The sequence below is a fragment of the Acomys russatus genome, chromosome 1, assembly GCF_903995435.1.
Source record: "Acomys russatus chromosome 1, mAcoRus1.1, whole genome shotgun sequence".
In the NCBI taxonomy this organism is placed as follows: domain Eukaryota; kingdom Metazoa; phylum Chordata; class Mammalia; order Rodentia; family Muridae; genus Acomys; species Acomys russatus.
Window position 1 is genome coordinate 39,305,098 of NC_067137.1, and position 144,179 is coordinate 39,449,276.

General features: G+C 42.9%; 1 pseudogene; it reads right to left on the bottom strand.

Annotated features, from left to right (window-relative positions):
• Nucleotides 1-15,787: 15,787 nt before the first annotated feature.
• On the bottom strand, nt 15,788-66,310 carry LOC127199512 (glyceraldehyde-3-phosphate dehydrogenase-like; annotated as a pseudogene).
• Nucleotides 66,311-144,179: the final 77,869 nt, after the last annotated feature.

Genomic DNA, 144,179 nt, shown 5'->3' on the forward strand with positions numbered 1-144,179 from the left:
CTCATATACTTGAATGCTTAATCACCAGTTAGTGGAACTGTTAGGGAAGGATTAGGAGGTGTGGCCTTGTTGGAGGAAGTGTGCTTGAAGTTTCAAAACCCACACCAGGCCCAGTTTCTCTATGCCTGCACCTGTAGATCAGGACACTCTCAGCTACTATTCCAGCACTGTCCCTGCTGGCTTCCTGCCATGGTGTCATGAACTAATTCTTTAAAACTGTAAGCAAGCCCCACCCCCAAGTTAAAGGCTTTCTTTTATAAGAGTTGCCTTGGTCATTGCATCTCTTCACAGCAAGAGAACAATGACTGAGACACCTTACCAAATGGGTCTGGCTCTCCAAATGGCAGCTCTTTTCTGGGATCATATAATTGATCTTATTAGACAATAGTTAGCTTATCAAATATGAGGCTTACTAGATGCGGACTGCAGTGAATCCTCTAAGATTCTTTTTTGGGGTACCTGTTGGAAATGATAATCTTGGTCAAATAATTTAAATGCTCTGAGTTTTATCCCTAGAAGACTACTAAAGGTTAAAAGAGATATTGGATGGAAATAAAGTTTGCAGACCACAGGCTTTTATGAATGTTTAAGAATGCACTTTTACTCCTGACTTAATTTTCTTTTATGGAAATCCCCTTAGAAGAACAACTAGGACCAGTGTTATGATGGTTTCATTTTTCAAAATATTTTCTTATTTGGGAATGTAGTTTATTTTTAATATTTTGTATATGGTATAATATAATAGTAAACTATGCTAAAATATTTTCATTAACATATAATAGATAACATGATCTACCAATAACTAACGATAGTTATTTTTATACTAGCATATAATAATCACATATATTGATTTGTTATATTGATATTTATGATACAATATGCTCAATATTATATACATACTACATTAAACAATATTAAGAACTATACTGCATGTGGCATATTAGATATATAACATACCTTATATAGATAACTGCAACTTTTTCAAAATATGCTCTCTTGAAAATGTTTTGTGTTATAATGGTTAATTTTCCTAAGTCTTACTTTAAATGTCAGTATGACAGTTAATCTTTTCCTATATTTCTACTTTTTATTCATTTTGTTGTCAATTAATTTCTCTTGTTGTTTATTTAAGAGTAATTTAGATTATAATTCAGCAACTGATGTAGGCAGCAATATTTTCCATACCCAGATCACCATCTACGACTATCATTGGCCGTTTTGGTGAACAAGAATCCTGGAAGCTTCTGGAGTTGCTGGGCCAAGGTTATGAACAGAACAAATTGTTTTAAGGAGTTTATGAGTTAATAACACTTCGTATCTTTCCAGATAGAACTAGATATTTCTTTATCTGGAATGATCTCTAATATGGAGAATATGTTTCTATAGATACTTCAACTTCACAATGCAAGTACATTCCTACAGTGCTACATTCCTTTAATGAACATGGGTATCTTACAGATCTACTGTCCACAGGGGGCCACTGTCACCACACCACTCAAATTTAAATGAACTAAAGTCAAATAGAATGAGAAGTCCAGCCCCCCTGCATTACTAGGGTAGTATGTAAGCCATGGGTAATGGAGCCATTGGTAATGGGCGTGGTCCTGTATAACACAGGGCAGGGTGTTACTATGACTACAAACCTAAGCTACTGTAGGGTCTGGACTTCAGTGCTGTGGATTCATTAGTTGGTTATGACCAAGCACTTTTAGGTACAAAGAAAGATACAAAAAGGCAAATAAATAGTTCCTTATCTCTTTAGTGGGCAGTCATGAAGAACGTGGTTGCTAGTGCCTGCTTATTACATAATTTCAAACGATATTTCAATCCATCTCTTTTCACTCTCTCCATACTTTTCTTGCTCTTTCTTTCTCTCCTCTTTCCCCATTTCCCTTATTGAATTTTTTGCATCTTTTAAAAACCTGGTTAGTCTCAGTTTTTTTCAGTTGTTATTCATACTGGATTATAATTTAATTCTTGTGTGTGTGTACATACACATGCATGGGCTTATGTGTATAGGTGTTCCTGTGTCTATGCATGTGGAGGTCAGAGGTCATCCTTAGGAACCATCCATCTTGCTTTCTGAGATGGGCTTTCTGGTAGGAACCTGGGGCTCACTGGTAGGTCAGGCTATCCTGACAGTGAGCTATGAGCTAGGGGTCCTTTTCTCCCCACTTCCCAAGTCCTGGGATTGCAAACATACCAAGGTGCTGGGTTCTTTACATGGTGTGGCGAGCAGATCTCCCTAGCTGCAAGATGCACCTTTTTAATCTCTGACTTTGCATTTATGAGAAACATCTTACTTCCTTGTAATAAATATATTTCAGAGAAAACAATGACATCACCACTTACAGAAGAGGCATAGCACAATTCATTATTTTTGTAATATTCTGGGTTTTTCAAAGACTCTTCTGTATGGCTTTTACTTTATTTTTGTGGTTATTCTTTAAGTGTTTATACATGCGTACACTATATTATGGTCATAACCAGTCTTCTCTTCCCCTCACTTTCCAATACTCCCCAACACCTCCCTCCCGACTTCATGCTTTCTTCTTCTTTTTAAAAGTAACTAACTGGTCAAGTTAGGGCCAACCATGTGTGTAATGGTGTAGGGTCAATCACCATGGCATAGCTGCCTACCAGTAGCCATCCCTCCCCAAGGAAGAGTCTGTTTCCCTTGGCAGCCATCCTTGCCTATTGGTTTCCAAGATAGGGGTAAGCATCAGGAGCCCCTCTCCCATGCGTGTATTTCAAAGAAGTGTTTTGATGATCATGATAAGTTCTTTAAGAAAGAACAGATCCAATTCTAGCCAGCAGCATGCAGTATGTCCCTATTGCATGATGGGAAATAGTTTCCTTCCCGGTTTTCAGGACCAACTTTAGCCATGAGGCTCTTTGGAGGCATCCCCTTCAGTTTCCTAAGCACAGATGCTTTTTTTAGTTGTCCTTTTTTTGAGAATAATTAGGTAGGAAAATGTTAATCTGACCTGCTGGCCTTTGTATCCTGCTGGGCCCCAGGTATAATGATCCGAGAAATTATCTATCCCTCTATCTCTCTCTTCTCTTATGGATAAAGGTTTCTCAGGCTCCTGAGTGGGTAACTAACAGGTTTGTCAGCCCTGGACAAATCCTGGCTTTTTCCTGTTTGGTTTTTATACTGGTCCTATGAGGTTGGTTGCAACAATGATAGTCTGGACAGCTTTCTGCTAGAATTTTCTCTACATATGTAGCCACATGTGGTGGTTTGAATAGGAATGGTCCCCACAGGCTCATATATTTGAATGCTTAGTCATCAGGGAGTAGTACTACTTAGAAACATTATGAGGTGTGTCCTTGTTGAGATTCCAAAAGCCCAAGCCAGGCCAAATGTGTCTGTCTGTCTGTCCGTCCGTCCGTCCGTCCGTCCGTCCGTCCGTCCGTCCGTCCGTCTCTCTCTCTCTCTCTCTCTCTCTCTCTCTCTCTCTCTCTCTCTCTCTCTCTCTCTCTCTCTCAGTTCCTCCTTCTCCAGGACCATGTTGGACTACACAGTTTCTTGGTTCTTGGCATGGAGACAATGAACTAAACCTTTGAAATGTAAGTCAGTACCAACTAAATGTTCCTTTTTTAAAAATAAGAGTTACCATGGTCATAATGTCCCTTCGCAACAACAGAACACTAAGACACCGCATCTTCTCTCCTGAAACAGAGGAGCTGAACCACTAGGGGACACATACTATTATGGACAGCCCTGTGTAGGACTATCCATCTGAGGGCTGGCCATTAGCAGCTGGGCATTCACGCTCTTCATTTAGGAGAGCTTGGCCACAGAGAACATCATTCACGCCAGAGTGCCTGTACAGTTACTACTTGCCAGGGATGCTCAGTGGGTTTCAGGCCCACACTACTTCCAACACCTATCACAGTCTCCCAGGCTATAGAAGGACCTTATAGACTTAGGTCACTTTAAAGTGACTTCATATTCATTTTACACTTTAAATAAACTAACATGTGAAATTAAGCCACTGTACTGTTTGTTCTAAAATAAAGTCTGAGTTAGGATAAGTAGACATATATCAAAAATGAGGCCTTGCTTGGGTGTTGAATTTGAGGGGGACTTTGGCAGACCCAAAATTAGTGTAGAATGTTTAGCCTCATGACATAGTTTATACTTCCTCGGTTATTAGTTTCATTGATCACCTCTCCACTGCATTCTTCATGGGCACTTCTGACATCTGCCAGCTTCTTGGGTACATGCAATCCTAAGTTCAGATAATGGTGCACAGTGTTCCCTAAATTTCTGTCTAGTGGAAGTTGTTCTGAGTTTGTTTTGCTGTCTTCCAAATGGGTCAGTGTCTTTGCTTATGATAGAGAGGCAGAGTAGTATGTGGACTCCTGAGCCTACTGTACTGCCCAGCCACCAGAACAAGATGTAGACTCTGTCCCATGATCCTCTCTCATTGTCTGGATTCTTGAATTAAAAACCACAAGACATCAGCTTCAAGGGTTATCACCCATCGACACCAGTCAGGGTCCCATTGTCTGTTGTTTCTAGCTGTCTGAGGGCTGTAGTCTGTAGGTGAGAAGGTTCTACCAGCAGCTCCTCTTGGTCAATAACCTGAGGACAGCTTCAGTTTGGTATAGGGGGTTATTTTCTTCTCAGGTTTCAGGGTATGAGCATCCAGTTGCCTGTGGGTGAGCCGCTGAGAAGACTGTTGAGTTGATCTTCTTTGTTCTTGTTTACTTAGTCTCCTTTGCTTAGTATTGTCTTGGCTCATTTTGCAGTCAGCACAAGTCTGCTATCCTCCTGAAAATTCAAGAGTTTTCCTAGCATTTTTGGAGCCATCTTATTTATTTTGACATGTGGGAGAGAAAGTGCAATATTTAGTCCAAAAACACACTTCTTAGTACCTACACACAACACAAATTATATGTGGGGGCAATATTATTCTTTATTGAGTCTCTGTTCCACATTATCTTTAATATACTCTATTGATTGATTACACTTTCATATGCATTTATGGTAACTTTAATGAGAAGTGACCTTCTGTACCAAGTAGAAATCTTTATTGAGAAACATGAACAGTTGGTAGGACCTTCTATTGATTTGTAGCTTTCATTTTGTTGGGGAATTTGTTTCAGTTTTACAGATACCTTTTAAAACTAAAAGGTGAGGGCAAGAACTAATGAATAGAAAAAGAAGTAACTTTGTTACATTTAAAGCCAGTATATGTCTAAGTCTGAGATCTGCAGGATGGATTTAATTTGATTGACACAGATGGCGAGACTGAAGCAACCTTCGCCTTGGGCTCTGCTCCAAGATGTCATTTGCTCAACAAATATTTATTGTGTGCCAGACCATGCAGTCATGATTAGGATAAATGGTGAAGAGGGATTCATCATTTGGAGACTATATCTTAGTGAGGAAAAAGGCCAAACCCAAAAATAATATGGCCGTAGCCAATTGAATTTTTAAAAAGATCAATAAATTGCATTAGATAGAATTAATAAAATAGTTTGAGGGTTTTATGTTTGTTTGCTTGCTTGCTTGCTTGCTTGTTTTTAAATAAAGTCTAGGGATGGGGAGATGATTTGTTCAGTGATTTTGAATGCTTGCTATTCTTCCAGAGAACCAAACTTTAGTACCCAGAATCAACACTGGGCAGCTTACAAGTACCTACAACTCTTACTACAAACACCTATAACTCCAGGACATATGACTCCCTCTTCTGACCTCCTGGAGCACTCATATGCACACACACACACACACACACACACACACACTAAATAATAAATAAATAAACATTTAAAAGTTGAACAGAAAAGAATTCTAATGTAGAATGAGAAAAGGTCTCTTCAGGAATATTTCATTAGAGAAGATAGACATTAAAATTGAAGAAGTAGTGACCCAATGGGTAGAGAGACCCATCATTAGTGTTGTTCATACCAGGGTTTATAGACACCAAGAGGAAGGGGAAAAACACGCAGTGTGTTAGGGGGTTAGAAAGTGAGTTAAAATTCTGGGGAAATTGTAATCCAATGAGAGCTTGTCAAACATGTCCCAGCAGGTTCCACGGATCCAGGTAATGCCTTATATTCTAGGTCATGGGCAGGGAAGCACAAAAGGATGGTGTAGAATTGATAATGGTTAAAAGAACAATGAAAGGTATAGCCAGGGTAGGTGGAAGGAAGTGTATGGTTATGAAGGAAAAGCAAGCACTGCGTGATTAAATAATTCACTAACATGATCCTACTTATAAAGATGAATTGAAAAGAAAATTAGGAGTTTTGGAGACTGATTCAACATGAATAATGGAATCAAACACTGATCTTAATTAAGACTGTAGAAATTGAGACAGAGAACAGAGGATACATTCAGAATTTGTTTTGAAGACATAATTGATCAATGTGTGTTTGGGTAAATTTTTAAAGCAAATGTAAGACTTGACATAACACAATGGGTCCTTAAAGATATAAAGAGAGAACAGAGGTGGTCTGGGATCTGGGACAATCCTTGCTCCAGACTTGCAATAGAAGGAAAGCATCTGGTATAGGAGATGCTGGAGAAGTGATCAAACAAGAAGTTACCTAAAAGACCATAATATTGAGAGGAGACTAGGGTGCCCAGTCTTGGGATATTGATGTGAGTGGAGAGAATCAAGACCATCCCTGAGTATTACCCTCAGAAACCATGGAAAGGAGGAGAAGTGTTGTTTGGTCAAGATACTTGCTAAAGGTGGAGGAGTCTGAGACAATATTTGTGGCTGCTCAGAATTGCCCATTTGATAGATGAATGCTGCACTGGATAGAAGGAAACCATCAAGTAGGTGGCATGCTTAAGAAGGGGACCACAATGGTCATTAAGTCCATAGTGAAAGGCCAGACACTTGCTAAGAGGATGAGCACACCACCTCCTTTGTACTGATGATCAGGAAAAAAATTTGATATATGCATGGGTACTTGATGGGATTAGTAGCAATGAGGTAAGGGATTTTTTTCTCTCCAATTCTTCCTATGTCTGGGCATATTGAGGTGCACATGAAATTATGATGTGTGTTTTATAATAAGAGCACATGGAAAGTTAATCCTGAGGAAACATATTACTCATACACATTACATCTGTACAAATATAATGTCGTGGACTCTCTGAACCTACTCATGTTGCCTGAATCCTGCTGGTATAGATTCAAACCCATGCCAAATAATTACAATTAGGACAGCCAACCTGACCAAGAGTGAGCCTTCAAAACATGTTGTCCAGAAGGCCAACTCTATGGTCATCCCCTATGGAATTCGGATCATAGTGCTACCTGTGTTGGTGTTGTTTTCTGCCCTGGTACAACTAGGCTTGGCCCTTTGGTATGCTTACTTCCAAACTTCAAAACTCATAATCAATATCTGTTATCCAAGTTCTCCAAGAGCCTACCCATCTCCAGATCCTAATAATACTCACTCCTCTTTCTTACAATTGCTACTAGTTCTAGCAACACCTGGCCTTTACCCACCTGTGGGACTCTGCCACCAATTTCTACATTATCCCAGGTCATACAGACTTTCTCTTTAGGATTAGGTCATGTGACTTCCTATTTGAAGTAAACAGCACATGCTGGTTCCTTTACTCAATGTATTTTTACTTTTATTTTATTCCTTTAGTCAATGTTCCTTTACTCAATGGATTGTATTTTTTTGTGATTAAATATCCCATCAATCAAACATCTTCATTAATGCTTCATACTAGTTTTTGGTTTTTTCCTGATCAGAAATATACCTTGAAGACTATCCTTTCTCATCCATTGGTATCTCAGGGAACACGCGCGTGATCTGCTTTTAAATAGAATGTGTGGAGCAGAGACTTTTGTCACATCCTCTCTTCATCTTCTAAGATTGTAGATGTGTGTGTATCAAAGATGGACTGATCCCTGGCCCTCTGAAACATCAAGGAACCATAGCTTATCTACAAAGGACTTACAATGTGTGCAAGAAACCTTTACAACTTGTTGTTTGGATGTGTGGGTTGTTCAGTCCAAAGATATAGCTCATCTTACTTGATAGAAATTGGTGCCAATGAAAGAAGTTTTCCAAATAGTTACTTTCAAGTATGTGGCTTTGACTTTAGAGAGGAGCTTGGAGCCCTAGAAATCTAGGAACAGAGGGTTTCTGCAAGCTTGTGGCTCTCTGTGAGTGTGTAGTGAAACAAAGTAAAACCACCATCCATGGCAACTCTAAAGACAAACACCATGGATTTGGATAAATAAATGGGAATAGAGACTTTAGTGGCACAAGCTTGTTGCTAGTGGTTACAGCTGATGAAAATCCACGAGAAAAGATGAGTTCAGAAGGGAATTGTCCAATTTAAAATCAAGGAAGAGGGTGGCAGGTCCACAACATGCTGACTTGCAAAGGGGTTAGAAAATGTAACTGATTCCAAAGCGCCAACCTTTTAGACACAGGTTGATTAAAATTCAGTCTTGTGACAAGGACCCAATCAAGGGGGTCATTACACTCTTTGTTAAGCTTCTACGGTCTCCATGAATTACATTCATTGGGAACAATGATTCAGATAGAAAAGGAATTGGCTGGGCTGTTCCATGAAATCTACAAAGCTCAAAGTACCAGCAATTAAGTCTAGTAAAAAACAAATCCACGTCTAAAATAATTTTTATGAGTATTAAAACCAAGTGCATTTGAGAGTTACATTTTCAAAGATCCAGCAGTCTGTATTTAAATTGAGGCTTGAAGCCTCCATTTTTACAGAGAGCATACTAAAAGGCTAAGCCCTCAGACAGATATCCTCTATTGACCTCTTCATAGGTGGCCAAGAAGCCTATGCAAAGGGAAAGTAGAGCCTCCAAAAGAACAATTTGTTCCCTGGATGAAGAAGGAAAACAAAGGTTTCCTGTCCGTGGGAATCCAGGGTGTTTATTGAAGCTATACAGCCCATCTTCACTACTTTGTTTGTAAGAGGAGAATGGCAACATCCCGAGGGCTGGCTTCCCTGGCTAAGTAAATAGGACAATGTGTGAGCTGAGCACCAGCATTTACCAATGTGACCAGTTACCTCAAGCTCCAGTCACCATAGCTATAGCCACTCATGCCATCATGCCGTCACGCCATCCGCACTATGACAGACCACATCCTTGAACCATACGACCAAATAAACCCTTTCTTTTCCTGCTGTTGGTCATCTATTTTGCCACTTCACTGAGAAAAGTAAATAATCCAATGCGTGAGCAGAAAATCAGACTGTAGATAGCTGGGCCATAGCTGCTGGCTATGGATTTTTAGTGAAGAATGCTCCCATCTTTGTTGAAACAGGCATGGCTGTGAAAGTGAGTGTTGCCATGGACCATGAAGAGAAAGCAGGAATGGCAAGTGGGCCTGTCAACCCTCTAGCAGGCCTAAGCCCCACAAGCCCCCTCTCCTGTTCTAGGCTGCCTTCCCTTCGGGTTGTTTCCTTTGCTGCACACAAGCTTCTTTGTCTTATGCTTTCTTCTTGTCTGGTTTTGCTCTTGTTGCCTGTACTTCTGGTGTCACAGCCAGGAATTCATTGCCAAGCCTGGTTTCATGGCGCTTTCCTCCCATGTTTTCTTCTTGGAGAATTGCAGCTTCAGGTCTTCAGTTTGTCTTTAAGTAAGGTGTTTTAAGTGTATTTTTGTGTTTAGTATAAAATATAGGTCCAATTTTAATCTGTTGCATATGAATACCCAGTTTTCTTAACATCGTTCTTGAAGAGGCTGCCCTTCACTCATTGTGTGTTCTTGGCACTTGGGGAAACATCTAAGATACATACAAAAAAAAAAAAAAAAAAAAAAAAACCCAAAATCAAATCACATAAAATCACTCTAAATATGGACAAAGGAAGTAAGTAGGCAAGAGCATTTCTCTATGACAGATTGAAGTGTCATTCGGGGTTTCCAGAGGGACCAGTACCATGTGAAATACATAGATATGGGTACTGATATAGTCATACGAGAAGATTTACTAGGAATTGGCTTATGGGACTGTGGAGGAGAAACCCCACCATAGGCTAGAGGACCAAGGGACTTGACAGTGTGTCTGAGTCTTGGACCAGGAGCCTCTGCTCCTGTGGAAAGGATGGACTGCCTTTGCTCTAAGGTGGAATGTCTGGGGTTTGAGAGACGATTCTGACTAGTCAGTTAAAAAAGCATACTGCACAATCATGAAAACTAAAGTTCATGTCTAGCATTCATATACCAAGTTGAGCATCTGGTGTGTACCTGTTATCCTAGCTCTGAGCAGGGCAGGGACAGGATTGCTGGCTTCCAACCTAGCCAAGGAAATGTCGACCCCAGGTCCAGAGAGAGAGATCCTCTGTCAAAAAGAATAGGCTAAGAACTATAGAGGATTAAGACCCCACACCTGCTTTTGGCCTTTATATGTCTGCATACATGTGTATGCAGTCTCTTGCTCATGCGTGTGTGCACACATGCACACACAGACTGAAAGTCTGAGAATCCAGAAGATTTCTGATTCAGTTCCCGGAGTCTGAAATCCAGACAACCTGGAATCCTAAGTCCTGAGGGAGGACATCTCTGCTCCAGAAGAGAGAACAAATTCACCTGGCCTCGGCCTCTTGTTTCTCTCGGGGACCCTGGGCTGACCCACATGGGTAAAGGGGAGTTTTCCTCCATCTATTTTACTGTTTTAGATGCTGATTTTGTCCCTGGCTGGGATTTGGGAACCAAATGAAAATTAAGATGACACAAGCCCAGTCTGAGGACATAGCTCAGAGAAACAATGGCATCTCAGGCTTTGCCAGGAAAGAGGACACAGACTCTGGTAGGTGCTGCCACCTGGATTAGGGGTCATCAGTGGTGGACTGTCAGGGAGAACCACGGCTGCCTGTGCAATCCAGAGATGAAGGCATGCCGTATTCAAAACTAATGGGAAATCAATCCTGGTCCCCTATCAGATCCCTAAATTTGGAAAGTATACCTCCAGAGAAATATGCTCCATTTTAGAGATAATGATGAGGCAAGAGGAGATTAGTGGGAACAAAAGTAGAAGTTAACATTGAACTTGAATTTCAGAAAACATGCTTGCCTTCACTCAACATATCAGCTCCCCATACTTCACGGTGACTGCATCCAGGACCATTTTGGACAGTAGAATCTGCAGAGACACAATGCTCTTATCTAAAATGACAGTCTGTGCATAGAGCCTACATCATCCTTCCACATTCCTTAAATAACCATGCATTATTTAATACCCAATACAGTGTAAGTGTTGATGGGTGCTATGGAGAGAGTTGTGACACTCTGTGGTTTAGAGAACACAAAGGGAAATGAGACACTTTTTCACAAAATGTGTTTTTCAGTTCATGGTTAAATCGTCATGTAAGGACACTGGATACAGTGGGCCAGCTGAGTTTGCTCAACTTCGGGTTCTTTTTTTTTCTTTAAAATTTAATTTTTAAGTATGTATGTAGGTGCATGCATGTGCATTGTACTTACCTTCAGAGGATAGAAGATGGCATCAGATCCCCTAGAGATGGAGTTGCAGGTGTCCTTCTGTGTGTGGCAGGAGCCTGGGATTTATCAGGTTTTCTCATGAGAAGCTTAGGCCCTGTCGGGCACCAAACTAGGGCATGCTCAGAGCAGAAGAGGGTGAAGTGCAGGGTCAAAGGATCTCAGGCCTCTGATACCCAAACCAAGCAGCAATGAGGGCCCTGCCTGACTTGGCATGTTGGTAGCTGCTTCATGAGTAGCCAGTTACAGACACCTGCTCAGAGCTCTAAAACCAAGAGAGGCAGAGGCAGGAGCCCAGTTTTGTTCAGGTGGATAATATGGATGTCTCTAGAACAGCTGACTGCTTGCTCCTACAGATAGGCACTGTGGTGGGCAGAGTAATACTAAAAAGATGGCCACAGTGATCTGATCCCTGCTGACATGCCCATGAATGGCATAAGTCAAGGCAGCCAGCAGCACGTGGCTACCTGACTGGCAATCAAGCCCAGGGTCCAGAGGTGAATTCTTCAGGGAGGAAGGGACCCCATGTCCTTCCCCGGAGTAAATGAGTCTCAGGCCATGGTGGTGGAGGAATGGAGTAAAAGAGCAAACGATCATTTATTTCATGAATCAGAGACATTATAAACCTTAGACAGTGGGTGGAGTCTTGAGGTGAATGTGTTTAATTTTCTGGGGCTAAGGGTAGCAGGAATACTTCATTTACATGCAATAGCATAGTACTATCATAAAAGGGAGAACACAGTACTTAATTATTTTATGGGTGGGGGAAGAACTCCAGGTATGGTTAAAGGTCATTTGCTGAAAGCTAAGGTCTCATTAGTATACTGTAGTGTATTTCCAGGAATCCCCAGGTACACATTGAATGGGTTTTGTAACAGCAATGAGTCAGGCCTGTAATTTTCCCTGAGATCTATATGACTCTCCTTAGAGGATCTGAGGTTTCCCCAGATCAGGGGGAGGGGAGGAAACCTAGCTGAGGAAAGGAGTCTGTCATTTTGGCACCAAACTTAGGGGGATATCTGATAATGCCAGACTTCAACCTTACCAGCAGAGTCGAACAACAGGTGACTGTGAGCTAGCTGATGTGGGTGCTGGGAACCAAACTCTGGTCCCCGAAAGACCAGCAAGTGCTCTTAACCTCTGAGCCATCTTTCTAACCTCTGCATTTCCTTTCTCTTAATTTATAACTCTTTCTTTGTCCTGCCTTGACTGAAGCTGGTGACAGGTTCTCTGTTGTCCTTAAAGATAGCATCAACATCATTAAGTTGATACTCAAGCTCTTCCTTGGCCTGGCATCTGCCTCTAGCCTTGCCTTCTGCCGCATCTCCTTTCATATTTTTTATCTCAAGTCACTACCTGCATGCTGTGGGGCAAACTGATTCCCTCTACATCCAAGTGATTCTCTTTGCAAAGAGGCAAATTTCTGCATATCATTAACACTTACTTAGGGAGCTTCCTTCTTTCTCTGTTCTGTCTGATTATGTGCAAATCTTGATCCTCACTTCAGTGTACCATCACTATACCTGGTTCCTACACCCACGATCATCCCTTTCTATTATATCACAGTTCATACATGTTCTTCTCTTGTTGCTTGTCCTTTATTTGAGGGAGCAGGTCCAGCTGCTGATGAATTTCCATGACCAATACAACTTAGAAGTCTGAAGGTAAAAATATGTTCAATCAGTAACAAAGTTGGTAATGGAGGGAGAACCAAGCAAAGTGAACATGAAACGGCCATCTATGGCTGACGTACCCTGATTGCCATCAGTTTCTCTTTCTAGGATACCAAACGCTTATCTGTATTGTAAAGGAGAATAATTTCAAAAGCAATTATTTATTTTGTCTCTACATCCAAAACAGAGACAAAAAAACTAGTTAGAAAAACCCTGTCAAGTGAGACGATTGGACAGGCATGACCTTGGCCAAGCCATGGCCTATGCCTGTGAGAGTCATTTGGAGTTGGAAGCAGTATAGTTGTAGACCATAGTGGCTCTGAGTCTCAAGATCATAGAGAGTGATAAGTTTGGGGTCACATATAAGACAATTTGAATGCCAGTGGCATTAACAGTCTAGCAAGACACTGTATCTTTCTATGAGGTGCAAAGTTGAAGTCGGCCTACAAAGGCACAAAAACAAACAAACAAACAAACAAACAAAACACACACACACACACACACACACACACACACACACACACACCAGAGTCATTGTGCAGCTTCCCTGAGTTTGAGACTGGGTTTGTTCTGGGTTCTCACACTTCGTTCTTAAGCAAAATCCGGGTTACTACTCAATTCTCCTTTGAGTGCAGTTTGCTTGACTACACAAAACTAATGTTTTTCAATGACCCCATTAATTCTCATCTACTCTCTACTGTCACCAGTGGATCTGTTGTTCTGTGTCTGGGGTGTCCTGGGTCCCACAAACTGCAGGTCAGTCCAGGCACTGCTTGCCTCTGGACAAGAAAGGATGGTCCTCGAGGTCAAAGGTCCCAAGGTCCCTTTTCTTGCTCAGGGACAGATTAGAGCATACAGTCAGGCTGAGGCTCATGGCTCTTGCAGTAAATGAAGTTCCCAGTCTCTCCAGGGGAAGTGGAATCTGGGTTTTCCACAGGGTTTTAGAGTTTAAGCTCTTTTAGAATGAGACTGCAAGTCTCAGACATCAATGGAGACTCGGGAGCCCCAGAAGCCTGAGATATTACCAAAGCAGCTCCTTGTTTGAACTGCTGTGCTCAAGCTCAGCTCAGCTAAGAGGAAGAAGGAGGATGTTTGAAACCCACTGTCAGGCAGGATAGGTGAGACACAGGCCCAGCAGTGCTTCACCTGGGGTCAGCACTGAGCTATAGGTGGTGGTAGAGCAGACCCCAGCAGTTCAGCAATTGCTGCCTGACCATTGGGAATCCAGTGATGGTTCCCCCAGAATAAATGGTGTCTCAGACAGTCATGGTAGAGGAATGGTGATCAAGAAAGCAAGCCCCTGAGCACTCCAGCCAGCCTTTATTTATAAACTTTGGGCAGTGGGGAGGGGTTTTGAAGGTAAATGTGTCTGATTCAGTGGGGCTAAGGGTGCCAGGATACATAATCTACATACAGTGGTACAGTACCTTATTTACATGCAGTAACATGGAGTCCTATCACAAGGAGAGAACAGTAGTTCCTAAGGGTGAAGTTATCTAAGTACAACTAAAGGTCAGTTGCTAAAGGCTAGGATCTCCTCAGCATAGGGTTGGGTACTTCCAGGAATTCTCTGTGCTGGCTGAACAAGTTCCTTATCAGGAGAGGGTCTGGCCCGTAATCTTCCTTGAGGCCTATTTGACACTCCTTATAAAATCTGGGGTTACCAGATCAGGTGGAGTGGGAACCCTAGTTAGAAAAGGGAGTCCACCTTCATAGACTGAGTGTGAAAGAGCAATCTGGAGAAGTCAGACGTCAATCTTATCCAGAAGAGTCCCACATGGAGCCTTTACATCAGTCTAAACCATCTGATTTTGGCCCAAAGGAGTCTTTCTACAGCCCTACTTGGAGATGTAATGGCTGCTCGCTTTTCACTCAGTGTTGGTAAAGTTGCCTTTAGGCTGCTCAGGTACCCACTATGCCCCAATCCTAAGACATTCGTTCACCCTCCTCTTTAATCCTTACACACAGATCACAGGCAGCTGATTCACAGCACAGAGAAGCACTGCTCCCGCCGAAGCTGACATGCTCTAGCTTCTACATTTCAATTTTAAGCAAGAATAGCTTCTACTCATCTGTACAACCTCTCGGCTGGGGCTGGAAATATGTCTCCATGTGCACTACTTTTCCAGAGGACCTGAGTTTGATTCCTCTCACCACCAACAAACGTCTCACAGTGCCTGTAACTCCAGATCCAAGGGGATCTGATACTTTTGGCCTCTACAGACACCTGCACTCATGTGCACATAACCATATATACATAATTAAAAACAAAAACCTCTCAGTAAATTCACAGTTCCAAACACAGTCAAATACCACTTTCAAAAGGAAGCAATAGCTGTCAAGCTTATTGACTTACTTTATTCAAACCATACTGTGTTTCTATTATTTATTTATTTAGTCACCCATTTATTATTTTGTGTGTGAAATGGACTTTCTTGACGGTATTCAAAAGAGTAGGGATCCCTGAGCCCATCCTATTCTTCTGGAGACCTGGGATGAAAACTGTGAGAGGAGATGCTCAGTGTTGGGGGAATGAGTCAGGACAGAGACTTTTCAGTTGCTATAGTTATAGTCAGTGTCACTCCAGGAAAAGGGCTTTACAAAGTTGTAATGGAAAGGAATACCAGCCCCAGAATCACTGTTAAAGTTTTAGGAGACAACTTGGTCCTCAGGGTAGCCTAGACACCCCTTAGTGGGCTCTCTGCTGTCTGCTTTATTGATACTGTTGTACTTGGCAGCTTTCTCCAGGCAGCATGTAGGATCTACAAGAGATAGACTGAGAGTTGAAACATGGAAGTCCATGCCAGTGAGCATCCTGTTCAGCTTTAGGGGTGACCTTGCCTATAGCCTTGGCCATGCCAATAGATACGGATATGATGATGTTCTGGTGAAGCCCCACAGTCATCACTCACAGACATCACCCTACAGCTTCCCAGAAGAATCTCCCACAGTCTTCTGTGTATCAGTGATGGCATGGACTGTGGTCATGAGTTCTTCCACAATGCCAACCTTGTCATGAATGAGTGTAGCCATGGGGGCTGAGCACTTGATTCTTCCAGATATGTTGCTGACAATCTTGAGTAACTTGTCACACTTCTTGTGGTTCACACCCATCACAAACATGGCAGCAGCATCAGAGGGGGCAGAGATGATGGCCTTTTTGGATTTATCCTTCAAGTAGGCCCTGATTTTCTGCATATTGATGAAGACTCTGGTAGATTTTACAACATGCCCAGCACCTGCATTACCCCATTTGATATTGACATGATCTCGCTCCTGGAAGATGGTGATGACTTTCCAATATTTCAGTCAAGGCAGTCAGTCAGCCTTCTCACATTTGCTTTCTGAGTCAAACTGTTGTGTTTAGATGAGTACTTCCCTGTGAAATGCTTTAGATAACACTCATTAAAAATTAACAAGGTGATGTGTTGTTTCTATAGGGTCTCTAGTTCTTTTTTCTTTACCAAGCATTCTAGACCTCCCTCCCTCCCTCTGAGATCTCTTTATCTATGCTAAAAATTTAGGTGTGGCACATGCCTTTAATCCTAGCACTTGGGAGACAGAGGCAAGTGCTTACTCTGTGTTAGTTAGAGGTGAGCTTGGTCTACAAAGCAAGTCCACAGAGAAACCCTGTCTAGAAGAAGGAGGAGGAGGAGGAGGAGATGAACAAGAAAAGAAATAAAGAATGATTTTGAAAATTAGATTTGTTCCTAATGGTGATAAGAAATACCTCAGTAAATTATAATTCATTTTCAAAATACAGATTGGTTAGAAAGACAGAGAATAAATACATTTGAACACAAGTCTGGAGGAGACCCTTTAAGAGTGCTGTATAGTTTTTAAAGTAACTTTTCAGTCTGTTAAAGAGACTTTAACCCAAAGAGAAGCCTGGTATCTACCCTCAGCTCCTGGGAAGTCATCTCCTCACCTTTGGTGTAATTTCTGATAAAATAGTTTTTGTTTGTCTAGGCTTTGGTTCATGTGTGGAGAAGCAGATAGTGTGGTTTAGGATTGGGGTAGGCTTCTCTGATTTCAGCTAGGATGCAGGGATGGAATGGTGACAGATCTGAGATGCAAATCTCAAGTGGTAATTAGGGTGATCCTGTTGAGCTCCATAAACACTCAAGACACGGCATTTGATGTGCATTTGTAGTCAGCACTGCTTGGTGAATAGCAACCCACATTCTTGTGCTCACAGTCCTCCCAGAAAGGAGACCTGGCAGTTCCATGTTTGGAATTCTGCTGGGCTCTGCCCTGTGCACATCTCTCCTTGGCCTGCTGTACTGTGTACCCTTTCCCTGTTAATACAGCTGCCATCAATATATTCCTCGAGTCCCTTTTGTAAGCCATGAAAATGGAGTAGGACATGGAAATTTTGAGTATGTGACAATGTTAAAAGATAAGGTCATTTTAGTCATTGTCTTCTGAATGTGGAGGCAGGAATGAGGCCAAGCTTGTCTGTAAAGTTTCGCAGGTGTCCCTAGCAAGGAGCGGAAGTGGGGATGAGTAAGTGTGGACACATTGCTAAGATTTTTTTTCATCCATTCTTTGGTGACCACAGAGTCCTGGAACTTTGCTTGTTGTGTTGCTCTGGTGAGTTGTATCTAGATCCTGGACAGGATTTCCTTGCTTATGATATTTTTCTTCTTTTGATTCTCTTTACTCCAGCAAAACTGGAATATACAAAAGTCTCCATGACTAAGCCTCTGTGATCACCATTGTCTCTCCAGGGCAGCAAGCACACAATTATTAAGCTGAAAACAATAAGAAAGGGTAAAATTTGCTTCCACCTGTTATCTGAGAGGGCTTGATGTTCACGTTGCAGTTAAGAATAATAATACTGAGCACACTTAATGAATACTTGTTAGGGAGGTTAAGTATAGTAACCGTGTGCCAAAGCACAAGGTATGGTGTAAATTCCATGTAACTGTCATCTGCATTTATTTCTGTTTGATGCATTCTTGGTAAGTGGCACAAAAAAATGTACTTTTGTTAATCTGTTGAAATCCAATTTCAGGGGCTTTCCAGTTTAAGAAAAAACATACATTTATAGCCTTAATTCTATGTGCACATAACCAAAATCTTATGCAATAGTGATTGTTACAAATTCTGTAAGGATAAAGTGAACTATGGAGAGATCACACAGTTTACATAAAGTGGGCACAGCTATAGCGGACCGAAAAAGAGTAGAAGTAACTTCTTAAAATTGAACTCTTGTGCATCGTAGGAATGGTGCTGTGCCATGCACAGTTCTAACAGGAACGCTCCTTGGCAGCTTGCCTGCAGTGTATAAGGAAGGCCGCCATGAAGTCAGAGGTTGGCCCACAAGCCCTTTTCAGGGTTCATTGTATGTGCTGCTATTTTACTGAGACTGTTTTGGTTTGCCTTGGCTTTGGGTCACATGATCTGGCATGTGAGCTCTGGAGGGTCTTTGACTGAGACCAAGTTCCTCATACCAGTGAGGTTTATGTCACTGTCATTGCAACCAGTAAACAGTCTGGAGATCTGAATGAAGAGGAAAAGGGAAAGAAGAGGCGTTTGAAGCTGACTGCCTGGACTGGAATGTCTATCTCACAGCCCTTCTCCTTCTTTAACTTCAGTCGTCTCATCAACACAGTAGGGCAGCAGCAGCCACCCCCAAACCTTCCCCTGCCCCGCCCCGATTTGTGGTACACAGGTGCTGCCTTCAGCAACCTACAGGTTCTCTCCCTGTGAGACTGACTGCTGGAGAGCCGCCCTAGGAAGCCAGCTCTCTCCTGTGTGAGTTCCTTATATGTATTCACGCAGCTCAGTTAGCACTTCCCACAAGGACAACTCCTGGGAAAACCTAGATATCGTTCCTAAGGGCCAGGTAGAAGTGGAAAAGGAAAGTCAGGAAGCAGGGATGAGTGCTGGCTGGCACCTGGGTGGGGACAGCACAGGCCTTTCTGGATGTTGGCTTCCTTAAATGCTCCCAGAGGCCAAGGACATTGTTCAATCTAATTCAGATGCTGAAGCATCATTGAGCAAATAGCAAAGCCTCTCTTGAGTGGGCTCATTACTGTTACATCAGTTCCATTTAGTTAATGTTGCATTTTCTAAAATGGTATTTTCCATAGAGTAATTATGAGTCAAAGACAAAAGGAAGAGAATGTAAACTAATCAGTACCCACATAGTAAACGGCATACCTAAACAAAGGCTTATGGGCTCAGCGATGGCCAAGGCAGCAAGCTTTCCAAGCATGGCTTCTGAGTTTACTCCACTTATGCTCACAGCTCCTTTCTTGGATCCCTTCAGTCACTGGGCAGAGTTAAAGACTATAGCTGACTGCACCTGGACATGGGGGTCTGTATTTCTTAGGGTACCATGTTTCCGTTTCCTGTACAGCAGCAGCATGCTCTCCCTCTGGGGCTTCACCAGGGGGCTCAGCTGCAAAGGCTCAGTGGTCTGGACAGCTGGGTTCCTTCATACCCCTGGAGGATCACAGGCCACACTTACACATCAACTGTGGCTGTTGACTTGAGTGAGAGAAGTGAGTGCTTCTGTGGTGATTTAGTTCCACATTGGAGACCCTGTCAGTTTTGTTTTGACTTCTGACCCTGTAGGGTTTTATTTATTTATTTTTTTTTTTAATTTAGGCCAACAGGACTTGAGTATTTCTCAAAGCCATATAACAAACCAGGCTATCCACTTGGCTGAGTGGAATACCTTAAATGAATTTTCCTGAGTTCAAAAGAAATATGCAATGGTCACCTTTTCCTGGCCACTTCCAGTGCTAGGCGTCTGACTGTTAGTCTTCACACATCGTCTCCAGTAGCTCTTGGAGAAGGTGCCACCATTACTGTTGAAAACAGCACTACCTGTTATGGAGATAAAGAAGTAAGCGCCCCTGAAGCCTTGGAAGAAAATTTCCATGTATCCATTTCATCTGTGCACACCTTTGGAAAGCCATCCACTTTTAGAAGCCTTTGTTATCCAGTCTGTAGGATTTGCTTACTTCCTAGGTGGCTCTCACCATTGCCACCATAACAGATTGCCTGGCACCTTCACACCATCCTGTCTGCACTGGTATCATTCTTGTGCCAAATAGGCTGAGCTCAGGGAGGTGAGAAGCAGTAAGTCATGGGTCTTTCCATGCACCTCTGGGTCTTTTAGAAGCAATGATAATGGTGTGTATATGGTCGACCTTCAGAGTGAACCTTGCTAGGCACACTTGCCTGGTGATCACTCGAAGAGCTTCTGTAACCTGTCCTCATGGTCAACTTGGAGTTTCTTCTACCTGGTAGAGTTCATTGATATTCTGAGTCCAACCTTAGTCTGGTTTATGGTCATCCAGTCACTGGGGACAGCCAGCCAGAAGCAGCAAGGTCCCGAAGACACTGGACTTGACACCATGATTCACTTTTCCTTCAGAGAAGCTGAAAGATGGATGAGGACCCCAGAGGCAAACTCTCCAAGGTGTGAGGAATGCATTCCACATGAAGGCTTAAGAAAAATATGTATAATTATGTGCTCCATTCGGGGACTATCACTGTGTGGGATGACCTCAGGATCTTCTCAGCTTCCTGGTACGCTGTGGCTCCTGCATGGAAAATAGTGGTGTGGCCACATTGCTTTCATTATGTCCTCAAGTTGTCTCTCATCTTTATTGGGTAGAATACTTGCCTGGTGTGTATAGGCCACATCAGGGCAAGCAACAAGGTAGGTACCATGTGATGCCTGTGGGGTTTTCGGAAGGCCATGTGTTACAGATGACGTCAGGATGACATTCATGAAAAGAGTGTGAAACAGGAAGGCCAGAGCGAGAGAAATTACTTGCTATTTTTAAACTTGAATGTCATGGATGTACATTTTTCCAGAAGATACATGAACTTGAGACAACTTGCTGTAGACCAGGATATCCCTAAGGATTCTGTTCACCAATGCCTCAAGATCCAAACAGTTGTCCAGCCATAGAATGAAGGCCAACCAGGGTGGCATCATGTCTTTGTGGTCTATTATATACATGTGTTAGGATGATTCAGCGAGGCTGGAGATGTGACTCAGAGAGTCCTCGCCTAACACATGCAATGGCCTGGGTTAGGTTCCCAGCACTGCAAAAAATGGGCATAGTGGAGTAAGCTTGTAATCCTAGCATATTGGTTGTAGAGACAGGAAGGTGAGAAGTTCAAGGTTATTGTTGAGTTGACAGCCAGCCTGGGTTACATGAGATCTTTTCTCAGGAACAATGAAAAGAAAAAAGAAAGAAAGAAAGAAAAACAAAGGAATAAATGTTGTGGTTAAAATACCAGTAAGACCTAATACTGTTTATTATTAGGCCTATAATTATTATTACAGCAGTATTTTCTAACCTGCTAGCAATCAATCAAGACACAGACACCTGTTATATTTCAAAATAGCTTTAGTTAACCTGGGGCAGAGCAGATAACAATCCTTTAAACTACTTCCCATAGTGGGGCAGGTATGGAATACCTGCCCTAATCCCATGCCATTTGCCTCTAATAATTTCTATCAAGCTACCTCCCATCCATAATCCCAAATACTTGCTAATGTTCTTCATCTGGGCCAAATCTCCATCCACACCAGCCATGTGCTTCTCTTCCTTCTAACCCATGGCAGCCTTCTTTCTTCTCTCTTTTCCTCCAGTCTCTCTTCCTCCCAAGATTCTCTCTGTCTCCCCAAACCCAGGAACCTTAGCCATGCCTATCCCATTTGCCCTGCCCAGGTGTGGAGGCCTTTTATTAATTAGCATCAAAATACATCAGACCAACCCCCAACAAAGGAAGGAAAAAGGGAAGGAAGAAAGGAAGGAAGGAAAGAAGGAAGGAAGGAGGAAAGGAAGAGGTGACCCAACTACATTTTCTATCTAATGGCATGATAAAAATTATCACAGGAAACATATAAAGGCTTTTGGCCTTGTACGGGGTTGTGGGATTAGTGTGGTCAGGATGGAAGGGAAAAGATAAGAGGAGGCGATGGATGGTGGCAGGAGAGAAGGAAAAAGGTAAAAGGGGGTTGCTGCTGCTGAAAGGGCAGAAAGAAAAAGGTAAGAGGAAGAATTGAGAGTAAGAACAGAACTGGGTAAATATGGTGCCATCATGGGTAGTTTGTGGTCTCTGGTATCACTGAGCTTCACCAGTCCTTTTAGGAGGCACGATGTGGCAAATTACCCTTTACAGGTGCAGAGTTCAGCAGTGGGTATGCTACACGCCTGAACTTGAGCCTTTTAGTTTAGAATAGACCTCTGTGCCTGCAGCTGTCACAACCCAAGTGCAAACACAAAATAATATCAAGCAGTGGAGGCCCCTCCCTCCAGCTTCATCAGGTCCCCTGCCCCCTCCTACTTTCTACATGCACATTTAAAGTGCACTGGCCCTGGCAAATGCCTCACATTTGCTGTCTGTTCCTTGTGTCTTGCCTGAAAGTGTGCTATTCCTGACCTATGGAAATGTTGCCTACACATTTCTGCAATGAATCTTATCACTGAGACCACAGGTTCTACTCAGAATAGGACCTTCCACACCACCATGAACATTCACCTCTTCCAGCCATGCCATGATCCAAAAATGTCAGAAACAACCTCATACAGGATTGTGGGGTCCAGTCCAAAGGGCTTTACATATACCATGACTATATTAAACATACACACACTCATGTTTAACATAGAGTGTGTTTGTGTGTGTGTGTCCGTGTGTGTGTGTAATATACTCACATGTATACAGTGGTGGCCACTGTTTTCATCACCTTGTCTTAGTGTACAAGAATTACTCTAAGATGAAAATTGTTCCTCTTGTTTCAGAGACACAAAGAGATAAAGGAATCTTTAACCTTTTCATCTTTCTTTCCATCGTTCTTTCTTTTTTCTTTTCATTGTTCCTGAGAAAAGATCTCATGTAACCCAGGCTGGCTGTCAACTCAACAATAACCTTGAACTTCTCACCTTCCTGTCTCTACAACCTATGCTAGGTTTACAAGCTTACTCCACTATGCCCAGATTTTGCAGTGCTGGGAACCTAACCCAGGCCATTGCATGTGTTAGGCGAGGACTCTCTGAGTTACATCTCCAGCCTCGGTAAATCATCCTAACACATATATGTAATAGACCACAAAGACATGATGCCACCGTGGTTGACCTTCAACCAAGTGGCAAGGTCAGGTTTCACACACTCCTCCCACAACCAAGCCTTTTATACAGAGTCTTTCTATGATGGCCTGGCTGGCCTGGAACTAACTTACCGTGTAAACCACACTGGCCTCAGATTTGCAACAATCCTCCTGCCTCAGCCTTTTGAATGCTGGGACCACAAGTGTGTATCCTTGAACATGGCTCTCACATCTGTTTAATTTAGACTCTTGACCTTTAATTAACTGTGGCAAACCAAGCTACAGGAACACACACACACACACACACACACACACACACACACACACACACACACACATACAGTCTACTCTTCCCTTTGGGGAGATGTTTGCTCAAGAGTCTGAGCTTGGCTGGGCCCATGCTATATCTCAGGGCAGCCTTGCACAGGTGCAAGTGTGGGTGAAAACTGGTTTTTCTAACTCAGGGGGAAAAAAAAACAAACAGAAAAAAATTTACAAAAGCAGCTTTGATCTTGGCTCCAAAATAATAACTTGAGCAGAAGCGGGTGAAAGTGAGGTGCTTGGGTGGTTTAAGGGGCGGTGGGGGTGGAGTCAAGAAAATCTGAAGCAGGGGAAGGGCCTTGCAATGCCTACTTCTCACCACAACCCCTCTTGCCTCATGAACTAGCCCTCAGGAGCAGAAGTGAGGTGCAGAGCTGCCCTTGAAAGGTGTTAGGAAGCCGCTTCTGCAGACGACGATGTGGCTGAGGCGCTTTGCTCAAAGCAGGCCTGCAGGCTTCTCTGCAGCAGCTTGTTCGGTTCACATTTATACTCCCAAGGCTCCAGAAACTGCGAGAGCTGGAGCTCAGCAATCTTTTTTTTTTTTTTTTTTTTTTTTTTTTCCTCATTTTGGTGGCTCAGCTTCCCTGAGCTGTGTGGCTAAAATCCACTTCCATTTTGTTGTCAAACTGTAATCGGCTTCTAGGCTGGACTCATGAGAAGGCTGGAGAGACCAGTGATGAGTTGTCTTACTAGGAAAACAGTGATGGCCCAAGACCATTCCTGGGGCTTTCCTTGACCTCTGAAACTCTTTTCTGCCTGCAAACTTTGAGTCCCAGTTTCTAATCAATTAGCTAACTAGCTCCCCCTCTTGACAAATTCTTATAGATAAAAAGTGCACCACAGCTCTGTGAAGCAGGACAGAAGCGCAAAGCTAGGACCCGAGTTGCCAGCAGTTGATAGGAATTAAACTATGTGTGTACATTAAAACCTATCTAAAGTGTGTCGCAGTCATCATGTTAATGACACATGATACTTTGGAGTCATCTTTTTACTTAAATATATTTAGAAAGAGCCTATAAAGAAAAGCTGACAGAATCTAGTTAAAACTCCACAGAACTAGCAAAATCACTTCTGACTTAAAGAATTAAAGTCAGCAAGAATGCTGATCACAGATACAAATAAGACAGCACCCCACCAACCTGAGTCATTTATTTTGCATATTGCTGATGTCCATTTGCCTGAATTTTAAACATTTTTAAATATACTTTTTTTTTTTTTTTTTTTTTTTAACATTTGTCTTGAACCAGAAACTGAGAAATAAACCAGAATAGCAATAAGGAACTTTTACTCATCACCAGCAGCCACGCTTCTGTATGGTTTACTAGGCTAAGTTCTGAGCAAGCAGAGGCCAGTGTGTGCTGTTCACATTTTAGAAGACAAAAGGAGAATTGAGTGACCCATGCTGAGGTGCTGTGATGAGGTCTCACCCTTTCTGTAAGTCTGTTGCTGGTTGCATATTTGACCACAAAGAACACTTTTATAAATTCTTGGTGTTTGGCCTCAATCTTCAGGGCTTGGTTATTCCAGGTCTAGCCTCATATCAAATACAGCTGACACAAATACACAGCCACCACTGGGGAGCTAACACTGTCCTCAGGCTATCATTTGGCTCCCTCATTTGTTCTGATCCTGGTTTTGTCTCTTCTCTCTCTCTCTCTGTCTCTCTCTCTCTCTCTCTCTCTCTCCCTACCCCCCCCCCCCCGACACTGTACTGTTGGATCGTCCTTGACCTCCATAGTCTCATATTCACCTGTGTCGAGCACTGTGCTTGGTGGGGCTAGCAAGCCCTTGCAAGCGGGTGGTGGCATCAGCACCTCGACCCTTTGCTGGCACGAGAGTAAAGCTTTAGTTCTGTTAGGAAGGGCTACAATTTGTGCAGAAACAACAAACATCGATTTTTCTCATCATTCTAGAAGCCGAAAAGTCCAAGATCTAGTGTGGGCAGGCTGCTTTGGAGCTGTCTCCTTGGCTTCTAACAGCTGCCCACCCTGTGTCTTCACCTGCCTTTCTTCTGGAAGTCCATTTCCTGGTGTCCTCTGATGATTGCAGCCACAGTGGATTCAGGCGTACACTATGCAACTCACTTTCCTTTACCTCTGACTTTATGAGTGATGGTTTGTGTGTTCTGTTCAGGTGCATGTGCATATACAGAAAGCAGCAGACAACTCCAGGCGTTGTCCCTCATGTGTCACCCACCTTGTTTTGAGACAAGGTCTCTTACTGGCCTGTGGTTGACAGATTAGATTAAACATGCTGGCCTTGGAGACCCTATGGATTCTCCTGTTTCTGTTTCTGGATTGCAGGGATTATAAGTGTGTACCTCCATTATGTTTTTTTTTTTTTTTTTTTTTTTAAATGTGGGTATGGGAATCGAATTTGTGTCCTCATGCTTGCGAAGGAAGCTCTTTTCAATAGGATCATTCCCCATCCTGTAACTGTCTCCTTAAAGCCCTATCTTCAGGATGACTCACATCCTCAGGCATTAGGGGCTAGATCCTGACCATGTAAACTCTGGGAGCACAGCCAGTCAGACAAAGAGGTGTCTGACCTGGCAGAGTACGTGAGTGTCCGTGGCAACTCTCCCAAACCTGGGACTGGAAAATATATTGGAGAAATTGACTTGCCCAGATTACTCTGGACCATCTTCTTGGGCTCTCTTAGTCTCCTCCTGTGTAGCTACGCAGTCACAAGCCTGGGGTGTTCACTCGGATGCTCTTCGCAGCACTGCGCTGCTTTTCTTCAGGGTCTTGGGAAGTGGGAAGCTTTCCCTCAGACCTCTGCCAGCTTGAGTAAGGTTCTTTGCTTCCTCTCTAGGTGTCTTGAAGGTCACTCATTACTTTTGTCTTCAAATCCCCAGCTCCCATGAGGCCAAGGCTGCTGGGTGAAACACATGGGGCTTCTCATTGCTGAGAGTTTTTTTGTTTTTCTTTGTCTCATTCATCGCATCTTTGGATTTTCACTTTTACTCTTCTCTAAGTTTGATTCTCACGAGCTCACTGGTGTTTTTGCTTTGGGATTTCCCTCTTCCATTCCATGCACCATGGCCTGGGACATAGTCCCAGTTTTATTTCTATAGGGAGGGTTCTGGAAGATCTAGTCTCTCAATTTTCAAAGCTTCTCAGACTTATCATGAACTCCCTATTTCAGGCACCACCCTTGCCTAGGTTAGGTTTAGTTTGTTTTGCTTTTTTGTGTTTTCTAGAAATTTTTATATATGCTGATTGAATCCCCGAGTTAATTAGCAATTTAGAAACCATGTTTCAAGTTCTCTTCTTCATCCTTCTAGAAATCCGTCCAAGCTTGGAATTAAGGCTAAGATGACAACCATAGCAGCAATAATGACAACGCTTCATTTGGGCTCCCTGGGAACACGCACCGTACGTCAGCTTCTGACATTTAGTAGCCACAAACTCAAAGTCCCATGAATAGCACTGAAGCAGCAAGACCGATGCTACGCTTTCCTGTCATTGTTGGAAGGGACCCGAGACCGTTTCTAGTTAGAGGTGACTCAAAAGCAGAGAAGAGAAATGAATAATGAGAAGTGACACGTGTGCAAGGGCAGAGCCAGGCTGATACCAATGTGTCTCTTGGTACCTACGCCCTTCGCTGTGGTGCGGCTGCGCACCCAGCCCGTATTTCATCCTCCTTCATAGCACACCTTTTTTAAATGAGCAGTAATGTGGATGCTAAGATTTGTAAGCATCGTTGTTTGTAAAGCACAGCCCACAGATGAGACCGTGTGGTCTGCAGGCAACGGGGAGAAAGTCTCCCATTAGAAAAGAGCTGGATTGAGTTTCCTGATGGCCGGCCCCTCTCGACTCCTAACAACCATCTGGATGCCTGCATGGAGGCCAGATTGCCTGTTATGTCCACCAAGTGAGTTGCCGTGCCCTGGAACAGCAAAACAGAAAACAGCAACCCGAGATGCCTGTCATCTCCCTGTCATCCCCGTGGCAATCAGCATTCTTCCAACTTTGAGTTCATCTCTGTGAATTTGGGGAGTGACAGCTGTGGGGAGCATGAGGGCGCGTGGTGAGGGTCAGGCAGGCAGATGCATTTGGACAAGATTCCGAGGAGATGATGAGGGGGCAGAGTTCCAGCTGAGGAAGCCACAAGGCGCCATTTCAGGGTTCTCTGCACACTCACTTAAGGAAACAATACCTGCTTATTGGCTGAATAATAGTTTTCTTTTCCCGGCTTCACTTTATTGAATAGAAGGTGGGAGTTTGGGGCCCTTTGTCTGCTGCTCCAAGCTCTGTAACTCCTTCTCCTTTGTTTCTGAGAATAAGCAAATCACAGAAAGGGTGAAAGTCTCTTTCTTTAAGAAAAGCAAGAATGTTGGCGTGATTTGACATTTAATTGGGGCTTGTTGTCTGTTCTGGATTAGTGGGTCCTCTCTCTCTCTCTCTCTCTCTCTCTCTCTCTCTCTCTCTCTCTCTCTCTCTCTCTCTCTCTCTCAGGATGTGGGTGTTGTGACTTTCAAGTTTTTTCCTAGGTTGAGATCATTTGCTGTGACTTGTTCAGCAGCACTAGCCTTTCTAGAGCTGAGTGCTCAGCCTCCAGCACACACAAATATTGACCCATGTAAAATGGTAGCCACTTATCCAGTCAGTTGGAGTAATCTTGCACCAGGCCTGAGTTTTATGCCTACTTATAAAATACCCTTCTCAAAAGCACACAGTGGAAGATATTTTGCACACGGCCACACAGGGTAACATCTAGCAGATCATCTCATTTGCCTGAAAAACTCATTTGTTAATTGTTTTATTGTGATGATATATTGCCATCAATCACCATAGAAAGGGGGGTAGCGCATACTCGGATAATTAAATAATGCGACAGTCAAAACTGGCTAACTGCCTTTAGGGCTTGCTTACAGTTGGAATATGATGTAAGCATGGCCTTTTGTTGGCTAGGAAGACTTTGTGGGTTTCTCAGATTAAAATTCCCATCAGGTAGGATTATTGCTCTTTCTCACAGATGGGACAATGTACGCTGACAAGAACGACTTGAAGAAGAGAGGGTTTATTTTGCCTCACAGTTTGAAGTTACAGTCGCTGGTGGAAGGAAGGAAGGTAGAGAGGCAGGAAGGGCTGTGTGGTTGCTGGCCACAATGAATCCGCAGTCAGGAAGCCGAGAGAGAGGAATGGTGGTACTCTGCCTGCTTTTTTCTTTTTACTACATTTGGAACCCACTCATGGAAATGGTGCTGCCTACAATCTTTTCACTTCAGTTAACACAATCTAGAAGCAATCTAAGAGACTGGATCTTATCAGAACCTTCATCCAGTGGCCAGAATGAGGATGGGCTTGTCTCCACCAATAGGACCACTCTCTAAGCCAGAACTGCTCAGAAGTATTGAAGTAGAGAAGGGTCCTGTAGCTTCTAGCTGTGGCATCACTGATGTGTCTGTCTTGAGTAACACAGTTGTGTATCTGTGTGGCATTGGCCACTGAGAACTCTCAACAGGGATGGTAAGATATGCCTGGGACCAGGGTAGTGAGGACGCTGAGTAAGAGACATGGGTATCATGGAAAGAGAAAGCTGGGTGGATGCAATCAGGGAATCGGCAACCAAAACACACATTGGAGAGCTGAGGTTACAATTTGGGTGTGAGACAAGGTGTATGAGGCTCTTTGGAGGCAAATGGGAGACGTACTTAAGCATGAGGGTGAAGGAAAACATCCTTGACCATAGGGCTGAGGGTTGTTGCTGGCTGCAGTGTAGTCAGTTGTTAAAGTGTAAATACTGATGCTACAGCATGAGAGGACCACTCATTTACTACTTCCGTAAACCAAGAACAACATCCTGTAGCTTTCCCTTTACTCCTCTTTAAAAGGAATCTGGATTACTGCCTCCCCTCAAGGGCTGTAATATGCAAAACATAGGGAATAATGCCTGGGATCTGAGAGTGCACCATGGGTATTTGCCTGTTGTTGCCTTGTACTTACTGCCAAGTTCTTCAGTTCTTAAGATGCAGGTTTTGCGGTGCATGGTGATACAGATGCACAGTGCATTCCCCAATATACCCAGCAAGTGGCAATTGCACTAACTCCTCTGGCCATGAAGAACATACCTAGAAAAAAATAAGGCAATGACAAAAGCTCCTTTATTCCACTGTGTCTAGCCGAAGCATGTTATGTCAAACCTTAGAGCTGTGTAGGACAAGAGTATTTACCTTGCTGCTATAATATATATGTACAATTATAATTATAATTACAATACCTAGAAAATTAAGTTGACACGTTACTAGGAGCCATTTGAAATATTAATGTAAAACGTAATAGGTTAATTGGAGTGAATATTACTAATGTGATATTAGGGTGGATTAATTAAGAAGAACTGTCATTAATACATAATTAAAATGCAAAATAAATAGCTTGCTTTGTATGCGGGAAATCAAATATTGTAAACCACAGACTATGTAAAACACTAACATATCTATTAATACAAAAATGTTTTACTCAGATAAAACACAAATCATAAACTATTGCCCATCAACAGTTAAAGGTGAGTGGCTGCTGTTGTCTCTGCTGCTAGTGCCTCAAAGCACACAAGCAAAGAATAACCAGGTCATTGTGATAATCCAGTTCTGCTCAGGGTCAGCCCATGCCTTCGTTTCTATGGATCTCTGAAATAATGTCCTAAGTCCTCAGTGATGAATTCGGAACAGTTTTCCCATTACTTAAAGTGCCATGGCTCAGAAGATTTGCCTAAGTAGTCAAGTTGATGAAAGGAGATAGTTTTTTGAAAGAATTTTTACAGAATCTTTCCTATTCTGTCTTAATATTGAGAAAGTCTCCAAGGCACCTTTTTTTCTAAGATAACTATGCCGTGAAGCTACTTTTTCTTTTAAATATTAGTTAAAGTGCACTGACGTGTACTTAAATACTATTGAAAAGGTAGAATAACGTAGGAGGATATTTGTAAAGGGAGTAGAAAAAAAACACCATCTCACTATTGAACAAAATTCTGTTCGTTTTGGCATATTTTCTCCAGTTGTTTTTTTAAAATGAGGCACCAGTTTCAGGTTGTAGTATTTATAGCACGAATAACTTTCTTTGGTTTTTATGTTGAAATAATTGTGACACAATTTTTAATAATTGGAAATAGCTAAGCAAACAGTAGGAAGATCTTTGCCTTCTTAGTTCCCTCAAGGAAGTTGTCACAGGGCTTATGGGGCACAGTGTCACTCTGACCTCAAGGCACTCTAGACACCTCATTCTAAATAATTAAACAACACACATAGATGAGTGTGTATGTATCACACACATTCCACTGTGCCTCTATCCTGCATGATAGCTGCTGTCCCCCATAGGTTCCTGTGTTTGAACACTTTGTCCATAGCAGGTGACACTGCTTGGGAAGATTGTGGAACCTTTAGGAGGTGGAGCCTTGTAGGAGGAAGTGGGTTCCTAAGAGTAGGCTTTCTGGCTTTAATATCTTCACATCATTTCTCATTTACTCTCTGCTTCTTATTTGCTGATACAAAGTGACCAGCTGCCTCAGGACAGGACACTGCCCACCAAAGATACTAACACTGGCAAAAGAAAGCAAGGAACCCAGGACAGGGCCAGTAGCTTGCTGTTGGTTGTATTCGCTAATATGTAGAAAACCTGGAGTCCAGCCAAGCACTTCTTGGCTGTCTGTGATGCTCTCTGGCTTTGCCACACCCTCTCTTATTCTCCTGCCCCCGTTTTTTATCTTTTACTCTGTCCCTATATTTGCTTCTGATCTAGACAGAAGCAATGCTCAGCCCTCTTGGGGTATCCTGAGTTTGAGGAAGGCAAAAAACCTGCAGAGGTGCCCAAAGTGGAAATTGGGTACCAGATGGGAGGCTTAAACATTCATCCCTAAGTTTGACTTGGTCCTGGGAGACTTTAAGGAGACAGAGTATCAAGGGGCATTTATGACTCATTACTGACAACACCGTTAAGATGAAGGATATGTGTCCATGAGAGACCCACTGTGAATATATGCATTAGAAGAATTTATTTTATGTTTTAGAAAAGGCAGATTGTCCTTGGCTGGACATTTCAACCGTAATAGTCAGGAAGGAATAATTCTTGTAGCTATGAAAATAAATCCCTAAATTAGGAAATGAAAAACAGTTTGCTTTCAGGGATTTAAAAAAAAAAAATTTTCCCCAGGTGCCAAGTAACATGTGTCATTAGATACTACCTTGCTTTCAATGTGCCCTGTCTTGTTCTGATCTTGAGTCACTAATGTCAGGGATGATGAGCAGCAGGACACCAGGATAAAGCTGAGGTGGGAAAGGTGATAACTGTCCAGCTGTAGTCAGCCACTGTCTTAGTTAGGGTTTCTACTGCAGCGATGAAGCACCATGAACAAGCGCAAGGTGGGGAGAGAAGAGTTTATTGAGATTACACTTCCACATCCATAGTCCATCACTGAAGGAAGGCAGGTCAAGAACTCAAACAGGGCAGGAACCTCGAGACAGGAGCCGATGCAGGGGCCGTGGAGGAGTGCTGCTTACTGGCTTGCTCCACATAGCTTGCTCAATCTGCTTTCTTATAGAACCCAGGACCACTACCCACAGTGGGCTAGGCCTTCCCTATCAATTACTAATTAATACAATGCCCAATAGGCTTGCCTACAGCCTGAACTTACGAAGGCATTTTCCCAATTGCTTGAGTCAAGTTTACCTAAAACTATCCAGCTCAGCAACTCAATGCTAAAAGCATCAACACGTCTGAGGGCCTGGCTGGGCCGTAAATGAAGAGCCCAGGTGGGAGAATGTAAGAGTAAGGAGCACCTGCTGTCTATCAAGGAATGTGTGGGGCTTACGTCATGACGCCATGAGTTCTGGTTTGGGTTGTAACATACAAGGTGAGTGCCCTTGAGAAGGACTTTTTTTTCCTCCTTTATTGCTTAAAAGTGAGATAATAACAAGTTAGTTGCACATGATTACACTTGGCACTGAAATTAGCATATAGGGAAATACTTAGTGTAGTGCCTCACATGGAATGGATGCTAAATAAATGCTAAGTAGATTTGAATATTAATTCAACAAGCAAGAACAAACAAAGGTCGGCAGTTGAAGCTGAAGGTTGGTTGTGAGTTACTGGGATGTGGGTAGACAGCCAAGCCTTGGTTGCGCTGAATGAGAAAAGGGAGTGAGCTACTGGAGAACATTCCTGACCTGGTGCTTATGTTACAGCTATCACACAGCAGACCAAAGAGTTCTTGGAATCACATTTTGCACAGGAGGAGAACCATGACACTACACAGCGCCAGCTGTAATGAGGACAGTTAACGAACGTTATTGGTGGATCCAGAGCACTGCATTTCTATAATACGTATTCTGATGGACCCATTTCACCACAGCCACAGCAGTTAGAAATACAATGTCTCCAATTCAAACTTGGAAGGAGGGTAAACAAGCTGGTACCCTTCCTAACCCTGTTTCCTCTGGGAATGGAATCTGGAGTCTAAGCTGACATATCACAGCTGTAATGTCCATTCTTTTGTTTTTTTCTGTGTATTTTTTATTTACTCTTTTTTTATTAATTTATTCTTGTTACATCTCAATGGTTATCCTATCCCTTGTATCCTCCCATTCTTCCCTCCCTCCCATTTTTCCCTTATTCCCCTCCCCTATGACTGTGCCTGAGGGGGATTTCCTCCCCCTGTATATGCTCATAGGGTATCAAGTCTCTTCTTGGTAACCCGCTGTCCTTCTTCTGAGTGCCACCAGGTCTCCCCCTCCAGGGGACATGGTCAAATATGAGGCACCAGAGTAATGTCCATTCTTTAGGAATGACAAGAACTCACACTCAGAGCAACTTTCCTGTGCCAGGCAGTCACTGGTAAACACTTTATGCCCTACATTCTGACCAGTGGCCCAATGTGGTAAGCTCTCTCATGTGTCCTTCATCCACAGCCCTACTTGTCATCCTGTGGTGGGTTTTTGGAGCTATAGATTAAAGCCAAACCTACCCATTCCTGTTTCAACTGTCCAGGCCCAAGACCAGACCCCTGAGACTCTACTAGAACTCTCATTTGACTGTCTGTCTTGCTGCTCTGCTTCTTAGAAAGTCCCAAAGCATTTATTTCCACTACAACATTTAAGTTCACCATAATGTACTCTACAAACAGGTGACCAGCACCCATACCTTGAAATATCCTAAGGTCTTTAGTGTCACAGCCAAGAGGAAGAATGGCTTTCCTAGGATGGGAAATGCTTGCTTTACAATCACAAGGACCTGACTTCAATCATCAGAACCTACCAAAAATAAACAAACAAAACAAATTTAAAAAAACCTAGTCAAGCCTACTAGCATATGCTTACAATCCCAGTGCTGGGAAGATAGAGGTATGCTGATCCCTGGTGCTCATTGGCCAACCAGATTAGCCCTACTTGGTAAGATGCAGGCCAATCAATGAGAGCCGCTAGTTCAAAATAAAAAACGAAGAATGGCTTTCAAGAGAGATCATGTGTCCTTGAGCTGCCCTCTGGCCTCTATGTAATTGTATGAACACAAATCTATAATGTTCTCACCTAAACGTGTGTGCCTCCTACACACAATCACTCAAAAGTGCCTGTCCCTGCTCGCTGGGGTTTTCTTTTGCTCCTCAGGATTGTAATCACTCAGCAATATATTTCAGCTTTAAGGCTCTGCTCATGTTTACATCTGCCTGAATACTTCACAGATATCCTTTATTTTTTGTTGGTGGGTAAATACCTGCAGGTTTTCACACCTGTTTTCCTTTCAGGAGAACGTGAATGTAAAAAAAAAAAAAAATTAAATAAATAATTGGGTTCTTTACTGACAGGTGGGTGTTTAGCAAAGCTTCATGGTAATTAAAACCATACTCTAAATATTTAAATAAGCAACATAAAATATGAAACTAAGTTTATATTCAATAATTTGCCACACATTATTCAAATATATCAAATGTTTCTTCTAAGCCTTTTGTTTTATGAGGGAGTTTGGAGGCTTCAAAAAGGCTGACTTAGAAATTAAAGAATGTATAGAGTGCTCATTTTCTATTAAAGCTAGGAAAAAATACACCTTAAAAATACAAATATTAAGCTGGGAATGGTGGCATGTGCCTTTAATCCCAGGATTTGGGAGGTAGAGGAAATCGGATCTCTGAGTTGGAAGGCCAGCCTGATCTACAGAGTGAGTTTCAGGACAGCCAGCAAAGGCCACACAAAGAAAGTCTGTCTTGAAAAACCAAACCAAACAAAGTAACACACACACACACACACACACACACACACACAAACACACACACACTCACGTACACCCAAAACAAACAGCCTCCCAACCCTCAAATATTTGCATAATCTTAGCCACTGGCCTTAGATAAGTGAATATGACCTTTAAAATGTATACAAGTATAACAGTTCATTATTTCTGACTTTATCAAACCAGTGTAGTTCCCATGCCCAGCTGATTCCAGAGCAAACTGGGATGAGTATATGGGAATACACAGAACTAAATTCTAGCTGCTACAATAAAATGAAGGCATATGAAGGAGCAAGAATCTGCAGAAGTGACTCCCTAGCAGGCTGCCTCCTTATGCAAACCATACAGGATTTGACGCACAAGTTCTGAGAGGAGACACAGCCCGCCGAGGGTGGAGGAATACAGGCACTTAGCCACCTGCCACCTTCTCGTCTTCCTGCTTTTATCTAGACGTTTTGAATATTTACCCATGTATTTCTGAGACACAAGATATGATGACTAGGTGTCCTTTTCCTTAACTAATCAGAAGAGTAACAATTTCCTATTTTAATTGTTCAGCACCCTTAGTCATGTGTGCCACATACAAGCCAACAGTGACTGTAAAACTCAAAAAAGAAAAAGGAAAAACCAACTCTCTCTCTCTCTCTCTCTCTCTCTCTCTCTCTCTCTCTCTCTCTCTCTCTCTCTTCTCTCTCTCTCCCCCTCTGACATAAACAAACAGCTTTCGCCACACACATAGCTTTCTCCTAGCTGTGACTAACAATTATTTCCATTTGTGTATGAGAGAAAACTGAGCAATGACTTAGAAAGGACATCCTACAGATACTGTCCGAATGCCCAGAGTGAGGAGTCCGGGCCGCTAGGCACTCGTGATCCTTGCTGGCAGACTTGGCCATACCAATCTTGACATTGGGCAAATTAGCCAAGCTGGGAGCGAATAAAAAGAAGAAACAGGTGTGAGAGCACCTTCCTGCCTCCTGGGATGAATGCACTATGCGCTGGGGGGCCATGCACCTGCTCCATTGTTTCTGAGGAGAAAAATAGCTTTTAAGAGCAAATGCTCTCAAGCCTCAAGCCTCGATGGAGACAAGAGACTCCTGTGTAATTTGAGGATAAATGAGCCTTCCTTCCTTTTATGATGGGTTATATTCTGTTAACTCTTTCAGGAAATGGCTTTACGGCTTCAATTTAAACATTTAACTGCTGCTTGTTTCAAAAAAGAGTCAGGAATGGACTGGAAGGGGAGGGAAGCGATTTCTCGCATGGCAACTGTTGTTTGGGTGCACCTGCGTCAGGAGTCCCACACAGGGTGCAGGGGCACACTGACTGTGACAGGAGCTCTTCCCGGAAGTCTCGATGGGAAGGGAGTCAAAGTGACTCTGCTTTCTTCATCCTTGCCGTCGTGCGGTGTTTCTGTCCACATAAAATTGGGTTATTCCTCAGATAGCAATGTGCTGACAACCTGAGTGTGAGCACCCTCCAAACAGGGATGTTAACAGCATCAAAAGGAAATCCCACCCACCTCCCTTTTCTTATGATAACTGCTTCAGTGCCTTTAAAAAATTAATTGCTTGTACCAAAAGCATACCAGGTCAATGCTTAGTGGGTAACTGAGGGCTACCCCAAATCCAGCTTCCCCCATTCTTCTCCAGCATAAAGCACCCCAAGTCCATCTGGCTCCCCACAGTTGCCCTGCCTCTGCTTCTCCCCCAACCTTCCCTTTGTTAGCCCTGTCCTTAGCTGAGACCAGAGCAAAGAGATGGGGACCAAGCACCATGTATACCAAGTCAAAGTCAGTGTGCAAGACTCCAGTGGCCTGGAGTGGTTTGCAGGTTGTTTTTGTCTATTCTGTCTCTTTTGCTGGGTCTTAGTTTTTGCCTGGGGCAGCCTGCTTCTATAGCTTCCTAGTTCTGCTTAAGTTTTACTTCTAAAAGTATTCAAGCTGAGAGAAAATAGAGCTGTCTTTGCTGATTGCAACTTGTAAGTGTGCCCTTCACAGACGCTGCCCTTAAAAAGTAAGTTATTATTCCTCTCTCTGTCTCTGTCTCTGTCTCTGTCTCTGTCTCTGTCTCTGTCTCTCTCTCTCTCTCTCTCTCTCTCTCTCTCTCTCTCTCTCTCTCTCTGTGTGTGTGTGTGTGCGTGTGTGTGTGGTGTGGTGTGGTGTGTGTGTGTGTGTTGTGCATACAGCTCAAGTGTACATTTTCAGATTGTATAGTTGGCTCCCTGTCCCCACATGATGGGTTCTGGGATTAAATTCAGGAACTCAGCTCATGTCATCAGGCTTGGCTCAAGGCTCAAGTGTCTCTTCCTGCTGAGCTATCTAGCTGGCCTGGTACTGTGCTCTTTGACAGAATCTCTGAGGTCTCACTGTCACTTCTCTGCCTAGACTTCAGCACCTCCACTGGATTCTTTAAGCATGTGGCTAATATGTCCAGTGCATTTGGTCTTGGCTGGCAGAGGCACCCCAGCACCTAGCCACGGCAGACACACTGATTCTTACCTTCATCCTATGCATATTTACTAGATAAGGTGAGAAGCTCTCAGGACACACAAAGGAATGATGCCTCTATAGGCAAGATGTTTGCCATCCCCTGTCCAATCCCCATTTTGAGGTCGCTGGGGTTCCTGAGGGCAGAGCAGAATTTACATTCCCTGGACCCAGTTTTATGGTGAAGAGGAAGAATGCTTGCTGGGGTGGGGAGCATCAACTGTAAACTGTGTCTTCTACCTCTGAGAATATGGATTTTTTTTGCAGCTGTCCTTAAATTTGTATTTTCATTTTAGCTTACCCACTTGGGAAATGAGATCTCCAATGTCTTTTGTAAAATGTCTGCACTATCAGAAATATTTTTCTGTTATGGCCAAACCATCAGTGACTTTGACATAAGGGCTGTGAGTTCACAACTCAGGGTCGACTTTGGTCTGGATTCTATTACATTGGTATTCTACAGTTGGAAGATACTGACCTTTGAATTCTAATGGCAGTTTCTTGAGCAGAGGTCATTGTTACTAAGTTACATGAGACTCTCTGATATCATGTCTTTAAGTCAAAGTCCTGTAATGGTCTTCAGAGATGTTGGAAATTCAATAGCTGAGAGGTGCTCTGTGCAGGAGTTGAGCTGTTTAGTGCCTCGCTCTCCCATCTCTTGGCCCAGGCAAAGAGGCCTGGCATAGAATTACCTTTCTAAATGCTAAAGAACCTTGTATTGGAAGATTTGGGAGAAAACACTGTCATTGATAAATTCTAATAGAATTTCCCTAAGCAGAATTTATGTAAATGAAGACTTTAAGTCTTGTCTATTTATTTATTTTTTATTTCTGTTTTTCTTGCTACATAGGCCAAAATGCGCCCGAACTTACCATTCTCCCATCTCAGCCTCCAGTTGCTGGAAGTCATGTTGTGTACCACATAGCCAAGCTAGGTCTCAACTTAAAATTGCAGAGTGGGGCTGTCGTTTTAGCTTAGTTCATAGAGAGTTTGTCTAGCCTGAACAAAACCCCAAATTCAGTCTTAACCCCACACAAGCAAGGTACAGTGGCCGCATTTGTAATCTCAGCACTTGGGAGGTAGGGGCAAGAAGGTCAAGAGTTCAATGTTATCCTTGGCTACATAGTGCATTAGAGGCCAGCCTGGTTTACCGGAGACTGTATCAAATATTCAGACAAACAAGTAAAACAAACAAAGAAACAAAAATCCACAGAAGGAACACTACAAATCCTTTCTACTTTTCCATGTGTTTGTAATTGGGTGTTTGAGATCTGAAGGTGCTATCAGCGCCATTTTATCTTCAACTACTTTAGCCTTATGGTTGAACCAAAGGTGCAGGAAATGCAGGACCTCCCTCTTGAAATGTGGCAATGGCCCCAACCTTTAATCGTACAACTTCATGCATGTTGGCTATGCTTGCCTGTGTGTGGATCTGTATGGATAGAGCTAGTGGGTGGAAGGCTACACTTCGGACAGATCTTTCTGCTCTCCGGTTATCAACCCAGGTTGGACAGAGCCCAAGGCAGAACTCATTCCAGCATCCTCTCCTTTTAGAAGTCAAAATGGCTCCCTCAGCTGCAAGCAACCATGCCACATTCCTTTTATTTCCCCTTGCTGGGGGAAGGAGAGAAAATTGAATAAAGAAAGACAGGGCAGTTTCCATACTTCTGTAATTTCCCCTGAATGGCTCACAAAGTGACTATTATTCTCCTCCCATTAAACACAGGGCCATCTGGGGCATAGCGACGCTGGGAGAGTTGAAATGTGACTGCGTAGAACCCATTCTTTAACTGGATTCGCGCTTTTGTGTTGTGTGGACGGGAAGATATTCTGAACTTCTGTGGGAGCGTCCCAGCATCTTTATCGCTTTCACATCTGCCGCTGCAGGAATTGATGGTAATGCTGGCTATTATGGTGGTGTCTTCCTCCACTTAAAACAAGGCCATCTGGGGTGTGTGTGGTATCAGATGGAGTCGCATTTTTTTCAAGCACTTTTCTGCTTTAATAAATATATTTTACAGAAATTATTTCAGAGAAAGGATTCTGATAATAATGAGGGTAATCATCATAATAGGTTATTATGTGAGCTGCCCTTCAGAAAAAGACCCTAGCAAGCATATTCCAGGACAGGCAAGGCCTGGCATCCAACACCTGGGCTGGCCTCTGAGAACAGCTTGGAGCAGAGACAGCGGCTCTGCTGGCTGTCTCAGAAAACAGCTTGGGGCTTGGGGGCAGAATCCCGGACACACAAGGGCAGAAAGAGCGTTGTATGTGGGGTCAGCTAACTGGTCAAGCTTCTGGCCCCATCAGTGCCTGGCTAAGGGGTCTTCGGGAAAGTTAATAAATGTTAAAGTTCCTTGTTTGGAAAATGAACTAAAAAACTAATAGTGCCTGCCGTGAAAGGACTAAATAAGACAGTGTGTGTGAGAGCCTGAGTGTGATACTTGGTCTGCCAACTTCATAAAAGCTCTAGGGAAGAACTCAAGAGTGGTAGGGGTTGCTCTCCTATGTGCAAATCCAGTGGCCTTTTGGTTTCTTCGATTCTTGACAGATTTGCACAGTAGTAATGCATACTAAAGTGGGTGTTAAGCCTATCTACTGACTGCATGTAATTTTAGCTTATGTCATAGTTAAGTGCTAAGAATTTGAGCAAATCTATTTACTCCTAATACGTGACTATAAAATGATAAGACTGGAGTTGGGAGTTGTGTGAAGCTGGCTTTGAAATACCAACATCCAGCCACTCTATAATGTTATCTGCATCCGTACTTGTAGTGTTTTCATGAAAAGGATATGACATTTGCTTATAAAGAGTTTATAATTCATCCAGTGCAAACTCTGTTATGAATTGATAAATTTCTGGGGTGTATGTGTATGTATGTGTGTGTGTGTGTGTGTGTGTGTGTGTGTGTGTGTGTGTTAACAGTATTTATTAGAAGTTGTTTGAGGATACTGAGCTAAATAAAGATAGATTGCTTCCTAATAACATATGCTAACATATATTTTTACTTAATGAGATTTTTAAAAAGATTATAAACCCAAATCTCTCTCTTTATAAAGATATTTATTTTCCTCTATTGTGTAGGCACGTGCCAAGGACACTATTTTATAGTACCATTTAGAATAGCATATTTTAATCTGTTGAGCAAACTTAAGAAGAATTAAGAGCCTGGAATCCTGTATTCTTTGATTTTCTTGCAAAACGAAAGACCATTTTCTTTCAGGAATCATGCTGTGGATTGTGTGTCTGACCAAGATGTGATTAGAGATGGATGCAGTGTTAGCATGGGATGGAAAGTCCCAAGCACGCCTGGAAGATCTTGCTTACAAATCCCACCTTGCTCTTCCCTGACTCTGCTCTGCTCTGGGGCTGAGGGCTGACTTTCCCAGGTTTCCTGGTCAGCTGACCTTCAGGCCAGGTTCAGCAATGGGAAGTCCTAGAGAGAAATTAGAAGGTGGGAGGAAGAGAAGACCCTACCTTTCATAGGTCACTTGTCTTGTTGCTGTGGCCAAAGCCCTGAGAAGAAGCAATCTGAGTGAGGAGGGTCTTATTCTGACGCACAGTCTAGGAGGCGTACAGCCCATCATTGAGGCGAAAACATGGCCACAAGACCATGAGAGAGGTGGGTCCATCTAGTCTGCAGTTAGAAAACAGAGCACAGACAGAAAGTGGGCGCTATGAAAACCCGAGCTCCACCCCCAGCGACATACTTCCTCCCAGCATTCCTATAACTTCCCCCAAACAGCACACTGCATGGGGACCAAGTATTCAAACTCCTAAGCCAATCAAGAACATTTCCCATTCAGACTATAACGAAGCTCTTTTCTCTGTTCCCTTTGGGTCTCAGTCTCCATAGTTGTGTCATCTCCTCCTATTCTTCTTCAGTTGAATTTTCTTTGGGTGGCATTGACTCCTATGGTTCTGAGCATCTCTTCATGTATTGCCCCTGGCCTAGGTATGGTAGCAGCTTCCTGGCTTGATTGCTTGGTGACCCGATATCGGTGAGATTCCAGCATTCCTATGGCTTATATGGTTAGTTTACTGCATTGATTTCCTCTGTTTGAAAGATTGAAAGTGGTTGTTTTCTTATTTTAGCCTTGACTGAAACCACCATTATATCACCCAGTTGTCTGCCAGTCCTTCTAAATACTAGGCCTACTAGAATCCTTCAAGGTTTGCTGCTGACATGGGGACAGGGCTGGAGACAAGAAGACAGTCATGGTATGGTCATACCCACTTTGAAAATACAGCAAATATTAAATAGTGGCTCCTGAATTTGAAATACTCATTCTTAAGATCAAATAACACAAATATGTTTGAGTCTATGATTTTTTTTGGGGGGGTTGGATAAAGTGTGGCCTATAGTCTTATCATCTATAGAGTTTTTTATTGCCCAAATATGTGAATAAACAAATGAATGAAACAATCAATCAGTCTGACAATCAAAATCAGCAAAGAATACTGAACAGGAAGATGGATGAGCAAACAGATGAGGAAAGAAGCATGTCAGTAACCACAGACTCTTAGCAAGTCTCAGTTATTGATTTGTAAGCTTATTTGAAGAAGTTATCTTCACATCTTTGGTCTGCATTAGCATCTGTTGATGAAGAATTTTTACCTGGAAGACTGAGTTTACCAGGAACATGGATAGACCACTTGAGAACACATCTGCTTACTCTGATGGCAAGGAGGCCCAGCAGTGCTGCTGTTATGGGCAGGCCTAGGGAGCGCTAACCCTGAACGTCATCCTCAATGTGATGCCCTGGTTCTCCATTTGACTGGGTTGGTTTATGAACAGATTCATACCAGCCATACTCTGCTTAGAGCAGCAATGGGAATGAGAAAATCAAGCATCATTATAATCATCAAATTATAAAATAAAGGCTCCCTTTCCATTTTGACCCCAGACCCTCTCCATCATCCAACTAAAGTGGGAACTCTTGAGGATAAAGGTATTTATTCATAGTCACTGTTAGATTCTATGGCAGTTGCATGAGAGATGCCCTCCATAGGTTCATATATTTAAACAGTTGGTCCCCTGCTGTTGATGCTGTTTGGGGTGCCTATGGAACATCAGAATAAGGAGACCTGCTGAAGGAAGCATGTCACAGTGTGAGGTTTGAGAGTATATTGCCTCAGCCTATGTCTGGTTTTTTTCCCTCTGTTTTCCATGTGTTGTTAGAGATGTGACCACTCAGCTTCCTGCTCCAGTCACATGACATCATGTTTCCCTGTCATTATGGACTCTCTTTCTGGGACTGTAAGCCTAAATAAACCTTCTTCTATTTGTCTCCATCATGGTGTTTTATCACAGCCACAAAAAGTAGCTAATGTAACTCCTTACAGCCTGATACGGATGCCCCATGGACTAAATCATGAGACTGTCTGGTTAAATCTGGTAAATGGAACACATAGTCTTCAGGGACAGGTAAGCTTGAATCCAATGCTGAATCTAAAATCTCAGAGTGAACCTAAGAGTAGAGTTCAAGACAGGGGCCTGGGAAGAGGTCTATAGGTTGGGCTTTATGCATCTGGAAGGTAGAAGGTCAAAAGGGGGTGGTGGTCTCTACAGCACGAGTTGCAGAGATAAGAGTTTCATTGCCTTCTTTCTTCATCAGGGAGGCCTCTGTCAGTCAATGATTATTAATGAAAATAAGTTAAAAGCTTCATTTAGTTTAGTTTAGTTTAGTTTAGTTTAAATAACTCACACAACAAGAAAGGCTGAAGATTGATCTTTGACCGACTGAATGCAAGTTCTGTGAAATTATGAATGCAGCCTTGTGATATCAAAGAGTTCTTGCTTTTGGTATTAACTTCACAGGAACTATGATGCCTGTTCTTGGTCCAGCATAAGCCTATGTGAATGTTTCTAAAACGTTAAAAAATTAATTTCAAAGAAGCTTGGGTAGGCCTATAAAACACAAAGCAATTGATGGACAAATTTTGGTATTTTATTATTGGAAATGTGTTTGTTTCATTAGCTCAAACTTATACCATTCTTTTTATAATATCAAATAATCCTAAAGTGAGGTTATGTGCCCATCTTTCCAGCCAATGTTGTGGGTGGACCCATAGTCTTACTGTTACTAAGTTATTCTTATTCGGTTAGGACTGTGAAAGATTAAACCGTTTTATAAGTGAATATGCCTGCATGCATGTTCTTGTGTTTGCAATTGTGTGTGCAGGGTTGTATATATGGGGGTATGTGTATGTGTGTGTTTGCATACATGTAGAAGCTAGAGGCCAATGTGAATGTCTTCCTTCATCTCTTTCTCAGTTGCTCATGAATAAATATTTTGAGACAGCCTTTGGCTAGTTCTAAAAGTCACCAATTCATCTGGGCTGGATGGGACCCTCCTTGGTGCTGGGATCACATGTGCAGACTGTTTCCATGGGTGCTGAGGATCTGGACTCAGGCCCTCATACTTGTGCAGCAAGCACTGTAGTGCCTAAGCTACTCCCAGCCCAGGCTCTTATTTTTTTAAAACACGTTTTGCATTCTTAAGACTTAATTTAGGAATCATTTGCAAAAAGCTTAAAATGCAAATAAGTAATTTTTTTATTTAAAAATTATGCAACTTGTCAGAAATATCTTACTTTTCTTATAGCTAATCCAACATATCTAATTATTGTCATAACTAAATCATAAATTTAAAAGCTAGACAAATAGCAAAGCCAAGTGAAAAGCAAACTGAAGCAAAGCAAACACAAATACATCATTTGAAGCCACAAAATTACCTGCAATGGGACAGAGTCACACACATGTGCTTTATTTTCTCTTACCATTGCACCAATGGTAACAAGCCTAGCAGGGGATTTGAACAACTATGGGGAGGTTAGCCAGCCCAACACTGACAGAGGAATGCCCACAGTAGGCTGTAGCAATGACAGTACACACTTGGATCTCAGGTAGCATGCCTTCTAGAGCCCTGACTCTTCTGAAGGTGATCAGAGCTAGAACCTTCCTAGGCAGGATATATCCAATGTGAATTTGGTATGTTCATGGCAAGGCACTTGAACAATGTGTCATCTATTCTATAACAGGTGAGCCCCATAGTACAAACACATTCCTTGGTCAGTCTAGTGTCCTGGGATTTGGTACAGAAGTCAACACTTCAATCCTTCAATATGTATGTTCAAAACAAATTCTGAGCTACCATTTGCAAAAGGAGACCAATCCCTTATGGTGTCTGCCCTGCTTGAAAATAATTCTGAAAAAAAATTTCATCTATAACACTTGTCTTAAATTGACTCTTCAATTTATTTTTTATTTATTCCTTTGTTTGGTACACAGAATTGAACCAAGGACCTGCGCATGCGGTGCAAGTAGTCTACCCACTGAGTTATGTCTCCAACACGAAAGCTACGTTTTAAAGGAAAAACAAATTTTAGTGCACAGAGAAAACTAGTAGTCAATAGACTTTGTGCACAGCAATGGCTTAGGCGCCACTACTCCTTTAAGTTCTTTTATGCCCTGTTATGGTGTTGATCAGGCTTTCCCTTACCAAATGAGGTGGCTCCACGAATCTTCCCTGACCTGCATTTTAGTGAGAGTAATGATGGAAGAAATCCCCAAATCTGTAGCAAGAGCAAAGACAGCAGCCTTGTTAAACAAGGTCTGTGACTTTATGGCCTCATGGAAAAACACACTCTCCATTCTGGAAAGAAGGTCAATTATAAGACAGCATCCATAATATACCTCCAATTATTTTTAAGTCTCTTAGTGACTTGCCCAAGGAACATCAAGTAGTACTTCCAAAGCCAATTATTCCCTAAGGAAAAGGAGACTATCACTGTCCTCACAGTGGCTCAGAGGTGACCCATGTGAACAATTTGAGCATCTCCCCAGCCTGCTGGTGTTTTTTATTTGTACATTTACTCCAAACCATAGCCGTGTGGGTTTGTGTGTGTGTGTGTGTGTGTGTGTGTGTGTGTGTGTGTGTGTGATTTTTTAAATTTTACTATTTTATGGTCATGTTGTAACAAATATTTTCCCCCACGGAACTGTAGATTTTTATAACTCTGACTTCAGAGTAAACAACACTCTGTCTTGCAGACAACATATCTGACTTTTGTCTCTACCTTTGCCCTTCTCCAACTGTCTCGGGCTGTTTACACAATTCAAGTTTAAAAATAAGGAATGGTGGCTTGCTGGAAAAGAAAACCTTTGAGAGCAGCCAATAACTGTTTATACAATTGCCAAGTATATGGTGAGAATTTCTGGGGCATATTAAGCTGCCTCATCAATTATATCCGGTGCCTGTAGATCCATATAGGATGACCATAGCCAATTGTCGGGAACGGACGTGCCTGCCGATCCATATAGGATGACCATAGCCAATTGGAGGGAACGAATGTGGAAGAGTGGTTGCTGTTGGCTGAATTATGTATTTTCAAACTCAAGTTATGTGTCTTCAAACTCTGAGCTCCCAGGATAAGAATATGACTATATTTAAGGACTGAGGCTTAAATCCTCTTCTCTGAGACAAGGTCTTCTTAGAGCCCTGGCTGGGCTTGAACTCACCATGAAGTCCAAGCTAGCCACAAATATGTAATCGTATTGCCTCAATCTCCCGAGTGCTAGGATTACAGACATGTGCCACGACACCTACCTGGTCTTTAGAGGAGTAATTAAGGTGGAACTAGACGTCTGGTATGCAATAAGTAGGTAATTGTGAGGACATAGGTAGAAGGCGACAGCTACAAGCTTCAGAGTGAAGTTTTACCAGTACTTTGGCCTCACCCTTAAACCTCCAGCACTGTGAGTCTGGACTTATGTTTAAGCCACCCAGTTTATAGGGCTACCGCAGCTGAGTACATTCTCGCCAACTCGAGTACCTAGGACACAGATGATTGGGGGCCTGCAGATTCACCCAGCAAAAGTACTTATGCAAAGTGCACATCCTTCTGCTTTAACATCTGCAGAGGGGAGACTAACCACCCACGCCCACCACCATAAGGGGTTCTACAAAGACGTGGTCAGGGCATCTAGCGTGTGTGGAATCCTGTGTGAACTGTAGTTAATGCCATTAGCTATATTACTTACTGTGAGCAAATACCCCGGGCAAAGCATCTTAAGGAAGCCCATTTGGTGGGAAAGGCGTTGTAGCAGAAGAGTGAAGCAACTGGCTACATTGTGTCATCGTTAGGAGGCAGAGAGAGATTGACAATGGTGTTCCGCCCTCTAGTCCTTTATCCCATGGTATGAAGATGTATCTCCCTGCCCTGAATAAGGACACCTGCAGCCTCTTACAGACACAGCCACAGATTTGTGTTTGATCTAGTCAATTCTATATCTTGTCAAGGTGACAATCGGCACGTCGTACCATCAAGGTATGCGTTAGTGTTTGTTAACTGTGAATATTAAGTTGTGACAGTTAATAATAACTATAAGCTCGGTAGGCTCTAGAATTGCCTAGAAGGCAAACTTCCGAGAATGTATCACGTTTCTAGATTATATCAACTGAGGTGGGACAGCCTAACATCCCATGGGGGTCCTTGACACAGTAAAAAGAAAAAAGCAGTCTAAGCCCCTGTGTTCTTGGAATGAAATATGACTAGCTCCCTCACCCAGACCAAGACTGATTATATCCTCGAACTGGGAGCCAGGATGAACCTTTCTTTTCTTAAGTTTCTCATTTCAGGAATTTTATCATGGCAGTGAGAATAGTAGCTAATGCATACCTATAATGCAAGGAACGTTGCCTTACGTAGACCAAAGTCCAGACTTTAATCCTGCTACTAGCTCACTAGAGCTGTAGAGGACACTCCGTGAGATGCTTCTTATTTGAGTTGAGTGCCGATGATTTGCCATTGTGGGTGTTGGGAGAGTGAAGGGTGCAGTGGACATGAAGAGCAGGGTACTGCAGACCAGGAAACACAGCTGCCTCCATCCAGCCCTTCAGGTCATCTCAGACCTGCCAACAGGCCTCAGGGACGAAGGCAAGGCAGCAAGGATTTGTCAGTTGTTTTGCTTTCTAATCACAGACCGTAGTCCCTACCACCATCCCTTTTATTACTTTCTAGTGTTTGTGCTAGGGTGTCGCTGTGCTATCCTCCATTTTTCTTTCTTCCACCCCACTGTCTCAGCTCCTTGAGGAGTCTGTCCCATTATTGAGATCTCCTGTGGAGGAAACGGTGCGTATCTGCAGTTATTGCTGCCCAGATGAGGATGGAAACTTTTCTTGACTTCTTCCCAGGGGTGGTGCTGGCCAGGGGGTGCATTCTGTTGCTGGTGCTGATATGAGTGGTAACATCTTTGACTTACAATGTCCCTCACACTCAGGATCCTGAGAATTAGGGTTCAGAAGATAGGCACAAAGATGTAGCCATAGACTGGAGGCCATTCACTTTCCTGAGGGGAAGTGGTCCCTGGAGCAGACATCTAGACCAAACAGAATCTGAGAGGCTGTCCTGAGGCCAAAGCCTCTCCCCCTGCCTGGCCCAGGTAGTCCACAGAAAGAAACAGAGTATCCATAGGTCAAGCTAAGACTTCCTCCTTGGCCCCATAGCTCCATGGGAAGTGAGCTCCCTACCAGCTCTGTGATTAGAAGAGCAGGGCTCAGCCTCAGAGGCCTTAGTTGTGTCATCTCTAGGGCAGAGTGATAGCAGTCCTGCTGGTGGGTCAGACGGCAGCCTGCAGAATCAAAGGGTCAGTGGTGCTCTGCTTCCCAACATGTTAGACAGTGGCTCTGCGTGGAGATAAAGCTGTTTGCGGATTGAAAGGAGGCAGTGGGAAGGGTGGGGAACATGACTAATTTACTGTTTTAGAGAAAAGCATGGGCCCAGGTTTCAGAAGACAGCCATCTCCTTGCCAGAGAGGGGCCTGTAAGAGATATTTTGCAGCATAGAGCAGCCTGCCAACACCTCTGTCTTGGCGTTCCGGCCCAGAGCTCTGAAGCAGCGCACGCAGCCCTCTTATTCACACCACCTCAGCCATGGTGCTTCCTTACAGCAGTTCAGCCTGCAAATGCACATGTTTATTAGCTTAAGACAGAACACGTGGAATACTACTCAGCTATTAAAAACAAGGAATTCCCGAAATTTGTGGATAAATGGATTGAGCTAGAAATTATCATAATGAGTGAGTTAACCCAGAAGCAGAGAGACTCAAATGGTATATACTCACTTATATCTGCATACTAGCCCAAGGGGCATGTCCCACCAAAGCCTTCACTTACCAGGAAACTGGGACAGAGGGGAGGACATCCTATTGGAACTCTAGATGAGAGAAGCATGGGAGAATGGCAAAGTAGAAGGATCCAGAGGGTCCTAGAAACCTACAAGTAGAACATTATGCTAGGCAGATTTGGGCCCAGGGGTCCCGTTCAAAGTAAGGCACCAGCCAAGGACAATACAAGCGGTAAACTTTAAACCCCTACCCAGATCTAGCCAATGGTCAGAACAGTCTCCACACTTGAGTGGAGAGTGGGATATGACTTTCTCACGTACTCTGGTGCCTCACATTTGACCATGTCCCCTGGAGGGGGAGACCTGGTGGCACTCAGAGGAAGGACAGCAGATTACTGAGAAGAGACTTGATACCCTATGAGCATATACAGGGGGAGGTAATCCCCCTCAGGAACAGTCATAAGGGAGGGGAATAAGGGGAAAAGGGGAGGGAGGGAAAAATGGGAGGACACAAGGGATGGGATAACCATTGAGATGTAACGAGAATAAATTAATAATAAAAAATTTTAAATATATATATATATATATATATATATATATATATATATATATATATATATATATATAAAGACAGAACACGATTAGAGAGGTCGCCTGGGACACATTTGGAAACCATCGCCACAGTGTCAGTGATGTCACGACTCTGCTCCAGAGGAACCCTGTAGCTAATCCAGAGCCCTGGATGAGTCTCTGTCTAAGAGAAGGGTATTTGTATGTGTGCAGACATGTGTATGTGTGTGTACATACATGTATATAAGTTTGTGTACATGCAAGGGCATGCTATATAGGTGTATATATATATATATGCATGTATATGTGTATGTGTGTATGTATGTTTCAATTTGTGTACATGTGTAAAGTGTATACAAATGTGTGCATATATATGAATATGTTTGCATGTCTACAAGTATGTGTGTGTGTTTCATGTGTGTGCATGTGTGTGCCCATGTGTAAAAGTATGTGTATATGTATATATGTACATATATATAGTTCAAATGCATGTGTATGTATGTTTGGATACATATGTACAGGTGTAAGAAGGAGAGTATATGAACACATTTGTATAACTGCATATATGTGTAGAGGGGTATATGTGTAATCTGTAGGAAGGAATATGGTGCACATATAAATGTATGTGCATGCATATGAATGTGTACATATGCTTACATATGTACGAATATATGTATGTTTACAAGTATATGTGTGTATATGGGTTTGGGTATATAGATATGTATGGGTGCATGCATGTATACATGAGGATGAGTATATGTTTGTGCATATGTATGAATATGTGTGTGCATGTGTATGTGTGTACCCATGTGCACCTGCATGGTCACGTGTAGGAGTGTGTGGACATGTCTGTGTGCTGCATGTTACCTTTCCATTTCATAGTGGTCTGGTGGATTAGTGAGTGCTTACTCCTCTTCTAGTTGGGCAAGGCTGTCTCAGCTCTGGCAATGTGTCTAGGCCTGTGTGACGATTAGACAGAGTTTGCCCACTCACGCAGGACCGCATTCTTTTCCAGTGGCGGCAGCAGCGGACACTTAACGTAGCATAGAAGCCCAGCATTCCAGGACTGGAGCTCTCCATGGGTAGGAGGCTTTTTCTAGGCCTCTGCACAGCTGGGGGTTGCAGAGCAGAGCCCTGGTCATGAGACGTCCTCAGAGGACAGATGAGGTGCTGATGGCCTAGTGTATGTGGCACATCTTGCTGAACAGTGCACCGTATCTCTTACAGAAAAAGTTTTTAATGTCGTTTAATCATCCGCTGCCATACAATTAGCATTTTCAAGTGGATCTGAGTTAGCAGAAGCAGATGGTTCATCTTCTCTAGCGTCTGATGTGGACATTCTATCATCTCTGCATCTCGCTCTGTCCTTGCAGTGCTCAAGGAATCGCTCCAGTACCGCGTACCATGTTTTGACTTATTTAATGCAGACGTTCTTTCCCGCAGTAAACATGATTACCAAATACTTTAACTCGAGAGCTTCTGCTTCTTCTCTGGTGTAATCAGTCACACTGCACTGTCTGTGCAGTTAGGGGAAAGGGAGAGTGAAACCTCCACACGCAGCATCTTGCAAGCGTGGCTTTACAATGCTCCAGCCGCTAGCTTCCCTCCCCTTCAAACAACGGCAGAGATGAGTACAGTTCCCCAAGCTACGTCATATGATCACACAGTCTGCCACACAGAGACTGCCACCACAGGCACAGACTGACCTGGTCAAGACAGAGGCTTTGGATCCGCCTCTGGGTGAAGGACGAAGCTATCTCCATGACTAGCGCTGAGGACTACCTGCACCTGGCCAACTCTCTGCCCACTCTTCTGCTCCCCTTTCTCAATCGCTTTTATGGGACCACTGATGTGGGAGTCTCAGCAATCCTTGCACAGAGCCAGACCCCACAAATGTTCAATCTAATCTATGGGACAGCACCAAACCACCCCGCTTCTTAGCCTGGCCAGCTCACTGCAGCTTTCTGCCTGAGCTGTGGCTCCTGTGCTGCGTAGATTTCTTGTGTCCCCCAGGGATGTGATGTCCTTGGAGACACCCACCTTCAATGCTTAGTTTCCCTCCAGTGAAGTGAGTATTTCCCTTCTGTCAAGAAGGGAACATTGCTTTTCCACATGCCACTGCCCACTCTCTAGTACTTCCAAATAAGCATTCATACTTACCCAACACACACCCACACACATACACACTCACAGAGCATGTGCATGCACACACAAAGGTGCATTCACAGTTAGCACACACACACACATATATGACATCCACACCCCACATAACATACTACACATATGTGCATGCACTTACAGCATATACTATATGGCATCTACACACTACACACTACACACACATGCATTCACATACATAGGCAGGCTATATACACATATGTATAAGACATCTTTACCCCTCATAGCTCACCACATCTCACACACACACACACACACACACACACAAACATACATGTGCATTCACACACAGCACATAAATAGGCATGTACATGCACACACAACACACATTGCACAGGGACATATTTGTCATTTATAGCCCTGCACATGCATAAGCACACATGCATTTATACACAACACGTCCACGAATTGGTATATGTACCCCCTATACACACAATCCTTTCAATCTGGGGCTACCATTTTAGACCCCGTCTTCATGTTAACCTCAAAACTGAGCAAACCATGAGAGATTTTAGCTGCCTTGTCCAGAACTCAAGTCTAAGATAACCCTTGCTATTTTCCTGGAGAGCAGGACTTGCGTAAAGAAACATCAGAAAAAGCTCGGCAGAGAGAGACCTGCCAAGCTCCAGACAGCAGGACTCATAGCTTAGCCTAGTCTGTATTTGACCCTCCTGTATTTGCTTTGCTGTGGACTCTTTCCTCTACCTTAGGTGTCGATTTCTTAGAATGTTATTTATCTTAACACCAAAGTCTAGCACAAGTGACCTATTGTCACTTCCTTCATCCTCTACCAGTTTTGCTTTCCAGTTCACATAGAACCAGTGTCCTCATGTGCATGCAGCCTGTGATAATTAAAAATTCACTGTCCCTCCCAACCTCAGCCTTATGCCTTTATGGTGAACAATAAACTACTGGAAAGACTTGCTTATTCACTGTGTCTACTGCTTCATTTAACTCCCCATCCTCAGTGTACTCAACTGGTATCCATACTGAGCATCTTAAATAACTTTTTCCTTCTTAAACTATGTTCCTGTTTGATGTCAAGGTTGCATCCGCATTTTTCTTCATTCTTCTCACTACTCTTCCTTACAGACCATCTTTTTCCCCCTGATTCTTCCTCTGTTCTGCTTCCTAGTCATGGGAAGGCAATGGCTCCCATCTCAACAGCTGACGCTTGAACCACTTCTGTTCTCTATCCTCTCTCAAGGATGACTTCATCCCATCTTCTCCCTTTAAACACATTGTTTCAAGGATAATCCTAAATGTCTGTTCCTAGTCCAACCACTTCCTGTCCTGAATCACACATTCTTGACACATCTCTCTGAGAACTAAGAAGATCTGGATGTAGTATGCTTTGGCCCCACTCACCCCTCCCACCATCCCATCCTAGGCTTCTTCTGTCTGATCCATCTCAGGCAAGGGCACTTTCATTCTTCCATTTTACAGGCTGTGCCAAAGGACTTTAGTCCTCTTTTTTTCTTTCATGTCTTCCTTTTAACATGTCAGTACATTGAGTTGCATCCTCCTTCAAAATACTGCCCCCATCTGATCATCCGCGACCATATTCTGTCACTTGTCCACTATGAGTTGCCATCATCACTCTTAAGCTCTCTGTTGAAATCCCTGGTTCCTGCCATCAGTTGTTACTGGCTGCAGAAGTAATTCTTTCTAACACAGCAAGACAGTTTATGCTTAGGTTTCTCCGAAAAGTTCCTAGTTTCTTTTGGGGTAAAAGCCCCAATGGCCTCAATTGTCCACTGCCCTACACTGTTGGCCTCATCCTCTACTGGCTTCACTCCTGATCTCCTCCCTCCAGTTAGACCAGTTTAGCTCCACCAACCCTCAATATATCAAGCTTGTGTCTATACTGTAACTTAAGATGCTTACTCAACAGGCTTGTTTCCTTGAGGTGCCTTATTGGATCACCTAGGTCTCTAATAGAAGGTTGAGTTTTTCTTTTGTCACCTCATTTTAGTTTAATTTTACATCATTTGACACTAGAAAAGGCAACAGGGTATAGAGAAAAGCAAGAAAAGGGATTCCCAGACACGGGGGCCAGTTTGGAGTAGCCTCATATTTTTTTGATGCCTTTATTTAGCTTAATGAGTTGCATTGCATGGGTCCTCTGATCTTCATTCAAGTCTTAATACTAATCTTTTTAATTATATTTGATTGTATTTGATGTGTGCCTTCCCTGGTCTGCAAATCCAGAAGGCAGGTCTAGCTGTTAGTTGGTGTTTAATTTCCAGCATTTAAAACCATGTCTGGCTTCTAGCAGACAGTCATTAAAGCTTTCTGGAACAAATGAGTGAGTAAGCAAGCAAATTAATCGATGAGGATGATGACTTAAGAATAAAAAACAGGCTCATATTCCAAGTTTGAAATATATAACATAAATCTTTTAAAATTACTTAAACTTAGACATTTGATTAATATAGAAGCACAGCAGGAAGAATTAACACCAGCTAGCATCCCTTCATTTTGGTCTTCTTTTCTAAAATCTCTTGTCCTTGGATCATATAACATATCTACAAACTAGAAAATCTGGTATCATAGAGGCTCAGGAGGGTAAGACGCACTAAGATGGTGGGGGAAGAGCACGTGGAGATACCAGAAAAGGTGGCAGGGTAGGAGGGGCTCTCGGATCTCTGGGGCAGATTTGCAAAGCAAGTGTTTCTGCTTGTGACTTTTCTTCAGTTTGAACAAACTGAAGCTTGAGATGAGAGAAATCCCTCTTCCTGCTGCCCCTACAGGCTGCACAGGTGATGTTAATACATGGGACAGCCACGCAGTGCAGGAAGATTAAGTAAGGGGAAATGTGAAACTGAGTCTCCCTGGCTTATTTTAACATGATGAGACTTCGTTAAGACACTGCAGCCCAGTGAGATCAGTGTGTGAAGGAGCTAAGACCCTTAACCAAGGCAAATGAGATGATAGATGGAAACATGGGGACTATGGAAGATCAGAGCTTGGCAGCCACCAGCGGTTGTCTAGTGGGGGAGAGCCTGTAGTGAATCATGGGGAATATAAGTACTGCGTGACAAGCCAGGATGACTCATACTCCTTGAGTAGATTATGGTATAGAAGATGGAGCAGCTCAACCATAGGAGTAGATGTTTTGGTTGGAGACATGAAATTTCCCCTAAAAAGCTCATGTACTACAGACTTTGTCTATATGGTTGGAAGACCCAATAATGGAGAGGTGATTGGTGTATCAATGAATTGGTCCTTCAACGTATTTATAATTTAACATTGTGACTGAGTGGCATTGAAGAGTAAGAGGCCTTGGCAGGAGAATAAAGTTAGTGGGACTTTGCCTTTGAAGTGTGTGTTTGGGTTCCTTGTCTTATCGCTCTGTTTCCTGTCTGCTCTGAAGCAGGAAGCCCTGAGACACCAAGCCCTTTCTACCATGATGCTTTCTTTCTACCTGCCACAGCCCAAAGCAGTGCAATGGGCTGAGAAAGGCCTAAAATCTTTGAAACCATAGTGATGAAAAGCTAACTGAACAGATGGCAGATAGCACATCCCATTCTGGAAAGTCACAGAGAATTCTGTGAAGGTATTATGTCTAAGGTTTAAGGAGTGTTTGGGAATCCTGTGTGTCCTAGTTAGGGTAATGTGATGAAACACCATGACCAAAAAGCAAGTTGGGGAGGAAATGGTTCATTTGACTTATACTTCCATTCCATTACATTTCATCACTGAAGGAAGTCAGGACAGGGGACTTAAACAGGGCAGGAACCTAGAGGCAGGCATTCATGTGAAAGCCATGGAGTGGTGCTGCTTACTTGCTTGCTCTCCATGGCTTGCTCAGCCTGCTTTATAGAAACCAGTTAAGGGATGGCACTACCCACAGTGACACCCTCTTCCTTCAACCATCAATTAAGAAAATGCCCCACAGGCTGATCTTATGGAGACATTTTCTTAATTGAGGTTCCCTCCTCTCAGATGACTTTGGCTTGTGTCAAGTTAACATAAAACTATCCAGCATACCATGAAAAGGATGGGAATCTAATGGTACATGAAGCAAAGACTACAAGCCTGGGTGGAGGCTCTGTGGCTAGAAAACCAGGACACATCCACACCACAAAAGCAACGAACTCACACAATATTTGGGTAGGGGAGCATTCCTTAGTAACTCGAGATGCACAGAGATGGTGTATGAACACAAGTCTGATTGGATCTAATGTTGGACTGCATCCTTTGGGATGTGAGAATGTGAGGTGCCTGGCACTGGCCACTGTGGACCTCATGCTCCACAGATACTGTAGCATTCCTCCTTCTGTTTGCATGTGATGGTCTATGTGCAAAGGAAGTTGTCTGATGACTTTGACACTCACCCAAGAAAGGAAAAATGAGAGTAAGAAGAGAAATGTGAATTCAATTCTAGTTCTCACTGGGAGTTCTCCGTAACATCCACAGGAGCCTCCCTCTCCACTGAAGAAACAGTCCAGTATGAAGACTTCATGGGGGAAATGAGTATTATGGAGAGCTGGCCCAGGCACAGGAATTGACCTATTCTCACTTCTGTCCCTGAGTTTAAGGCAAAAGATGAGCTAAAGCCAGCAGGGCAGGCAGTACTTGGGCACCACACCTGAAGACACACATGAATATCCAGGGAAGCTCAGAAGGGCTCAGTCATCTCCAGGACCTATTTGAGGTAACAGGAAGGGTTCCTTTGTCAATGGCCAGCTATGCCCAAAGAAGTATGCATGGGTTAACTATCTCTAGGATGTAGCTGGGGACATCTACAGTCAACTTGAAGTTTGGTTCCCTGGAACATGGGTGGAAACCAGATATCTCCCTACCAAGTTTCTGTCACCTATGTAGGCCTGTCATTGAGGAGATGTCTGGGTTTCTATTTGAAGTGTTGTTGTTTACTGAGGAGTCACCTTGATATGATCCTCTTCTTTATCATGACTTATTGGATGTAACAGAAGAAGAGAATAATAAAATGAAGTAATAAACGAAAAATGGAAGGAGGGAATGAAGAAAAGGTGAGAGAGAGGGGGAGAGACATGGAGACGCACATGCACAGAAAGAGACAGAGACAGAGACACAGAGAAAAAAAAAGTAGTAAAATAGACTATGTGCCAAGGACCACCAATATCTAGAATTAAAAACAAGAAAAGCAATGCACAGAGTGTGATTGGGTTTGAGAGGTGATCCACCTTGGTGAGGGAACTTGTCACTTTCTACATAAAGTTTGGAATCTGACTCAAGTAATTACTGGCTGTGAAGCAGTCATCCACACATAGATCCTGTCATTATTTCTCATAAAAAAAATATTGAAATAATGGTTGAGTGACATTTCTAACTGATTTGGGTCAGACTTGAAACTCACCTCTTGTGATTTCAAACTTTGCTTTCCACATGGTTCCTGATCTTTTTGTAATACGCTTCAAGTGGATAATTTTTTTTGTAAATGCAAAGGATCCCATGTAGGAGAAAGGCTTTTTGTAGGACTCAGGTAGAAAAAGCAACATCTGGTATACTTTAGTATCCTATGTGTTCTCTCTCTCTCTCTCTCTCTCTCTCTCTCTCTCTCTCTCTCTCTCTCTCTCTCTCTCTCGTATTTATCATCTATCTATTTATCTATTAATCATCTATGTTCCATTTATCATCTATCTATCATCTAATTATCTTTCTTTCTCATTCTTTTAGAAGCAATTAGACTATGGAGAGTGGTGGGTAGCATAGTGAGAGGAGACAAGGGTGGAAAGATGAGGAGAGGGTATAACACACTATATGTGACCTGTGCTGTCAATGCTCTGCAAATGTTGTGGAGCTTTCAGCAAGGATGAGACAAATCCTGACTATGAGAACAATAGAATATGCCAGAAGGCCACATATTTGCCCCTCTTTATACTTTTACTCTCAGCACTAGTTGAAAGTTCTCTTTCTTCTCTTGTCAGTTGCAGGCATCGAATTCCTAAGCAGAAAAAAAGTTTTGGGAAAAAATCCAGGTCCTCATGTTTCTTAAGGAAGAGACTGTTCACTCCTCCAGAGGTACACACCAGAAATGTCAGTTATATATGTAGAGGGTGGGGAAAGGGTTTCCTTGTTTGCCACTGTGGACTGACACATAAACAAACATAGGTAAATAATTTAATGGAAATGGAAAGTCCTCACACCACTCTGGAGATCAGGGTGAGATATAAGGCTGTCTTTGCCCCAGGTGACCATGTGTGGGTTAAGGGTTTCCCTACTTAACTTACTCCTCTGCAAGAGTGCTTAAGATACCTGCTCAAACATCCCTGGGTCTGATTCTAAACACTGTCTCCAAACAGAGCAGAAGAGGAGACAGACAGCTTGAAGCTCAGAAGTAGGAAGGAGGACAAAGAGATAAAAATGGGAGTTGATGAAGTCTATGATGAGCAACCACAGACAGACCTACGGGCTCAAAAGACTCCATTGTGACTATCCCCCAAGTGGATTGCGTTGTGTCTTTTCATTGTGATTGTGCTAAAACAGCCATCAGGAAGTCAGACCCAGGGCTCAGCTTCAGCTTGTACAACATCTGTACATCTCAAGGGAACCCCTCAGGTGATCTGCATGGGTTGCTAAGTGCCCTAAGACCAGTGGTAGACATCTTACATTGAATAGCTCTTGAGACGCCTTCCTCCAGAAGAACCACATGACCTTGGCTTTCAAAAGGCCTCTGTGGGCTTTTCAGTCAGAGCCTCTGGGATTTTCACTTCCCCACAAGTGGTCTTCACAGAGCAGTTATCTGTGTCTTCCAGGTAACAGGTCCTCCCTTGTTTAAAATTCTCCAGTGACACTTCAGATTTGACAGGGTAAAATTCAAAGTCCTTGTCTCCTCTGTTACTGTAAGCCTCTGCAGGCCTCTCACGCCTGTCCCCAGGCCGCTCACTATGTGAAATATTTTCATTCTAGCATTTTTATGGATGAACCTATTTTCTTTTTTTTCTTTGTGTGTGTGTGTGTGTCTGTCTGTCTGTGTGTGTGTGTGTGTGTGTGTGTGTCTGTCTGTCTGTCTGTCTGTCTGTCTGTCTATCTGTCTGTGGTCATGTGAGTGCCTGTCTGTACCAAGGCCAGAAGACACCCTATGTGTCCTTCATCAAGTGTCCTGCAATGTCTCTCCCTGACCCTTTCTCAGCCTGCAAGTAGGCTAGGATGGCTGGCCTCTGAGCCTCAGGGGTCAGCCAGACTGCCTCCCCTCTCCAAGTCTGGGGTTCTAAGTGTTCACCATTCTCAGCTTTTGAATTCAGATTCTTATAATTGCAAGATAAGCACTTTGTAGCCTAAACTGATCTCCCAATTTCTCTTCCTGTTACTATTATCACCATTTCTCTGTGTAGCCTTGGCTGTCCTGGAACTTACTCTGTAGACCAGGCTGGACTCAAGTTCATGGAGATCGCCTGCCTCTGCCTCCTGAGCGCTGGGAGTAAAGACATGTGCCACCATGCTCAGTTCTTTGTCTTAGTCTCAATTCCCCTTTATTCTATATTCTCTCTGTTTAAAAAGTGTCTCGTACCACTCTCCAATCATTTTCTTGTTCTATCTTGTTATTCCTTTACAACCCTTGACCTCATTGGGACATTGTTGATAACTAGAAGCTGCTCCTAATGGGACCACCGCTGGGAGTGAGACATGCTGCTGCCCCTGTTCTCATAGAAGCCTAAGCTAGGCTCTGTCACTGTTCTGAGTTCTGGACATTTCTTGTTTATTGGTCTTCCCCTGCCCACACCCCACATCCCCACTCCCTTCAAAACTTAGACTTGCATGCGTAGTCTGATGATCTAAACCCAGGGCACAGCTGGTGACATAAAGATGGCCAATGCCTGTTACAAAGAGACAGGAAAAAGATAGAACAAATAGAGGTAAGAAAAGGAAGTAAAAGTAAACTAGGTGTGCTGCTGTTTTAATAAAGAGATCGATCTCTGCATTCTCCCACTTAGATTTTAGTGTGGAGTGCACAAGAGAGGCCTAGAATGCTACTCTGACCTCTTGCCTCCTCAGGCTGCGTAGGACCCGTGTTAACCTCAGCCTCGGCAATGTGACAGATCTTCCTGGAATAACCAGAATCAGTGGGGTGGGGTGTCTCTTGCCCACACCCAGTGCTGTGTTCACTTTCTGTGTTTCCTGTCTGCCCACTCACGTTTGATTTGATCTCTTTCTCATCAGTGAGGCTATTTTTTCACAGCATATGCTTATTTTTTATTTTACCCATCCTTCTGAGATGCTCATGTCTCTCTGACATTTGTCAAAAATGGTTTAATGTCTTTTATTTTATAAATTAACTTCTTGAGAGGCTAATTGTGCAGAAAGAGCTGCTGCCCTTGCAATTTAGGGATACAACCACCAGGTGGCAGGGTGGTGTTCAAACTATGAAGCTCAGCCTATTGGCTGAATTCTGTAGAAGGCAGGAGTCTAAACCTATGCAAGAAAGACACCTGCCACAGGGCACTTCTAGGGTGAGCGGCTCAGGGAGAGGCGACATCTTACTCCACTAACCATTTAATTATGAAAATGAAGCAAAAAAAAAAAAAAATAGCCTCTGTGCAAACACCAAGGGTCAGCATTCTGGGATAACTGACTCCCATCAATGGTGGCCCCTCTTCTTCAGTGCTCAGGTCACCTAATAAGTTGTCCTTCAACCAAGTTGGATACTGCCTTGATCCCACTTGCTTCGAGTGCTTCATCTCCAAAATAGCCCTTTCTAAGCAGCCTTTAGCACTGACGTGTCATTGAAGGCTACCTGGCTGGTCTTAAAGTTACTCCCTCCTGTTTGCCCCTTCCTCCAAGAAACCTGACAGAAGAAATCAAAAGAAGATTTAAAAAAAAAAGGCTTTGGTGGCTGTGTTCCATGCAATGTTTTGTTCTGTTTCCACCAGAAGGGAAAGATTCGAAATGTCCCACCACCTGGGTCCACTTGGTTTGCCTGAAGTTAATTCACTCACCAGCTGTCAGGGCTGCTTCTGTTCTTGGGTGAGATTTGGCTTCCTCACCCACTCTTCTGAGCTGCAACTGGGCCTGGCCTCATTAGAAGCCATGTGGCCTCCATAGCTGGCACCACTGCTGTCCCTGGAGTCAACACGAATTACATCAGCTTCCTCTGATGGCCCAGACCAGATTTCACACTTTTTCCTCTTGCAAATTTGTGCTGTTTGGTTGTTGCGGTCGCATCCCTGGGAGCTGCTATGTGGCCCTGCAGGCGGAGGTGCTTGTCCAGAGTCTCACTTCTCCGGTGGTCTCACTATTTCAGCTCAGCTCCAGTTCTCCATGTCAATGCCTCAGGGGGTTTCAGCCTTGGGGGTGTGCTTGCAAAACTCTATCTCTCTGCTTTAAGTTTTTGCCGGGTAACTCAGGCAGATACCGTGGCTGATGGGGCTTTTTGGCAAACTTATGCTCTTCATCTTTTCCAACAGATGCATGGGAGAATCCCGGGAGTGCACACAGGATCGTTTCTGTGTTCAGACGGCTGGGCAGCCTTCTATTGACTTGCCCGGCACCAGGTGGAGGACACACAAAGAGGCTTTCTCACAGAGTTAATGAAGCAGGACAAGGACTTGCGCGGGTCCTCTCTCTCATTCCTGGGTACCATTTAGATGGAGAGCTGGAGAGAAAAGTCAGCTTGAGTGAAGCATGAGAAATGCTGGTCCAGTCTTCCTCAGACCCCTGTAAATACCTGTCCTGTTTAAGACATATGAAAGTACATACTGCAGAACACATAGCCATCACCCCACAGGTTATAGAGACCCAGAACAGTATTGTTCTAGGTCTTTCTAGATCCCAAACTTGAATGCTTTTTAAAGCATTTTATGTCTTTCTTAGGTCTGATTTTTTTGTTCTGTTTATAAAAGCAAAACTTGCTTAGTATAGAAAATGCAAAGATGTAGACAGACACAGGGGCTCTGAATTATCTTTGGTCTGTTAGTCAGTGTTAACCTCCATGAATGTTTTGATGTGTCTACTTCCTGTGATTATTACCAGAGATGTTTCCAATAGAAAGGCAAATAGATTAATAGACTGACCAAGACTTGGTTTATTCTTTTTTCCACTGCTGTAAATATGATCTTTTCTCACACAGAAAAAGACAGCCATAGGGTAGAGCTTGGATTCTCCCTTGCAGGACAACCAAAATGCAGAACATCTCTGTGCCGTTGGCCTCGGTGTGTGTTAAATTGATTTGCACACTGGCAGCTTGCTTCCCCCATTTCCCCACAAAGACAATGAGTGGAAACACGTTTCCGTGTTTGCACAGTCTCAGAAGAGAAGATGCCACCTTGCTGCCTTGATCTTATTCCTCACAAGACTGAACAGCTTCCAGTTTTTGCCATTTGGGAACAAGTTTTTCCATTCTTACTTCTTCAAGCAGTTAATATATTTTATTTTCACCATTAGAGATTTGACATTGCTATCTTCCGACCTACTTTTTCAGGGTTTATAAGTAGCCTACATATTTCATACAGAGCTTGAAGTTTTTCCATCTTACCCTAAGACATGAGAAGGTGAGTTCTTTCTTTTCCTGGTTTCTCTGAATAGAAGTCCCCCCCCCCACCCCACCCTTCACCACACTTGCACATGGAGAGAGGTTGGTCAATCAGGAAAGTCAGACAAGTGCCAACTTACAAAGGAAGTGAACTGTAGCCGACCTTCTCTGGTGTGCCTCCTCCTATCCTCTGTCTCTTTAAAACCCAAATTCAGAAGAACAGGCCAGGTTTTCATCTGTATCTACATTCATTTCTAAAGATGTATTTATTTGCTTATTATTTATATGCATATGTGTATACAAAAGGCACAGTGATTTCTTATGAGTATATGTGCACACATATGTGTGCAGGAGCACAAGAAGGTCAGACAAAGGCACTGGGATTCCTGGAACCAAGGTTTGAGCAATTGTGAGCCACTCACTATGTGAGTCCTAGGAACTGGACTCGCGTCTTCTGCAAGACCACTAAGTGCTCTTAACACTGAGTCATCTCTCCAGCCCCTGCTGTCTCCACAATCTTATAAACAAAAATTTGATTATTCAAAAACCTTATTGTTCTTATTTTATGAAATAGACAAGAACATAGTATATAAAGAAAATACTTTTTGCTTCCTTTTGAGTGTGTATTTTTCAAAAATCTGTATTATTGTGTTCACATACATGCATCATGCCTGCTACCCGCCCTTACTCCCAACCCTTCCCATGTCTCTGTCATGTTTGTACCATCCCCCTCTTCATTATAAATCTCTTTCTCACATTCATGTGTATTATGTTTTTGTTTGTTTGTTTGTTTGTTTGTTTATGGCCCACTGAGGTTAGCCAGGGTAGGGTCATCTGTGTGACCACATGTCTGGAATTATCCACCAGAACCTGGAGCACTCAGCAGTGAGTAGACAACTGAAGATAACAGTTTCACCTCTCCCAGGATCTATCATGGCCAGCAGTTCATCAATAACTGACTGCTGACAGGTCTCATAATGGTCCCGCATGGGTAACTGCAATTGTTCCGAGTGCATGATTGCAACGGTTGCGTAGCATCTACAAGATGGAATTTTGAAGCCCTTCATCATATTTTCCTACCCTTACAAACTTCCTGTTCCAACTTCCACAGTATTTCCCCAGCCTTAGAGTGGCAGTGGTAAGCATCTTGTTTAGGGGGAGGATTTAGCTGACATTAATTACCAGCACCCTTGGCAGCCATGGGCATCTGAGTTCACTGCCCTTCACTGCAATGAGAGGCTTCTGTGGGTAAGGATAGGAGTCACTTCAGCCTATGTGGAGACTTATAAAATGGCTTGAAGCCATGTCAACTTAGATAAAGGGGAACTGTAAGTTCTTTACCTGGACCTACAGCCTTCTCAGACATGAGTTGTTAACTAGGCTTATAGTACCAGGCCTGAGTTCCCTCCTATGGAATGAGCCTTAAATCCATTTGCAAAGTAACTGGTTGCCACACAGCAGTCGTGCCAACATTACACAGGCTGGTTTTCTGGTGTGTAGGGATCACAACTGTGTAACACAGTTGAGGTTGTTTCTCTTCTGAGAGGCTTCATAGCACCTACCAGTGCCCTGAAAGCCAACCAGCAGAGAGGAAGCTTTCTGCTCCATTCCAGCTTGCTCTCTCTGCATTTTGCAGCTGAGGTATGTGATGTCTTCGGTAGTGGGGGCTGTATCCTCTAGTCTAGTGGGCAACGAAGAGAACTGACCAGAACCTATGTTATTTCAGAGGCCTTTGGAGTGTACCAGACCAAGAGTGGTTAGTTGTTCAGATCTGTTTTAGAATGAGATAATTTAAAGCCACTAAGTAATGTAGTTTTAGATTTATTTGGCCCTCTCCAGTTGCTTAGAAGATGAACGCCTTCCTTGGCATAACTTTTCATCTTTCAAAAGATTTCATGGTATAAAATTTACTGTTTGGTGATTAGCCATCAATCCATCAGTGTTTCTTTCACCAATAATGAAATGAAATGACCCCTTTACTATCCAAATGCCCCCTCTTCGTCTATCTACATCTTACCCTAAGTCTAAAATCAGGCCTAGCCTCTTGCTTTGCTCTAATTAGCCTAACAACAAGAGTTTTTGCTCTTCTTATAGGCCACGTTATCCTACTAAATCTCACTTGGCATAAATCAAAAAAAACCAGCCCAAATGTCACTGAGCTGTCCTTGGGCCAGTATTTCACTTTTCCTATTAGCTTTATTCAGTGTGTGTCCATCCAGCTCAATTGTTCAATGTTTTATTAAGCTCCTTGTAAGTCAGACATGTGGCTTTGAGTATTTATAGATACACAGCTGGGATGTGATATATACGCCTTTGAAAAGAGAGAAGTGAAGACTGTGAAACAATCAGGTGTAAACAGAGCTTGACTCACCTTCCACCAGCCTACAAGAGCTCTTTGTTCAACTTTCAGGATCTTGCAAGTTGGTTGCTAAACATGGCCATTATTAAAAAGTCAAATGTGGTTTTGTTCATCTCCTTCCAAGTTTGTATTCACTGACATGCTATCCCATGGTTCGAATATTTCTCCTGTGTAACTTGGCAGCCACCATAAAACACAGCTCATCTTATTTCACTGTTGATTTACTTGACTTAAAGAGAGGATGGAGAAAATATTAATAATACAGATTAAATCTAAGCACATATTACATGTGTAGGCCCCACATTCTGAATAGTAAGACCTATTTAAAAAATTAGTGTTCCCATATTTAATACTGTTATCCAAATAGGCAAAGAAGTCACTAACATCACTGAACAGCGAGTAACATTCTGACACGCATAGAAACGAGATAAGACTAAAAGGTTTTGATTTATTGGCTATAATTTTATATGAAAGTAGGAGACAGCTTAATGGTAGATAACAGATCACATGGAATAAGTTTAACGAGAAAGACTAGTCAAAAGAAGTGCAATTGCACTTCCAAATCAACTTTAAGTTGGCTACAGATAGAAAAGCTAGCCTAAAACCAATGAGATCGCCCCATAAGAATCAATTGTATGAAGTCATTGAAGCATACAGCATATTTTATTCTTTGTATATGGTGCACCATTCATCCTTTATTATGCATGAGCTTCACAATGAACTGATCTGCATTGCGTGTGTAAGTGCTACCATTGTTCCTCTTTGGCGAGCTGCTCTGGAACATCTATCTGCACCTAAGTACTCGCACTGCTTACAAGAGGCAGCTGTGAATTTGGAGCATGAGAACGGATGGCTCTGGCTGCACCTGCTGGCTCAGTTGCCCTACCTTCCCTTCCTAGGACCTGTAGTACTTGTTTGTGCTACTGTTTTCCGTTTTCTTCCGAAAGAAGGGCCATTCACGGTGACCTAATTTCTCTCTCTCTGTAAGACACCTAAGCATGCTTTTCTTTCCTTGTGTACATGAACGCACAGGAAAAACAGTCACTTCTTAATACTGAGTTAGGACAGAAGGCATATGCTTCATAGCTGCCCCTGGAATGCCCACACAGAACTTTTCGACTAACCCTGCTACGGTATCCAGCCTGGAGTTCCTGCATGACACATTCCAACCTCTCCTCCCACCAGGAAGCCCAGAATGTGGAGCTTGTCCCCAAATAGAAGATACTTAAATAAAACATTAATTCACATTTCATAAGCAAATAAAAGCACTTCAGAAAGTTATTTCTCAGCTCTCCCTGTGATGGACCACCCCACCATCCCATTGTGTCTTCCAGAAGTCAGCCTCCATTGGAAACCTTGCCTGTGTTAGGGACAACACCAGCTCCATGGTCCCTGTTTTTGGATGAAGTCACAGGGAATGGAAGCTCAGCTAAGCAGAGTCCTGGGCTGTGACGATATTCCATATTGCCACATGTGGCCTTACTCCAAAAACCGCATCTCTGAGAAGACGCCAATTAAGGAAAAATTATCTGAATTCTTGTCCATCAAATGCTGGAGAGACCTTGTCTCCTTAAACCCACGCCCTGCCACTCTCCTCTAAACAAGAGAAGGCGCCCATTTTTGATGGCCAAAGAGTTTTCCACAGAGAGCAAGATAGTTTGATGTGAGGAGCAAAGAATGGCCCCAATGAAATACGTTTATCTTTATTTAGTAGGTTTAAATACAAAGAAAGATGAAGGCATTCAGACAGGTTATGTGTGTGCTAATGAGATAATCAAGCTTTAATGAAAACTGAGTTATTAGTTAATCAGTTTAGCTTGATAACTACTGGTGTGCTGTGGAAGAACAAGAATAATTAAGTGACACTTAAAGGTACGAGAAGAGCGTTAGTCGGAAATTGATGTGCCTACATAAGGCTCCAAATGGACGACTTTCATGGTCCTCTCTATGTTGCCATGGCAACTTACTTTGGTAACTTGCGTATCCTCGGTGTAGGAAAACAAGGGGCAGAGTGTTCTGAGGAAGGTGCAATCCCCTTTAAGCAGATCTATAAGCATCACAGATGAACAGAACTTTCAACATTCCGCCATGAATATTCATGAAGTAAGTTGTTTTTTGTTGCCTGCCCAGTCAGCAGTCAGAAAACACATGGTGTGTGTTGGCAGCATCTTTCCTAGGTAGAGGGCTATGGACTGAGGCAATGGCAGGAACCGGGACCTGTGAGGCTGACTGACATTTCCATCTGCAGAGAAGGCTGGTAATTAACAGGAAGGAGTGTGCCTGCAGCATTACACCATCTGCTAGGGAAACGGCTCAATAAGAAAGGCGCTGGATACCATCTCAGCAGTGGCGCGATCTGGTTCCGACATGAGGCCGGGCATCTGTTAGCGGAGGAGACAGACTATTAGGAAATTCGACTGGGAATGAACAACATGGAAAGAGTACTCTGACCTAGCCCATAAAAGCAACTCTGTAGAAACGGCGTCTTTTTATCTTACTTACACAAGTCTTCTGAAAATGGTTTGCTGAGGGGCCGTTAGAGATCTGTTTGAACTAACACAATGGATTCAGAAATGCTGTTTGATTCCAACGTGAAATTCTGGGAATCAGGATACAGCTGTCATCTTTTGACAATAGAACTAATTTCAGAGCGAGGATATGAGGTTAAATTCCTTCTTTTGTTGTTTAGATTGGGGAGCGGGGGAGGGGTTGTCAGGGTGGGTGGGGGAACAAAATGATCCTTTGAATGTCATGCTATTCAAAAAAAAAAAAAAGAAGAGGCAAAAACCCAGGATGCCTGACAGAAAGTGAGCAGGTCGGAAATCACGCACATTCCTGTACTTCTTATTGCTGCTTGCTTTTCCTATACTGTCTACTCAGGGCAAGCCTTCCCGGTGGTGGGAAGTCACACCTCTCACTATGGCTTTGCCAAACTCTGCACATACCAGCACTAGCACTTTTAAGCAGGAGACGTTAGTGTGTGGATTCTGGACCTAAATATATATATATATATATATAAGTTCATGATCGAAGTAGCAAGGTGATGCCTTCTTGGCTCCCATGTCACCTCCCATGAGTCCCAGAGTATATCAAATTCTCTTCTGTAAGGACACTCAATTTTGTGAGGGGTCAGCGTAGAAAAGTCACTTATACCATCAGCTTGTAGATTGATGTCATTTTCAGCCTGCTAATGTGTTCCTAACCTTTCGATGACTATGGAGGAACGTTTGACTAACTCTCTCAGTCAGGTGACAGCTCAGACCTTGTCAGACCTTTGCATTGACCAGGACCACAGACTCTCTGCCAAGGTCCAGCAGATGGTGGATGACTGGAAGATGTGTCTTTCCATGTGAGTGTGGCTGTTACTAAATCAGAGCCATCCGATGAGATGCGCTGAGACCTCATGGCACCATATGGGAGTGAAGAACACAGAGACCTTGGAATTTAAATTCATCTGAGAAAGACGGACACAAGCTCCACATTTAGAGCATTAGTCCTTTTACGGGGTCCTCTTGTGAATACCGATTATCTGGCTAATGCATGCTGCTACGTAAAGGGGCGGGTGACAAACTTTTAAAATGTCACTGGTATTAGAAGAAAGAAACAGATTAGCATTAAATGTAATAAAATGAAAATATTGTGGAGATTTAGCACCGAGCTCTCCAGGGAGATAGGGAGAGGAACCAATTGGTAGCACATGTCAAGTTCCATGGTATAAACAATCTCTTTGTGGCCAAGTAAAAGCAGAAGGTGGCTGCAGAAGAGAGACTTGAGAATAGATGCTTTTTGAACTAGAATGAGGATATATAAAACCCGTGACTTTATCTCTAAGGGCCTTAACATGCAAGACTTAGTAGCATCATTTACCCTCTTCTAAGCACTAAGAACATGTCTAGGCACTTCTAGCCAACAGCAGCCATCCATGTGCACTGACTCATGTGATCTCCTTTGTAACCCAACTGGTACAGGCAGAAATTGAGATCAATTATATAATGTGATGTAAGTCACAGCATTTAGTGTGTGGGAATTGTGTTCCAAGTTTCATGCTAGTAGGTCGCTCACATTACAGGACTTTGTTTCTTGATGGGTCCCTGTTTATCCTAGGTGTGGAATGAGCCATGGAGAGCCAGGCATCTCTATGAATTTCTGTTTTCTATTCTGTGCTGCCAACTGCACATCTGCCTTCCACCCATCTCTACCTCATCTGAGAACTGTCTCAGTCTTAACTCAGAATTCTTCCTGCCTGGACCACAGTTGCTCAGACTGCATCCGCAAATATCCCTCTTTTCAATGAGGCCTTGGGATTGGGTTTGGCCTTTGTAGCATCAATACAGGACTCTGGGCAACATCACTTAATGGTCACAACATATGCTGACAAACTAGAGGAGTCATTTCAATGGCCTAAGCAACACAATGTGACTTGGCCATGTGGGGAGCTGGGTGGCATCGTAGAAAGATTGAAAAGGGCAAACTCCATTTCTAGAACCCCCACTCAGTGATCAAGCCATGTGAGACTTGAGTTGTATTTGGTTTTGCTATCTAGAGGAGACACATTACCACTCTCAGTGGACTCACAGTAGTGTTTGTGTAGCACAAATAATTTTGGTTACAAATTCTGCATTTTCTTTTTTGTCTTTCTTTAAATATATTTTATTAATTTATTCATATTACATCTCAATTGTTATCTCATCCCTTGTATCCTCCCATTCCTCCCTCTCTCTCATTTTCCCCTTACCCCCCTCCCCTATGACTGTGACTGAGGGGGACCTCCTTCCCCTGCACCTGCTCATAGGGTATCAAGCCTCTTCTTGATAGCCTGCTGTCCTTCCTCTGAGTGCCACCAGGCCTCCCCATGGCACCAGCCAAGAACAAATTTTGCATTTTCTATGCCTCTGATGGAGCTCCCTTGCAAGGCCACCTTGCTAGAAGATGTACTCAATCTTGATGTGACTTGATGGGTAGGTGACGGGGGGGGGGGTGGCTCCGCTTTTCTGAGGGGTAGGGAAGGGGGATCTGGGGAAGAGAGAGGGCTGGTGGGATCAGGAGGACAGGAGGGAGGACACTGCAATTGAGATGTAAAGTGAATAGTAAATTAATTTTTTTAAAGGAAAAATCAGTAATTTATATTAATTTGGTTGCTGGACTAAGGGTTTATACTGACCACCCCAACTCTCCTCTCTGTGTATCTTTACCATCTGGCCCTGAAGCTAAACATCCGTGGTGGTCATGAGACAAAAGGAGAGGCATTCTCTATGACAATAACAGACATGGTACTTTCGTGCCCATTATGCAGCAAAACTGAATTCAAAGCCATCCGTGGACACGGCTGGATGCTTCCTGGATTTCTTCTCTCTCTCTCTTTCTCTGTATCCTCCTCACAACTATAGGCAAAACCAGAAAGGAACTTTGATGTTAAGCTGTATACACATCTTAGGGGCTAGAGAGATGGCTCAGAGGTTAAGAACACTGGCCATTCTTGCAGAGGACATGAGTTCAGTCGCGATGATTGCCACGGCAGCTCACAACCATCTGTAACCCAGTTCTGGGGGATCCAATGCCCATTTCTGACCTCCACAGGCATTGCGTGCATGTGGTGCACATACACCAACACGGGCAAAAGACCTATAAGCATAAAATAAATACATATTATAAAAAGTAACAATGTATACCTCACTTCTTCACTTTTGATAAATCAGGGCCATTCTGTAATTCACCAAAGTGTACATAAGTACTTATAATTTGACTGCCATCATTGTCACTATCTAAGCTGAGGCAGTAACAGAGTAAAGCTTTCACACACACACACACACACACACACACACACACACACACACACACACGCATGCATGCATACGTGTGGAGAATGTTGTATTTTAGACACTGGTCAGAGAGGGTCTCACTTTATTGCTATTTGACTAGGCACCTAGATGAGAACCATTGGAAACATTTACTCAGCTGTTTGGAGGTGGAGGGGCACCCTGGACAGAAGGATTCAAAGCTGTCTTAAGGTGGTTTTGTGGAAGGACCTCAGTGCATGACATAATGACACAATGACATATCACACACCAACACTATCTTGGTCAGTACATAGTGGTAGCTGAGAAATCCTTGCCTAGAAAGAGCCCTAGACTATTCATCAATCCAACCCTGGAATGTCAGCTGGAAGGAAAGACATAGTCTTGGGACACTTGGTGCTGCCTCTTCCCTTGCCTACTCCCAGTCTAACCTGATCTAATGCATCTCTCAGAATCTCTAGTCCTCAGACGTGTGGGAATGAGCTATCCCTCCGGACTCAGGCGTGTGGGAATGAGCGAGCCCTCTGGCCTCCCACTCTGATGGCTTGATTCCGGCCTTGGTAGGTAGTGGATCTGGTATTTCTTTTTTTTATATTACATCTAATTTACACCAGCTTTTCTCATTCTAGAGTTTCTCTCTTTGCTGCCAACTACATGGTTGACATGAGTTTAAAAGAAGGGTGGAGTTTATATGGAAAGGCAATGCAAAAAGAAAAAAGATTTCTTGCTTTATTTGAAACTAAAGTCAAGTGATTGAACTATTTCCGTCACTCCTGAAGTTAGTGTGTGCACCTGCTTAGCTGTTGAGGACCCATGATTATAAATGTACAGTTTTTAATCTATATTTTATTTTTACCACTAGATACTAGATATTCTCAAACCCTTCCTGTGTGGATAGTCGCCCTTCTCCAGTGTCATTTTTTATACCCTCAAAGTATTCCATTATGAAGCTAATCAGATTTTTAAAATTAGACCCCTGGTTCTAAACTTTCTTTTAGAAAAAGAAGGTTGATAAATGTGACTTTAGTAAAATTTGCTGGTGATTGCATGCTTCCTTTCTAAGTCTCTGCCTAGAGCAGAATTGATGACTCTGAGCCTTTGATATCAATACTCCCACCCCTCGGAAAGTTATCTAATTATGAGATTATCGGTCTTTCAGCTGCTCATCAGTGGTGTGAAGGGACACAATGCTTCTGCAGCAGGCAATGAGGGCTCCTGTCATAAGGACCAGTCAGTACATCTTCAGGTATTGACTCCACTTCGCCTGTGACTCCCCCAACACAAAGCTGCAGTCTCGTGGACTGCCACCCTCCTGACTAACAGACCTGCAGATCAGAAAGACACGGGTCCACATGTGTCACTTTGCATACCAGCTCCTCCCATTGCTCCCACATTAGGTGATGGAAGCTGTCAGCACCCAGCTTACATCAGTAAGAGCATTGTCTCTGGCCCTCTTAGCCTTTGTCATCAATGTGGAGATTTGAGAAAGGGATTGTAGAATGGCTGTTAAAAATCTGGTCTTCATGGTCTTCACTCAGGCAGGAGACTCGTGCTCTGGCACTTTACTCCATCACCCCCAAAGCTGGGCAATCCTCATACTGCATTGGGCTCCAGCCGTCTGCTTCACACCACAGTTCAGCTTCTGATTAAACAAACACCGTGGTGTGAAGTCTGGCCAGATGGTCCACTGGGTCTTGAGGTCATGTTCTGTGACTCAGTGGGACCAAAGTCTTGATTGGTATGAAGGGGATGTTTAGGGAGAAGGTAGTGTCGGTAGAAAAGGAAAACCGGCCTTAAGGTAAGTCTTACTTCTCTCTCTGCAGAGGGGGATCCGAAGAACAGCCACTTGAAAAGTCACTGCCTCTCTGACTATGGGGAGGAAGAGAAAGCATTACTGTTTTCTGGGCCCTAGCCAGATCTCCCACAAGGATAAAGAATGAAATAGCTGTTAGCAACTCAGAAGATAATCACTTGTATCTTTAAGCCGCAAAGCTTGGGTGCACAAGGTTGTGAATGCTCATCTCTCCTCCTCCTGGCCTGTGCTCTGGAGTTTGAAGCCGTACTCCACGGTGATGACTGTAGTGGGAGCTTACTGCAAAAGGCTTTTTGGTACAGATACGTGTATGGTGCCTAGTACTGGACAGCCATAAAGCAAATGTGGCAAGATCCCACATAGACTCATAGGACCGCATTTCCAATAGACAAGACAAACTCATACTCGAAATGCTGTTCGCTGTGGATGGACCAGGAGAGAGTTCTCCACAGCTGGCAAGATGGGCAGATGTAACTTACTCTGACCCCTTCTTTTTCCCCTCTCTCTTTCTCATTTCTATTTTTCTGCCAGCAGGTTCCCTTCAGCATTCAATCAAGGGCAATATGTCCTCAATCAACGTTTTTCATTTTTTATGCAACGGTGTCCTTTAAAGCTCTTTGCAGCTGGTTGGCAACTGAATTGCTGCCAGCATCCTCAGAGAGCTTCTCCCCATGTGCGCGCATGCCCACTGCCTTCCCATGGCTCTCCAAGCACCCTGGAGGTGACTTGAGTGGCGTACATCTGAGTCTCTCCCCGGGTTGTGAGGGCTCAGAGTTGCCTGTTTCCCAGAGCCCCATCCATCTGTGAGGCAAACACAGAGCACCCAGCACGCAGCAGGATAAAGCCAGGGAATGAGAACCATTTCTTCAGAAAAAGAGAACTCTATGGTCTCATTTTGCATCTACCAAACATTCTAGAGGCTGCAGGCAACTAGGGAGAGAGCAGATCTCTGTATCCGCCAGTGGAGTGAGTTGGTGTGAGCTGGTACAGTAGCCAGGGTTCTATAGAGAAAGACACTTAAAATAAAGCCGTCACTAGATTGGCTTTCACAGCCTGGTCAGGGTAATCTGACAATGGCTGTCTTCATTGCTGAAGAAGCTGAGAATCCAGGCCATATGCCTGCCTGCCCCAACAGTCCTGACCAGGAGCTAAAGGCTGGAGGATTCCAGGTAAGCCACTTTTGGAGCTGTAGGAAGCTGTGTTCTGCTACCAGTGAGAGAAGCAATAATGATAGATGAACTCCCGAGCAGGACGCTCACCTGAGAGACATGAAGGCAAGCAGGCAAAGGGGGATGCTTTTCCCTCAGACCTCCTTTTGTCAGAGCAGCGCTGGAAGGTGACACCCATACTTAGGGTGGGCCTTGCTACTCAACCAGATGAAGAAGTGTGCTCATCAGCTTGCTTCTTTGTTAACATCGGATCCCACCAGCACAGCTGATTTTGTCTTTTTTCAGGCAATGAACAGCTAATAACTATAGTCATTTTTTAATAAATAGGAATTTGGGTAGATGTCTCCATATGTGCTTTCTACCGCATATCTCGAATGTTCCCACCATATGCTTTGGAGTAGGATTATGGCATTCTACAAGGCAAAGGTTGACCATCCTATGACATTTGTGACTCCTGTTTTCAGTGGCCAGAGCCCTGGTTAGTAAGTTCTAGCCTTGTGTGTTTGGGAGGCCCCTGGGAGCCCTCTATACTGAAAGCACTCTTCCCCCTACCCATACCCACACCCATACCCTGAGATGGGATTTCTCTCTGTAGCCTTGGTTGTCCTGGATTTGCTTTGTAGGCCAGGCTGGGCTCGAACTCACAGATCTACACTTGTCTCTGCCTCCCTGAGTGACTGCTGGGATTACAGGTGTGCACCACCCACCGCATGCAGCTTGAAAGCACTCTTGAGGCACCTGTTCAGCTCAGATTCTGAGCATGAGGCCCCCTGGGGAATGGGTGCAGATCCAGTGAGCACCAATGAACCCACGCACTCTCTCAGAAAAAGGCCATGTGCAGGAGGCTTTGCAACTCTCCTAACTCTGAATCTTGAGGAGGACTAGCTCCCCATGCCCCTCTTACCCCGATTCAGCTTCCCCTAAAGCACCATAATCAGATGCACATCTTCACACAGCCAGGCATCACAGGAAGCCAGAGGCTGACAGGACCAGAAGACTTGTAGCAACCATAGGACCTGACTGTTAGAGCTCATGCAGACCCTCAGCTGTGCCTCTCCAAACTTCCTGACTTTAGCAATGACACTCCTGGCCACAACATATGATCCCAACCACATCAAGGGTCACACAATTGCCAAATCTGTAATTTTCCACTTCAAATTTTTACTGCATAGTTTTTTTAAAAAAAAAAACTCAATTTCCAGTAGAATATTTAAAATTAGGAGAACATCCTCACAAATAAAAATGGAGAAATAAATAAATAAGGTACTTCCATTCCTACTTTGTTCTTCTCCCTGGCTTGCTGTTTCTCCATCTCAACACGTAGGAGCAAGCTGAGCCCGTGGTCATTGGTGAATGCTGACACTTGCCACTCCTCCCACCTTAAGAAAAGGTCCAACTGCTTAAACAAACCACCAATCACTGACTGCATCAAGAATCACTTGGAATTTGCTAAAATGATAATACTTAAGGGATCACCAAAGACTCTCACTGCAATTGAGTAAGAAAGTCACTGGGAAGTGAAGACATGAAATGTTCTGTTTAAAAGACAATCAGTCCAGGCCAGAGTGCATCTAAAGGGTTTCAAAGGCTGATAATGTGAGAGGTAGAAAGTGCTCTAGAGAAGTCACAGTTCATTGTTGGTCTCTTCTGACCCTGTGCATTGCTCTGTAGACTAGATTGAAATAATTAAAACTCAGCGTTGATGAAAATTACACTGAATTGAGGGCCCAAAGGCCTTTCTCACCAACTGTGAGAACCAGAGCAGTATTTAACTCTCTGGTCTCCAGATTTCCCATCCACTGATGGTGCAAGTAACTCCAGACTCAGTGGCCAGCATCTTCAGCCAAAAATAATTGCGTATTATTTAAGGCATTTAAAAAATGATACATAAAAATAGAAACTAATAACAGTAGCGATTGGGTTTAAAGACATAGAGCAGTGTTCTTTTGGAGCTGTCAGTGTAGTGTTTGATATATTATAAACTATGCAAACAGATAGAACAAATACATAAAGGCGAGGCACAGGTAAGCCAGGATGGCATGACCTAGAGGTGTTATGCGTGTATTCTTAGAAAGCCAGAAAAATCTTTAAGCAAAAAGTAAATAAAACTAGAGGCCACTTAACAACAACAAAAAAAAAATCATTTGAGTCTCTAAAAATACCTCTATATATTAATTTTCTAGCAAAAATTTCACTTACCTGGGGGTTTTCCTCTGAAATATATATTAACTATACAATAATTACAACTATAACACTGTACTTTTATTTAATTTTTGTGAGAAGTCTATAGCTATTTTTTTCATTATTTCACATTTATTTTTGCTACTTTTAATGCTTCAGTGATAGCCAACGGACTGGGAAGAATCAAGCTATCCCTGTCCACGAGGCTTTTCTCACCAAGCATTTCCTTGAGTGTGGAGACCTCTCTGAATGCACATATAGGACATGTGGGTTTTCTGTTCTTAACTCCAGTGTGTTTTCCATCCACCACATGCCCGACTTGAGACATGGGGCCCCATTTACTCCTGTAGACGTTGGAACACCATTACCACCGTCACTGCCATGTACTTCTCTCATCTCTAACAAGTTAATCTCTGACAAAATAGCATCATCACAGAGGCTGGTCCTTCATGGGTTCTTTTGGCCCATCCCATTTTCCATTCCTAGCTCTCACATCACCTCTTTTGTCCCTTTAGAGGATTTATAATATATAATTCTCTCAAAGTGTTTGCTTATCCTCTTCCCTCTTGACGCCACGCTCCAGAAAGGTAGGAGTCATAGTTGCCTCAGGTTCTCAAATGCTCTCAGGCTAGCAAGTGTCATGCAGTGGTTGTAAGGTAAGTATTAAATTACTGTCCAAGCAAGACTTTAAAGCACATGTAAATGAGCTCATAAACTTGTCTGCTACTGATGTGGTGTTTCTGACGATCTGTGACCACTCACACAAAAACACAGAGCAAGTTTGTTGTTTGTCCTGTTGCTATGATAAAAGACTATAACGGAGGCAACTTACTAATGAAAGGCTTCATTTTGTCTGATGGTTCCACATAGCAGGGAAAGCACGGTGACAGGCATGGCCACTGGAGCAGGAAGCTGAAAACTGAGAGCTGTCATCTTGATCCTTAAGTACAAAGCAGAGAACACATACTAGGAATGAATGGCACAAAGCTTTGAATGTCAAAGCCTTCCCAGTGACTGACCTCCTTCCTCTAGCAAGGCCACACCTTCTAGACTTTTTCAAACAGCACCACCAACTGAACATCATTGAACATCATCCTTGAACTGAACATATTTGAAGATCATCAAATATGCCAATGCCCAAGACATTTCTTTCAAGCTAAGATGGTAACTCCCTCACATCTTTCAAATGAGAAGAATGAACCTGGCCCACTGGGGCTCTCCACACATTTCAATGAGATCAATGAACTTGAAATCTGTAGGGGAAAAAGTTTAAATCATATCCCATAACATTCTTTCTTCATTCCTTTATTTTGCCATAATTTACCTGAGCAGTTATCCTGTAAAACATTTGAGATATAGTTCATCTGTATAGAGCTAGCAAGTTCTGAAATTGAATTCATTTTTATATACACAAGGGCACACAAAAGCCGTTGGAAACTTTCACAAGTTTTCCTACATTAGCTAATTAATTTATTCACTTCACACCAATGTGTGTGTGGTGTGTGTAGTAAGATGTGTGTAGGTGCATGCTTGCATGTGTCCTTGTGGATAGCAGAGGTTGGCATCAGGTATGTTGATCACTCTCTAGTTTATTTACCTAGACTGGGCCTCTCTCTGGACCCAGAGCTTGCATATGTGTCTGGTTGAGATAGATAACTTGCTCTGGGGTCCCCTGTCTCCACCTCTTGAGCTCTGAGGTTACAGCCAGGCTACTATGCCAACTTGGCTTTTATGTGGATTCTAGGAATCTGAACGCCAGTGCTCAGGCTTATGCAGCAAGTGCTTTGTCCATCTCCGCAGCTCTCTCCTGCATTTATTTTAGCAGCATCAGCACCATATTTGCCCTTGCCTTTGAATAGATGGCAGAGTGTGGGCATTCTATGGCACATCTACCCAATCTCAGTTGCATTTTCTAATGATACCTTTCCACCATCCACACAGCTGTGATTGGCATCACACCTCTCTCCTAGTTGGGCCCCTACATTCTTTGTCCACCCTACAGCAAACCTTTAGCTGAAGCTGCCTGACTTCTGTGATTTTGAATTCATAATCCATTCTGAATTTAAATTCTTTACTGCTGTCTCAGGGTCTCAACATATTTTCTTTGTGTAGATTTTAGGTAGGAGGTGTTCACATTGTTATTTGATTCCAAAGATGGTGTCTGTTCAACAACAACAAAAAAAACCCATCTAGGGAAGCAGCAAGCTGGTATGGTTGCCTGCTGCAACCTCGACTGGCTCAGCACCTGGCTTACTGCAGGAAAAATTAGAACCAAGAAAGTCTTTCCTGCCTATCTATGAGAAGAAAGGGGCCCTGCTCAAGGATTGGCTGCTCCCTATAAAGAGACACCTGAGGGCTCGGTTTCTTGGGAGCACAGTCAGGTGTGGCTTTCAAATTTCCACTTGGGACACTGTAGCCTTGAAATGATGGAATTCCATCTGTGACCTACATTCAATGTTGTAGTTTTCTTGGCAAGTGCATGTGACTGGCTGTGGTCGCTGCTTGTTTTCCTCCTTGGTAGATATCTCTGAAAGCTGTCATCTGAGGACCGTTAGTGAGTTCTGCACTTAAGGTTTCAAATCTAAAAGTCACAAGCTCATTATAGACATATTTATTCCCTACGCGTGGTTTTTGGACCTAAACAGATGGTTTGGACGCCGCCCAGGCCAGTTTAGTCAGATCTTTTTTATATCCAAACAATATTTTATTATCATGATGAAATTGTAGAGCACAACAAATAATGTAAATGCTGTTTTTTGGCACTTAGAAAATTTCCATTTAAAAAAATATCACCAGAATTAAATACTCCAAGCATTTTCATATGAATATCTACTGCTTTTTTATGTGTCCTGGTAAATATAAAAGTCAATAACTTGCTAAGATATATTCAAGAGAATGGATTGTAGATTTCTATTGGCTGATGACATCATTGTATATTGATCATTTTTTAGTCATATTTTAAATACTGAGGACATGAATGCAATTTTCATAATGATTCCTTCCATCAGAGAATACCAGCTAGCATAAGAAGGAGAAGATGAATCCATTTGGGGTTATGATTTTGAGCAGAAAGGCATGAAGACCATTAGAGGAGCACAGAAAGAGAAAGGAACAAACATGTCAAACTGACATGGATTTCTATGGCACCATCATTTTAAGGGTTCTTAGTCTCCTCCAGCATCTGAAGAGACGTTAGTTTCTCCCTTTGAATAAACCATAAGTGATTAATGTCCACGAAAAAATATAACCAAAGATGCATAGACAACACAGGGCAGCCACTCTTGCATCTAACATTGTCTCCTTTTCCAGATGCCACAGTTCAACCCATCCCAGGGCAAATTCAAAACCATTGCCAGGTGATTAAAAGCTAGTTTCAAATGGAGACATCTTTATGTCAAGATTGTTCTATTTTATTTTTTCTTCCTTGGTTGGACTTCATATAAGGTTTTAAAGTTTGTGGGGTTTTTTTTTTTTTCTTTTCACTCAGAGAAGAAAAGAACTCTAGACATTACCATGGTGGTATGGTTTTTTTCCCATTAAGCTCAGGGTACCTGTACATTGTGGAAACATACCACCTTGAGGAACAAGGGTAAACAGCACATACCTCATGCAGAGCAAAGGCAATCCTACCCTTTTTTCTACTTTGTAAAACGTTATAAGGTAGTCAATTGGGCTATTTTTATTGAGTTGCTTTGACGCATGTCACAGGTCATCATCTTCTAAGGCTGTCTGTGACCTGTAGTAGAAGTTTTTGTTTCTTAAAAACAAAAACAAAAACAAAAACTCAGTTACATTATGTAAATATGTTTTTGTTTTAATCCCAAGTGTGTATATATAGGGCTGCCTTTAGTTTGTCCATAACTGATAATTGCCTCATGTGGCTCAGAATGGGACATGGTCTTTGCCAGCTGCAAAGAATTGAATTCTGAAAAATCAGAGAGGGTATAAATATCAGAGCCCAGAGAGAAGAAGACACTTCGAAGTTCACTCCAAGAGAGAGGAAGAGGATGCTCCAAGAAAGGGGGCCAGGGACTCTGAGAAGGAAGAAGGTGGAGACTGCTCCTGGTTGCTGCTGTTGCAGTTTGAGAAGAAGTTGGTGGAGATATGCCAACGACTAAGATTTGTATTGCCCCAAATAACCGAATACCCCAGACAGTCAGAAGAGGCTAAAGAGAACTCTGCACCCTTTCCCCACTAACCTTTCTTTCCTACCTGATGTTGGGGTGTTGGAAGGGATAAGGGAAGTAGAGGTATAAAAACCCAAATACAATATTTTTTTTAAAGGCAGAACAGTGGCCTGTGCATGGCACCCTTCATAGCACTCTGCACCTCTAACCTGTGTCTGCATAGCCCTCCCCTGTCTCAGGCAGGCAACTCCATAGGTGGGGATGCGGCTTCAGTTCCCACACAGTTCATGATGGAGTTATGCCTTTCAGTGCTCCCCAGGTTTGCTCATTATGCTCTTTCTTCCCAGCATGCCCCCATGTCTTAGGATCTGCACATTACTGGAAATATCATTCTTTTAAAAATTTAAAGTATCTTTCTTGTCTCAAGAAAGATCTCCCTGAAAACCATGCAAACCCACAAATGATGAAAAGCTTAAATTCTTTGCTTCACTGCAGGCTCTCATTTCTTTATGCTATTTTTTTTTCACTCAAAATGTTTGTGAACATAGGCAGTGTTGATGATTCTCAGACAAGCACAGCTTTGGGTAATGATATAAGGCCAGTATTAAAGTTCTATACTACTCCTTAGATGAATGTATTTATGTAATTGTGGGAAAAAGACATAATGGGAACACGTTTTCCTTTTTCAAAGGCATCATAAAGATTGTTAGTGTGGCCAACTGCAACTTCATTTTCTGTTATTATGTACCACATTAGTTTGAAAGATTACAGAAAAACATATCATAAAGGGTTTGGGAGCTAACTCAATACTCAGATCCAAAACAAAATGGGTAGAGTAGCACTTGTGTATAATTCTAGTGTTGTGAAGGCCAGACAACCAGATTCATGGGTCTTTCTGTCCAGACTTCCTAGCCTACTTGATGAGCTCCAGGCCTGTGAGAGATTCTACCTTATATACAAGTAGATAGCACACAAGGAAAGACACCTGAAGATGGCCCTGGGCCTCCACAGTCAAGGGTACACGTGTGAACACTTGTTTACAACCAGATTATAAACACTCACTCAGAAATGCCAGATTCTGAAATGTTAACATCACAAACTCAAATCGGGGAGTGGTATCCCATGAAGTGCACTGATCCATGAAGAAATGTTCGTTTGAATAACATGGTTCCCTCCTTGGGGACTAACTGTCGCTCAGCTGGGAAGGCTTGGTGGTGCATTGTTCCTAAGAAGCATATCTCAACTCTATGGCTTTGGCAGCTTTTCATGGTCATTAAGAAAAGCATATATATTAAGAACATGTCAGTAGCCCGATTTATCTTCTGAGCATGCAAGCATTAATCTACTTTCGAGTAAATGCCCTTGGCCAAATTGTATTATTTCAAGGGCACTAATTGGTAAATGAAAAATGAATCGACTCCTAGGTTTCTTAAAGTTCTAAGCAGAGGCAGACCCTGCTGCACACTTAAGCACCCATCTACCCACTGGCTTACTATGCAGCTTCTATTAGTTCTTCTTTTAAATTTATAGTCCTACCTCTGTAGTCATCATGTCCTTACTCGATGCTGTGGCAAGATGTGGAGTTGTTCTTACCGTATGTCAATCCTGTTTCCTTGACGTATGTGTGGCCAGAGAGTGCACAGATAGAGACTTTGCTAGAGGGCCCCACGTTCCCTCTTGGGATGAGTGATGTGCTAAGAAGACTAACAGAACTCAGAAATCTGCTCTCCTTGTGACTGCCGTTCATGACATACACTGAATTCAGTAAAGGGAAAGGTCCATGGAGTTCAGAGCCAGTGTCTTTGGGTTTAGTGCTGTTGCTTAGAGAACACCAAGTCTTTCAGTAGTAACGTGTAACAAAACATCGGAGCGTTGTCAGTCTGGGATATTCAGCTATGCTGCCTATTCAAGGTCCTTGAGTGGGGCATTCTGTAAGTTGTTCAATATGCATCATTCATTTTAGGTACTCAGGCTCCATCCCACCTAGAGCACAAATCAATTTAGCATGAGCCAGGTCTAAAACATACCAAACCAGGAAATTCACCACAAACTCAATTGTTAGCTTTAACTATTTGCCATGACTCCAAACCTCAAGTACACAATGACGCTCTTATGAAGAAGGGCATCCCAGGCTCTCTATCAGATCTGGTCAAGGCCTAGTCAAAGGCTAGTACTGAAAGCCTCTGGTGGGAATGGGGCTTGGGCTACAGTGAGCTGCCTAGTTAACTACTGCACCGCTTAGATTTAAAACCTCTGTCTTTCACCATTATTTTCAGGTGTATGTGCATAGTGTGCACATGCATATACTCATGTTCCCATGTGTTTAGGTACAGATGAGTGTGTAAGTATGCATACACATGGGTTTCCATGCATGTGCAGACCCAAGGTGGAGGTTCTGAGTCAACTGCCATCATTCTTCCATGTTCAAAGAGTCTCTCAGCCAGAGCTCACCCATAGGGCTAGTCTACCTAGCCAGCCTGCTCCAGAGATGCCCTATGTCTGCATTACAAGCTAGAGTTATAGCTGAATTCCTTGCCTTCCCAAAATGTGTGTGTGGGTTCTGAGAACCTTAACTCCATCCCCACACTTTTAGGGAAGGTACTAAACCACTGCCTGCAGTGGTCTTGAATTAATCAACTGACTTCTTTTAAATTTATTTTTAATTTTAAAAACATATGTGGGGTGCAAATAAATGCAGTTTCCTTGGAGGCCAGAAGAGGGAGTCAGATCTTATGGAGCTGAAGATACAGAAGGTTATAAACCACCCAACATGGGTGCTGGGAACTGAACTCAGGTCCTCAGAGAGCAGTATGTGATCGTAACCATTGAGCCATCTCTCTAGCCTCTTAAATGACTTCATAAGCATAATGACATAGATGAGTAAATAGAAACAACAAGAGCTCTCTGTGCACTTGGCTTTTCAAGTATGGATTGACTACTGTCATTCATTGAGTGCAATGAATTAGTAGCTGCAATTTCACTGCTGCATTCCATGACTAGGAGCCATAGCATGTCTCTGTACCTCACAATATCAAGGCTACTTCTCTGTGTCCCTGTAGTTAAGAAAAACTTGCCTTGGTGGTAAGTGATCACCTGGTGCTTTCTGTGCAGATGAAGGATTTATGATGCAACAACCGCCTTGCCTTGGTTTTCGTTCCACGTTTATTGATGACAGTTTGCCACTGCTCTCTGTTTTGAACAGAATTCCAGGTCAGTTAGAAATGTACACTTTGAGTGACATTGGTGCAGAAGCAGCCAGTGGCTCCAAGACTAGCGCAGTATGTTTGACAGCTCTCTCTCTGGATTCTGTTGAATTGATGACAGAATGCTGCAGCTACTTACAAAAAAAAAAAAAAAAAAAAAAAATGCCATACATCATGGCCTAGAGGTGACCATGACTTACTAGCTGCTCAGATCCTCATGTCCTCTCACTGTGGGACCCAGACTCAGAGATCAATCTCAACAGAGCCAGAGCATGTGACAGACAGTGTGTCACAGAGTAGATGTCTTAGTTAAGGTTTCTACTGCTGCCATGAAACACCACGATCAAAGCAAATTGGAGAGGAAAGGGTTTACTTAGCTTAACTTCCACATCACTGTTCACCACCAAAGAAAGTCAGGACAGGAACTCAAACAGGGCAGGGACCTAGATGCAGGAGCTGATACAGAGGCCATGGAGGGGTGCTGCTTACTATCCTGCTCCTCACGGCATCCTCAGTCTGCTTCCCTATAGAACCCAGGACTGCCTGCCTAGGAAGGACATCACCCACAATGGGCTGGCCCACGCCCCACCATCAATTATGAATTTTAAAAAATGTTCTACAGTTGGATCTTATGGAGGCATTTTCTCAATTGACCCTACCTCCTTTCAGATTTATTTTAGCTTGTGTGAAGCTGACATAAAAGTAGCCAGTGCTGGCCTCATTTCCCAGTGCCCAGAGGCAGTTGCATGGACCCATGTGATGAAAGAGGATAGGGATCCCACTGATCTATTGGGGAGGTGCTACAAGTCACATGTCTATAAGCTGGAAAACAAACACTTTCACACAGGAGACAGAAGCCTCAGTCTTACACAACAGCACTGAGTTCGGTTTGCAGAACCCACCCCTAGGTGGCTCACAACCACCTGTAACTCCAGCTCCATGGAGTCAAATGCCCCCTTGTGGCCTCCACAGGCATTTGCAGGCACATGCACACACACACACACACACACACACACACACACACACACACACAAACACGCCTGTGCATGTATGCACACACACACACACAAATAAAGATAAAATAATTTTAAGAAACTAGTTCGTGTGGGAACTGTAAGACCCAAGGCTTTGTGTAAGATAGGCTTCAAGAATGGTGGTTGAATGTGTATTCATTCCCTTTCTCTCCCAGTAGGTTTTTCCAAAGTACTCAGGCATCTGTAAGTTTTTGTGGGTATTGAGATACAGCCCCTTGACAGACAAATTAACCTGGATTAGCTAAGCGCTAGGTACCTATAGGTGGCGAATCAACAGGGGATGCAGTTTAAAAGTAAGAATAAGATTCCTACTTGCCGGTTGAGGGGGATGGGTTGAGCAAATGGACTGTTTCTTAGTAACTGAGTTAAAAGAGTTTGACAGGGCTGCTCAGGTGTTCATCGCTCAGTGGGGTCCATGTTGCATGGGTAGGTGCCATGTCCTTCTTAGCTTAGGCACACTGCTGCCGTCTGCTGAGCCCGACGCCCCCAACTGTAAAGAGGGAACGACTAGGAGCCCACTGTAGAACACGGGAAGGAAGCAACTGGGTCTTTCCTCTGTGTTTCTGAACCCTGAGACAGATTGTCTCTGCATAGAATTCTGTATGGAATCCTTTTGAGCTGGGTCTCAAAAGGCTTTCAGAAATCCTGCTGCAAAAGATTCTAGAAGCCCTATCCTTAAATCCATTCGTGTTACAGAATGACTGAGATGCACACAGGGGAAGGGTTTTTTTTTTTTTGTTGTTGTTGTTGTTGCTTGTTTGTTTTTGTTTTTGTTTTAAATTTATGTGGCTAATGAGGAAAACTATTTCTAGGACAACTCTAGAACAATTCGTGCTGCCCAGAATACCCCTTCAAGTCTCAGTGGTTTCCCCAGGGTGGTTTATTCCCTGCTGCCTTGGTCTTACCAAGGTAGCGGCCTATACAGGGCCTGAAAACTCCCTAGAGTCTTAAGATATGTAAGGCAGTTTTTATTCAGGGTGCAGATGGCCATTACAATGAAATATATTTTCAGAGGAGGAGCCACACATTATTTTCTACTTCTGACTAATGGACAGTACTAGGAATAGCAAAAAGAATATGCATTAGGGTGATTGAAGACATCTCTATGGTCAAAGCAAGGGAAGAAGACAATGTGTGTCCTAAAGGGGGCGACACTGAGCCCTAGTATTAGGACAAACTAAACTTGGGGTGATTTCCAATTTTGAGCTCAAGTGGGGGTTTCTTTTTAAAATCTTATTATTTTTTTTTTTTTTTTTTTTTTGTGTGTGTGTGTGTGTGTGTGTGTGTGTGTGTGTGTGTGTGTGTGTATTCCTTGCCTCAGTCATACCACTAATTATTTAGTGGTCTTTCAAACCTTTTGTAATCCCTACTGGAGAAAGCCATGAAAGATATTAATTCTTAGCCATGTGCTTCATAAATGAAGGCCATTCTGCTATACTTAATGACAAGGCTGAGGCAGCAAGATGTCATTTGCTTTTTTCTCGGTTTTTAAATTGCTTTCTAAATGAACTACAGCTGTGAGGGCCAGGTGCTGTGATCCCTTTAGAAAGATCAGGAAATGATGAAATCCAAAATTTCAAAGTGTGATGGATGTCAGCTCCCGATTTGGTGTGTGTGAGGTCACCCCGTGCACCTGGTCCCTTCTGCACAACAGAATTACTTTTCTGCGGAGGAAAAAAAAAAAAAGAAAGAAAGAAAGAAAGAAAAGAGGGAAAGAGGGAGGGGGTAAGAGAGAGGAGAGAGAGCAAGCTCTGGCAAGGGAGAGAGATGCACATGTCGAATGAGAGTGTGACAATAAGAGAAACCATTTATAATTATCTCTTTGTTTGTGCCACATGTAAATGGGGAGGGCATGAAATGTGCCTCTCCCCACCCCCAGCCCTGGGCCATCATAGGTATCCACTGTGGCTGTAGTAAAGATAGGATTTTGGGAATCCTAGGGTTAGTGTGGCGACAACCCAGAAAACACTGGGAAACATATGGCATGTTGTATTGATGGGGGTGTGGATTAGGGTGTCAGGGCAGGGATGCTAGCTTAAGACTCATTTCCACTTAGTGAATAAAATGAATACCCTCTCCTGTCCATAGTGCTACTTGCTCTGAGTTGTTTGAGCCAAATGTGGGGACTCACTCGGGTATACCTTTAATAATCAGCAAAGGGCAGACTCTGCTGCCTACTGTGGCCCAAGGGCAGTGAAGACTGTGGCTCAGTTGCTTCAGCCATCACTAGGCATGCATTCTTTGGGCCCAACCTGAGGCACTAGGTGAAATCTCTGAGCCTGTTTCTAGCACTCACTCACAGAGGAGATGAGAAGGATTGTAGTTACCATCTCTGTGTGCTGTCCCTTCCCCCAACACTAACCCAGCTGGACATTTGTCAGACTCAGGCTTAGTTTCTCTGGGATGTATACCCAGTATGTTCTCAGGGAGAATGGTGACTCCTCCCACTCCCTCAGCACCCTCTTTTCCAGGACTTTGAATTTGACTGCTGTGTGGGGCAAATGAGGAATCTCCACTCCTAGAAGATAACCTGGGGAAGGGTGTGTTCGGCCTCTTTGAACACTGACTCCCTTCATCTCTAAAACGGAGATACGGGCAGGGAGATGGCTCAGCAGATAAAAGTATTTGCCACCAAACTGGAGAACCCCAATTTAATTCCAAGAATCCACATGGTGGGATAGAACTGACTGTCAGGGTTTCTATTGCTTGGTGAAACACCATGACCAAAAAGCAAGTTTTGGAGAAAACACTTCCACATTGTTGATCATTATTGGAGGAAGTCAGGACAGGAACTCAAACAGGGCAGGATCCTAGAGGCAAGAGCTGTACAGAAGCCATGGAGGGGTGCTGCTTCCTGGCTCGCTTCATGTAGCTTGCTCACTGTGATGGTCCAAATAGGAATGGCTCCCATAGACTCATGTGTTTGGATGCTTGGCCCATAAAGAGTGACACTATTAGGAGGTGTGGTCTTGTTGGAGGAAGTGTGTCAGCGTGGAGGCAGGCTTTGAGGTCATACATGCTCAAGCTATGCCCAGTGTGGCACACAGTCTCCTGATGCCTGCAGATCAAGATGTTGACCTCTCAGCTCCTTCTCCAGCACCATGTCTGCTTGGACACTGCCATGCCTCCCACAATGATGATAATGGTCTAAGCCTCTGAAACTGTAAGCTGGCCCCCCAATTAAATGTTTTCCTTCATAAGAGTTGCCTTGGTCATGGTGTCTTTTCACAGCAATAAAAATCTAACTAGGACACTTGGCCTGCATTCTTTCTTTCTTTTTATCTTTTCCCACAAACAGGGTTTTATTTCCTCTGGTCTTCTGGTTTCTTTTCCATAATCATTTTTAGTCTGTGATCTTTTTTTTTTCTTTGTTTAAAATTTATTATAATTTATTGAGATTACATCCTGAATGTTATCCCCTTGCTTTTATCTTCCCATTTCCACCCTCCCTCCCTCTTCCACCCTATTCCCTTCCCTTAGACCTCTGATGGAAGGGGACCTCCTCCCACAGATATGGCACAGCATATCAGGTCTCATCCAGAGAGTCTGCTTCCCCTTCCTCTGTGTGCCAACAAGCCTCCCCACCAAGGGTGAGTGATCAAATCAGAGGCACCAGAGTTCCTAGAACCCAGGAACACAGCCCAGTAATGGCCCCACCCACAATGGGCTGAGCCCTCCCTCATTGATTACTGATTGAGAAAATGCCTTACAGCTGGATCTCATGGAGGCATTTTCTCAACTGAGACTCTCTCCTCTCTGATAACTCTAGCTTGTGTCAAGTTGGCACACAAAGCCAGCCAGTACACTGACATTTTGAAAGTTGTCCTTTGACTTCCATTGCATGTGCATGCATGCAGGCATATACACTAAATAAACACAATAGGGATAAATTAACCTAGTGGTGTATGAAAAACAGCTGACAGTGTATAGGGGATTCCTAGTACCAGGTTTTGTATCGACCTGATTACTGATGCAAGACATATCTCTGGAGTCCCTGCCTGCCATCCTCAATGCTCCACGCTGCAAAGTGGAGAAAAATCTGCAGGGAATTGGACTCAAGAGACAATGCCTAATCCAAGTTCTGACATTTTCTAGATAGTTTTCTTTCAGTAACTCCCTTGACCTCTGTTGGCCTTGCCTTCCTCAGCTGTACAACATAGCCAAGAGTTTACCTCAAGTTCCCTTTCAAGAACAAAATGATTTGCATCTTGTGAATGGAATGGAAGAGTGGTGTTTGGAAGATCATTGCCAAGGATGCTAGTGTCTTTTCTTCAGTAATGTTGGCTATTGCAAAGCTCTAGTTTCTCCATCAATGCTCAGGATCACCCTATGAAGAGTTATGAGTCAGTGGCCTCCTGAGTGCTGGGGAGGATGTTGGTCTGATGTGTGCTGAAGATTTGGAAAGAAGAATGATCTCAATGAGAACGTAAGGTTGTGAACCCTAAAGAGGTACCGTAGATCAATTCCATTTGTGCAGTTTCAAAGGAAAACAAAGGCAGCTTATGACCACAAACCGTAGCCCAGATGAGACAAAACTGTGCTGCTTCGAGTAGAAGGTCTAAAGTACCTTGGTCGCTGACTGCTACTTCAGGAAGGCTTCGTGTTCAATCACTATAAATGCACAATCAGCTTCAAGAATGACACAAGAATTTCCCCATAGCATTCTGTAGAGTAGGTGTAGAGACACCCAACCCCCTCCAGCCTCCCAAAGGGCCAGATATCCAATGGATATAAAATCTTGTAGTTTGTATAGAGTGAGCACAAAATTACCTTCCTCCCAGCGTGTCATGGCTCTTGGATGTATAAGGAACACTCCATCCTTTTGGACCAACCAAGGAGAAAAACACATATAACTTTAATATTGTTTGTTTTAGACCTGTAGTTGCCTAAGAGTGATTGTGTGGCCTAAAATGTAAGCATATGTCCAAGACAGGAAGAAATAAAAACCAATTGAATTTATTATTGTTAGTTTTAGCTTTGTTAGACAACTTTTAGGCCATATCACTGTATTTACCATTAGCACTGTACCCTGGAGCTTGGAGATCCATTTACAGCCCCTGGCCTTCGCCATAGCCTTACAAAAAGTGGTAGGAAGCCTATGCATTGTACTTACCAAAAGGATGGCACTTCTTTATTCTTGAGCTGACTATGAAAGTCTGGTGCTCAAATATGAATTGACCACCAACCTGGAGACTCTATTTTAGCCTTTGAACTCGTCCTCTTTTTACATCTTCTTAGTCTCCACTATCCTAATAGGCCCTGGAATAAAAATCTACAGACAGCTACAGCTACCCTCAGGGTTTGGGATGTACAAAGCATGACTCTTTTTATGGTACATTTACTATTTTTGTTTTTTACCCATCCTCAGGCTCAATACATTTCTTTAACTTTCTTTTGGCTGTGGTTGGTAGCTCTCTCTCTATATGTAGCCTAGTAGGTTTGTGTTAGAAGCTGTCTACATATATTTATGTCTCAAGAGGGCATTGGAGGCACCCACCGTCTATGTCAGAAAGGATATCTCACATGCCAGTCTTGCTACCTGTGCCAGAAGATGCTGACTTAGCAAAAATTCACTTGCCCAAATCAAGCCTGAGAAGCAGGTGCTGTAAAAGGCTCTCTTCCCTCTTCCCACCAAGCACTTCCTCTTCCCATCAGCTCCAGATCTGTGACATCAGCCTCAATTCTGTAAACAGCGCCAATAGCCTCATATCTTAGGGATCACAAATCCAAATATAAGAATGGCCAGGAAGGAAGAGTGGAGACAAGATATCATTGTCTGGGGGGGCGGGAGGCAGGGTAAGTATGACAGCTGTTTACAGAGCAGGATGACTTGATTCTTGGAGTCTAAACACATTCCTATGAGGGTGAGCACAGTGCTGAGCATGCTCAGTTTAAGATCATAGCTTATGAAGGGAAGGGTGAGAACACACACATTTGAGCATGCTTTACCCAAGACAATGGGCACAATGCTCAAAATGTTAGGATGGCCAGCAGCAACACTTCTGGGCATGCTCAAAAAAAAAAAAAAAAAAAAAAAAAAAAAAAAAGACAGCCAGGAATGCCTCTGCTCCTACTTCCCTCGCAGCTGACAGTGCCAGCCACGTTCCACTTCTCCTTGTTGTCCTCAAACATCAATTCTGACACAACCTGGAGCAGAAATCTTCAAGTCTATCCATCTTCAAAACCACCTGCACATACCTCCTCCACAGACCAAGCTGTCACTCTAACTTGGGGAGTAGAATGAGATAGTGCTGAGCCACTGTGGGGACCCACAGCCCCTCCATACTGTGGACAGATAGCCAGGTGGCCCAGGATAGCCATTGAAATGACTAATAAAAACTGGATTTAAAATTTACAAGTCATTTTAAGCTTCCAAGCAGCCAAAGCATCTCTGCTTGTCTTAGATGCAGGCGTTCTCTGCTCTCAGAAAACCACCCAAAGGGCCTTTAGATATGCAAATGCAGATCAAAGACTCTCTTCCAGAATGTGTTTAAACTACTGTGGATAAGTTGCCCCGTAGAGGGGCATGGGGCTACTTTTCTGTGAGTTATTTTCTACTTAAAATAACACTTCTTTCCAGAGTCCAGAGTAAGGTGGACCTTTGACCTACTGCTGAATTTTGAGCATGGTATGTTGGTGTGTGTGTGTGTGTGTGTGTGTGTTGTGTATGTGAAAGAGAGAGCAGCATATGTGTGTATCATGTGTGCCTGTGTGTGCACTTATGTATGTGTGTAAGTATATGCATGTGAGTTTGTGTATATGTATGTGCATATGCATGTGTATATATGTGTGTGTGTGTTTATACAGGTATAGGTCTGTATGTATGTGTGTACCTATATGTATGTATGTGCACATGTGTAGATATGTGTGTGAATGTCTATTTATATGTGTGTGTGTGCAGGTGTACATGTATGAGTGCATGTGTATTGGTGCATGTGCTTATGTGTATGCATATGTGCTTTTGTGTGTATATGTACTTAACACTCTCCTAAAAGACATGAGTTTCCAGAGAGCATTCTGGAAACAGACAGGGAAGAATGCTGACTAACATGGACACAGAGCTGAGGTGTTCCTGCAGCTTTTTACCTCTGGGATGCCCTTTGGGATAACTGGCCTCCCTAGCCCCACATGTCACATGAGTGGTTGTTGTGTTGAGCTGGGCTGAGCGTGCCTCCTACTACTCAGTTTAAAACCATTTAAAGTGGAGTGCACAGCCCAGACAAAACTCAATTATAATCTTTATACTCAGATCTATTTACTATTTTTTTTTTTTAAATACTGTTAAGTCTGGAAGAGTAAGGGTGAAAGATTGGGAGAGAGAGGTGAAAATGGGTCATCCTTCAGGCAAAGGTCTTGAGCAACACAGGCCTTATAGAAGTTGAGAATTTAGGGCCTGAAGTGAGTAGGCAAAGGTATATTATTAAGGGTTCTTAGGGGAAGGAGAAGGTATTAGACTGAAAGGAAGCAGGCTCTGCTAATTTATGATGTATGCTATGTGACCAAGACATATATACATGACTTAGACTATGTGACATGGCTTCTTCATTCTTTGGATAGGGAACTGGGGCCTGTTTAATGTGTGAGGTTAGTTGTGAAGGTAGTCATATGACTACATATGACCCCAACCTCCAGGCAGTGGGGAGTGGGGGAACAGGAAGGATGCACATTGTGGGTTAGAGCACTGTGTATGAGATTTTCCTGGGGCAATATCAACAGGCATCTACTCACCTGGTGACAAACCAAAGTAACAATTTTACCAAAGTCCAACTTGGAAACCTGATGAGTTTCCTGGGGTCCCTTACAAGAGTATGGGTAAGAGATTACTCAAAGAAGCCTGGGCTACTCAAAAGCTTATGTACCTCTGAAAAGTTCAACCTGGCATGGGTCACTGGTATAAGCTGCAAACTCAGAGCTCTCTATGTGACTTGTAGGCAGACTCACAGGTCAGAGCATCTCTTCCCCAGACCGGTTACTGCTTCAGTAACCTTGAGGAGGGGCTTCCTGCATCTCTAGTTTCACAAACCTTCTGAGACATGAGAGTTATTTTACTCCATGAGTCTCATGAGGTTCTGTCTTCCCACCAGGATGCATTGCCTCAATTTTGACGAAATTGCTACACAATGTGGGATAGAGAGGTAGAGATCGTCTCTGCCTTGTCCTCAGCCATCTCCCCTTAGGGTCCAAAGGGCGGGGGGCCTCTAACATCATCTAATGGAGCTGATAAAGACATTGTCTTCCCTGAGTTTCACAGGGATTCTGGGCTCAGGAGAGACTCAGAGTTTATAGCAACTTTCTTAGAATCAAGTGTAAGACTATATTTCTCCCATTGTGGACTTAATATCCATCTGTTCCGATCATTCCATGACCCAGAGCAAGGATTGAGGACAAAGCTTTGTAATTAGCAACCTTACTAGCGTTGACATTGATCTATATATCTGTACCTTTGAGGCCAGGATCTTTCATCCAGTGATAAATCCTTTCAAGTTTCCCATCATCCACCAGACTGTGTGGATACTAAACACCACTGGAGATCTTCAAACTCCCTTGCTAAAGTTCACATCCATCTTTGTCCTTGGAAGACCTGCCTGAAACTCTAGCCAAATTAGAAGTGCAGTGACTTTGCCTGTAGATTATAGATAGATAGATAGATAGATAGATAGATAGATAGATGATAGACAGACAGACAGATAGATAGGCAGACAAGCAGATGGATAGATAGATGATATGTATAGATAATAGACAGACTGAAAGATTAATGACATAATATCTCTATTCTCTCTACTCTCTTAAGGTCCTTGTACACATGTGTTCTCATTCAGAATGCAGAGTAACTCCAAAAAGGCAAGGAAGTTTGTCTTACTTACTACTGTTCTATTGCTGTGATGAAACATCATGACCAAGGCAACTTATAAAAGAAAGCATTTAATTGGGACCTTGCTTACATTTTCAGAAAGTTAGTCCATGATTATCATGGCCGGGAGCACAGTGGCAAGAAGACAGGCATGGCAGTAGAGCAGTAGCTGAGAGCTCACATCTGATCTGCAAGCTGCACGCAGAGAGAGAACAAGACTGGGACTGGTATGGGCTTTAGAAATTCCAAATTCCACCCCCTAGTGAAACACAACCTAATTCTCCTAAACAGCTCACCAACTGGGAACGAAGTAGTCAAATATATGAGCCTGTAGGGGCCATTCCAATTCAAACCACCACAAAGACATCCCCTCCCATTTTACATGTGAGAGTCTTGACTTACACTCTGATTAATTTTGAGAAGATTCAAGGTTGTGAGATGGATACAGAACCCACTTGTGGTCCCATCATCAACAAATTCTTTTTTAATGTTTCCAATTTGTATTCTACCTGGCCTGTGGCTCTCACCTAAAGTCAGTCTTCATCTTGGCTTGCACTAAATAGCCCCATCTTGTGATCTCAGTGTTGAAAAGGACCCAAGATTCCAACTCCCTCAGTACCTACCACTCAACAGAAACCCCGACTTCAGATCAACACAAGAGCGCCAGTCCCATTGTTCTCTGAATCCACCTGAACTTTGGAAGGTCTCATATCTAAAAGATAACCAGTCCACAAGGATGGCAAGTTGGTGGTATCTCTGTGTAGCAGCAGGTGACTTGACAGCTGCTTCCACCTCTGTAGGGTTCTAGATTTCCCCCTGATAGATAATCCAGATTCTATTTTTCTGTCCTTCAGAGGTGTAAACAGTTGCCTTTCTCTTTCCTCTCCAGGCATGCCTCCCGATAGCATATTTCACCAGGGTACCAGCAGTCACATTTGCACATGGCAACACAGCTCCCTGTCCCTCCCTCCTGCACTCCAGTTTTCAACATCTTAACATGTGACACCCATAATTAAGCAGAATGCTCCAGATGTGGTTTGACTGGCACAAAATTATTTCGCCTTTTGTTCTGGACCATGCTGTTTCCTAGCTTGTTTACTACTTTTTCTGTACGACTTATTTCCTACTGGAGATACTTCTGATCCCCAAAGCCCCAAAACAGACCTTCTTATTTCCTACAGGAGTTAACAGCCCATTTACCTTTGATTTTTATCTCTGTGATATTGATTGCACTGAGTAGAATTTTGTATTTATCCTTAGATGCCATCTGCAATTTGTCACAAAATTGACTCTATTGAATTCTCTTTACTTCAATGTATTTGTTGTTTAAGATTTATTTATCAGATGAACATGGTTCTATGTCAACAAAATTCTATCTGTCTCTTGGTGGGTAAGTAATGAACACAGACCCTCACACAAGCCAGGCGATTGCTATACCATTAAGATCTCTTTCTATCCCATTGTTTTTGTCTTTTGTAACAAGGCCTTACTAAGTTGTGCAGGCAAGCACTGACCAACTTCCATCTTACTGCCTCTGGGACTCAACGTCTATGTCACCAATTCTAACTTCCAACAAAGCTCTTACTGAGAACAGGGATGATTGCCTGTGACTTCCTAATTGCCACTAACTGCTCTCTCCTGTCTTTCTACCTTTCGGGACAGGACCTAGTGGCATCAGGCCATTCTGCTGGTTCAGGCCCCTGAGACATAGAAACACACCAGGCCCTTTGTTTCTAATGAATGAAGCAAGTCTCCACAATCGGAAGCATCAGTAAAGAAAAACTGGATGAGGCATTGCTTCAAACTCAGCCAAGGGTTAGGGAAATGAGGATTTTTTTTCCCTTTCATTTATTTTATATTTTCTTTTTGGGAAGTAGGTAAAAGTTGAGCTTGAAGTTGCATATAATTACAATGTGATGCATTACGTATCAGAGAAGACTGACGTATGGAACTCCAATGACTGAGGAGCCAAGAGTATCACGGCAATTAAGAAAATGAAAGTAAAAGAAGGAACCAAATAAATGGCCTCTGGGGGATGGAGAATGAAGATAGGGTAGAGGAGGGCACCATAAGTATGCATTGGGCAGTTTGGTACTCACACATCAATCAGTTCACTCATTCATTTAACAAACACTTGCGGCCCCTCTACTATGTATCAGGTGGTTTTGTGAGGAGAACAACATACAAAAATTCCTATATCATCGGAATTTACCAGAAGGTACTGAGTGTGGCAAATAAGAGTAAGTGTCAATCAAGCATGAAGTTAGTTAGGATGCTTATGATCATTGAGGAAGGGTGTTTTGAGGGCTCTTCTTGGTTGTCAACTTGTCTACATCTGGAATGAATTACAATCCAGAAATGAAGGGCTCACCTGTGTTAGCTATTCTGCCTTGTTTGAAGTGGTGAATCCACTTCTAGCCCAGACCTTTGAGGTGGGATGACACATTCCTGATCTTGAGGTGTGAAGACACATATCTTTGATCTACATAGTGAGGTGGAAAGACGCAGGCTTTTGTTCCAGATCTTAAGGCAGGAAGACACACCTCTAATCTGGGCTACACTTTCTGCTGGGAGCATATAGGAGGTCATGGAAGAAGGGAGGTTTTGTTCTTTGCCTGCTTGCTCTCACCAGGCTAGCACCACCATCTCTGCATTGGCATTGAAGGCTTGTGAGACTGAGCAATGATTAGATCCTTGGACTTTCTGTTCATAGTGAGCCATTGTTGGAGTGTTTGGACTGCAGCCTGTGAGTCATTCTAATAAATTCCATATATGGAGCTAAGAGGGATGGTGTGATTTGTGTTTTAATAAAATTAATCTGGTTATTAGAAAAGCAAGGGCAGAAGTAAGAGCAGTTGTGTGTGTGTGTGTGTGTGTGTGTGTGTGTGTGTGTGTGTTGTGTGTGCTGTGTGTGCATAGCTATCCTAAAATTCCATGGCATATAACATCAGACATTGGCTACTACACGTCAAGTCAGCTACACAGTTCTGGCTTGGTGGGGCTCACTCTGTAGCTGTATATGCCAAGTGGGCACCTGTGAAGTCTTTAGCGGGTTTCTCATATGTTTTCTGATTTGAAAGCAGTAACTAGGTCTAGAATGGCCCTGGTTAGAAGCACTAGGCTTTATTCTAACAGGATATCTTTGTCCAACTCAATTGCAATTATCGGACTTTCAACAAAGCTAGCAGTTAATTATAGATTCGGAGTTTATGCTGAAGTCATTTTAAGAGCACTGCCTACCTAGGTTTGTTTCAGAGGGTGATAAGCTTTACCTCTTTGTGAGGTATGAACAGTTGTGTCACTTCCAAATTCATTTGTTCAAATATGTCTCCCAATGTGATGGAACTGAGAGGTGGGATCTTTGAGAAGTGCTGAGAAATTAGTTTCTATATGAGAGCTCAAGGGGACCTGGTTGCTCCTTCTGCTTCTTTGCCATGCAGGGACACAGATCAAAGATACCACGTAGAAGGAACAAAGCCCTGGTGACATCACGTCTGACTGCTCTTCATCTTGTATACTCCAGTCTCAAGAACCTTAAGAAATACATTTATACTCTTCATAAATAACAAAGATTAATTAATATATCTTGTTGTAGCAGCTGAGCAGAGCAGAACACCTATCTGGAGCACGTGCAAAGATGCTGTGACATCCACAAGTTCAACTGGAGATGTTTACTATTTTCGTACTCACTCTAACAGAGGTTGTAGGCTTTATTGATATCCCACTAGGTCGACAGAGGTTTTGACAAGAAAGATGTCAATAGAGGGGATTTACTAAGGTCACTGGGCTCTGCCATCACCTGAAGGTAATAAGTGTGTTGGAGGAGTTCTTAAGGATGATGTCAGACAAAGTTTTGTCTGAACGGTTACAAAGATGAGCTGCTGTCTAAAAAGATAGAGACCAACAATAACAAAAAGGATCCACTTGCAAAAGACAGTCAAAGCTCAGATTTGTGCTTGGGGAGACCGGAGGCCTATCAAGTATCCCAGAGTAGTTTTAGTAGGATGTCTAGCAGATTGGTATGGAATTGAGGGAAGGAAGGTCTGTGCACTGTTGGTTTAGTTTGTAAATACATCTCGTGTAGAGGACACACAATGTGAGGTACTTCAGGAGACCCACAAACAGAAAACAATGGTAAAACTAAGGCTACTTTTAAGCATGGGATCCTGAACTTTCCAAAACACAATGAGAAGGAGGACAGGAAATGAAGAATCAGGGAAGCATCTAGAGATGATTGTAGGCTGGAAGCATCTGGGTAGGAAATTAGAAGAATGTGCTTTATGAGGCTGGACCACAAGTTTAGAGGGAGACAGGAGATGACACTCATAGAAGAGACAGAATCACCCTCCACGGAAGAATCTTAAATTCTCAGATGTGTCTGTAAGGATGGATGGATTCTTCTGGAGGGAAAACTGCTGTCTATCCGTGATGTTCTAAGTGTGGTGTGTTTTTAATTCTTGCTCTCGTTAATCCAAAAATGAGGCTCCATCTTCCATCCACAGTCCTTTCCAACAGAAACATCCTGAGCAAAATGTGCTGGAACGGAAGGTTTCACAAGCATCCTGGACTCTTATTGTGCCAACTCCAGGAACCCTACGGCATCTGGTTTTAAAGAATCTGTGCTCATCAGCAAATAGCCAACTGCCAAGAAACTGTGCCTGGGCCTTGATTTGCTGACACATGAGTTTCTGCAGATCTTCGAGGATTGCCACAGTTGAACGGCATGTCTCATGGCTTCTAAGATGAGGTCATATGCAGAGGCAAGGCCACTCTGGTGGACCACTCTTCTCTCTTCTATAGTGGAACAACAGCAGCTAAGATCCTGAGCTGGAGAATTGAACAAATGAGGGTTGGAGAAACGAATTTTCTATAAAGGACCAGCTATTTAATTTTATTCATCCTGTATCAAGTTTCTGCATCTCACAGTTTGGGCACAACAGGAGGTGACACTGTTAACTGTTGCTCTTTTCACTTCCTTTTTTTCCCCCTCACTGAACATAAACATATCATTACACAGTTACACTCCACTATATTTAGAGTTGATTTTTAACTATCTATTAAATCAAACAGGGAAGCTTGGCTGCTCTACCTGGAGCCAGTGGACCTGCTGGGAGATGGACTCACTGAAGAGGGGAGGAAGAGACTGGGAGATGTTTTGCCAACCACCATAGACTGCTTGGCGCTCCTAGGCAGAGCACTTCAACTGGGAAGGGCCAGTGTCCTATCTAGGAATCATTCTGATCAACTCTCAGTGACCCATGAGATGGGTCTCAGCTTTAGTCGGCTGTATAGATAAAGACTTATAAGGTATCTATCTATAGTGTCTATTGTAAGCACTCCACTCATTAGAACTATGACTGAAAGTTACATAACATGCCAGGGACTAGAATGCTCTGCAAAATTGCAAGTTCGCTTATTAAATGACTTTGGTCAGTGCCACCTGGCAGGCCTTCAGCTCGGGTGCTGATGGGCATGTCAGCCTGGAAGGAACTGAGGATCATCATCACAGCCATGGCCCATTTCAACCACATGGTCTTTTATTGCTGACAATACCTGTTACTGTGAACAAGATCAGCACACACATCAAAACAATCAAGCTTATCCACTGCCTGTAGGATAACTTTCCACGCACCAACTGGGTGTAGGCTATTTCTTCAATACCATGATGTAAGAAACTGAGAATTGGGGAGAATTGGCTTCAGTGTTAAAGATATAAAAGTGAGAGAATGCTTGACCAATGAGCCATCTTTGGAGAGTCAAGGCCACAGACCAGAGATACCCTGAAGGCTTTTACCCAGTGTGAGGATTACGGATTGGAACTGGACCAATTAAGTACAGCTGATGAGGTGCTTTAAGTGGATAGAGAATAATTTGGAGGAGATTGGGACCTGTGAGGGTGCAGGAGGCACATCACAAAGTTGCCACACACCATCTGTTCTTCAAATTCTTCATTATGTGCTTTGATGAAATTTAAATACAACGGGATTCTTAGAACTATGGCTGGGAGGCCACAGTGAACTCATATTATCAATGCCATGGGGACATGGTTTTAAACTGAATTTTATCCTTTCCTTATTAATTTCTCTTCCCCCCTTTCTCTCCCTCCCTCCCTTTCTCTTTTCCTTCCTTCTATCATTTCTCTGTGTAATCTGACCAACCTCAACCTTACAGTCCTCCTACCTCAGTTCTTTGAATGTTGAGTATATTTTCCTATTTAAAAATTAATATTCTTTCTATCATTCCATTCTTCTGTACATTTGCCTCTTGTAGCCTTAGAACGACATGCTAGAAACTTCAAGTAGTGGCAAAGACCTAAAAAAGACTCAGAGAGGAACGACACTCTTATTTAGAAAGATATGTTTATACACCAGACTTTTTATGAAATGTTCTGGTCTAGAATGGAATCATGTCAAGTTGGTGAAATAGCCCCAGAACTCCAGATCCTCTGAGATTTCTTCATGGAAAAAGCATAGCATCTGCATGAGTGGAGAGAGACAGGATGGCAGCAGGGCTTGTGGAACTTAGCTCCTGGTTCTCGGTGGTAGTAAGCACATCTATTTTAACTTGATGGGCTGTGGGCTAAAATTTGCATCCTTTCTTCAGAGTGCATTTTTTTTTTTTTTTGCAATCTTTTTTAATTGCTCTATGTGTTTTTTATACTTTTTGGTAATTTCGGGGAGGGTATACATACGATTTATAAACTTTATTTTTAATATGTTTTTAATTGAAATAGAATTGCATCGTTCTTCCCCTCCCTTGACCTTCTCATATGTCCCCAGACATTTTTAAGTTGATAGCCTCTTTTTCTTTGATATGTTACATATATATATATTCATTTATGTATGTTTGTCTGTGTACACACACACACACACACACACACACACACACATTTTTGTTTGTTGAGTGCCTATGGTGGCAAGGCTGACCATCCTGCAATGGACAACCAATGCAGGATTCATCCCTGGGAGTGAGGCTAAGTCTCCTGCTCCTAGCAGTCATCGTCTAGGGGTGAAATCTCACAAAAACCTCCCCCTCCATATGAATAGGTCCACTGATATTGCTATTGCTCTGGCTGTGTTTTATAGCCATTTCTAGGAAGATTGTCTCACAGTTGATTTCCTGGTCCTTTGGCTCTTACCATCTTCCCACCTCCTCTTCCATGATGTTCCCTGAGCCATAGATGCAGGAGCCATGATACAGATGCACCCTTTGGGGTTGGGCTTCCCATGATCTGTTATATCTGCATTGTGTCTAGTTGCAGTTCTCGGTGGTGGTCTTCATTTGCTGTAAAGAGAGGCTTCTTTGACGAGGGGTGGGAGCTGCACTTGTCTGTGGGCATAAGACTAAGATTTAGGATGTAGGTCTCAGGAAGCTGGCTAGGTTTTTAGTTTCAAGCATAATTTTCTCCTCCAAAATGGGCCTTAAGTCTAATTAGGCAATTAGCTGTCAGTTGCCACTGGCATGTGCATGCTCCTCGCTGCACCTTTATGCACACCTTGCCATGCTGGTAATTGTTGTTATGTTGAAGCTGGGTAGAACTATTTACATGTTTCCCTCCTTTGACACCTTGCGTGGTATCTTCTGGAGACATGAAAACTACACTGCAGGAAAGAGCCTCTCAGGTCAGATCCAGCTTGAATGATCCTAATCCTGTGGCCTAAGTGTACAGTATCTTAAAAAATAGAGGCCACCCTGTGCTCCTGAGAGGCAACCAAGGACTACATTTATATTGCTTTGGGAATCACTTGGACTACCCTGACCAACCATTCAGAAGGTTTCTAGTGCCTGGTACTGGGAGTTTTGTCTATCTTAGGTTCTTGTTGAGAGCATTGCCAGCCCAAGTAACTTAATTTCCCTTAATATTCAGATATATGTATCACTTATCTATCATCTACCTATCTCTCAATCTACCATCTGTGTGTATACCCATATGCCTATATGTATTGTATATAATTTAAAGTAAATATAAAGTAATATGATTCTTTGAGGCTTTATCAAACAGCCTTGGTGTTATTTATCCCTTCTGTGTTGACCTTCCTCCATCCCCCCAGTAGAAGCCCCTTCCCTGTTATTTCATTTCCCACTTCACATCACCTATATCCTGCTGCTCTCCTCCCCACCCCCCGCCACTTATAGTACCTTTAACCTTTCCTGGTTTCTGCAGTTACTCTGTAGATTTGAAGCTAGGAACTGTAGATAAAAGATGATATGTGGCATTGGTCTTTTGAGGTTGAGGTTATTATTCTTAAGAAGCTTTTCTAGTTCTATCCATTTATCTGCAAAGGTTATGATTTCATTTGCTTTAAAGATGAGTCGTATTCAATGGTGTATATGCACCACGTTTTCGCTGCCCATTCATCAGCTGAAGGATCCTCAGTTATCCTGGATTTTGTGAATAGGTCAGCTATGAACATTGCTGAGCCAGTATCAATAGGATGATATCAAGTCATTTGGACAAATGCCAAGGGATTAAATATAGCTGGGAAATGTGATAGATTTATTTTTAGTTTAGTTTAGTTAGTTTCTTTGATTCCCCATCTTGATTTCCAGAATAATTGCAAAAACTTGCATTCCCACCAACAATGAATGAAGGTTCCTCTACCTCTGTGATCTTGCCAGCATTTGCATTCAGGTTTTTTTGTTGCTCTGCTGGGGTAAGATGAAATCTCAATGTTGTTTCAATTTGCATTTTTCTAATTACTAAGGATGAGGGATACTTTTTGAGCCATTTCTTCCCTAGTTTTTATTTCTTCTATTAAGAGCATTCTGTTTAGAGCCTTATTCCATTTTTTAACTGTGTCATTGTTTCCTCAATCCATTATTTCTTAGTTGCTTGTATATTCTGGACAGTAATCCTCCATTGGAAATATATATATATAAAATATATATATATAATGCTTTCCTACTCTTTGAGTTTTTTCTTCACCAGATTGATTGTTTCCTTGGTTGTTCAGCACTGTCTTAGTTTTATGAGTTTCCAGTTGTCAATTGTTGACCTTTATTCCTGGACCAATGGAATCCTGTTCAGAAAGTTCTTTCCTATACCTATATCTTACAGAGTAATGCCCATTTTCTGATAGCAGCTTTAATGTTTCAGGTTTCAAATAGAGGTCTTTGATTCACTTGGATCTAATTTTCATTCAGGGTGATAGATACGTATCTAATCTCATTCCTGCATGTGGACATCCAGGTTTTCCAGAACCATTTGTCGAAGACGTTGTCATTTCTCCATTATATATTGTTTCTTTGTCAAATATCGGACAACTGTAGTTTACGTTTGGTCTTCTACTTTATTTCACTTATCTACACATCTGTTTTTATGCCAGTATCATGTTGCTTATAGACCTATAATATATCTTGAGCTCTAGAATACCAATCTTGCAAACTTCTTCCCCACCCAAGGATTGCTTTAGATATCCATGGTCTTTCTTGTTAATAAAAAAAATCAGTAATGTTTCTATATATCGGCAACAAACACACTGAAAAAAAGATCATGGGCATATTTTCATTTACTATAACATAAAAGACAATAAAATCTCTTGCAATAGTCCTAACTAAGGAGGAGATGAAAATTCAAATAAAAACACTATAAAATGGAAGGGCACCCCATTTTCATGGATTGATAGATTTAATATTGGAAATGTTGAAAATGACCACTATACCAAAGCAATGAACAGAATCAGTGTAATCCAACCAAGATGCCCCCAGCATTCTTTACAGAAGCACTGCATTTTAAACAGATTTGTTTTGTTATGTTTAAGTTATATGTATTTGCAGGAGTGGGTGTGAACACATGAATGCAGGTGCCTAGTGAGGCCCTTCTGGCTCTTCCAGCTCTCCTGGAGCAGGAGTTGTGAGGCACCTGACGTGGGTACACGGATCTAAACTCAGATTCTCTGGAGGGCTGGAAGTGCTTTTTCTCTTGTCCCCAGAGTACATTTTTAAAACTTATCATCTGATATTGTTGTGAAAAAATATTACCTGTTTTGTGCCTGAGGACTCAAAGCACTGCGGATTCAAACAGGAGTTCTGATTCCTAGCTTCATGGTTCTCAGAGTTTTTCAGGAGAGCACAAAAATTTGGGTCTTACAAACTTAAGATAAATGTGAGCCTTGGTCAATCACACTTATAAATAAATGATGGTCAATGTCAAAGACACATTCATTCTAAGCTAATAGCTAATCAATGTGTCTAGTGTGGGACATGACTACATTGGAGAATCTTTTAAGCAAGAGTTTCACTCCAAAGATGCTTACATTTTCTTGGTTAAAAAGAAACCCCTATTACAGAACAATCAAATCAAACGAAATTAAATAAAATGACAGCAGATATGAAAAGAATAAACAGATTTATCTTTGCTCTGTAGTGTCTGAGAAAAAAGGGCTTATACACTTGAAGAAAAAAAAACTCCTTCCTTTATTTTAAACACAGGAGAGGGCCATGGAGAAAATGAATATTTTGTGAAAGGAGAGAGTGAAAAGAATGGGAAGAGAAGGCATTGTTTGCAAAGTTGAGATTTTGTCCAGTTGATGGCTGAGAGGGGCTCGGTACGTTCCAGTCTTTAAAGCTCCAGAACAGGGCATAGATCCTCTCTCACTTGCATTCTCTGCTCAGCAACACTCCTTTGCCACTTCACCAAGCTTTGTCCTTCTCTGGCACTCTCTACACTTTCTCTGGTGTCCTCATGGGCAGCTTTTATTGTCATTTGTATCTGGCACATCTGAAGATGCTTCTCCACCCCTTCCACAGCTTTGACATTTACATGTCAACATGCATTCTACCCCCTATTGCAATTTAACTCCACCTGAAGTCTTCCTCAGAGTCTTATGTTTGTATCTTGTTTACTTCTCATTGTGAATATCTGCTTTCTGCCTATAGAAGTATAGGTAACATTAGAAAAAAAACACCAAATGTGTCTAGAGACATGACGTAGCAATTAAGAGCACTGGCGGCTCTCCCAAGGATCCAAGTTCAATTTCCAGCACCCACATGGTGGCTCATAAACATCTGTGTCTCTGGTCACATGGGATCTGTCATCATTTTCTGGTTTCCTTAGGCATTGCACACAGGTGGTGCATAGACATACATGCAAGCACAGCATTCATACACTTGAACAAATAAAAAATTTTAAACCCAACCATTTATACTTATATTTGCAATAGCAAGACTTAACTAAAACAAAAACTTTCTATCTAAATTCATGTATTCAAGGACTCTGTACTTAGTGATTATACTAGACCCTGGAGATGCAAAGCATTTTCATCATTCTAGAATGTTCTATTATGTACTCTGCTTCGTGAAAGCCATGTCTGTTTGTTTGCTTGTTTTTTTGTGTGTGTTTTTTTTTTTTGTTTTGTTTTGTTTTGTTTTGTTTTGTTTTGTTTTTTTTGAGTCTAGCTACCCCGTATTTTCAGGGCTGGAGAGGAAAACTGGAAATTGGATATTTACTTTGTGAATGGTTTAGCTTCATGAAGCAGATGGATTATATAAAGTAGGAGAAATAATTAGATTGAATCCATAGCTGGAGCCAAATACTGAAAGAGCTGATGTCCATGAAAAGCAGGATGACACCGGCCAAGTAGATTTCTGATATGGAATGGTGTGACTAAGTCTCTGCTTCCACATGATTCTCCCAGCAGCAGGAACCAAATGATGGTAACAGGTGGGCTGGAGAAGGGGAGAGCTTCAGGCTACCCTCATAGGTCAGGAGCCTGACAACCTAAGGATCTCAGTGGTGTCAGATACCGCTTTGCACAGCAACAGGTTTGATTTGGGCCCCCACTGCAGACTCTTCTCAGTGTAGTCACTCAGGATCCCAGGGAGCTGGAGGTTCCTCTGTCTTGTGGCCACACAATCTGTAACATGTGACTGACTCTGAAAAAGGCAGAGGAAGAAAAGCTGGCTGGTATAGGTTCCTGGTTTTTTTTTTTTTTGTTTGTTTGTTTGTTTGTTTCATTTTCTTTTTCTTTCTCCTTTTTCTCTATATTTCTATGAAATATCACCCCCTGGTCACATAGATTTACTAAATTCAAAGAGTTCAGAATATTGTGAGTAGCAACAATATTTCTTTATTTACTTATATGATTTCAGACTTCGTCTTTACACAACTCTGAAAATTGAACTTGGAAAATATGTGAAGAGTGAGTCACAGACATTTCAGGACTTTCCTGCTCTTACACAACTACATTCTCTATGTAAGTAGAATTTCCAGAGATCCTGGTGTTGACTTAGAAAAAAGATAACCCACAGAAGCACTCAAAGGACGGTATAGTATCCATGGACATGAAAAATAAGAAAACTATGTCAGTGTTGAGTCTAAAATGAGCATGTGCCAAACACCCTGTGCCGAAATAAGAAGGATGGACTTCATTTCTGCTCTAAACACCTAATGCATTTCCTTTAATATAAACTGATGGCATGACTACTCCATGGTATGGCTGAGGGGAAGGTTTTTGTTGTAGCTATGAAGGAGGGGGGCTGGGAAATCTGGAACAGTGCAGATGAGAAAGAACATCTCATAGTGAATATAACCAGCAGACTGAACACAGCCAGGGCTATTTATGAGAAAGGAGAGAATAGTAGAGAATAGTGAATAGAGAAAACATGGTGAGAGAAGCAGGATCAGAGCACAGAGAGAACATAGCAAGAATAACAGGGTTATAAAGAGAATAGGTAGCTTTGGGAGAGGGAAGCCCTTGACTTGGAGGGAGTTTTAGGTGGGGGAGGGGGTAAGAAGAGCTAGGATAGTTGCAAGAAATGTATAACTGATTCTTGTGATGCTAAGGGACCCTGGAGGCCAGGAAGGGGCTTTGTTATGCTGATAGGTGCCACAGGTAGCCATAGGTCCCTTCTGCCAGAGGTAAAGGAAATAATTCCTTTTGATAGATGGGAACCAGTTTCACAAGTTCCCAACCAATGCTGTCTTTTGTCTAACAGCTAGAAATGGCCCTATAGTCCAGGTTGAGCCTTTTGGGATTTGTGGAATTAGAGTTTCCTTTGGATCTGATGTCTTTAATCTGCCTCTGAGATTTCCAATCACTCACTAATGGAAAGGGGCATGGAAATTGCTAACTTGTTGGTTACATTTCTGTTGCTATGATAAACTATCCCAACTAGAACATCTTAAGAAAGATAGAGTATATCTTGGCTTAAGTTCTGGAGGACAGAATTCATTTTGATGAAGAAGACACAGCAGCTGGAGCAGGGTCATCACTTTTCATCTGTGTGCAGGAAGCAGAGGGAGAGAACATCAAGAGGGGCTACCATCCCGTGAAGCCCACCCTAAGTGATGGTCTTCAGCAATGCCTCAGCTTTGTTGTAGGGTCCATGACTTTCTCACACAATACCACCAGCTGAGGACCAAGTGTTCAAACACACAAGGGCAGTCTCATTCATACCACCACAGAGGATATGGTAAAAGGCACAGACTATTTCCAATAACCTTCAAAGCTAGTTATACACACACTGCCATTGAATTTACTATGGTTTTAAATTTCCTTCATTTAATTAAAGGCCCACAGGGGTAGGGTTCATGATTCTCCCATGTTTTGCAAAATGATGGCAGTAATATTAACATTTAAAAGCAGGCTACAAATTGCATCACACAGTGTCATAAGGAATCTGCTCTGAACACATTAAGAGTGGCACACTCTTAAGTTTACATGCCTCTGGACTTTGCATTTGTAGAGCACTCTTCCTGGTAACCAAATACCAGACTCTATGTAGAAGTGATCCTCATCTTTGCCTGTGACTATAAGAACTAGGCCACTCACTTGTCAAGGGATGGAGAGGTCACCATAAAGGCTCCTCTAGGAGTGGCTAATGTGGAGATGGCAGCACTTAGATATTATTCTTGCTGCCTTAGTTATTCAGAGCTAATGACACTGGGCAGGGCTCACCAGCCCCAAAGTGCACTCTCTGCTTCTCTGAGATTGAGCCTGCTTTCTGTTTTCTTCTATCCTTTCCTTGTGAAGCTATTCTCTGGTTAATCCATTGGTGGTAAATGTCACTGGAGGCACAAAAAGTATCCTGCATTATCCGTGGGCAGTCTTGTCTTTAGCTCTGTATCTTTCCTCCAAGGGGCTATAAGCCCAGATGCCATCCAGCTCCTATAAATGCCTCCCAAGTCAGAGGTAATGAACTCAACGACCCTGCCAACGTTCATGGAGCTTAATCTCCTCCCTTGTCTTCTGTCTTGTGCTCTATAGATCCTGCACGGCCTCAGGCTTGCATGATCCACTGAAATTGGAAGAGCAGAACATGCTTGCTCATCTCCCATAACCACAGAGGAGAAATGGCCCTCACAGCACTGCTGCCATTTCCACTTCCCAGTTAATGCTGTCGCTCTTCCAGAGCAGGCACATTGGAGCCCTGTGTTGGATCTGGCTTCCACGAGAGGGTGTGCTGTGGCCAGCCCACTGCTGAAGCAACAGCAATTCCATGATACATAATGTATTACACAGCAGTCGGGGCATGCCTGGCTTCTACCAGTGTGCCAGGGAGTCCAGGATGAGTTTTCTCTTTCTCATTTTAAATCTCCTCCTAATACAAAACCATAAATATCACGAACATGGTTTTCATGCCATGGCTATGGCCTTCCCACCAGTCATCATTCACATGAAAATGGAATTCTGATGATGTTAGGGGTGTGGCAGGGAAGTCAATGGGCTGCTCAGTCACTCAGGCAGTGTTCAGCAGCTCTGGGTTGGAACTGTAATGGGATAGCACTTTGCTATAAGATGAGCTGCCCAGATTTCCAGTTTTTGCCGTAATGGCTGATTTGATGACTGTTTTACTTATTTTCAAAGGCAATTTGGACTCTGTGCTCTCAAAAGGTTGTCACTGAGTGTCCATTTCATATGGTGGGGAGCCATTCTTGGCTCTACTGTGTGGATGAGCCTGTGTGGATGTTGCATTGGAAAAATTAAAAAGTAGAATACATGATTCTCTTTCTGTATTAGATCGGGGAGGGGGAGTGGGGGTTGAAATTCTTTTTGAGTGTAAGACTTGATGATGATGGGACTTTGTTTCTCAACAGAGCTACAGAATTGCTACTTACAGAACTGGAGCTTGCAGAAGAATAAGGTTTCCGGGTCACCTTTGCAGCCAGGAGCACAGGGATGTGTGCCAAATCTGTCAAGTTCAAGTAAAGTGACCACCCAGCTATCAGGTCAGATCAGCCCAGTATATGCTGCTAAAAATCATGATGAATATCAAACTCATTTTCAAGTCTTTCAAGATCAGACATCTGAAATATATAAAAAAAATTCTTTTTTATTAATTAAATTTGTCCTTTGACAGTTTCGTGCACGTATATAATGTATTCTTATTAGTCTCACCCCCAACTCTTTCCTATGTCCTTTCCACCTCGTCAGCCCCACCCACCTCTATCGAGTGCTCCTCTTGCCTACAAATTCCTTTCTCACATTCATGCCTTTCGGTTTGGTTTTGTGATCTGCCTGTGACCATAGGTTTGAAATTATTCATTGGAGCTGGTGGGCACATAGCTGAAGACTATCAGTAGCCAACAGTTCAGCGAGGAGTGGTTAATTATTTAAGATTCTTATCTACCATCAGTTATACTGTTTACCATGCAAGAGCTTTGCAGCTAGATAGGATTTGCGTTTTACAAAAAACTTGATTCATATTTTCTCCTTGCTTTAGCATCCTTAGCCGCTTCTAGCATCTTCCTTCCTTCTTTCTTCTTTTCATTTTCTTTCTTTCTCTTGTCCTCCTCCTCCTCCTCCCTTTTCCTTTTCCTCCTCCTCCTCCTCCTCCATGCTGTGGCTTGAACCCCAGACCTTCCCATGCTAGGTAAATACTTTACCAAGAGCTATGTTCAACCCCTTTTGTTTGGAGACATCTCTCACTAAGTTTCCCTAGCTGACTTTGATCTCTATAGCTCATGCAGGCTTTGAACTTTTACCCTCAGTAATTGGAATCACAAGCCTGTGCCACCAGGGCCAGCTTTCTTCTTTACTCATTCATTAAGGGCATGGGTGTCAGTGCTGTCCCTGCCTCCAGAATGAGGTGTGGCCTGCTTCCTCTCAGGAAGCATCTGCTGTGACTGAAGGAGAGAGGAACAACTAAGTACCAATAAGGTAAGGGGCGTCTGAGGAGGTATGTAACTGCAGGGCTACACTCCTCTTATCTGCAGGGGCTGTATTTCCTCATTGCCTGGAGCCTCTTGACTGAGCCACAGGAAGGAGACCCCCTTGGCTGTCTTCCACACCCTTCCTTATTCAAACAAACACAAAAGCACAAGAGATAGTGAACATTTCCAAAAGTGCACTAACATGGAGTCCTATATAGAATAAATGTTTATGTCCACATATGCACCTCTGAAGAAGCTTCACTTATGAATTAGGCACACACGGAGAAAAACCAATGATAGGCACTAATGAAATAGCATGGTTCTCATCCTATGTCATAATAAAAGTTGTTTTAAAAACCACTAGGGATTTTTAAAATTCCTAGACTTTCCCATCTTTAATTCAAGCTGTGCAAAGTGAAACTGAAACTAAAGTGGGGGTGCTGGGCCCATCGCATGATAATGGGGGTCTCAGCTGATAAACTGGCTGGCCTGGCAAAGGCAAATCCCCTTATTACTGCTCAGTGGAGAGGAGAGAGCAGGGTACTTCCTCCTCTCTGGAAGCTCTTCACTCTTCCTTCTCCCTCTACTCTTCTGTCCCCACTCAGAAGTCAAGGCAGACAAAGGGCTCTAAGTGGTCACTGCAGTGGCCTCCTGCCTCTAGTGTCCTTTGCTTCACTCTCAACAGTGAAAGCAGGACGGACTCCTGGGGAAACGAGCTCCTCCCATCTCTGACACACTCACTTCTTACCTGTTTTGTTGTTAGCCATCTCAGCATGGAGCAGGTAAGGCAGTGGTTGAACTCAGCCCACCAGTGTCATGTGGCTTTCCTACTTGCCCATGGGCGGATATGCCTCAGTCTTGGCTGATACAAGATGCAAGAGAGATGACAGTCCTTTCCAGAAAGAAAACTTAATTTACTATAGCTGTTTTTTAACTGTAGGAAAGAGGAGGGAGGGGGAGGACAGAGAGAAGGGGGAGGGTAGAGGGGGGTAGGGGGGAAGAGAGAGAGAGGGAGAGGGAGGGAGAGAGAATTATGAGTTATGTTTATATTGTCAATGGTAGCCATACAAACATGAGAAGACATTCCACTTTCATTTTATAGATGAGGAAATGCTGGTCCTGCCCTAGGCCACAGCACTGGTAAGAAACAAATACAGAGTGAAAGAAAGTGTTCTCATGCCTCAGCCTCTGTCATACACAAATCCCAGAGAAGGAGCTTCCTCCATGGTCCCAGGCAGTTGGACCCCATTTGGTAGAGCTGTTTGGAGAGAGTTAGAAGGTATTGCCTTGCTGAAGAAAGTGTGCCCCTGGGGAAGGCTTGGGGAGGTTAAAGCTCGCCCTACTTCCATGCACGGTCTCTGCTTCGGGCATTCGAAGTTGGGAGCTCTCAGCTTCTGGCTCCTTCTCCTGTGTTTGCTTCTTGCTGTCAGGCCTCCACACCAAGATGAATTCTTCCCGCTGGACCCATCAGTCAAGCAAACACCTTCTCTTCTAAGTTGCCTTGGTTGTGGCATTTTATCACAGCAACAGGAAAGTCACTAAGACACCAATATTACACTTCAGAGGTCTCACAGCCCACACAAAGAACAGTGTCTCACAGCTATTAATATTGATGATCAGGTGAAAAAAAGTGGTATTGATTTTTCACTCTGGCAGTGTTGCCATCACTTGTGAATTTGGAGTGTGCAGTGATGCTTCCTGATCCAGCCACACCCATGTGGAAGAGCCCTCAAATGATTGGTTAATTGTTAGGGCTTCCTTTCTCTAGAGCATTGGCATGCTGCAGATCGAGAGCTGGTCTTGGGTTATCTTTAGTTCTCTTATTAGGTAAACCTTGGAAGTAGATTAGGTTAGCAGATTATCAGTCTCTACCAAAGCCACAGCTAAGGACATTATCAGGAAACATTTAAGGTCTATATCAAAGATTTCCTTGCTTTGATGTTAGATAGCTACCTGGTGTTTTACACCAAAGCATTTGACAAATACCTTGAATTATGACTTTTCTTTGTTCTGTGAATATATAGTTGCTTGTAACTGCTTCTGTGGTAGAATACTTTGGAGGATCCTAGCCTATAACTACGCATACATCTCTCAGAATATAGTTTCTCTTACTCTTGGGGAAAGGATTGTGTTTTGTATTAACTCAGGAAAAGGGGCTTGGCCACTTTTCAGTTCTATATAGAATAAGTAAACTTTTTGTGTTATGGTCATTCTAAGAATCCACTAGATCACAGAGTGGTAGATGAAGTTTTTGTTTGTTTGTTTGTTTGTTTTAAAATGACATTTGGCCTTTTTCTCTTGCTGGAGTCTGATCATGAAAGTAATCCATGATAGAGAGTTAATGAACATTCCTTTCTGGAATAACTTTATTTTGTTGAGGGGAAAAAAATCAGTTAAATTTAAAATTCTGTGGAGAAAAATTCACTTATTATGGAAAGAAGAAATCTGCTGAACCGCCCAAAAATAACTCAGGCAGTTAGCGTCCTCCAGCCTGCCTGCACTACCGACACGCTCAGTTTACTACCTCACCGCCATCTGCTAGAGATACCTGATCTCAGATGGGGTGGTATTTGCTAGCTGAATTAATGAAGAACATAGCGTCTTTAGAAAAGTACACAGTTTCTGATGCATTATTTAACTTAGGTTGTTCACCACAAACTTTAGAATTAAATACACCAAATAATACAGAGCTCTTAGGCAACACAAATCAACTCCACACTGCCTGATAGGACTCGCCAAAACAGAATATGGATTGTTTGAGCACTGACTTCTTTGTGAACTAAATAAGATTCATGGGGCTAGGAGCTTAGACTTAGTGAAAACTAGGGCTCCTTCAGGTATATCAGAACCTCTCCTTATGTATCCTTTCATCAAGACCCATAGCTAGGAGAAAAAGCAAATACATTTGAATGAGTTTACAATTAAGTCTTAAGTGTTGTCTGAATCCATGCAGTGGAACTGGTTAGTGTTCTACTTGGGTGAAGGTGAAGATGGCACCACGTTGGGTCTCCTGGACCTCTCAGTTGTGCAACAGTCACATGTGGTAGTAGGGTGAGTGGAAGAGTTTAGGTGTGAGCATGCACCTTGTTTAGTTGGGGGACGACAATGCCAACCTCTGTGTCCAAGTGTAAAGGGTCTCCTTAGAGTGCAGGCCATACCTGAGATGTCCACAGTGTAAGGGCGAAGCAGTTAGTAGTGGCCACCCTTCCGTGTGAGAGAGCCTGGAGTTTTCTAGCTTTCTGAATTTGTGTAGGGGTAACTGGGCTTTGGGAAAGACACTGCTCAAGTCCCACCTCATCTTTCCTGGATTCTGTCAGTAATTCCATCTCTCTCAAGCCAGGAAGATTACCATGCCTGCCTTGATCCAAGTTTAAGTATCTTTAGTTAACTGCTGCTACTAAAGGGATTTTTTGTCACCATTTTAGACTGATAAAGAGGACATAGCTTGGAAGGGCTCACCTTGGTTTGTGACTTTTTATAGAACCAGAATGGGAGGAAAGCAACTTATTTTAACTGACACACAGAGGTCAGGAGACAGATGATCATAGAGCTCCATGTAAGATCTGATCTGACACTGCTGCTGCCCAGACTGAACTGGACTGCTTTCAAGTCAGGACAACCATGTCCTCCTGTCTATACATCAAGGAATCAGCAATGGCAGGAGGAAGAATTGGAAGCAAAGGTCTTCTTCACATCCACCTTCAGCTCATGGAAACCCTTGTACTGCTGTCTCAATGTACCCTGGCAGGTAGATCCTGGGGAAGGGATATGGATCCAAGCAAGCCAGATTTGACGACTTTCCAGAGAAAGGCACTGATGAGAAGAACTCAGGGCTTCTCCTGCACTACAAGATAGTCCAAAATGTAGCTATCTTATATCGTGAGCATTAGACATCCTGAGGAGCCATCCTGATGGACTTAGAAATGCTGCTGAGGAAAGCCGCCATGGGCAGCATCTTTCTAACAAGGGTGAGTACTTTGCCTTTTTAGGACAAACTGGGAAGCAAGACTGACATGGAAACTGGAAACCATCCTCTGCCCAATTTAACTCTTTATTCATTTGCTTTGCTTCTGTAGGGATTTTAAGATTTTGCACTATATCCCCTGGCATGCATATATATGCCAGGAAATGATCATATTGAGTGAATTAACCCAGAAGCAGAAAGACTCACAGGGTATATACTTATTTATAATTGGACACTAGCCCATGAGGCATGTCTCATGAAAGTCTTCACTTACTAGGAGATTCGGATAGATGTGAGTACATCCTACTGGGACTCTAGATGAGAGAAGTATGGGAGAATGGAGAAATAGAAAGATCCAGTGGGTCCTAGAAACCTATAGGAAGAACATCAGGATGGGCAGAACTGGGCCCAGGGGTTCTGTTCAAACTACTGCACCAACCATGGACAATACATGCAGTAAACAATGAACTCCTACTCAGATCCAGCCAATGGACAGGACATTCTCCATACTTGAGTGGAGAGTGGGAACTGATTTTGACACAAACTCTGGTGCCCATATTTGACCACTTCCCCTTGGTGGGGATGCCTGGTGGCATTCAGAGAAAGGATAGACAGGCTACCAAGATGAGACTTGAAAGCCTTTGATCATATAGTGAGGGAGGAGGTCCCCCTCGGTCACTGACATAGGGGAGAGTAATTGGGTGAAAGCGGGAGGGAGGGATGGGTGGATACAAGGGATGGGATAACAATTAAGGTATAGTCTGAATAAATTAATTAAGTAAAAAATAAATTGCAAAGGAACCTAAAAAACAGTCACTGTCTTTCCAGAACTTTCCTCCATGCAAAGGCACCAACAGAGATGAGATTGCTGTCTGCACAGAGATTTGAAGATCTTGCCTACAGTTCTACATTAAAAACTCAAGTAACAGGCACTGCCCTCAAAGGCTGCACAACCAGAATGGCACTGTGATGCCTGTTGGTAGTGGTACAGGAAAACCAGGAGAGTCTTTAGCACAGAGCAACTCCCCAGCATTTATCCCCATCGTGGTCCTTTGTACAGAGACATAAATACAAATACCTAATTTTCAATTCGAGGTTTGAGCTGGCACATGGGTTCATTGTGTCTCAAGTGATAAAACTGAACACCTGAGAAAAGTTCCTTTTTTTTTTTTTTTTTTTAATACAACACAAAGCTGTGTGAAATAAGTAAGTGGGTAAATGAACAAATAATCATTCATTCATTTGTCTCCTTCTGACATCTGGAGTTAGAGCAGCCATCCTGTAGCTTTAAGGGTAAAAGTTGCTCATAAGAGCACAACAAGAAAACATGAAGAGGGGTGACTATGATCAAAATGTGTTGTGCAAGTAATATTTCCTAATAAACATCAACCACAGAGGAGAGTGTCCAGGAGTCATGAACACGGTTGTGAATGTTATTCCCCTGCAATGAGTCCAACAAGTTTTCCCTGTTCCAGTCTCAGACCTTCTGCAGGTTGGGTCCAGAGGATCTAACACTGTTAACCAACTTCTTCCTAGGCCTTGGAAGACTAGCACGTGTTTTTGTGTTTTTCTGGTCTGGCATGGGAAGTCTGTACTAGAGAGGGCTAGGGATTTCATAACTTGCCAGTTGAGGAAACTGAGGCTTGGAAGGAGACACTTGAGCAGGCAAACAGGAACATGACTCCCTGGCTCGGTTGACTCCTGGCCCCCTCCCCCCATTCCACTGGAAAACCAGCTTCAAGCTAAGTCAGAGAATGCAGCTTTTTACTTGTTCCCCTAGTTCTCAGGAAAGCCACTTGCTCACAAGCAGTACTGGGGTCACAGTCTCTGTAGCTGACACAGGGAGGCAAGCTGGGGCTGGAATGTGGGAAGGTTGAGGCAGGGGGTGAGGGAAAATGAGGAAGGGTGAGGGAAAGTAAGGGAGGATGAGGGAGGGTGACAAAACCATGGGGAGGCACTGGAACACAAACACAGGCAGCCAGGGCAGTCCCTGGTAGTCAACCGGAAGCACACTCAAGGAAGGTGCACTTCTGTTACTTTTAAATGTAGGTTGTTCATACAAAGCATGTGAGAAATGAGAGCAGTTACATGGTGTGTTGACATTCACAGGAGCAATGCAGCAAACTGGGAAAAGTCTTGCCATGGGTAGAAAGAGTGAATCAAAGCACTGGACTCAGAAAGACTCTGCTCACCAGGAGAGCGTATTGTGTATGAGAGACAAGTAGCCTTACTTGCTCGGGGGTAGTAGGTACAGTGTGTTGGGCGACATAGGGAATAATCGGGACAGAAACTGAGTCAAGCTTGTAAAACGGTTCCTGGATCTGAGAGACGCTGGAAGTCAGGCGCCTACCTATCTTCTATTCTTTAGTGTCTTCCCTGTGTAGAGACAATAGCCTTTGGTCATGGTTGCATGGCCTGTAGCACCTTCCAGGAGAAAGAACACAGGCCTATACCCTATCAATAAAGTGCTGTGCCTATGGCTTAGCTGGTAGTCCACCTCTGCCAAGGAGAGCAGAGCAAGCAGGGCAGTCACTAGACTCCAAGGCTGACTTGGAAGACTGCATGAGAAGTGAGCCTCTGATGGTGTCGGCTGCAGAAGAGTGGGGCTCCTGGCTCTCTAAACCACAGCACATGCGGCCCTTTCAGACCCTTCTGTTCATGCCATTGAAGAGCCTATCCAACTTGATGCAGAGGTTGAACCAAATCATCCCAGTTCTAATGGGGACTAGTGTGAATCTGCAGCCTGATGGGGGAGATCTCAGGTTCTGCAGGCAAGAGGCAGGGCAGGCTGGTCTATGAGCCCCATTCTCTATGGATGGGTGTCTGCTTCTGGCCTTCCTTCCCAGTCTTTTCTGTTTCTCTTCCCTTTCTTTCTCTCTCCCAATCTGTCTCCATGTCTAAAATGGAAGAATATCCCAAGCCAGCCATGCTGGGAAGATGAAGTAAAGCACAAGGAGCTGCCTCTCAGAGCCGGTATAAATACTGGCTCTAATTATAACATTAATATGGCTGGGATCATGAAGCCAGAGACAACCGACATATGGCGAAAGTTGCAGGCCCCAGAACTGCAAATGAGAGATGCTTTCTGAAACAGAAAGCATGTTGCCCCGGAAACCAGGCTGCCCTGCCTCACCCACGGGAGAGATCTGGCTGGGCTCTGGAGCATAAAGTGGCCAGGCTGGATAGGGGAGCAAGAAGAAGTAGGCAGGGTCGGGTCCCACGTTGTGACTCAGTAGTTGGCACGCCACTAACGTATTCCTCACTGCAGGTTGCACGCATTCCTCAATATGCTGTACTCCTGAGCAGGGAAAACAGAAGGTGGGCTTCAGCCTCAAGGACCTCAGACACTTTTAAAAGGGATGCAGTCCGCTGAGGCAGCTGTGCAGGGGGAAAAGGGAGAGCTCTTGGCACAGTCGCCAAGGAAACCTCTTTCAGAGTGTTCCTGGGAGGGTACCAGTCTCAAGGGCCCTGGTGCTGGCAGGAAGGTAAACTTCTTTATCATCTGTAAGGTACTATGGATGTGAGGCACCTAGCCCCAGGACTCCACAGTGATCATCCTGACTGCCAGCGACCTTGGCAGGAGAGGCCTCACACCCCTTCAAAGGCTTCCAACTGCTAGCAGCTCCTTTTATCCCTTCTGGGATATCTCCATCCCTGCATCCCTAGGTCTTATCTAGGAGGAAGATCCACCCATGAGAACTAAAATTTCCTACTCAAGAAGTGTCACTAGAGATAGCAAAGTTCTGCTTCATGTGATCACAGTCAGGGCTGGAAAGGCATAAGCCAGGTCTTCCGCATATTTCAGACAGGATAAAGTTACATGATATTCTGGAAAGCAATGGAGTGAGCATGTGTGCGTGTACATATTCAGAGAGCGCACACATAAGCCAATAGATCATTGCTTTCTCCGTAGTTAGTAACAATGCTACAGTCATTTTGTCAAAGATGGTCACTGCCTGGGGGGAAGCCTGAGTCAACCGGAACATCCAAGTTTGTCATCAGAGGACAAGACAGACATATCAGATCACATGTGCAGTAGAAAGTAACGAGGTGGAGATTTACTGGAACGGTGCTGCATAGGGTACACACCCTCTGGAGCCCCCTATCTGTGGTGAGCATCCATTTTGTTATAGCAGGGCTGCAATGGCCAGGTGGTGTGTCATTTTCAATTCTCTGTCCCTTTCTCAAATTTTAACATTGAGCCTGCAGCATTGGTAGTTAGTAATAAGCAATGAGCCTTAGTTATTAGCAAGTCAGTTACTCACACATTATGCAGAGTGTCGCAGTAGAATCTTCCCCAGGAAAAACTGGCCATTCTTAGATGAAGATGGGGAAGAAGTGATGGAAAGAACCAGGGTGGGGCCAAGCGCATGGTCAAGCGGAAGCGCATCTCTTGGGGTTCCTTCCGGCATTGCAGAGGCTCATTATTCTTCCAGTGACTATGATCCAGTGACCCACTGTGTGCCAAGTAAAGAGTTACTCACTTTCAAATGAATTCATCCAAGGCATTGTGTCTAAAGTGGAGCTCCATTGTGGGATTATGGAGTGAGCCAGGCCTTCTGATCAGTTTGGTCAGGAAGTAACTTCCCACCTTCACTCCTGCCTTAGTTTCTCCAAAGCCAGAGCTACACACTCACCTATGCATTCCCATAGACTTCCTTAGGGGCCTGTCTGCCTATCATTTCCATCAAACACAGATCCCCCTCACCATACACATACACATACACATGCACGTGCACTCACTCGCGCATGCACACACACGCATGCATCTGCAAACATGCGTATGCATGCACCTATGCACATGCAGGCATGCATGCACATGGCACCAGTGTCCTGAGCTGCCAACCTCTTTGGCGAAGCTCCCTCAGCCATCAGCTGCTGTTTGTTTCTTCGCCTCCTCATTTGGCTCCTGGGAGGATGTTTCAGCAGACTTCCGAGAGAGAAAAAGGAAAAAAAAAATACAATAGCTCATTAAGCTAATGACCCTTAGCCAGCCTGGCTGCTAGTGAAAAAGCAGGCAGGGACAATTGCTAGCTTTCCACTGCATCGCAATTGCCTCCACGGAGGGCTCGTTTGTTCTCCTTTCCTTTTGTTTCTCAGACTGAGAAGCTTGGGGAGGGCAGCCCTACCTGCATCTGTGGAGAAGTTTGAGGTTCAACTTGTCATCAGAGTCAGTTTCTCCTAGAAAACAATCACAACAAAGATTGGGGTAGCAGCTAGGGAGATGAGGGTCAGGCACCATCGGCGGTTCGTTGCTCAAGCCTGTGTGCTTGGCCAACTCAAGCTTTCATCATCACATCAACAGAGACCCTGGCGTTGGCATTTCCAGAGAACAAGAGCTTGAAGAGAGAGAGCTCAGCTGGTAGTCTGTATTCTAGAGAAACTGGGGTTTTGAGTACATATGTTTGCCAGTCTAGGAGTGTGGCTTCCTAGGGACATCCCAGCGTGGCTGGTTTCTGTGCAGTCCCCAGAGACATGAACTCCCTGTCTCCTTTGATTCTTTCTGGTGACTCAACCATGTGGCCCTTCTTTAATATTTCAACTTTTCATAAACTTTTCTCAAATAGTGATGCCATGGGCTTGAGGGAAGATGCTCTTCTGAAGCCCGTGAGCCAACTTTGTGCCTTCCTGGGGATCTTTAGTCCTTGTCTTTGAGATTCTTCAGATAAATTAAATGAGAAGACAGGGCTGTGCAAATCTCCAAACTAGTCCAAGACATTCTAGAACAAACTCATACACAGTCTGCATTCATTTCCTTTGGAAAATGTGGGAGACCTAAAGGAACTGTTTTAAAAAGTGGTAGGGTGGAGCAAGACTTGAAAACACCAAGTAGAAGAGGGTTCTGGCACAGAAATCTGTTAAATATTGCTAACTTGTAGACTTGTTTGTGAGCTTCTTCTCTGCCAAACCCAACGAGGACATGCCACTCATTACATTAACCATTTTATGTCTAATTATCATGGCTACCTGTTGAATGTCATGCTACAGGCTAGGTCTCGACCTATGTGCTTTGTTCTGATTCATTTAATATTTAAGGATCTCTCTCTCTCTCTCTCTCTCTCTCTCTCTCTCTCTCTCTCTCTCTCTCTCTCTCTCTCTCTCTCTCTCTCTCTGTGTGTGTGTGTGTGTGTGTGTGTGTGTGTGTGTGTGTGTGTCGGGGAAGGTGATTATGCCATATGTCAAATGAGGAAACTGAGGCAGTCAAGTGACTTATTTCTGAGTAAGCTGGCACCAGCCTTCCAGCATATATACTCAGGCTCCAGAGATGAACAGTACCTTCTAATGAAAAAGTCCAATAGCAGTTACCCGACAAATACCACTTTCTTAGAATAAATAATATACTCCTAATTATAGCACATTAAATCAGAAAATACAAGTCATGCGTATGTATGTACAAGGAGAAAATAAGTCTCTCCACCTTGAGCAACATCCAAGACAACACTTCTTTGGCAAGGCAGCACTGAATCTCTTTACCAAAATCCCAGGATGAGCCCTATTAGCTCACTGTTTCTGTGGGCATGATTGGACATACCATATTTCATAACAATAATACTAGTTGTGAGGGCTAAAGGAGCATTTCTTTGAGAGCAAACATAAACTTTGCAGATACTTCAACATGTGATCCCACTCATTAACATGCTGCTAAAAGGCTTTTGGGGGGCTCAAAACTGAGGGGCTGAGGAAGGCAAAGAACATGGTTCCCCACTTGGCGCCATCCCCATGAGTTGCTGTGCAGATATGCATGCTGTAAGCCAAGCCAAGCTTGGACCTGACCTGCTGGAGCCATAGGGCAGTGTCTACTATGTTTCACATAAAAGAGGATGTTGGAGACATATAAGAGTTACTATATGCTTTACCATAAGCCAAATCACCAACACTCACTTCTTGGGAAAGCACAGCAGAGGCACAAGTACCGTAAGTGGAAGCAGCTGAATCCAGTTTGAACCTTAAAGCACACACACAGAGCCTATTGAAAGGTCATCTCTAATATTGTGATGGGAGCTTTCGAAAATGGACATAGGTCTTTGTGTGTTGTAGTATTTGGCAAGAGGCTGTCATAGGACTTTTATTCTGAAAAAAAAAAAAAAAAAAGAGAATTCATTCATGTTGTCAAAAGACTTGATTATTCATGTCCTTTATGCAGAATTTCCTGCCTGCAACTTTGGGAGCCACTAGTCTTAGCCACATCGTGTGACACTAGCACCGGCTGCATAGCCTGGATTACACACAATAGCTGCGTCTTTGGAGGACCTCCCCCTCCTGGATGCACCAGCGCAAGGCTGTCTGCTCCTCAGCACAGCTCAGCTTCCTGTACCAGCTGGCTTGTTTGCCCAGCGAAACCTAGCAAATCTGGAATGAGACTTCCATGCACACCACACTGTTTCTTTTTCTATTAAAAAAATTCTGAAAATGCTGCAATAAATCCCTAGGTACTCAACACTGAGTAAGGACTGCTAGCTCTCAATGCAGTCTGTTTTAATTAGGAGGCTTCATGGGTAGTGTTGACTGTCTTTTGTCCTTCCAATGGGTCCAAAATTCTAACTAGTTATTAGTTTCACATTGAAGAATAATTTTGAGACATTGACATATATCTAAATTAAACTTAAACAACTATTAAAATTATAACAATTTGGATATTATGTGGCATCTTTTATATGTGAAATAATTTTATTTGGAAATTACTGTAGTGCTCTGTTCTAATAGTTTGGTTTCCCTTCCTTTGCTTATCACACTGGATAGGACTGTTGTGTGATAGTGGTGCATCAGAGAGTGTTTGACTCCAAATTAAAATGCAAATGCGTCTGAAAATTTTAGCATATAGCTTAACATTTGATTCATATTTTGAATAGTTACCATTTTTCAGAGTAAAAGTGACTTCCTTGATTACTATCAATACTTCTTTAAATAATTTTCTTCTGAAATGTTTTTCCTTCTCCTACCAATTGGATTGTATTTATTTTATCACTCTGTCAAAAATGTTATGAAGTGCATTGGTAATTTTTCTGGTGTCAAATGATAATTGTATTACTGTGGGTAAGAACTTAGAAGTCAAAATGAAAATGTATACATTTCTGGTTCATGTTGCTGGTACTTTGAGATCTATTTTGCTTTTAATTGAGTCAGGCTCCTGGAAGTTTAAGTGGTTGTGAGCCACTCAGCATGGGTGCTAGGAACCTAACCTAGGTCCTCTGCAATAGTCCTTAACCTCTGAGTCACCTTTCCAGCTCTCTCACTAGTATTTTATATGGTGTCTTTCTGTAGCTTTTACCCAGTGTTGTGTATCATTTATTAGACAACCAATAATGCGGTCACAAAAGTGAGTGAGGTGCTCGCCTCTTCTGCAGGCAGACATGGGACTATAAAGACAACAGCACAAAATGTTCGACAAAATAAAGGCTACATGCTTTGACTAATACATTCAAATATACACATAAATGAAACACTGCCTCTCCCTCTCCATTCTCCCAGATACTAAAATCTATATCAATTCTTGTCCTTGGTCAAGAACATATGCTGTATGCCCTACTGTTGTGCTCCACAAAGCTCCTGATTTTCAGTAAAGTTCTAGACATGGCTCCAATGGGACCTTCCCCTGCATACTCAGGCAGCCAACTGCCTCCTTGATATTTTGGCTTAGGTGTCTGACAGCTATCTCAAATTACAAGTGCCTAACATTGAGCTCAAGCCCTCTTACATACAGGTGCCCTGCCTCAGTAAATATCTTCACCATACAGCGAATCGCTCAAAATAGAAAACTGGGGGTAATATTGACTTCTAGGCCTCTTCTGTGGCTAACCTATCCAATTTAACCTCAAAACATATTAGATAAAGCAATATATATAATAGTTTACAACCCAAGAAATATGTATATAAAGGGGAAAAATTAAAAGAAAACTTTTAACTACTGTGAAATTTGTAAAGTAAATGGGAAATGTATGCAGAAATCTAACTGGCTCTTTATCAAATCTACTAAAAATAGATGACTAAAAAAAATTTAAGGTGTCTTTAAAGCACAGACTGGCGTACTATGTAGGCGAGTGTGGATGCAGAGCCTTGGTGCTTTGTACACAGTGGACTTTGGGGATACATTTTTGAATGAATTAATGAATGAGCTCATTGTTATACAGTGAATTGAATCTATACTCTGCTCCAGTGACCGTTTGAAAAATCATTTCTAAATGACTGTCCATACTATTTTAACACACAGAGTTGGATGTTTTAGTTATTACATTTTTGTTATTACAGGCAATACCATAGTAAACTCTGTATGCAAGCAGATCTTATTAGGTATTTCATGTCTGCCTTTAGAATGGATTCCTGTGACCTAAACTATTGGCTGAAAGGAGGGACAAATTCCTTAGGACTGCTCGCAGAGACCAAGGGCTCCATGACGCTGGTGGAGCCCTGAGACCTTTCTTCCTTCCGTGAATGCTCATTTAACCATGTTATGACCAGGATCATCTGACACGGAAGCAGAGATAATATGAAGTATGCGGAGTATGACTATCTGTTCCTACCACTTCATACATGAGCAATGTGGGAACAAGAGCCCTGCTGGCAGGAACCTACAGCTCACACAGAAACTTGAGCTCACTGGGCTCTCTCAGAATGTCCATCCTGACTGACGGGTGCAGTATGGAAAAGCTGTTATTTGAAAGACTCCTTATCAGTTATTTGTGTGTAAAATAAAAACTTAACGCCCCTTCACTGTCCTCTGTTGCTTTGTAGATAATTACAATCTGATTAATAAAAATATACCCATGAGTAAATTAGCCATCTAAATATCTTCTACTCTGGGAAGTTAGAGTCACTTAGAGAGTATGAAATAAAAATAAAAGCAAAGACTAAAAAAAAAAAAAAAAATCTTATGTTCCACCTGAGACCAATTAAGTCAGAACCACTGGAGGTGAGTCCTGAGCTTCCTTTCTCTTTTCCCTTTAAAGTTTTCCAGTCAACTCCTCTGCAGCCAGAATGGAGTGTTCATGCCATCTGCCCTGGAGTCCTTATTTATCAGGACTGCCAGGCCCTTAGTGTCTCAGGCTGCCAGGGAAGGCTTCATGGGGGCAGTGTGACTTGACTTGGACCTCAAAGGAGATGTAAGTTGGACTGCACACAGGATGGTGTTATACATTACAGGCAAAAGAATGGCACTAACCAAAGTAGGTCAGAGAGAGATAGAGAAGAGCAGATGTTGCTGTAGGCAGGAGGGCTGGAAAAGGGATGACTTCAAACCAAGTGAACTGAGGAAAAAAATGAGAAAAGACAGTGTGGGGCCCAACTTGACTTGAAATGCTGGAGTTCTCAAACTGGTGGCCCACAGCCCCCGCCAGACCCATAAACATGTTTATGTGCCTCACACCATCATTTTTCATTCTGGGAAACATTTATATCTGAATAATTTCACAAAAAAAGTAAGACCTGCCAACTCCATGCTCATGTCTTCACACAGCCACGACAGGCAGGAATCTGAGTCCTTTGGGTGACAATGCACTCCTTACTCTCACCTGGGGTGTACTGGACATACAGCATGCCCACTGAATTATTCCTGAAGTCATCTGGTTCCTTACTCCTGTTTAGCCCAGACTGTGCCTGGGAGGCAGTGTAGGAACATCCAATTGCAGATCCACGACGACCATTGCAGCTTCTCATGACAGTGTCCTCAGACAGCCTCCCTGACCATCCAACTGTAGTATGGGAAGTGCGGACACCACAGATGGAAATATTGTGCTCTGTAGAGGTCAACTGAATCTAGAGGTATGATGACTCTAAGTGGAGATGGTTCCATCCTGTGAGCAAGTTGCACGTCTTGAAAGTGTGGAATAGATAGGTATTCCATCGCTATAGGTATCAGCCCTAAGTAGAAGACAGAGTAATAGAATGAAAAGACATCTTAAGTTATTAAATTCTACTTCTTCATTGTTACATAAATAAATAACATATATATGTTAAGTAAATAAATAGCATATATGTTAAGTAAATAACATACGTTCATTAAATAAATGTGTGTGTGTGTGTGTGTGTGTGTGTGTGTGTGCGTGTGTGTGTGTGTGTGTGTGTGTGTGTTTGTGTCTTTGGCCCAAACAAACAAGCAAACAACCCCAACTCCTTTTCTATTCTCTCAGGGTTGAAGGAGCTACTGACTTCATCCAAATACACCCTACAAGGAAATCAACTGAGGAGCCTGAAGTCAATCTTCAAAGCACTTCTATATCCTCTAGGCCCTGAAATGACACAGTAAGCTCCGTCCACCAGGACACCTGACCTCTGACTTTCCCCCTTCCTTGATACTGTAGTACTTGCAGTCTTGGGCTCTCAGGTGGTCAGCAGAACTATGATGTACTAATTGCTGGCATCAGGACTCATACTCCCCAAGTTGCTACCTTGTGGTGTTAAAATTCCCATTCAGACATGACCAGAGTCTCTGTGAAAGCCTGAGAGATACCGGCAAACCTATGCTCGGCTTGGTAAGAAGGAGCAGTGAGTGGATTTCCAGATTGATGAAGCTGCAAGTCTCAGAACCCAGAGACTGGAACACCTATGGGAGGTGTGAAGACAGACACCCCTGTGTCTCATTCTTGGCATTTCTGCCCCACTTGAGGTGATTGCATACTTTCCATGTCCAAACACTTTCCAGCTTGTGTTGACCACTTTGTCCTAGATCCATGCTTTAACAACTACTGCTCTATAGCACACTGTCCAACAACAACAACAACAAAAAGAGAACCATCCGGTGAGCCAGCTAGCTCAGACCAGAGTGGGGTTCTTGCTCAGTCCCATCTCAGATCTCTGTTGCTTCCATCCATGGGTGAGGAAGACTTGCCGATGTGGCCAGCACCTGGATCTGTGCTCATCAGGCAAGACGATCCAGATGCAATCAGCTTTGGCACACGTGCTTCTCCTCACCCACAAGTCTAAGTCTATCTCAGACAGAAGCCTCCTCCTCTTGGGACAGTTTCTCTGGATCTTCTCTCCAACTTGGGGCTTTCCTAAACCTTACAATCGGAACAGATCCTGTTAAGTATTAATCATCCCAGCAGCCACCTGCCTTTCTCATGGGCTCTATTTCTTCTTCCCTGGGCTGTAGCATCTCTGAGCATGCAGTGTATCATTTGTGTTACTCACCTGCCATACTCCAAAAGATGACAAGCCTAAAAATCTGGGCTAATACAGTTCATATCAAAAGCATCTAAAAATCTTTTCTGGCTGGGGATTTAGGTCAGGGGAGACTCTGGGTTCTAGCTTTAGCACTGCAAGAAGAATTCAAAAGACCTACCTTAACAGTATCCTCTCACAAAAAACATCACAGTAAACTATGACCACATCTTGCCAACACACACACACACACACACACACACACACAGACATACACACTCACACATACACACACTCACACACACATACACGCACACACACACACACACACAGACAGACATACATACACACTCACACATACACACACTCACACACACATACACGCACACACTTGGGGGTCGGAGGTCAGAATCTACAATCTAGATTCTACATAAAAGTCAAGAACCACACTCCAACAGATAATCTGAAAAAAGAGTAATCAGAGGCTTGAAACACAAAGCAGGTTTGGGAGTAACTTTGATTTAATATGGAGGAAGTACTTGCTGGTGTCTATGTATCATTTTGCATTTTTGTAAGACTCAAGGCATGAGTCAGTGGTGCATGTGTGTGTTTGTGTGTGTGTATGTGTGTGTGTGAGAGAGAGAGAGAGAGAGAAAGAGAGAGAGAGAGAGAGACAGACAGACAGACAGAGAGAGACAGAGACAGAGAGGAGAGAGACAGAGAAAGAGAGACAGACACACAGACAGACAGACAGAAAGATACAGAGAGATAGAGACAGAGATAGAGACTGACAGAGAGAATGAATATTTTGCTTCTCACCTCGGCTCTGACTTCTGTTTTGTGCTACGTTCAGCTGCATTAAGTCTGTTTGTTGTGATTCTTGTATATGGCACAAAGGGGCATTAGTGAAATGATGTTTCTCATAGTCATCAGTGTACCAGCATCACAGGACCAAATTCTTGCCTATCATTAAGTTAGAAGATTAGTTATCTGATTCTTAGGGAGCAAGAACTTTTCTAGACCAGGGAGCCAAACATATCACATGCTTTAAAGGGTACCTGACCGCCTCTGGTTTTTCAGAAACTTCTATAAATGATAACTGCTAATGTATTAAGAGGAACTTGAATGACAGGCATCTCATGGGAAGTCTTGATCAATCACATCAACTGTGCTTTTTGTGAACTCTCTCTTATTTCTCTCTATTTGCCTTTGTGGGGTGTACTGCTTGCAACCTTCAGGGATGGATATAAACAGCAGATCATATATATCAGCACATTTAATTTTGTATTGTATTTGCAGTTGGATAAACCAATGCAAAGCAGCACAACCTACCTGATAAATGAGAATTGATTGGGGTCACTTGTGTACCATTAAAGGTGATTTGCCACTTAATTCCTTTGGTCAAACTGGGACTGTTGGTCTCAGTGGTCAAAGAGAGCTAGATGGATATCATAAGGTTGATTAACATACTAACTGTTCAGAGGTCGGGACAAGTTGTAGTGTACCTATCATAGCATTTGGAGAATACAGAAAGCCAGTCTACTTCTAGAATATTCATTCCTCCTAGGAGTGAAGTTTCTTCCTGGGAAGAATCTCTTTCCATAGACCCTGTGACCCCATCCCTTTGTACATGCATAAAAGAACCTAACATGGCATTGAATAAAAAATCTACTCCGCTCCTAACCAATGACTTGAGATTCCACAAACATTGTAGTAAGTAATGTTAAAGGTTGTATAAAATTGAAATTCTGACTGTGTTTATTTGCTTACTTTGTTAGTCGATAATCGCCTAGTTAGTTTCGTGGCTTCTCAAGTTCTTTGAGAAGACTGTAGGCCGGGCATGCCTCTTATTAGAGGACAATGGACTTACTCACCAGCCCATGACAGTCCTACTGTTATCCTAGATTACCTAGATGGCTCTGAATGTGCTCTGTTTGGCTGCAGAAGCAGCTCATTCTACACACTCAGTGCTTGTCCTGCAAGCCTGAGAACCTGAGTTTGACTCCCTAGAACCACATTAGAAAGCCAGCCATGGAAGCACACACATCGTCTTGGTGCTGGGGACATGGAGGAAGAGGTCCCCTGGGACTTCCTGGTGCAGCCGGCTCAGTGTGCTCTCTAGGTGTCTCAAAAATACAGTGGAGAGTGAAAGAGGAAGACACTGGGCATTGCCCTCTAGCCTCTAAATGTGTGCGTGCAAACACACACACACACACACACACACACACACACACAATTTATTCTTAAGAAGAGGAGGAATCTTAGTTTAAAACGTGTTGTCAAGGCTCAGCGGTGTTAAAGAACGTGTTCTGGTAACCTGCTGTCCTTCCTCTGAGTGTCACCAGGTCTCCCCCTCCAGGGGACATGGTGAACAGTCATAGGGGAGGGGAATAAGGGGAAAATGGGAGGGAGGGAAGAATGGGAGGATACAAGGGATGGGATAACCATTGAGATGTAACAAGAATAAATTAATAATAATTTTAAAAAAGTTAAGAAAAAAAAAAAAAAAAAAGAACGTGTTCTGTCCGAATATACAGCAGACAGCATGTTTGGGGGAAATCCCTTATCACCACCAAAACACTTCATTTTCATTGTCTAGTATTTTAAGAGTAATTGCCCTTTAATATAATCCCCAAATTATCCTTAAATCTAAAATAAATACCGCCTGCTTTTGCCATTTGACTTTTTTTTTATAGTCACTTAACTAATAGCCGTAAAGCCACCAAACTAAATTGGTTTCAGAAACAAAGAAGAGAAGCATTGTTATCAAAACCAATTCCTCTCTTTCATTTTGGTGGCCCAATTGCAAACAGATTAATTTACAATTATGAGCTAGAGATGAGAAGACTAGAAAATGTTTCAGTTCGCCTCCAGTTGCCTTCCTTCTTCAACTTCAGTTGTTCCTTTGTAAACTTTTATTTTTTTAGCAATTAATTCCTTGGCTGACACTCTGTGGCGGATACCATTCAGATTGCAGCAGCTTATTGGGTAGTTAGCAGGATAAAATCAAGTAGCCATTCTACTAATCCCTTTACAAGGAAATAGCTTTCTACATAAAGAGTGGAACTTATGTGGCCATTAGCAGATGCTCCATCAAGCGACCAAAAATATACACATTTAAATTCTTAAGCACAATCTATGAACACTACGCAGATGGTTTCCAAGAAACTGTACCTAAATTGATTACGATAAAAATGATCTGCTGCGATTGTTTCTGTCAAAAGGGAGGAGAGAATCTGTCCCAATGTGTCGCTCTGCCCACTCATGCAGAGAACCCAGCTGCTGGGACAGATGTTGCTCTAAGCACTTTATTTTAGGGTCATTAAAATGGTTACAGGGGTTAGTCAGTCAGTGTTTTATAAATTGTGCTTACTAGCTGAGCTCAACAGATGCGAGGGGACTTGTTTGTGGTGGATCCGAGGCACAGTTTCGCAGTAGATCCATCCACCTTGGGCTTAGATGCAGAAATAAAGAATAAGTGGGAAGAGCAAGGGAAGTCCTGGCGTGTCGATGTGGAAGGCACCTTCACAAGGATCCGTTTATAATATTGGTGCCAGCTGGGGTGCATTCCCGACTGTCCATATGACACTGTCTGGAAGTCATGTGTGTGCTTGTCCAAAGAAGACGTTGGGGGTTTAATGCTTGTGCTGTGTAACTGCAGGGTTTAGATCAACCCTAATCTGTGCTGGTGTATTTTGGATTTTCCTAAGTGGCAAGGCAGATCTTCAGAATGCTCCTAGAATGTTCTGGGAAGAAGGACAGTCTCTAAGATTTCCTGAGAACACATTTTGGCTATATGTCACACACCAGGGTCTCCCTCTAAAGCTGTTTTCTCATCCCGATGACACCTACCAGGCCAATCCAACCCCAGTAATGCTGCCTAATTCATTCTCTGTGCAATGGCGGCTTAGGCGTGAGAACTGCTGAACCCGTCTGACTGTGCTTTAAACAAGCAGTCCTTCTTCCCTTTAGTAGTTGAGGTGAAAGGCTGATAAGAGGCACACCAGAAGAAAATCACATTCAAGGAACATAGTCTGATGAAGACCAAAGGCCAGAGCCAAGATGGAGAAGAGGAGAGATTAGAGCACAGGAGGCGAGCGGGCCACCTGCTGAAGATCTGAGGAAAGCAGGCTTACTAGACTAGACTCGCTGGAAGCATCATAGAAGGAAAGCTGCTTTTCAAGGAAGGTGAGACAGATAAAGACATGGGGTGTGACTTGCGGAGGCTCTGCAGACTCCATTGGCTACATCTGGATGGGGGGGCGCGGGTCTAGGTTCTCTGCCTGCAATGTCCATGCCAATCCGCCAGCCTTGATAATCTCTTCATGGAGCTCTGACACACCTCCCCTCCCCAGTCTTTCCATCTTTTCTGCACAGCTCATTCTCCACATGGAGATGGGGAGGGCAGGGCACTACCTCTGACATGAACTCTGGTGCCTGCGATTTAATCGCTACCAGGTGGAGGAGAGGCGCTGTGGGAACACAGAGGAAGGGGATGCAGGCTACCCAGATGAGACCTGATAGGCTATGGTCAGATGGTGGGAGAGGAGGACCCCACTGGTCAGAGGTCTAGGGGAGGGGTATAGGCCTGAAGAGGGAGGGAGGGTGGGAACAGAAGGATAAGAGCAAGGGCATTACTATTGAGATGTAATATAAATAAATTATGATTAAATTTTTTTAAATCGAGCAATAAAAATTATGCTTATAAATGAAGACGGATGAACATGTCATTTTGCACAAAGGGGAGGCCTATAAGGAAAGAGATATATTTGGTAAGCTCAGATTTAGGTACAATGTCTTCACACCATCACAAAGTTGAGATCCCTGCAGCTTAAGCTCAGAATTTTGAGTAATACAGATACGACTGGAGGATGCAGTCAAATGCCATGTACTTCTTCCCAGCCAATTAGCGTGTGGCCTGCGTCATATTTCTAGAAAGCTACTTAATGATGTGGCAATCCTAGGAAGCACGATATTCATCCTCCAGCATCTATGTCAGGCTCTTCAGCAGTCAGAGGAGCTCCTTTATCCATCCGTAACCCAGAGTCACCATCAGACATGCCAGGAATGGGTTCCCCACTCTGCACCCCACCACGCTGTCAGGAGGCACCTATGTGCCTGGAGGACTGAGTACCTACCATAGGGAATCTATAAATCCTAAGACAAGTCAACTTAAGTTACAACAGTAGACGTCAGCTGGGATGAATAGTCAGACATGAAGGATATAGAAAAATCATCACTTCTGGCTGAAACACTGGGCTTGGAGGTGGGGCTTCTGTACCTACCATGGCAATACCTTTGATGTTTGTCCACCCAGTTTTTGCTTCTGGGACTTTAAGTTCCACCTTTCCCCTCTCCTCTTCCTCAGTACTGAGCATCTGTCTAGTCCAACAACAAGGGTTTGGGGTTCCTGGTCTGTGCTGCTCGAGGGTCACTGTCGTTAGACCTCAGCTTCCTCTGTCCTCATTGGCTGTGTGTTACACTCCGTTCTTTTGCTGCCTCTTCCACAGCATTGTATGAACTTGGCAAGGCAGGGAGGAAAGTGGAGATCACAGAGTAAGAGGGTCTCAGGCTTCCTGGCATGCTGGGTAGGCAAACCTGCCATGGGATGAGTGATGAGAAACCAGAAAGGAGCTTGGATGGATTGAAGAGGCAACCCACATGGGGAAGAGGCTTGAAAACAGAATGAGATTTCAGCCAGGCAACCTTTCAGAAATGGTCTCTCCATCCTTTTGAGAGACTAGAAGTTAGGTAGGCAGACAGATCAGGAGAGGGGCTGTGGCTAGGTAATAAAGATGGTGAATTTCCAAGATGGCTGGATTCTTCCTTGCCCTCCTAATTTGACTCAAATGCTATAGCCATGTGTGATGTCCCACCTGGGACCATCTGGAGATATGTTATGGACAGCATGCTGTGGAGCAACCAGAAATGGGGTGGCACTGGCAGTGGCAGTGGACATGGCTGCTCCTTAGAAGGGCTAGGCCATTTCTGTGGATGCAGAGGTCACTGGTAGGGATTGAGCTGTGGGTCTACAGTCAATGATCCTCCAACAGATGTAGCCAGTGCTAATTATTGAATGAAATTTCTTTGATATGACTGTTGAGAAATCCTATGTGTGCTTCAGTTTTTATATCCATGGCTCTTGCTTTGGTGTACTTTCATTGTAAACGAATGGGACAGGATTTAGAATCACCTAGAAGACTGTGTGTGTGTGTGTGTGTGTGTGTGTGTGTGTGTGTGTGTGTGTGTGTGTGTGTGTGTGTGTGGTCTTTCTGTGGGGGCATTAATTTCCAAAGACCTTTGACTCAAGAGGGAAAATTCACCTAAATGTGGGCAGAAACCATCTCACAGGCTGGTGTTCCAGATAGAATGGAGGGAAGGGGGGCAGCTGAGCACTAGCTTTCCTCTCTGCCTCGTGCCTGAAGCTCTATGTGAGCATTGTACCCCAGCTGTCATATCCTCACACTCTCCCCATCATGATGGTTGTTATCATCAAACTGGAAGCCAAAGTTAACCCTGCTTTCTTTAGGATGTTCTGTCAGGCATTTTGTCACAGAATTTTCCAGATACTGAAGTGGGCTTAGGGGATATCAAGGTACTGAGGAGAAAATTACTTAACTTTTCACTTTTAGAATCAGTTTATGATTATATACCATACTGCTCACCTGGTTTAACCTCATTATTTTAATAAAGACTCTACAAAGTGAAGAGAAATCAAAGTAAGTTTTTTTCTTAATTATTTTATTTTTGTACATATACATTTATATTATTACACATATATACAATAGATTACCTATGGCAAGAAGAATCATGATACAGTCAGGAATAATATAAAAGTTACATTCTTAGTGTTTTGACTATTTGATTTTGACAGCCTTGAAGAAGATATCTTTCCTATCTTGGTACATCTAAACTTCTGAATGACATATTGTCATTATCAACTTAGAACACCTATCTAGACCCAAAAACATCTTAATCCTTAAACAATTAAGCTTCATTGTAAAACTAAACTACCTGGTCTTCAACTCTCTCAGAGACTTGAGAAGGAATAAACTTGATTATCCGAGTATTATGGGAGTACAGGTTAGTAGCTTTCCATATGAAAAGATGACAGAGACAGTTTTCTACCTGAATAGTCACCCAAAACTCTCTATAACATTGGAGCATCTTCTTCAGCCTTCTGGCCCAATATATCTGACAGACATATTTGTGAGTCAGGAACTATTGAGGACTTGCTTACCCTGTCTTGGCAGAGTTCGGCTGTCAACTCTGCCTGCATCCAAGCTTGCCCTTTTTTAGGCAGAATTCTGTCTGTAGTAGAAATGAGGACCTTTTGCCCAGTGGCTTGTTTGCCTCATTTGAAGCCATCTCCATAAGGAGGTTCTTTGATGCTCATCATTTTCTTTGCAGTAGGCTGGGTGTTGCCAGGAGTTAACCTGTCTCATTGTCAATGAATCTTTAAAGTAATAAAAAACATTTCTAAATACCATATTATGCACATCTCTGGGGTTTTTGAAGACCTTGTCTTTCTATAGAGTCATATCTATCTGCTGTACCTAAGATGTATATTCTTGTGATAAAAGTAGAATAGCAATTGATATGACCATGATTTAACCTACTAACATTTAATTTGTGTAACTTATTTCTCCTAAACAGATTGATAGCACTTTCAAAACATTGGAAGTAAATCTTGTATTATAATTGAGTTATATGGGTACAATAACTCATATTAGAGTAGAAATATATATATATATATATGTGTGTGTGTGTGTATATATATATATATATATATATGTTGTGTGTGTGTGAAGAATAATCTTACTATACCACTGTATCTAGAACTTATTTTGCGTCTATATACAAAATTCTATACCAGTGAATTAAAAATATCTCGTGAGTAACAACTGAGGCACTAAGTTGAGGAATAGATTCACTAATCTACTTTTTGTTCTATCATCCCTATACATTTCTATATTCCCCCTTCTTTCTTGTCAACCACTTTCTCCAAACAGAATGTCAATGTCGAATATGCTCCGAGGAATGCATCCTGTCAGGTCTGACCCAGTGTCAGTGCCTGGTTCTTTTGTTTTGAAAGCATATCATTTCTCACAAGCATTATAAAGTCCTAAAATTATAAGTGTATAAAAGGTGTATATGATGCATGGAACAATTAAGGCTAGATTTCTGCTCTTTGTATGAGCAGGAAAAGAAGACATCTGTAAATCTTCATTCATGCCGTATGAAGAATGGCATCTAATAGTAATTCATAGGGATCCTTTAGTCGACTAGAATCATTATCTATGCCTAGACATTCACGTTTCAGCCAGTCTCAGAGCTAGTCCCATATGGTGGGATTAGGAATACAAGTTACCTGCTTGTTCTACAGTTTAACAAAGTTAGTTTTTTTCAACATCTTAAGCCTCAGGACAGTAGTTCATGAATGATATACAGATATTATACACACACATATGTGCACATGCACACATATACACACACATAAACATACATGCACGCACAAACACACACTCACAGTAGCTTTACATCTATAAATGGAAATGAGGTCACCTGGAAGTACGATCCAGTACTACATGTCATCTTATCTTAGCTTGTCCTTGCTGCTAGCTGCTCACATATATGCATATGCTCCATGAACAGTACTACAGATGTTGATGCCAGGGTTGATGAGCTGTATCTGGGCTCTCTGTTCATCTCTCTTTTGTTCCCAAATAAAGATTCCAACTTCCCAATTTTCAAACTCCAGGTAGGACAAAAATAATATGAAATAAACCTCAACTTACACAAAGAAAGCATTAGCCCAAGATAGGTCAAAATCACAAGATATGTCATGCCTTAGGCACTTGACACTGAAGACATTGATTCCTTCTTCGTTTTTAGTTCATCAGTTTTAAGCAGATCTTTCTGGAGTTTATGATCCTGTTGACTCTTGGGCTTTGCACACTGCCTCTTCACAGTATATATATTACTGTATTTTAAAGGAAAGTTTAGAAGCATAGAGAGGTGGAATGTACTCCTGGTATTATTTGGACATTCTGAAGTGAATTAAAACCTTTCAGCTTTGAGTTCTCTACAATGTAAGAAAATTGGATTCATCAAGAAGTAACCACAGCAGATACTAAGTAACCCTGCTTGAGGATTTGTCAGCAGCTGAGGTGGCTACTGGGGAGGGGAACATGAGACCCTCCTCTCTGTGTATCTGTAGGCAGTTAATGGGTGCTGGGAAGAGGGGGAGAAACAGCCACTGGTAAGGTGTCCATGCTCCTGAAAATATCACCCCATTCATACTCCTGTAAGTAACTCCATTTATATTCACTGGTTCACAAATAAAAGCTAGGAACACTGAGGGAGAGGAAAGGGTTCAATGGTGGGTGAGAGGGGAACAAGAGAAAGGGCACTGGGCTGTGACTATGATCAAAATACACATCTATACATCTATGACATGCAATAAGGAAACTTATTTTTACTTATAACTAATATATACTACCAAAAATCTTTTTAAAGAGGAAAATAAAACTTTGCTACAATGAAACTGGGGCTGGTGAGATGCAGCAGGAAGTAAAGACGCCTACCGCCAAGACTGAGGAGCCAAGCTGCGTTCGGTCTCTTTCAGGCAGGAGACACGTGCTGAATGAGTGTCTCAAGATTTGTTAAACAACAAGGTGTGTGTAGAGACAAGCCGTCAGTGAGTTTGGAGTCTGAACAGTGTATCAGTATCGGAGCACTCCCCTTGTCGGCTCCTAACAGCCTTAGATTTCCCCGCTCCTTTGCATGACCTCCACTTCAACTCTGCACATGCCATGCAGAAGGCTCTTCTGCATGCCCCATCTCCCCCACTGACTCCCCAATTCCTCAAAGGCAGTGACTGAGTGTGTCGCTTTGCTCTCAGTCTCCTCTACATGGCACAGCACAGTTTGTCTTGCCCGGTAGGCGCTCTATCAACAGTGAGTGAGTGGTAATCAAAGGGGATAATTGCAGCCTTCACTTCGGAGGGAACCATGGGCCTAAGATGAAACAGCTCTGGATAACAAATCGACACACAGAGGTAGCAGATGGCAGTGGGGTTTAGCTTTAGTGTGTGACCCGTATTCTAGAAATATGGTGGCATAAGGGCATGTGTTGAGGCTGTTCCCTCTGTAACTGTGTGAAACCAACATAAAAGAGGTACACAGTCCGATTTATCAGGACTGGTGCCACATCTCTAAAATATGAGGTCTCCAAAAAGTGCCCTGCTTGTGCAGAAATAAGCAAGTGCAGCGTGTTTGTGGGATAACCTGCCAAACCATTTGGCAATATTATAGTAGCATGCAGCCATTGTTTGTAGTTATAGAAAAATCCTAACTTAGAATATAATATAGTTTCAGTGGGTAACACTGATTGGAAGAGGTCACCAGGGGGGCTTGATAAGATTGTGCACCAAGCTGTCCTCGTAGGCAGAGACTGTGATGACTTGGATGATGTGCACAGCAGTGGCTATCAGAGAGATTTGTAGGGGGCACATAGTAATCAGCAGTGGAAGGGGCTGGCTCAGTGATAAAAAAAAAAAACTTGCTGCTCTTGCAGAGGACCAGAGCTCAGCTCCCAGCGCTCATACCCAGAGATGCAAATGCTTATGACAGATCTGGTGCCTCTGGTCTATTCAGGATCCTGTACTCACACGCACAGAACCACATGTATACACATAATTAAAAGCACAAAGCAAGACACACCAGCAAGTGCTTTCTCAGAGAGAGGCCTGGTGCTGTGTGAGATACTAGTGGGTAGAAAAAGCTACATCATGAATATTTGCCAGGGAGATTAACTCAGGCCTCTACCTTGCCCATCCAATGGCAACAAACAAACGAACAAAGAAACAACAAAAACAAAACAACAACAACAAAATGGCTACAGAAGGAAATGACATTTGACCAGTTCTGACATCTTCATGTGTGTCAGACTGTATTTAGAGGAGAGCTGAGTGCTCAGGTCTTATTTTCTGTGTCAATGTTCCCATTCAGAAAGGGAGGGACAGAATCCATATTCCTGTCACTTGTCCCATAGCTGTGACAAAATACCGGATGAAAGGGCAATTTCAGAGAATAAGGTCGTCCTGGTGGGGACAGCATGACAGCAGGAACTGCCAGCTGGTCACACTGCTTCTGTGCCTAAGAAGCAGAGAAGGGGCAAGAAGACGAGAGCCCCCTCCAGTGACTCCCTCCACCTACTAAATATTACATAACCTCCCTACAGTGCTACCCACTGGGGTCAACGTTCAAACACAAGGGATGAGCCAATGCGGGACTTGTCACACTTAAGGCAGAGTGGCCAGAATGGGTTTGCCCTCTTCCCTCTAGGCCCTTCACAGGTGATCTGAGTGATGAGCCTCAGGTGGAGCCCAAACTTAAAGCAGGACTAATACAGGAGAGGACCAATATTGTGTCTGCCTGCACCCCACCCCTCCCGCCACCCGCCTAGCCCTGACCTCATGGCTTCTGCTAACAGTTGGCCTTCAGGTTCTGCCCATGGAGAGGATGGAAAGTAGGTACCCTGGTCCTTTATCATGACTAGCATGGTGGTTGTTAGCGCTGGAAACATGTCACCATTGTACACAGTGTATCAGTGCTTTGTAGCGCTAAGGTAATTGTGAAGTATTTTATGCCAAACATCCTTGTTCTTGACAGAATATTGATCTAGAATACCTTCAACACACAAAAAGAATTCACACACGTAAAAATACACCCCCAGATAAACAAATCACATTTTTTAATTCCCATAAAATTACTCAGCTCCCAACCATCTCAATATATTTTCTTGCATAACTTATGAAATAAAATGAAAAAGCTGTCACAAATTCTAATTTAATTAACAATGTAATAAATGAATATATGCAACACTGAAATAGTAATAAAGAGGACAGTCATTTCAAAGTCTTATTCCTGGTTTAAAGTACCTTTGTTATTGTTTTCTATTGTTGATGACCTTGTAGAAATTTAGAGTAAACAGAAATCAGGGAACGAAACAGTTACCAAACCTTTTTACAGGGAACTGCTGCTTGTGAGAAATATGCTGGAACTTCTGTGAGTCACAGGGACAGTGTCAGGCAGCACATGCCACGCGGTTCAGAACTAAACCAGCCCATTTCTCTGATCCCTGAAGATCTTCAGGGTAGACAGCCGGAGACAGATGGTCTGTTGCTATGGCTCCAGTGTGAGGCCAGAAACTCCACGTAGGTGAGCCTTCTACTTGCCAGGCCTTCATCTGGGCTCCCTGCAATGCACCCTGAGAGCATCTCTGCCAAAGGAACTCTGATGACAGGAACTAGGGGTTGTGGCTGGAGGACAGCTTTGAGCCTGGCATGATGACCTTGCCGCATGACCCGGGGACAGATCTGGATGGAATGGAACTCTTCCAGTGGGTTGTGTGCTGCCTGCGCCTGGTACCCTGGCTGCAGGGATGGATAGCTTCTGTTTCTTTGGCACAATGCTCTCTGCTTCAGCATTTCTTTTCCCATAAATCACATTAAAAGGGTCTGAGAAGTTTCATTTGCTTAAAAAAAAATTAGTTGTTAATAACATAAGGAGGGGTTATGGGGAAGGATGCTAAAATAATTAACAGAGTAAAGTTGTGAAGAGGACCAGTTTCTAGGGCTCTCTTTTACCAATATAATTCCTCCGTTGATGACATCAAACAGGAACCCATGAATTTTCAACATCTTGCTATATAATAGCATAAATCTTTTAATATCTTACAAGAAAAAATGTGATAAGGGAAGTTGGGGAATTGCCATAAGCCCCCAAACGTTTTAAGTCAAATCTGCAAGGCAGTCAGATTGCTACAGTGATACCCTAGAAAATCTGTGGTTTCTATGTTTAGAAGGAGTGGTATTTGTGAATATTTATCACCGTGCTGAACTGCACCAAGTTCTCAATCACTGCCTGACGAACCACACATTGATGTTCAGAACCCAGAATCCAACACGCATCGTCATGCCTCTGCACACTGGACTGAAGGCTTGCACTGCTGAGATTTCTCATCTCTTCGTTTGCTCCCCTTTTGGCTAATTCTAGAAACAAAACAGAGTCTGTCTGAGAATGCCATCCCTGACTTCTGCATGCCAGTCTTCAATTTGCACACACAAACCTTTCTGACTTAGAGATCTTTTCTCTGCTCTAGTGATCGAACTGTTGCTTCTTTAAGCCTTTATTATCTGCAGTCTCGCTGCACTGCACTGAATCCACATGCTTCCTGACAAAGATCTAAATAATAGAATTCATGTAGAGTTTAAAATAAAAGGTGGGGAGGCCTGCTGCAGGCCTTGACAAGATTATCCACTTTAAGTGAAATTTTGTACATGGCGCAAGGTAGAGGTGAAGTTTTATTTATTTTTCTTTGATTATCTGGAGGTTCTAGTACCATTTGACATAAATACGTTTTATTATGCATATCATACACTCACTCAAGGAGAACTTAAAGGGAATGAAAGATGGTGATTGCATGCTGCTGTTCTAGTGTTCGCTGTTGCTCTTGAGTGTCTTTTGTGTTTATGAGTAGAGCAATATCTGGCTTTCATGGTGTTGCCCATCTTTGCTTATAACAAACCAATTTCATTCACAGAAAAATGCAATTAATTAATTAACTGTATTGTTGGAATAGGAATCAATCTAAAATTTATTTCTGGAGAGCAAACGAAACAAAAAAGCCTTCTCGAGGGCAAAGTTGAAAAATGGTCTGTGACCGCCTCTGCCAGAGCACTGTGAACTTAGCCATGTATGAAATTTTTTTTTGTTATTTTACAACCATGTTAGATGTCTTATTATTATTGGAAGTCCCAAACATGCTTAAAATTTAACTTGAATGTGAATTATCATTTGTCTAAAAAGAATTTTTAATGGAATTAAAATAAAAGATGTGAAAATTTTAATGGTCACCACTTTTATACTTCCACTAAAAATAGTAGAAAAATAGACAAAATATGTGCAGTTACCTTTTCAGATACTGTCCAATGGTTTCTAATTAACTATGATACTTGGAATGAGAAACACAGATAAGCTGAGGCCTAATGTTAACCTGATTTTCTTCTTAGAGGTGCCTAACCATTTTTTGTAATTTTTGGTTTTTGTTTTTGTTTTCCAGAGACAGAGTTGTTCCAATCAACCATCGCGAGACTAGCTAATCAAAACTTTAATACTGTTAGTTTATGTGTGTGAGAGGATTTAAAGGACAGCATGAACACAATCATTTTAATAATTAAAGCTTTATGATAAATTCTCATGGAACTTCAAATCCTGAAAATTATCTAAAATGAAAAATGGTCTATTGGATATAATTTCAAACTAAGTACAATGGAAGAACATAGTAAAAATCTTGAAATCTATGTAGTAGAAGCTATACAAACTGAAATATCAATAGAAAAAAAAGAGTGCCTGAAGATAGTAAGAGAATCTCAGTGTCCTGTGGACAATAGCAAATTATAGAAGTAAGAGAGAACGATATTTTAAGAAACAGTGAGTAAGCCCCTCCTTCCAAGTTCAGGGGTCCTTGTGGAAGGGGAGGAAGATGGAGTGAAAGGGACAGAGGCTGAGGATGATTACAAGGAAACAGTGTTTCCCTCACACAACAGGGAAGTGCACACATGAACTAGCAATAGTGCTGGTAGCATGCACAGGATCTAAGCAAACCATAGTCAGAGAAAATTTCAGCATAAAGAGGGGAGGTGAACAGGAAGTTCCACCTCTGGATACTGGGAATTGGTATCTTCTGAGGCATGAAGAGCCTATTTTTTTTTTTTTTTTTTTTTTTTTTTTTGTGTCGCTTTCCTTCCAGACTGTATCCCTGGGAGGTCAACCATCAGAGTTCTCACTTGTCTGACTGCTTCTGGAAAAGACATGCCTTCCCTGATACACAGGGAAGAAGGTGCTACTCCATCTCTTCAGGCTTAGCACGCAACGTTCTAAAACCTAAAACACTACACATACGAACTCCTTGAGCACTGGAATCATACTCAAAAATGCTTCTGATTCTACGCTTTCATATTATAGAAATTTAATTGATGAAGTCTGTGTAAATATTCCAAAATCTGAAAGACTCCAAAATTTGAAGCCATTCTGGTCCCAAGAATGGTTTAGATGAGGCTCACTTACCGCATATCTGAAGGAGCTGTGACAACATTGCTACAGGTGTTTAAAGTAGATCTTTTGACTGAACTGAAGAATCAGTGTCTGTTCAACTTCAGTGCATAGCCCACGCATCTGTACCATGCTACTTTAAGCAGTAGGACAGCTGGAATTTTCAGAACAGAAGAACTATTCATTTAATTCTAAATACAGATTGCGCAATGGCAAGGTGCATGGCCCACATACCTTCAGTTTTGTCCTGAGCACTGCAAAATAATAAGACTTAACTCATGGGATGAATGAATAGAGAAACAATTACGTGGGTGATTTTTGTTTGTTTGTTTCCTGAGGAGTCTCTTCCAACCTAGCCAAATCTCAAACCTCTCAGCATACCTAAAGCTCTGAAATAGGAAACTTCTATTGAGGTGTTGAGGTTTTGTCACCTGAGGATTAATGTGTAGGGTTTTCATCTGAATTGAAACATCCCGCTATGGAGGGAGATTCATGAAGACTCACGAGGAAACACAACTTAGACACTTCACAAATTTCAGGAAGATCCTGAAACTAATGATACTCACAAGGCCCCTCCACAAAGATGTACCCATACTAGCATTGTCTGGGGAGAAGTGACTCTGACCTGTCACACTGGCTGCAAGTCTTGCAGGAAGCATCAAGAATGCAACACTCACAAATTCTCACTCATGCTGGAGTGAGGCTTTTGGCTTTCAGTGGCCTTGAGTTGTCCAGGATCCTTTAAGTAGTTCTTCACAAAGTTTCCTGTTAACCCCAATAAACTTACTGGTTTGCAAAGCTGAACACTAGTGGAATCCTTACCTTTATATGTCATCGGTACCATATCTGGGGTGAGTAGACATCTGGTCACATTTCCCCAGGAAGTCACATGATAAGCATATGCTTCAGGAAGTGAAAATCATACTGAAACACCAGATTAAAGGGAGTTACCATTCAGTACGAAAAAAAAATCTCCTTGATGGGCCTCTTCCCCGGAGCACAGAAAACTGCTAAACCTAGCTCACTGTAGGTTTCCTTATATGTTGGAGCACAACAATTACAGGAACTGGCTTTACCAGCCAGTTAGTGGTGATGGTTAAAAGATCTATGGCTGTAACTTGGAGAATGGATTTCCCAGGCCTCTTTCGGCAGACAATCCTCTGAAAAATATGTTTTATCTGTTGCCACATTACAATCACTTGTCTCATTTTTGCATTTCAGTTTGAGAGGAAAATAAAGGAAGAGGAAAGAAAAGGGCTTGTCATGTACAGCTGTAGATGTTGGCCCCTTCTGGGCTCAGGATGCATCGTAATTGCAGGAGCCACTAGGCCACTGTTCTTCATTGCCACAGGACTATTTCAATTTCTGTTCACTTTTCCAGTAGTTTCAAATTAATGGTGAGGGTTAATATTGTTTGTCGTCTTGGTAGTGCCTCGAACCATCAAAGAAAAGCCTGTGGGTATGTCTGTAAGGCAGTTTTTAGATTAGGTTAATCATTGTAAGAAAACTTTCTCTGAATTTAGTTGGAGCCGAAATGTGACCCATTCCATGGACTTAGGCCTTGGACTGCATAGTAAGATAAAGCCAGCAAGCAGAGGCATTCTCAACTGTCTGTATATTGACTGTGGATACAGTGTGACCAGTTGCTACCCTTCTTGTTCTAATGGACCATGTGTCTATGAACTGTGAGCTAACTCCTTCTTTAAGTCGCTTCTCATCAGATATTTGATCAAATCAATGAGAAAAAATAAGTAATACAAATTTTCTAAATAATAGAATCTATGAATTTCAACTTTGGAGCTGATTTTATTTTATTGCATTTTTTACAGGTTGAAGAAATTGCTGATTTTTTCTTTATAAATGGACACACATTTTAAGAAATAAGTGGATAGCATATGAACTTTTGAAGACTATTAGTTTATATCACCACAAAATAAGGACTACCTAAACTACTGCAGATACACACAATTTCTCCCCTCCCCTCTACTGCCATGGTAGTTGTGTATGTCCTTCATTGAAGAGTCTGTGGCTGGGTTTCTGCCCCAGAAATTTCCGGTATGTCAAGACATCTGGTCCATTGTCACATCTTCCAGAGAGAAGCAAGTACTACTTTTCTCTGGGAGAATTGAGTGCTATTTGGAATCAGGGACATACGCAGGGCAGGATTCTGGACTATAGTCTTTGGGTCTGCAGCAAAATCATCTTTCTAAGCATAAAGACTCCAAGCTATGCCATCTCATTGGCATTTATTTGCTGGTATTATTTTTTTAAAAATGTTTTGCTGCATGGAAATTGTTTGTCAGGTTAAAGAAAAAACTGAAATGTGTTAAAATAAGCATGCTTAGGGTTATCCCTTCTCTTTGTCCTCCCTGTGTGATTTTCTCAGATGGGCTTCAGACTCAGGGTACTCATGGCATTCGCCTAAAGGAGATTATTTTTATTTCATGGAAAAAGTCTCTTTCTTCAGCTAAAAATGTAATTTCAGAGCCACATGCAACTGTACTTATTTTACCTTGTTCTACATGGCATCGATCAAATTATTTAATCTCTTCCTCTAACTTTTCCTACCAACAAGTGGGAGTAACCAACTGCTAAAGTCACTAGACAGAGAGATCCAAGAACGTCACCTATTTGCTGTTGAAATCGGGAGCTTCCAAATATTCCTATCTTTATCATTGTGTAGATAGTCTGCTTTCACAAAGGCAGCTGCCAGCTCAGTAAGATGATAAGTGGTTCTACAATAACGGTAACAACAATAATTAACAGTGAGGGGAGAGTCTGTGTGCACTTCTGACACCATGGCCAATTCTCAAGTTCAGGAGATATCAGCTAATAGTCTAATCACAGGCCTCTCTGAAGCAGCTGATGTCAACCAGAACAGAGGTGATGGGAGTGGAAAGAAATGGATCCAGTACAGGCAAAACCAGTAATTTTGTACTCAATTAGATACCTACCAAGTGCAGAAATAAACACTAATCTTGAGAATAAACTTACAAGGGGCTGTGGAGGTGGGCAAGGTGCTAATGTGCTTTCTACACACTTGAGAATTCATGTAAAACTGTCAGGGTTGGTGGTACGCAGTTATGATCTCATGTCTGGGAAGGTGGAGTCAGGTGGATCCCCGGGGCTCACTGGTCTAACTAAGCTGGTGAACTCCAGGTCTCATATGACAGTGTGGAAAGTAACTGGGGAGACCCCTGAGGTTAGTCAGTGTCCTCCATATGCACCTGAAGTAACACATACACACACACACACACAGTATAATAGTCATTTCATTCAAGGGGTTTTGAGAGAGAGAGAGAGGCAGAGAGAGAGAGAGACACACACACACACACACACACACGCACACACACACACACACACACACACACACACAGAGAGAGAGAGAGAGAGAGAGAGAGAGAGAGAGAACAGGTACAATAACATTTTACAAAAGCTGGCTTTTCTTAGCACTGGGATGTTCATGGAGATCTTTGCAGAAAAATTCAAGCAAGCGACCAATCACAGCATGGGCGTGTTGGCTTAGCCATGCTAGCAGCAGTTAATACTCTGGTCTTGGGTACATACTGCTATACAAGTGGAGTGGACCTTCTAATTCATGGATGAGTTTTTGACAGAGTCTCTTGCATCATCCAAGGTTGACTTTGAACTGACAATGAATTTTTTAAAAAGACACCAAACTTCTGGCCTTCTTGCCTCTCCCTCCAGAGAAACTAGGATTCAAGAGTGAGCAACCCTGCCTGGGTCATGCAGTGTTGGGATCAAAACCAGGGCAGAGATGCATCCTAGGTACACACTTGCCCAGGTGAGTTACATGCCCAGCCCTTGGTTTCCTTATTTTGACTACAAGTTCCACACCACTGCAGTTTTCCTTGTAACCTCCCCCTCCCCCAAGTAAACAATGTCCCTCAATGGACGAATAAAATATTGAAACATATGCTAGTCAACAGTTTAGATTTAAAAAATTGCACTATAGGAACCAATAGCAAAAACCTTACTCAAACATGTCATTTTAACAAAAATAAGAGTGGAAGAAAATACATATGCAGTGTGATGTCGTTTCTAAAACATTTTCAAACTTAAAAAATACATTAATTTTTTTTTTCTCATGACAAGTAGCAACCATTTTAAACACTCGCCTAGGAGTATAAATGCCAAATGCATAATAGTGATTATCTCCAGGGGAGACTCAGGGTAGCAGGGTCCAGGCAGTCTAAGGGCCAGCCAGCTGAGGAGTGAGCTGCTGTTCCTGCAGAGAAATGGCAGGAATGTAGCACAGGCTTCAAACAGACAGGTGGGGGTGACACAGAGGTATTTCGTTATTTTACTCTCTGCTCTTATCACAGGGTTTATAATAGTCTATAAGCAGGCAAATAGATGAATAACGTTCCTTGGCTTTTACATTGGCTGCAACAGACATAGAAAAATCTCTTTCTGGACCACGCCCTGTCCTGCTGACTGTCCTCTGCCATGTCTAGGAAACACTGGACTGTGCATTTTGATAAGCTGACACATGGCTGCCCTCACCCTAGAAGAAGCCCATTGGATGCAGTGGTTGAATACCAAGCTATTTTCACATGGCTTTTGGGATCCTTTCTGACCTAACTCAGATGTCCCTGTTAGCAATGCAGACATGGACCATCAGCGCATACTATCTGCTCTGTGTCCTGGATCTCATCGTTACCATCCCAAGCCCTCTTTGACACTTCCGTGCTGTGGTCCAAAGTTCTAAGTGTTCTATTTCTTTGCTAACTGATTACTTACCTATTAATGCAGACCGAGATTACACAGTGTCT